We start from the raw sequence: 144,179 nt of genomic DNA on the forward strand, positions 1-144,179 counted from the left end.
TGGTATAGAAACCAAAGGAAGCTGATTCAAACGGTAGTGTTTAGGTCAATGCATGAATCATAAGCATGTGAGATCCTCCTTGGACCATCATCCAGTGTATTGGGAGCTTTAAACTTAACAAATAACTTCAGTATGTGTCCATTAGTTGGAATACCTGTTTGGAATTAACCTCTAGGCAGAGTAAATGATACCTTCAGTTTATCTAAGCCTGACAGCTGGCAGAGAGGTACCAAGAATCTCATAAGTATTATGGATGCCTTCCTTAGCTAACTTGATTACTGATTAGAAGGATAGAGGTTGAGCCTATGCTCATCATTTTATTTGTCAGCCTGGCTAGGCTATCGTACTCAGTTATTTAATCAACCAATGATCTAATGCTACTGTGAAGATATGTGCAGGTATGTTAGCAATCTAAAATCAACTGACTTAAGCATATTAACCTCTGTAATAAAGACGGCCTCATCTAGTCAGTGAAGGTCTTAAGGCAAAAATTAATGAAAGAGAGTGTCAAAACTTTATACAGTTACTCTTCCTCCTAACCCTCCTCAGAGGGTCCTGTGGTGACCAGGGTGACTATGTACTGGGTAAAGGAAATAATCAGACCTTTCACGGATTTCTGGACACTGACTCTGAGCTGACACTAATTCCAGGAGACCTCGAACTTTACTGAAGTCCACAAGTCAAGGTACAAGTTTATGAAGGGTAGGTGATCCAAGGAGTTCTAGCTTGGGTTCATTTTACACTGGGTAGAATAGGCCCCCAAACCCATCCTGTGGTCATTTACCCCAGTTTCAGAATGCCATAATTGGAATAGACTCACTCAGAAAATGGCAGAATATCCACATTTGTTCCCGACAAGTGGGATGAAAGCTATTATGGCAAAAAAAAAAAAAAAAAAAAAGGCCAAGTGGGAAGACTTCTGTGAAATAATACACAAATACCATTTTCCTGGAGTGACTGCAGAGATTAGTGCCATCGTCAGTGACTTGAAGGACTCAGAGGTAGTGATTTCCCACATCTTCCTTCAATGCACCGATTTGGCTTATACAGAAACAGTGGATCTTGGAGAATGATCATGGATTATCACAAACCTAACCAGGTGGTGACCTCAATTGTATCTGCTGTATTAGATGTGATTTTTATCACTTGAGCAAATTAACACACCCTCTGATAAGTAGCTATTGATCTTGCAAGTGCTTTTCCTTGATTCTTGCTATTAGAGACCACCAGAAGCAGTAATGCTTTCAACGAGCAAGGCCACCAATATAACTTCTCTGAAGACTACATTGTTTATAGACTCAAGCCTTTTTGATTGGAAAAGAGGTGAAGAAGCTCCAGATTGCTAGATATATTTTCCAATCTATTTTATTATACCTTTATGATTAAAAAAATATATATTCATGCCTATGGGAAGAAGTGAGTTATAATCTTTTGAATGTACCCTGAAGAATCAGACCTCTATACACATAACGTACACTTTTATACCAAGAACTTTTGCTGTGTTTGGAATGTCAAGTCTTTCCTAGTTGTGTCTCTATAAATAGATCCCAAGTTTATGTTCAGTCTGATATTCCTTTGAAACTTGCTTAAGTGTTAATAATCTCATTCGAGATTTGGGTTTGCATTTTCCAAACAGGCAGAAGTCTGACATGGATATAAATGCTTGCCTGCTTTTGGGGAAAAAAAATAAACTTATATTCTCCTAATCTTAACCTTGTGATGTTAATGTTAAAGGGTCACCATGTTCCACCTCTCCAGTCCAGATGTCATAGTCCATAGAAGAGTTTTGCAAATCACAGTCCCTGATCCTATCTGGCCCATAGTTCTGTTTTTGCATAAGATACAACCAAGAAGATTTTTCACATTTTAAGGGATGTAGGGAACAAATATATGACACAGACTATATGTAGACAACAAAGCCTAAAACAATTTACTTTCTGAACCCTTTATAGAATAAACATGCTGACTTCAGTCTACAGTATTGATAGCTATAGAGTTGCCAGTGTACCTCCTGTGAACTCTACTAGGTTTCCAAGATGTTTACATTTTATATTTTGCCAAAAATTGTTACTTTCTATAGTTTTTTCTTTCCAGTTCCTGTTTATATTCATACTCTTGCCACCATATTTCTCTTTTAAAATATATGGATTATTTTTAATAAGAAAACCTAACCTACAACATTCCTATTCATTCATTTTCTTAACATGATCTCTTTTTTCTCTCTCTCTCATGTGGCAAAAAGTTCTATTCAAGGATTAAAAACTGTACCTAAAAATTGTTCAGACTATATGGGTTGTACATAAATGAAAGCACATTAATGAAGCACACTTTAAAAGGTGATGTGTGTGTGTGCATGTGTGAGCGCACATTATTTTTTCCATTTGGGGATACTAGATGTGAGACCAGAGTTGCGAAGTGTATATATATATGACTCCTGACAACATAAGAAAGATACATCAGATTAGGATGACTAAAATAATTTTAAAGAATAATATTTTCTAAAAGAGAATTATTATTATTATTATTATTATTATTATTATTTGGTCTTTTTGCATTTCCTGGGCCGCCCCCGCGCATATGGAGGTTCCAGCTAGGGATCCAATCGGAGCTGTAGCACTGGCCTACACCAGAGCCACAGCAATGGGGATCCGAGCCGGCATCTGCAACCTACACCACAGCTCAGGAAAATGCCAGATCGTCAACCCACTGAGCAAGGACAGGGACCGAACCCACAACCCCATGGTTCCTAGTCGGATTCATTAACTACTGTGCCATGACGGGAACTCCTAAAAGAGAATTATTGAAGCACTTCAGGCCTGAACTGCCAAGTATCTAGATGGAGCCTAAATATAATATAGAATACATAAATAACTGAGAGCTATGAGACAGAAGAAATTGGTTTGAACCACAGCCAAAGATAATATTCAAATACTCACGAGCCAGGACAGTGCATACATTTTTATATTCCACTCATTTATAGATTTGCCTTGTTTTATTCTGCGAATTGCAAAGAGTAAGTTTTATGTTTGGGATTGGCAACCATTAAAATAAAAATTAGATTAAATTCCAATTAGGACATATTAAATTATTTGATGAATTTTTAATATGAAATGAAGTAGACTAGTTAATATAACAGATACAGGGAACTCTGGACTGGTTTCTTTATATTTATAAAATGATTAAATCTTACTTGGTGTGATCACAGAGTAATGACGTTCAATTTCTTCACAAGAGAGCTCTTATTCTTGTAATCTTATTTCAAAGATCACCCTTGCTTTATATATTCTTTGAAGTCAGAGTATTTAGAAAATAAGGAAAATGAAATACTACATCTGAGATGAAGTCAAACTGATGCTGGAACCGGGATCGGGTTCTTGTTCACACAGCTGAAGAATGAACTTTGTGAACACACAGGCAGCAAGCAAGCAAAGTCGTTATTACAGGAAAGCAAATAGCTCCCAGGACAGCTGGGAGGGGGGAGAAGTGTCCCCTTCTCTATCATCCTATAGGAGTTTTTATCTCTTAAAGATGGGGGGGTACCAACGTGGGGTCCAGAAAGATGTGGTTTTCTCCCATTGGCCTTGCCCAATTACCTATATCAGTTCCTGTCCAGTAGGGGTCTAGAGGTGGAAATGTCCCATATGTCTCAGGTTTCTTTGCTCTTTTCTTCCTGTAAACTGAGTTACAGGGGGTTAGAGATTAATGACCACCTGGGCATAGGTACACTGCCTATAGTAAACAAGGCCTGTGGGGATGTTACTCCCTAGAGCCCTTAAGCTACAAATGTTAATCAATAGCCATAGCAAAGAATGCATGGGAACCCATGCTCCTACCCTGACTCCCTGAGTTAATATTCTGCCTCAAAAGAACTCAGCCATACCTTTAATCAAAGGTCAATTATACATTAATGTAACCGAGCCAGTACCCTGTTTGGCATACAAGACTTTCTGTGTCCTCCATCTATTGTATTTAGGGAATAAGCCTCAGCCACTATGACCTTCTGTGAGTTCCAAAGGGCAGCTGCTAATCAGGGAAGGGAGGGCATGTAGAGACCAGGGAGGAACAGTCAAGGTGGTGCAGCCTTAGGGCAGGTCCTGGTTCCTCCTCAAAGACTATGGATAATAATCTCCTTGAGGCTTTCTGAAGAAGTGAAACTCCAGCAAATGGAAGAAGGACTTGATGAAGCATTCTTCATTCCTGGAAGAAGAAGGACCACTAGAATCTGTCCTGGGGCCACAAAACACCAGCTTTGAAAGACAATGCAAGCTTGCCTCTACCCTGATCTTTATCTGTGGCCCTATTTTCCACTTCTCAAACCATAAAACCACCTCCTAATCACTTCCAAAGGAGGCACAGTCTTTAAGGCATTAGCCTGGTGTGGCACCCTTTTTCTGACAAAGCAATAAACTATCTTTTTCTCCTTCACCCAAAGGTGCTGTTTCTATTTGGCAACAGTAGGCAGAGGTTGAGTTTCAGTAACATTAACTACCCTCATGAGTTTTAGTGGCACATAACACTTTTGGGTGAGGCACCACAATATCTTTATACCCATGGGTCAAGAACACTAGATTAATTGTGGTTGAAACGGAGTTCAAATATTTCTTTTGATAAGAAGTGGCTGGTTTGATAAGAGGGTCCTTGCACAATACAATCCCTTCCATTTCACCCTGACTTGAGGGCTCAGCAGGAGCTCTCAGATAAGGGAAGGAGGAATGGGATGACAGGTAGAACTGTGCTTCTTAACTCTGGTTGCACAGTATAATCCCTTGAGAATGTATTTTAAGTTACTGATTGATAGCCCTACCTTCTCTTTCTTCCTCCCATCCCCAAGAAATTTCTATTTAATTAGTCTGAAGTGGGAACCGGGCAATGGTTCTTTTTAAAAGCTCTTAGCTGGTTCTAATGGTACCTGGGGTTGAGATCAGTTGATCTAGAAATAGGGTTAATATTTTAAACAATTCAAGTAGCCAAAGGGCCTTGACACACATTGACTGCCCAGTCAGAATATGCAGTTCTCAGCAATAACAATAAAGACTGACATAAGGCTGGTTGGCTGGCCAAAAATGAGATTTTTATATCCCTGCAAAGCATGGTTTAAAATTAATTATATACTTTTTGGTGGCTATGAAATGGAAGAATTGTGTGGTTCTTTTCCTAACCTCATTCCCTGTCTTTTCATTCCATCCAAGATGGGTAAGAGATGCTACGAAATGGCTCAATTCAAGACACCCTCAGTAGAGGGCTAACAGGCTCATGAAAACATGCTCAGCATCACTAATTATTAGAGAAATGCAAATCAAAACACAGTGGGATATCACCTCATACCTGATAGAATGGCGATTATTGCAAGTCAAATATTGGTGAGGCTATGGAGAAAAGGGAACCCTTACACACTATTGGCAGGAATGTAAATTGGTGCAGTCTCTGTGTGAAACGGCATGGACGTTCCTCAGCAACTTAAAGATAGGATTTTCCCCCTGTGGCACAATGGGACTTGTGGCATCTTGGGAGCCCCAGGACACAGGTTTGATCCCTGAGCAGGCAGAGTGGGTTAATGATCTGGCATTGCCACAGCTGTAGCTTAGGTTGCGACTGTGCCTCAGATCTGATCCCTGGCCAGGGAAATCCATATGCTGTGGGCAGCCAAAACACAAAAAACAACTACAATATGATCCAGCAATTCACTCTGGGTATATATCTGAAGAGAACAAAAACACTGATTTGAAAAAAAAATGTACCCCAATATTCATAGCACATTATTTACAATAGCCAAGATATGGAGGCAACTTAATGTCTATCAACAAATGAATAAAAGAGAAGATTTGGAATACATATGGCATATAAATGTGTGTATGTGTATCAATGTGAGTGTGTGGGTATAAAGTGAAGTATTACTCAGCCATAAAATAATGAAATTCTGTCATTTGCAACAACATGGATAGACCTAGAGAGTATTATGGTTAGTGACAAAATTCAGAGAGAGAAAGAAAATACATTAACACTTACATGCGGAAGTCTAAAAGTAAAACAAATGTATATAACAGAACAGAAACAGACTCACAGATATAGAAAACAAACCAGTGGTTACCAACAGGAGAGGGAAGGTGGAAGTCATGTACTCAAACTTGGCCTCTGTCCACCAGGGCTGAATAGAAACTCAGAGACAGAGTTTGGGGCCTAGGAGAAAATATTGCTTTGCCAGGCAAAGGAGCGCACAGCAGGCGAATGCCCTAAAGACTATGCCCTCCCTTGGGAGAAATTAGGAAGTGGTTTTACAATTGGAGAGTAGAAAATAGGGCTGGAGATAAGGATCAGGGTAGATGCAAGTTTTCATCCTTCTTCAAAGCTGGTGTTTAGTGGCCCTGGGGCTGGTTCCTGGGGTCCTCCTTTCTGGAATGAAGAATGCTTCACCAAGTAGTTAGCATCATTCATGCGTTGGGGGTTTTAGTTCTACAGAAGAGCGCAAAGATATTGTTCCGTGTATTCCTTGATAGAGGAAACAGAACCCCGGCCCCAAAGCGGCACTTGACTCTTCCTCCCTGATCTCTGCATCCCCTCCCTTCCCTAATTAACAGCTGCTTGAACCTGCCCTTTGGAACTCAGGGGAGGTCATGGAGGCTGAATAAGGCCTATTGCCTACAGACAGGAAATGGGGACAGGAAAGGCTGTTGTGTCCAGAAGTTCCACAGGGCCCTGCTCAGTTTCATATTGAATCACTATACCAAACACCCGAAACTAACGTATTATTGTAAATTAACTATACTTCAATAAAAAAATCATGGAAATAATAGGGACTGCCTTAGTATTACTTCTCATTTTCTACAAAGTTGAGAAGACAAGGAGAATACACAACCTTCTTCCATAAAGCTGCAAAGGTAAGAATTTTCAAAAAGGGTTATTCTCCAGTAGCCATTTCCTAAGGAGAATTGGGACAGGCACACAGATAAGTTATGTGTTAGTCTTTGGGTGAACACTCTTGGCAATTAACACCAATGAAGACAATCTTTTGGGTCAAGTTTTTCCTCTATATCAACAGATTATGAAGACCTTCAGAGAAAAGAGGACTAATTCCCTTTTTTTTCAAGTATTGTCAAAAAACTTAAAACACTTCCCATCCTTTTGATTATTCATTCACATGTAATATGTGTGAATGGAGCACAGGCTAGTCCTGCCCCAAATTACCCTAAGTGTTTATAAAAAGTGACTTCATCCAGGTCCTGTCTTGGATGAGATAAAAATTTCTTGGGAGGGGACATCCTGTTGTGGCTCAGCAGAAACAAATCTGACTGGTATCCAAGAGGACACAGCTTAGATCTCTAGTCCCACGCAGTAGGTTAAGTATCTGGCGTTGTCGTGAGCTGGATAAGATCCCAGACATGTCTCAGATCTGGCCTTGCTGTGGCTGTGGCATAGGCCAGTGGCTACAGCTCCAATTGGACCCCTAGCCTGGGAACCTCCGTATGCCTCGGGTGTGGCCCTAAAAAGATTTTTTTTTCCCCTTGGGAATGGGGAGGGGGAGAGGAGGGAAAGAAGGCAGGGCTATGAATCAGTAATTTAATGACAGTCTCAAGTGACTATGCAGTGCACCCAGGATTAAGAAGCACAGTACTAGGCTGCCATCTCCATGCCTCCTGGCCTTTGTCTGTTAGCTCCTACTGAGCCTCAAGACTGGGTGAGGACAAAGGGAGTGCATTGTTCAAGGACCTTTTATCCAACCAGCCAACTATTTCTATCTAACAGAATTATGTAAAGAAAATAACCTAACACAACTGTGTAAGTCAACTATACTCCAATGAAATTTATTTTTTAAAAAAGAGAAGAACAGCATTTAAAAAAAAACAATCTCTTTCCTCTGAAAATTCATTATGACCTTGACATGTTTTATTTTGTAAATATAAAGTAGCATTCATGTTTTTCAGGAAGAAAGCAAGAAAAGGCAAGAGAAATAGAGTGAGAGAGGGAGAAAAGAGAGGTTGTAACTTCTTTTTGCTTTTTATGGCCACACTAGAGGCATATGGAAGTTCCCAAGCTAGGGGTCGAATCGGAGCTGCAGCTGTCAGCCTACACCACAGCTCACAGCAATGCTGGATCCTTAACCCACTGAGCGAGGCCAGGGATAGAACCTGTATCCTCATGGATACTAGTCAGATTAATTACCATTGAGCCACAATGGGAACTCCCTATTTTTATCTTTTTGATGCACCCAAGACATATGGAAGTTCCTGGGCCAGAGGTCAAACCCATGCCACAGCAGTAACCAGAGCCAGAGCAGAGATGATGCTCTGTCCTTAACCTACTGAGCCACCAGGGAACTCCAGAAAAAGTTCATTAACCATGATCACAACTACTCATTTTTAACTGCCTTGAAAACAGATAGAAGTAGGCATGGGTTACAATAAGGCAGAGAAAAGAAAGAAGCAGAATAACAACAGCAAATGATCATTTTTAATTCATATTTCTTTAATTAGAAAATCTTTACTGAAAAAGAGTATTTTCAAACGACTTTATTAAAGCAGGACCGTAAAATTCGCTGAAGTTAAAGTACACACATACCTGGTTCTATTGTGCTTTGCTTTATTGTGCTTCATAGACACAGTTTGTTTGTTTGTTTGCTGGTTTGTTCTTTGCAAATTAAAGGTTTGTGGCAATCCTGCACAGAGTCAGTCTATCAGTGCCATTTTCCAAGAGCATTTCTCATTTCATGTCTCTGTGTCACATTTTGGTAATTCTTGCAATATTTCAAAGGTTTTCATTGTGATCATATTCATAACAAATCATATTAAGGTGATTTGTCATCAGCGATCGTTAATGTTACCGCTACTGCAAAAAGACTAAGATGTGCTGAAGGCTCAGATAAGTATATTTTAGCAATGAAGTATTTTTAACTTAAGATATATATATATATATATATATATATATATTTAGATATAATCCTATTTAATACTTAACAGACTACAACACAGTGTAAATATAACTTTTAATGCACTGGGAAACCAAAAAACTAGCATGACTAGCTTTATTGGAATATTCGCTTTATTGAAGTGGTCTGGAATTGAACTCACAGTATCTCCAAGATATGCCTACAGTGTCAAGAACACCACTGGAAATACTAATAAACTATTATATCAGGTATTATAAACATATAATTCTATTAAAAATACAAATACCTTGTGAGATATTACTATGTGACATCACTATGTGTTCAGTGCCCTTTATGCTAATCTATCCCTCAAACAAGACGGTCATTGATCTAAAAGGAAAGAAAGGACTTGAATTCTGGAGCTTCAAGGTGACAGAGTCAGCCAACTATGAAAAACAAACAGAATAAGAATGTAAAATACTGGTTCATCAAATCTAATTTATTGGAGGTTCTCACAAAAGCAGTAAACCAGGAAAGACTAGTAACATTTTAAATTAATTAATTTTAAAATGGTATTGATTCATGTCCTCCACAAACACAGTGAGTATAGAACAGGAAAGAAAGTAGACACAAATCCCTACCCTCAAGGAGTTTTCATTCTTGTTGAGAGAGACAATACACATTTACAGACGTTACATATGGAGTGTCTTAAATGGTAATAAATACTCAGAAGAAGATAGAGTAGCAAAGGCGTATAAGGATTGAAGAAGCCTGGCAACATGAGACAGTTTGCCCAAGGAAAGTCTCCCTAGAAAGGTGAACAAAGACCTGAGAGGGTGGAGGGAGAGTCGTGGGCATATCTGGAGGAAGAGCATTCCATTTAGAGGAAAGAGTAAGAAGAAACAAAACCTGATTGGAATATTCATGGAACAGCAAGGGAATTGGTCTGGTTAGAGCAGGTCATCAAAAGGGTGTGAGATGGGGTCAAAGATACAGCCCTGGGACTCCACCAAAGAGCCTATGTAAGGATAAGAGATACAAGGAGAACCTACAGCAGAGTCTAGGTCCATCATAGCAGAAATGGTTCAGAAGTTCACAGAGTCTGAGGATAGTGTCCAGTGCTCAACTTGGGCTGCTGAAGAAAACTCTTGAGACAAGGAGACTGAAATCAGTGGATAAGATTTTCAGAAAAAAGAAGAGGAACCTACTTTGCAACAATCCTTAGTTTTTACTGGTCTTTATCAATTATCAAGTGAACACAAAATTTTTTTCTCTTTTAGCACTAGACACTCTGAGGTTGATTTGCACTGAAGAGAAAAAAGAGAAATCTCCCATGTATCAATTGATTTTCTGTGTATGTGCAATTATTTGTGCATGTGTTCAGATGAGCAAAGGAACTAAATGCAACTAAAATATGGTTTTATGAGCTATAAAGTCCAGAGTCCAGAGTTCCTGTTCCTGCTTCTGATTAATTCTATACTCCAATCTACCTAGAGAGCTCAAGAGCAAGAAACCTGATTCACATGAGTAAAACTTCTCTCTGATCCAGCAATATTGCCTTGGGTGGTATCTTGCCCCTGTGTTAACAGAGTGAATACAAAGACTTTCAAAATCTTTGTGTTTCAAAAACACAAAGGATTTAAAAATCCTGCCAACGCAACTTGAAACCAAGTTAAGGATTTTCTTTGGGCCACGAGTGAAAGACGTGAAACAATTTCTTTCCTGAGATGATGACCTACCCAAGAGATTGCTGTAGAAAATTACCTATAATGAATGAAAATCATAAAGGTGAGTTTTATTTTTTGATACTGCAGTTATTGTTCGTGTGTGTGTGTGTGTGTAGAGCGAGAGCATGTGTTCAAGAGCACACATGTGTCTAGTGCTTCTGAAAAAAACATCTGAGTCACAAAGATAGAGCAAACCTCAGTGTACAAGGTATAAGACTTGGATATTCTACTCTCCCAAGTCTGGCCAACCTGACTTCCATGCGTTCTTTTCTCTATGTCATTAGAGTATCACTTATTTCAAAAATATAACCAGAAATTAGCAATTAATAAGAGTGATATTTTAAGTGTGCATTCTAAAGTTATGAAAAAGTACCTTATAGGATTAAAAACTAACAGTCTTATAGTAGTGACTTTATGTAATAATGAATTAAAAGCTTCTTTTTTTTTTTTCTTTGTCTTTTTGCCATTTCTTGGGCTGCTCCTGCAGCATATGGAGGTTCCCAAGCTAGGGGTCGAATCAGAGCTGTAGCCACCCGCCCACACCAGAGCCACAACAACGTGGGATCCAAGCTGTGTCTACAACCTACACCACAGCTCATGGCAACTCCAGATCCTTAAACCACTGAGCCAGGCCAGGGATCAAACCCGCAACCTCATGGTTCCTAGTCAGATTCGTTAACCACTGAGCCATGACAGGAACTCCAAAAGCTTCTTTTAAGGCACATGATGCTGTGGAATTCCAAGATGCTTTTAATGTTCTTGGTGAATATATTTTAATGTGCAGTAATTGGGCATTTTAAGAGTGGAGAACTAAGCTATAGTGGCTAATATTCTGGTTCATAGTAAGTCCTAAAAAAATTGATGTATAATGAGGCCATAGGTAAGCTTCTCTGCTTGGAAAAATAACCTGTGAAACAACTCATAGATGTGTAGAGATTAGAAAAAGTTATTTCTGGTCATTGTTGGGTATCATTCAAATTATCCTAACATAAGAGTTTTATACTTTGTTCTAAATTTTTTTTTTTTGGTCTTTTTGCCATTTCTAGGGCCGCATGTGTGGCATATGGAGGTTCCAGGCTAGGGGTTGAATTGGAGCTGTACCACCGGCCTACACCAGAGCCACAGCAAGCGCGGGATCCGAGCCACGTCTGCGACCTACACCACAGCTCATAGCAATGCTGGGTCCTTAACCCACTGAGCAAGGGCAGGGATCGAACCTGCAACCTCATGGTTCCTAGTCGGATTCGTTAACCACTGCGCCATGACAGGAACTCCCTAAAAATGTTTTATGTAAGGTATGGCTTTGGACTATTTTGATATTAACTTTAAACATTTTATTACTTGGCAATATTTAATGAAATATTTAATGTTTGAGGAAGAAGACTAGATACAAGAACAGAGGAACCCATAGATGATATGACCATTTACCTAGAAGGAGAGCTTCACCAAAGCTTCCTGTTCAAACAGTACTAACAGTACTGGTGTAAATACATCCAATTCCCTCAGACATTTGGCTAAGAAATAAGCAGAGAACTGTTGGTCTCTAGTAAGAAGAAAGATGATAATATAAAGAAAAAGAAGTAAGAATATAACTAAATCATATTACAGCCAGTTCAATTAAGTAAAGGTGGCTACATCTCATTTACTTAAATTCTTGGAATTTATCTCAATTATTTAATTATTTTTAAAAACCAACAAGTAAATAATCTGAATGACATATAAGACCGTGTTATTACCTTCAAATGCATTTTCTGAACAAAAAAATTTAAAGGTGTAGAATTTACATTTAGAAAGAGTAAGTTTTTCATCCAATCCTGGCCAGGGATCAAACCCAAGCCACAGAAGTGACTTGAGCCACTACAGTGACTATGCCAGATCCTTAACCTGCTGCTGCACCAGGGAAATTCATACAGATATTTAAAGGTTACACCCCATTTATGGTTATTACAAAATATTCGCTGTATTTCCCGTGTCTTAAGTACATCCTTGTAGCCCACCTTAAACTCAATAGTTTGTACCTCCCACTCCCCACCCCTATTTCGCCCCCTTTAAAAATTGTATATAAAAAAAAGAATGAGATTTTTCACTTTACATTTCAAAGCAAAGATCAGATTCAAAGATGAAAAGGGGATTTTCTATCCCGGGTCAGCAGTAACAAGCCTGACTAATATCATGAGGATATGGGAATGATCCCTAGTCTTGCTCAGTGGGTTAAGGAGCTGGCGTTGCCCATAAGCTGTGGTGTAGGTCACGGGTGCAGCTCAGATCCCGAGTTACTGTGACTGTGGGGTAGGCTTGCAGCTGCAGCTCTAATTTGACCCCTAGCCTGGGAACTTCCATATGCCTCAGGCACTGCCCTAAAATGGAAAAAAAGAAAAAAGATGAAAAAGGATTTTTCCTGTTTATTGCTCATAAAAGCAATATTTGCATTTGGCAATAAATAAAACTTTACATTTATCTGCTCCACATCTACTAAATTAAGTCTTCTTAAAAATATGTATATATATGATCTAGGAAACAAACTCATTCACTTCTATTCATAAAATTTGTCTATATTTCCAGTAAAACCTCACAGTTCTAGAGGGGTGTGAATCATGTATATATGATTGGATATTCATAATCAGTGTGTACAGTAAAAAGATATCCTACTAGAAGCCTGATCAGTTAGCTGCATCTTCAGATTCTAACCTGAGTAGCACTTCAGAAGAGTTACGCTGTTTTCACTCAGGTAGAGTCCCTCCAGTTTCTTTCCCCAAACCAGGGATCAGGAAACATTATATGTAAAGGAAAAGGTGATAAATACTCCAGGCTTTGAAGACTAAGAGGCAAAAAATAGTATGTACTTACATAATAAGAGAGAAAACATTTCCATAGACATTTTATTGGTGAGATTTATTAAGTTTTTTTTTTTTTTTTTTTTTTTTTTTTTTGTCTTTTTGACTCTTCTAGGGCCACTCCCGCGGCATGTGGAGGTTCCAGGCTAGGGATCTAATTGGAGCTGTAGCGGCCGGCTTACACCAGAGCCACAGCAATGCAGGATCCAAGCCACATCTGCAACCTACACCACAGCTCACAGCAACACCGGATCCTTAACCCACTGAGCAAGGCCAGGGATAGAACCCACAACCTCATGGTTCCTAGTCTGATTCGCCAACCACTGAGCCACGACGGGAACTCCGAGATTTATTAAGTATTAATAGCTATTGAGTACAATTTGTGTGATGCAGATCTAATAATGAGAAGAATAGAAGTTTTGGAGGAAATAGGTCTTGCTTAATTGTGGATTTAAGTTAGCATTCCTGATCTTTAGAAACAGTGCTTATCTGTTAATAATGGTCTGTTATAAGAGTTACTTATTTCATCTTTGAAAATGTCTTTTCACCCAGCGAACTACCACCAAATGCTGATACTAGTCCAGGGGCATATGAGTTTAACTGAGCTTGAATCACTTCAAAGACAATATTTGAGTTCTATTTTGTTCTTCTCTTACTAGTCGCCTTTAGAATGTCATTACACTGTAGATCTGCCACTTCCATTTGAAGATTATTTGGAAGCTGCTCAACTGCACAGAGACATACATTTTAACATATGGAAATTTCCTTTGCAGTGTTATTGAGGTAAAATGGATGCTGCTGGAAATCTAATTTAAACTTTGAAAACATATCTGGTGCAAATTCGTGTGAGGAGGAAGATCTTTCCTTTTGTTTGTTTACTTTCTGACACCACAAGAGGCATATGCAAGGAGCTTGACACTTTATGTGATACAATTGTAGTTAAAATGGCCTCATCACAGTGTAAATTTCATATGCAAGTTCTATTTTACCTTGTAATTTTAGGTTGAATGTGTGGAGAAGCATTATGATGTCTGAAGTAAGAGCTATTTTCAGAGTTACGTGGTGTTCAGTATGAATGACTGAGATTGATCTTATTTTTCAGAAAATTTCAATCTCACCCTGAATTAAAGAAATAAAATTACATAAAATAAAATTTTATCACTGCTAAGCCATCAGCATCCTCTGTGGTAAGGTAAATTAGGATATTCTGATTCTATTTCTGACAGAAATTAACAGAATTAACAGTAATTAAGGACACCATAGTCAATGAATGATATTCATTTTCAGATGTTGGATTATTATGTATCTTGGCATGAATTTAGTCAGGTTTATCCTATTTGTGGTTGCTCAGCTTATTGAATATGTAGATTGATGCCCTGTGCCAAATTTGGAAAATTTTCAGCCATCAATTATTCAAACAGTTTTTCAGCCCCACGGCCTCTCCCCCTCCTCAGTGACATGTACATTAGATCTTCTGTGATAGCCCCACAGGACATTTATTTTAGTCTATTTCCTCTTTGTTGTTGAGATTGGATAGTTTTGTTCTGTATTCAAGTTCACTGACTCTTCTGTCATCTCTTTTCTCTGCTAAGCTATTCAGTGAGCATTTTATTTTCCAGTTCTTAAATTTCTGTTTTGTCCTCTTTTGTATCTTCTATCTATTTACTAAAACTTTCTATCTTTTTTCATTTGTTAAAAGTATGTTCAGAATTGCTTATTTTTGATAACCACCCTACCATTCTTGACAGATCATTCAAAAATCTTTGTCCTTTTGGTGCTGATGTACATTGATGGTCTTTTTTTTTTTTTTTTTTTTTCATTTGAGTGGATATTTTCTTGGTTCTCCCACGTGTGAAGTGTGATTTTCTATTGTATACTGGACATTTGGGGGATCTCATATAGCACCTCATTTTGCTAAGTGCAGGTAAAAGTACAGGTTCTCCACTCAGCATTGATTAACGCTATGGAAGGAGAGAGGCGTTTTGAGTTGCTGGGTAGGGCCATTCTGCAACCTGCCCTGGATCATGTTTAGCTTCACAGGACATACGACATAAGACCCCATACATGTGGTACCATCTGAGGCTTGACAAAACAGATGATGTAGGGAGTTCCCATTGTGGCTCAGTGGTTAACAAATCCGACTAGGAACCATGAGGATGCGGGTTCGATCCCTGGCCTCACTCAGTGGGTTGAGGATCCGGCATTGCCTGTGAGCTGTGGTGTAGGTCGAAGATGCGGCATATCCAGAATTTGGCAGAGATTCTGTCATTTACTTTTCAGTGGCCACCCTCAGCAATCCTTCATAACCCATAGGAGAAACATCTCCCTAATCCCTGGTCTACTCTGAGATATTCAGTCCCACATTGTCTTCTGAGGGGCTGCTGCAAGCCCCTTGAGATACTTAGAAGCAGAGCAATCCCTCTACTATGAAGACTGAAACTTGGTCATAGACCTACAGGTTACTTGAGTATAGAATAAAATTTCTATTGTAGAAACAGCAATAGGATTGGTCTGGATGTTAACAAGAAATTTCTCTGTCATGCCTTTTTCAGAATCTCAACCCAAAGTAGACCACGTGGACGACAACTTCGCAACTTGCCTTCTCAAGCTCTTAGTGATGGTTCTTATTTTTTATGTATTCCGGGAGGAATGTTTTGGAAATAGTAAGTTACTAAATATTTAAATAACTAAAGTCATGCTATCTTAAGGAAACTGTCCACTACTCTGACAGGCTTTGACATTGTTCCTGAACGGTGATGATAACAGAGATGAGTGGCCTCTAACCTTCCCACAAAAGCAGAACTGGAGGCAAGAGATGTGGCAGTCTCGCTTCACTGTTTACTTTTCATTTTTGGAGGGAACACATTCTATTATTATTATTATTATTATTATTATTATTTTGTCCATTCTAGGGCTGCACCCATGGCATATGGAGGTTCCCAGGCTAGGGGTCTAATTGGAGCTGTAGCCACCAGGCTATGCCACAGCCACAGCAACTCAGGATCCGAGCCGTCTCTGTGACCTACATCACAGCTCACGGCCACACTGGATCCTTAAACCCACTGAGCAAGGCCAGGGATCAAACCTGCAACCTCATGGTTCCTAGTCGGATTCATTAACCACTGAGCCACGATGGGAACTCTGGGAAACTCATTCTTTTAGTTCTGGAAACACGGTTTAAGAGAGATTTTGACAAGAAATTCATCAAGTGTACCATTTCCCCAAATTGCAAAGTTTCTGAAAAACTTCTTTTAAATTAACAGAATCAATCAAAAATAGTTGAAATTTCTCAACTATTTTGATAAATCTTCATTGAGAGTAGATTCTCTCAGTCTCTCAGTTTCTCTCTCTCCAGCGTTATTTCAACTGTTAGCATTAGAAAGAAATAACGATTGAAGTTGTAAAGCATCATATTTGAGCTCTATATAAGGAAATATTTTAATGGTAAGACCTTTTCCATTATTGAATATTCCTGTAAAAAAAGGTCATGAGTTGCCTACCACTGAGATCATTTAACTGAAATCTTAATGGTCATATATAGGAATTGTTTTTCCTCACATTAGAAAATAAATTTCTAAACATATTGAAGGGTCTAATTATATTTTATCATAAAAATGTATAAGTGTAAAGAATAAATCCTAATTTTCTAGCAAGATTTGTGGGTGATGTTAAAAAAATTTTTTACCACCGTTTTCACAATTTTTTAAAGTTGCTTTTAGAAAAAAAATTATCTCCTTAGAAAAATTAAATATGCAATATTTTGCAAATTTAGAAATCCTGAATATGCAGAAATATTCAAAGAAATACACTGGGATTTTTTTTCAGTAGATTCTTAATAGCATTAGGAATCAATGAGTATTAACAAATGAAATCCTATACAAACATTTTATTCTAAAAAAAACCCACACTGGATTTAAATAAATACTCAAGTAAAATCAAGGCCAAAAAATTTTTAAACAGGTGTTCCTGTCGTGGCTCAGTGATTAGCGAATCTGACTAGGAACCATGAGGTTGCAGGTTTGATCCCTGGCCTTGCTTAGTGGGTTGATGATCCGGCGTTGCCATGAGCTGTGGTGTAGGTTGCAGACGCAGCTTGGATCCCGCGTTGCTGTGGCTCTGGCGTAGGCCGGCCACTACAGCTCCGATTAGACCCCTAGCCTGGGAACCTCCACATGCCGCGGGAGCGGCCCAAGAAATGGCAAAAAGACAAAAAAAATTATTTTTAAACAATTTAAATTAATATATAATCAACCTAACACAAAAATGGATATAGATACAATATAGGAAGCCAAATTTAAACAAATATCTTTAAAAACTCCTAATTATACATTAAAACCATCGATATAAGGATTCAATTCAATGAACTCAAACATCATAACTATGTAAGGACTAATTGCAAATATTTCACTGAAGAACTATTATAGGACAGGCAACAAGAAAAGCTATTATTCTGTTCTCTTAGGCTGCTAAAAGAGATAGATTTGATTTTGTGTTTCTCTTGCATACGTGGATAATTATAATTTTAATGGGAGAATAAACAGAGCTACAGAATCCCATAGATTCTGCACTGCCAAACTCAGATGTAACACTCGACCAGTCATACCCACGTGTTCTTATGCTGGTCCTCACCATGATTACATATCCAATGGATATGGAACCCCTAAAATCCTCCAGTGACATTCTCCATGCAGTGGACATATGCAGGGCTGGCTTCATGGGTATGCGACTTGTGCAATTGCTCAGGGTCCAGTGCTAAGAATGTCCCATGATTGGTATAATGCTCTCGTGTCATTATATTTACATTTTCAATAACTTTATATCTGAATATGTTTCCTAAGTGGAGTCCAGTGAGACAACAGACCATGCATATGAGTGGAGGAAATATACTTATTGGCACTGCATGGAAGCTGTTGTGATCCAGCAGCAGTCCAAACACAGTGGGCTCAGGCCTATGGACAAGGAGCAGTGTACAAACCATAGTTGGCACATGCAAATACTTGTGGTGGGCCAGAACATCATGGGACCTAGGTTTAATAGGATTTTGGCCTGTGTCCAAATTTGTGACAACAACAGTGGCAACAGCAACAGAAGTGATGTCAGAGGCTGTGGCTGTGGGAAAGAAGAGGAAATTCTCATGTGTGTAGTGAGAGCACCTGCAGTGGAGACCAGCTTGCTCACCTGTCCCAGAGCCTATTCCTGTGGCATTTGCACAAATATTAAACTCTCTGTTCTGAGTGTTGGAAGAGAAACAAATATTCATGGTAACTTTATTTATATTAGCAGAAAATGGTCACAAAGCAAATACTTTTCAATAGCTGAATGGTTAAATAATCCGATGTACATCCGTACAGTGGAATACTATTCAGCAGTAAAGTGGAACAGACTATTGATTCCTACAGCAAATTTGATGGACTTCAATGGCACTGCATTTTGTGAAAAAAAAAAAAGTCCATTCAAAAGATTATATACTGTATCATCCTATTTGTATAACACTTGAAAAATTATTTAACCATAGAAATGGAGTATAGATTAGTGGTTGACAGGGGACAAGGGCTGAGCAGAGATGTGGAGTAGGAATATAAAGAGATTGTACAAAATATTTTATCTGTGGTTATGGAATATTTCTGTGTCTTGATTGTGGTGGTAATTGCTTGACATGATATATGGGGGAAAACTGCATAAACACAAACAGAGACACACTCAACAGAAACACACACACACATTCATCAATGCATGGCAAAATGGTGAAACCTGAATGATATATATTGTATAGTCAATAGTATTGTACCGTGTCAATTTATTCGCTTTGATGTTTTGCTACAGTTACAAAGATATTTATCTATCATTAGAGGAATATGTGTAAAAGGCACACGGGGATTTATACGTTTTTTTTAAAAAAAGGAGGAAAAGAAAACTATAATTGCTAAGCTTCATCAGGTAAAGCAAAAGAGACTAGAAATGAAAGAAACAGAAATCCACAGCAGAGAAATAGAAACTAGGGAAAAAAAACAGCCAAATCAAAATTTTAGAAATTTTAAAATTTGAAATTTAAATATTTTACTGTATTGGCACAATAGCAAAATGCGGATGGCAAAGTAAAAAGACCAGAAATGGAGAACAAATCCATGGGATTTATTTTATCTGAAGAATAGAAAGGAAAATATATTTAAACCATGAACAGAGCTGTGAAGAAACTACAAGATAATATCAGACGTTCTAACACAAAATCACGAGATTCCCAGAGGGCACAGCACGACTGAGGCATAAGACATATTTGACGAAAACTGTCAAAATTTCTCAAACTTGATGAAGATTTAAATTTAAGGTTGCAAAATACTGGGCAATATACAAGCAGAATAAACTCCAAGAATAACCACATACCTAGATATATCACAATCATAATACTTAAAACCCCAAGATAAAGAAATAACTCCTGAAAATCTCTAAAGGAAAACAAGAAGATCAATTATTTAAGATCAGGTGGTTTCACATCAGACATCATAAGAGTAAGAATACGGTGAATCAAGAGTGTTAAATACTGAATGAAAAGACTGTCACTCTAGTAAAATCTTCTATATATCCAGTGAAAAGAGACTTCAGTGATAACGGCAAAATCATACAACCATGCATGGAAGAAAGGAAAGTCAAGGAATTTATCGAAATATTTGTTTAATAAGAAACTCTAAAGGAAGTTCTCTAAACTTAAGGGAAATGACACAGAGGGAATAATAGAGAGGAAGAGAAGGATATGATGGATAGAAATAAAATGAAGGGTGTGTCGATTCTGAAAATTTTAATTTCCTTTTTTTTAGAAAACATGAAGGTGAAACATATTTTATCTTCATCAGTACACAAAGGGTTTAATTAATAATCTAATTAATTTGAACCTCTTTACTCATTTGTATGTTGTACCAATTTATTGGACACAAATGAATTTAATCTATTTAATCAGAGAAAGAAAGGAAGTAAAAGAACTATCTCCCCCAATTAGAAAATATATAATTAAATAAAAATCAGACCTGGATTATATAAAAGCCACATTCTTGGTACCTTGTCATTATGTAAAATAGAACTTTATCCATAAAGAATTAATATTTGATCCTCTGTAAGTTTATTTGTGAATTATTTGAATTATTTATTTATTTATTTATTGTCTTTTTGCTATTTCTTGGGCCGCTCCCGCGGCATATGGAGGTTCCCAGGCTAGGGGTCGATTCGGAGTTGTAGCCACCGGCCTACGCCAGAGCCACAGCAACGCGGGATCTGAGCCGCGTCTGCGACCTACACCACAGCTCACGGCAACGCCATATCCTTAACTCACTGAGCAAGTGTAGGGACCAAACCCGCAACCTCATGGTTCCTAGTCGGATTCGTTAACCACCGCACCACGACGGGAACTCCTGAATTATTTTAATTAATATTTATCTTATTTGTTTTGCAGAGAAAAGAAAAGGAAATGGTGAGTTTCAGACTTTGATCCACTTACAGAGACATCATTGCAGCCAACCCAGCTTTAGGCAATAGCAAGGAAAGAGTTCCAGCATCTTCACATTATATAAAATAAAGCATTCCCCCGGTATACAAATCTATTTGAAAATCTTATTTTGTTTGCAATTTTCTTCAATTTAATCTGTAATACATTTGTTTATATCTGTTTTTCAAAACTGTCCAAATTTTTGTCTAATAATTTTTTCAGAGACAATTCAGGAAGAAAATAAGCCAGAGCAAAGGAAGCCTTTTATCGTCACATAAATATAAATTATGTATCCAAAGCAATGTCAGCCCTTGTGTCTATAAGAGCAACACAATGGGTATTTTGGCGTTTTGTAAAAACAAGGGCTTTGCCCATGAGTAAACTTAATCGATTCAACCCTCTGCTATTTCGTTTGTAGATTGCTTCTAGAGATTTATGTTTTGCTTCTATTGGGCTAAAATTCATATAACATTAAGTTAGCCATTTTGAAGTGTGAAATTCAGTGGCATTTGGTACATTCACAATTGAGTAACATCACTTTCATCTAGTTCCAAATAATTTTATTACCTTAAAAGTAAACTCCTACTCATTAATGAGTCACTTCTCATTCCCTCACCTCTTAGTCTCTAGCATCTGCTGGCCTGCTTTCTGTCTCTGTGAATTTACCTATCCAGGTATGATTGCACATGCATGGGATTATACAATATGCCAATTTTTCTGTCTGCTTTTTTCCCCTTGCACAAAGTTTTTAAGGTTTGTTCATGTTGTAGCATGTATCAGTATTTCTTTCTTTCTTTCTTTCTTTCTTTCTTTCTTTCTTTCTTTCTTTCTTTCTTTCTTTCTTTCTTTTTTTTTTTTTTTTTTTTTTTTTTTTTTTTTTTTTTTTTTTTTTTTTCTTTCTTTCTTTCTTTTTTTCCCTCAGGGCTTCACTGGCAACATATGGAAGTTCCCAGACTAGGGGTCTAATCAGAGCTACAGCTATCAGCCTACACTACAACCACAACAATGGCAAGATCTGAGCTGCATCTGCAACCTACAGCACAGCTCACAGAAACGCCAGATCCCCAGCCCACTGAGCAAGGCCAGGGATCAAACCCACATCCTCATGGATTCTAGTCAGAATCAATTCTGCTGTGCCACAAAGGGAACTCCCAGTGTTTCATTTTTTTTTTTTAAGGCTGAGTAGTGCTTCATTGTGTGGACATACCACATTTTATTTATCCATAAATTGTTGATGAGCATTTAGGCTTTTTATACCTTTTCATTACTATGAATGGTGTTCCTTTGGATATTTGTATTCATGTATGTGTTTAAATGTCTGTTTTCAATTTGGGGGGATATTGCTTGGTCATATGGTCTACTTTGTTTAACATTTTGAGGATCTACCAAACTATTTCCCAGAGAGATGGAACCATTTTACATTACAGCCAGCAAAGTATTAGAGTTCCAGTTTCTCTGCAATCTCAACAACACATTATTTTTCCTTTTTTTAAAAAAATAAGCCATACTAGTGCCTTTAAAATGGTATTTCATTGTGATTTTAATTTCTATCCCTTCATGACAAAAGATGATCATCTTTCCATGTGCTAGTTGGCCATTTGTGTATCTTCTTTTGAAAAATGTCTATTCAAGTCCTTTGCTCTTTTTTTTTTTCTCTGTCCATGTCATGCAGAAGTTCCTGGGTCAGGGATTGAATCCAAGCCACAGCAGTGACAATGCCAAGTCCTTAACTGCGAGGACACCAGGGAACTCCACTTTGCTGATTTTTTTTAATTTAATTTTTTAATTTTAGGAGTTCCCATAATGGCGCAGCAGAAATGAATCTGACTAGGAACCATGAGGTTGCTGGTTTGATTCCTGGCCTTGCCATGAGCTGTGGTGTAGGTTGCAGATGTGGCTGGGATCTGATGTTTGCTATGGCTGTGGCATAGGCTGGCAGCTGTAGCTCTGATTGGGCCTAGCCTGGAAACCTCCATATGCCATGGGTGCAGCCCTAAAAAGCAAAAAAAAAAAAAATTTAATTAAAAAATTTTAATTTAATTTAATTTATTTTTTGGTCTTTTGGGGGCCACACCTGTGGCATACGGAAGTTCCAGGCTAAGGGTTGAGTCTGAGCTATAGCGCCAGCCTACACCACAGCCACAGCAATGCAGGATCCGAACTGCATCTGTGACCTACAACACAGCTCACAGCAACACCGGATCTTTAACCCACTGAGCAAGGCCTGGGATCAAACCCTAATCTGCATGAATGCTAGTCAGATTTGTTAACCACTGAGCCACAACAGGAACTCCCAAAATTTTAATTTAAAAATTAAAAAATTTTCTATACCCCTGTGGCATATGAAAATTCCTCAGTCAGCTATCAAATCCCAGCTGGAGCTGAACCTATGCCATAGCTGCAGCAATCCACTGCATTAGGCCAGGGATCAAACTGGCATCTGAACAGAAACAAGCCATATCATTAACATACTCTGCCACAGTGGGAATTCTCCCTTAGCTCATTTTTACACTGGGTTCCTTTTCTTTTTGTTATGGAGCAGTAAGTTTTCTTTCTCTATATATATTCTTGAAACTAGGCCCTTAGAGCATATACTTTGCAATATTTTCTCCTATTCTGCACCTTGCCTCTTCACTTTCTTATCTTTTCATGTATGGAAGTTTTCAATTTTTATTAAGTCCAATTTATCTTTTTTCCCCTTTTGTTACTTGTGCACTGGTGTCATATTTAAGAATCAATTTTCAAATCCAAGGTCATAAAAATGTACTTTTTTGTTTTATTTTAAGAGTTTTATAGATTTAAGCTCTTGGATTTAGGTCAGATTCATTTTGAGTACATAACATTATATACATAATACAGTAAAACATTAAAAAGTGAGTAAGAAAGACCTATATACATTAGTCAATCATTGGAGGCTTTTGCTGACCTTTTTAAAAGCACTTTAAAGTGTCCTAGTAGGAAAAAAAACCCGTGATGTTAAATCACTAATTGGATTTTCAAATAAGGTAGTTGAAATAAGAAAAAAACACATGATATATTATTGTTTAACTTTCTGAGGATCGGCCAAGCTTTTAATATAGTCTTGCTATATATTACACATATTATATACTATTTATTACATAGTATTTGAGAGTGCCGACTTTAGCCTAATGCTTTTTTCTTCTACTGAAAGTATCTTTCCCTAATAAGAAAATACACAGGCAAATGTGTTCCCTGTTTTTTTCTATTTTATCACATATTAAGTTAAAATGAAAGAAATGAATTACAATATTTACAATAACTAGTCTAAAATAACTAACAACTACATGCTTAAAACTTTTCTACCAGAGAGGTCTAATAATGGGAGAAGTATATTATAATGACGGTCAAAACAGACATTAGCAAAGAGAATGAAAGAGGAGTATATGCAGACAAAACCACTTAAAATTTTATAGAAAACAGAAAGTGGATATTATTATCACATAAGCAGAGCAACTAGGATCATGAAACAAAAGAGGAAATCTACGCTTCCATATAAACCTTTAACGGGCTCTAGACATATCAATGTCAAAAGCAGTGAAGAATTAAAGAGCACTGTAGAGTTGAAATAGGGGGAAAATGGAAGCAAGTTATATGACTTTTCTCAGTATGAAGTTTACTGCCACATACAATAATCTAGGAACTTGCACATCACACAAATGAAAGACAGCTAATACTTCATCTTTATAAAAATAATTGAATTGCTCTAAAGAAAAAATTTTTTAATTATCTGTTACTTAAATGGGCTCCAAAATAATGGCTAGCTCTTCCTCTTATCATCCTAAGATGGAGCTCACCTCTCATCAAGCTATTTCCGAGAACAGAGGATGTCCAGTTTGCTTTTAAAAATGAATTCATTACTTAGCCTTATCCATCATTTGACATGTTGTTCAACACAGATGAAAAGCTATTTTTTTAATGATGCTGAAATGCCCAGAGATAATACAGAAAACAGAACAGATTATTTCACTGGATAACATCATTAATTTTGATGTCAGACAGACTTTGGATAAAGTTCTGACTCTGAAATAAGCAACTGCAGGGAACTCAGCAAGGAACGTATGCTTGCTCTAACCTGTTTACTCCCCTGCACAAGTATAGTAACTTATCTGGAGCACTTCGATGATCAAATATAATGCTACTTCTAAAACATGTATCACGGAGTCTAGTACAGAGAAAATACGCAATGAATGTCGATGGTAATTATCGCAGTGGTGGTGATGGTGATGATAATGACGACGACGTTATTATGTCTTAAAAGGGGCTTTAGGAAAACATTTTGTGGGATTCTTAAGTTTAGTCATGAGAAATTTAAAACTCTTTATCTACTTCACCATTTGGCAAAAGCAGTGATGCCCCCTATATATTTTACAGGAAAACACCTAGACAATAATGTTTTTCCTCTCTGAAATGGCTAACTTATTATATATCACCTAGGTGAAGAAATTTGGGGGACTGTTGTGTTTGTTTCTGTTTCATAAGAATTCTCTTTTTATTTTTCAGATCAACTTAAGGAAAATGGTAAACATTTATGATTCTTTACAAAATATGATATCCCTATTAACCATTTCATAAGTCTTATAGTACTCTTTTTATTTTTCAGATCAACTTGGAGGAAAATGGTAAACTTTTATGACTCTACAAAAATGATCTCCCTATTAACGTTTCATAAGAAGTCTATATTACTCTTTTATTTTTCAGATCAACTTGGAGGAAAATGGTAAACTTTTATGACTCTTTACAAAATATGATCTCCCTATTAACCGTTTCATAAGAAGTCATATATTACTCTTTTTATTTTTCAGATCAACTTAGGAAGGAAAATGGTAAACTTTTATGACTCTTTACAAAATATGATCTCCCTATTAACCGTTTCATAAGAAGTCATATATTACTCTTTTTATTTTTCAGATCAACTTAGGAAGGAAAATGGTAAACTTTTATGACTCTTTACAAAATACGATCTCCCTATTAACTGTTTCATAAGAAGTCTTATAATACTCTTTTTGTTTTTCGGATCAACTTAAGGAAATAAATGGTAAACTTTAATGACCATTTATGTGATTTTTCTATAGCGATTTTTCCTGCTTCCTTGCTTTTCCATTCCTCCCTCTGTATCATTTTCTCTTTTGTGATTTTTATTCATTCTTACTATATTACATCTTCCATTGCTTCTTTCTCTCTTTGTTCTTCTTCATCAGTTAACTCACTTTTCCTACTGACCCTTCTCTTTATCTAATGCATTATTTTTCTTACTGTCTCCCTGATGCTAACAATAATAACTCCTTCTCATGGCTCTGAGATGAATGAAATTCTAATACGAAAAGATATTTGAAAGTGCTCTCATAGTGCTTTTGTGTCCACAAGCTGATTTTAAGAAAAATTCAAAAGCTCTTCTATGCAAGACACTTTTTAAGAAGTACAGTCGATTGTTCCTTGTAGAGCACACCATTGTTCTCTACCTTGAGATTGAAGCCTCACCTGGCTGGACCAGGAGTGGAGATTTATGGCATAGTGATATGGAGACTTTGCTTTGCATTTTAACAGACCTGGGTTCAAATCACTGATCTGTTCATTGACCAGCAGAAACTTCTCCATGTTATTGACCCCTTTTATTCTCAGATCTTTCTTTTGTGAACAGAGAAGCACTAATTTACAATTATTTTGTTAATATTAATCAAGTAATTACATAAAGCCCTTAGCAAATATTTAAGTCATTGGAAACACCAAATAAATTGTAGCTTCTTTTGCACAGATGATATAGAGCATGACAGCATTGCAGAGGATGATAACCATGAATATCAGCATTCCAAATTAGATTAAAAACAATACTTCATGGGGGATTTGATAATTTCCCTCTTGAATTTTAACTGTAAAATTATTTGTCTATGTTAGCACGTAATATGTTTTCTTATTTTCTTTCTTTTTTGGGGAAACATGTGCTGGAGAAAACTGAGGATTTTAAAAACCTTGATGAGTTAATTTATGTCTTTGTATATAATCCTTCCAAGCAAGTTTAATTTTTCTTTTTTCTGTAACATTAAAATGGAGTTTTCACTTTTTTCCCCCAGGAAAATTGCAAAAGGAAATTGGTAATGGTATTCTAATAGTTAAAATATTCTCAAGAGGATGTCCTCCTCTGATGATCCCCTGCTTCCTTTCATTCTTTCCCCTTAGCTCTTCATTTTAGGTATCTTTTGCATTTCCCCGTTGCCTCTGTATATTGCAGCTATCATGTTAGGAATAATTTTCTGCTTACCTTGATTAAGTCCTGAAAATCATGTGACTCAACTTTATTTTATGCATGAAAAGCAATTTCCAAAGGGAGCAATGGCTTGACTAATGATAGTAATGACTACGGTAAATCCCTCAGAAGAATGCCTGTCTTTTTTCTGCATCGTCCTCTCATTGAGAGTCCATGTCTTATGTGTGTATCTCCTTTCAGATGAGAGGAAAACTCAATTTAGGAATGGTAAGTAATTTGGAAGTTCTTTCGTGGGATCAGATTCCACAAATAATAAGCCATCTAGCCCTTCTCTAAACCTCCTTCCCAGAAAGAGTCAGGCATGGTATACCATGGCATGTGCTCACTGTGTAGAAGCATAAATGGAAGAGAATCTGTGAAAGTGAGTTAACTCATTTTCTTTCCTAACTTAGAATATCCTTTTATTGAGACGGGGAAAAATTTAATTGTTTAATAGATATTTCCCAAGCGCTCCTTCCTTTGTCTTCACTTCCCTAACCACCCTCTTCTTTCCCTTTTCACTGTTTGTTTCACTCTTGTCAATTCTTTCTTCCTTCAGCTCTGTTCTTTCCAAATCCTTACCTCTCTCCTTCCTCCTTTCCTCCTTCCCTCCTCACTCCTTCCATTTTATCCGTTATGCTTTCTTTCCATCTTCATTTCTCAAACTATCCACTTTTATTTCCATCATTTCTTTATTTTCTTTGTCCTTATTTTTCTTTTTATTATTACTTCTCTTGCTTATAGCTTGATTTTTCTTTTGACTTTATACTTTTTCACATATATATACAAACCCAACAATTTTAAAGTTAAAGGAATGGTCACAGTATTGTGAGGAAGGAAAGGGATGGAGAGAGAAATAACTGAATACTTAGAGAATACTGGTGATGAGGAGAGAGGAAAAGATACAAGAAGGACCAGGAAAGGGTAATCACATGTTCTCATGTTGTTCAATTGCAGGCTGGCAGAAGTCATCGTTGTATCCTGGTGAGTATGTTGCACTGAAGATGAGTCTAAGATAGACATTAAGCTCGTAAATTCTATAAAACATTGGGCTACTAACTACCACATGACAGAGAAATACATACATATATATATATATATATATATATATATATATATATATATATATAGAGAGAGAGAGAGAGAGAGAGAGAGAGAGAAGCGTATGTATATATATGTGCTTGCAACTTCTGGTCCATAGAAAACATAGCAAGAAAGATAATTTTTTAGTATTTTTCTTTTCGTCTTTTCTCACCTGCCTCTCACAAGACAGAAGTTAATTAAACCAGATATTAAGAAATGAAGAAAGTATAATTTTCTCTTTTGTGATTTTTATTCATTCTCACTATATTACAACTTCAGTTCCTTGCCTAACTCAAAAACATACATTTTTTTCTCTAATTTTTTCCACCGGTATTGGATTTTATCAAATGATTTTTCTGTGACTATTGAGATGATTATGCTATGCTGTCCTTTATTTTATTAGTATGGTTTATTATATGAATTGATTTTTACATGTTAAGCTGATCTTGCATTCTGGGAACTAATCCCACTTGGTGGTGTGTATAATCATTTTTGCATGGCTGTTATATTAAATTTACCAGTATTTTATTGAGAGTTTTGCATCTGTATTCATGAAGGATATTTGTGATGTCTTTGGTTTTAGTACCAGGGTGATACTAGCCTCAGGATGATAAGGGAAATATTCTACCCACTTCTATTTTCTAGAAGATTTTGTTGAAGCTGGTATTTTCTGTCCTTTAAAGGTTTGATAAAACTCACCAGTAAAATCATCTGGGCCTGGGAATGAATTCGCATAAATTTTCAATTCAATTATTTTACTTGTTATAAGTCTTTCCAGATTTTCTATTTCTTAAGCCATTTTTAGTAATTTGCGTATCTTGGAGAATTTGTGTAGTTCGTCTAAGTTTAATTTGTCAGCTATGGATTTTAATAGAAGTTTCATTTGAGCTTTCTAAATTCTGTAGATTCAATAGTGATCTCATCAATATGTGGTTTCTCATTCTTATTGAGCAATCTAGTAAAATTTGCTGATTTCCTAAAAAAGCAAAATCTGTTTCAGTGATTTTTTTCCTAATAAATTTTGTTTTCTTTCATTGATTTCTAACCTAATCTTTATTATTTCATTATTTGATTGCTCTAAGCTTAGTTCACTCTTCTCTTTTCAGTCTTTTCATGGAGAAACTTAGGCTATTGGTTTAAGATAATACTTTTTCTCTACTTTGGACAATTCAAGCTCCAAATTTCCCTGTAGGTATTACTTTTAGCTGCATCCAATAAAGTTTGGTAGATAGTGTTTTCATTTTTATTCAATTCAAAATATTTTTAAAATTTTCTTTTGATTTTTTTATCCACAGATTGTTTATAAATATATCAATATCCAAATGTTGCTAAATCAGAAATTTTCTTCTTTTTTGATTCCTAATTTAATTTTATTGTAACCAGAGATCATCTTTTTTACAGCTGTCTTTTTATTAATCGCTTTAAATATTTTTTCATGAATGAGTGTTTCTCAGTTTGATGTGTGCCTTTGTCAATTTCCACCATTGCAAAGTGATCATTTTTTTTATAATTTTTCCAGTTTTAATTGTTGCTTTTGGGGATAGGATTTAGGCTTCTCATTCATTCCCTTCCAGTTAGTTTCATGCATCAATAACTATTTCCTAAATAGAACTCTAGATATATTTGTCTAGCGTTTTTCCCTATATGTCTTCTGTATGGTTGCTCACTTGAAGCTACCCAGTATAACTGTAAAAATTCCATCATCTTGATCTTTGCTTATTCTTGACTTTCTTAAGTCATTTTGTTCAATAAAGAAATTGCACTAGTGCCTTATGCTAAAATTGCACATTTAATTTCATTTCTTATTTTAGGTGACCTACGAAAGCCATTGTCATACTTGTTCTAAAAAGGCCAAGATTGTAAATATTTTAAAGTTTATGGGCCATATGGTCTCTGTCACAATTACTCAACTGTGCCTTTTTAGCACAAAAGCAACCATAGACAATGCATAAAGAGATAGCATGGTTGTGTTACAATAAAACTATTTACACTGACAGATGGGCTGGATTTGTCTCCTGGACTAACACAGGAACTGACTCTGGATCTAGAAAAAGTCACTTTTAGAACCCTGAAAAATCCACCCATTTCTGGAGTTTTTCATTTATTTTGATTATGTTTTATATTAAATATGTATTTAAAAGACAAATAGTTCTTAAAATAAATGGTAATAACAGATCCAGTGGATACTCTCTTTTCAAATTCATTCCTATAGATCCTGTTTAGGGCACAAGATATATTGTCTAAATGATTATAGAAAAAAAGTTTTAGAACTGTTTTGTCTCTTCTTATCATGGCTGTCTCTATATGCAGTCAGGTTTATCTGTTTCGTCACTCTTACCACCTAAGCATTGAACTAAGACTGCACTTTTTAATTGTTGGTTGCAGTTTTGCACTTTCATTTATTATGGCACTATCTGCATTGAGCAGTGTAATGAACTTTAATTTTTATAAAAATCAACTCATATCTCTGTGGTTTAACCTCTTGCATACAAATTAATATGAGTATATCTAGGTCTGTGGTTCTCCTGGGCAACTCTATTCAAAATAGTAGCTCTGAGAACTAGTTTTTTTCCAGTCTGCTGTCTTCTCCATTTCTAGGGCCTTATAATTCTGGCATTGGGTGGGAAAGTGTTAGAATGGGAATGAAAAAAAAATCAAGTGAACTACTTTATTGTCCAACCTAGAAATGATGTGGTTGCCTGCTGAGCACATTGTAATGACCATAACTCAGTTGTATCATCTCACCTAAAGACGATGAAGGTGGTGAGGGTTGGTATGTAATTCTACTCTTTTTTAAGAAGAGTATAACTGCTTGTAGTCTGCACTACATAATATATAAGTTAGAGGGATTAGTTCTTATGAGAGCATTTAATAAGAAAAGCAGTGGAGGAGTTCCCGTTGTGGTGCAGTGGTTAACGAATCCGACTAGGAACCATGAGGTTGCAGGTTCGGTCCCTGCCCTTGCTCAGTGGGTTAACGATCCAGCGTTGCTGTGAGCTGTGGTGTAGGTTGCAGACGCGGCTCGGATCCTGCGTTGCTGTGGCTCTGGCGTAGGCCGGTGGCTGCAGCTCCAATTCGACCCCTAGCCTGGGAACCTCCATGTGCCATAGGAGTGGCCCAAGAAATAGCAAAAAAAAAAAAAAAAAAAAAAAAAAAAAAAGTCAAAATAGAGTAAGATAAAAAAATAAAATAAAATAGCATACGTAAAAAATAGCATACATAAAAAAAAAAGAAAAGCAGTGGAAACTTCAGTTCAAGCAAAAGTTCTAGAATATATTTGGATCATTATCAAAAGAAGTGTTAGAAAGAAGAAATTACCTCTTTGTACCAGACAATTCAGATACTAGGTCTGATCATGCATATTTATTTTCTTTTCAGACTGGAGGAAAGAATTTTTCCAGGCTGGTGAGTCATACCCTGATGGCCGAAGAGGGACTCTACTCCTTATTCTCAGGATCAGCCTCAGGAATTATTGGAAGAGGGCAGTTGAAAAAGTCCACGTGGGACTACATGCATGTCCCACAAGCTCAAAGATACCTCAGGCTAATCCAAATAGTGTCTCTGTTTCTAGGATCCCTCTTTTTCAGAGATTAAAAAGCTTACTGTCTTTGCAGTGACTATTACTCTGGATCCAGACACAGCCCATCCTAGCCTCGTCTTGTCAGAAGGGAACAGACGTGTAACCTGGGGAGAGAAGTCTCAAGATCTACCTGAGAACCCACAGAGATTTTATTCCTTTCCTTGTGTGCTGGGTCTTCAGGTCATCACCTCAGGGAGGTGCTACTGGGAAGTGGAAGTTGGAGACAGTCAAGCCCTGGACCTGGGAATCTGTAGGCCTCATGTAATGAGGAAGGGAGGGATTTCCATCAAACCTGAAGATGGTTTCTGGGCCATCAGGTCTTATAATGATGAGTACTGGGCACTTACCTCTCCAGAAACACAACTTATTCCAAAGGAGCATCCTGCCAGAGTATGTATTTTCCTAGAATATGAGGAGGGACGTATCTCATTTTATAATATGACAGATAAATCCCACATTCACACCTTTTCTCAAGGCTCCTTTGAGGGGCCCTTAAAGCCTTTTTTCAGGCTTTGGCCCAGTGATTCAGCATGTTTGACCATCTGTCCAGTGCTTGAAGCAGCACAGAATCCCCTGTGCTAGGAGTATCATAAAGCTGCAGGTCAGTGTGGATGGAAGCATCTGATCATGACATACATTCTCCTATACCAGAAGCAAATTATTTTTTCTTATCCCATATTGTGGTTCTCCCTATCATTTTGTCTTCTTCATAAATACTTCCCCCAAAGCATGGTGCAGGGTAAAAAACTGTGTTGCTCGTGGCATGTTTCAAGAAAAAAAAAAATATATATATATATATATATATAAACACATAAATAGACTCATATAATATGATCATACTATCATTGTAAGGATATACAAGGAACTAGTGCATGTGATTGCCCATACAGTATTGTAATTTCTTAAGATTCCAACTTTAAAATGGCAAAGGTAGGAATGAGGGGAGAAAACCTTTTTATTTTATACAATTTTGTAACTTTGGGTTTTGTACTACATTTATAAAGGGATATGCAGAAAAATAAAATTAAAACTTTCAAATAAATAATTGAATTGTTCTCAGTTGTACAACTTAGTGACATTCAGAGGGAAACATATTTCCAAGTTTATCCTTCAGCTTCCTCTGTATGAACCTCATCTATATTATATTTTTACCCTTTTGACCTTTATTTCCTTATGAGATACTGGTTCATTCCTGCCTTTTCTTACTACTATTCATTGCTTGGGAATGAATTCATAGCTCCACATTTTCTTAACGTACAAGCATTAAAAATGATTTTTTTTTGGTACAGTCCTATGGATTTTAATACTTGTATGGCCACTACTACATTCAGAATACACGACTGTTCCATTATTTCAATAGACTGTTTTATGCTAGGTTTTTGTAGTCAAAAACCTTTCATTAATGCCTAACCTGTCAACAATTGATCACATTGGTGTTTCCGTATTTTTGTATTTTACCAGAAGCTTTTATAAATAGAATTATATTATAGGTTGTGTTTTGAGATTGGCTTCTTTCCCTCAGAATAAGGCTTTTGATAGTCAACCAAGGTAATGGAGGCATTAATACTTTATATTTCTACTGTTTGCTGAGTAGTATCCCACTGAATGTACAGCAGTTTGATCGTTCAGTCACTAAAGAGTGTTTATGTTGTTTCCTGTTGAGGTGATTATGAATTCAGGTGCTATAACCACTCATGTAAACATTTTGTGGGTAAACATCAGTTCTCACTTTTCTACGGTAAATATCTAAAAGTGAAATTACTGGGTCATAGGGTTAGAGCAGTTACAACTTTATAAGAAACTGCCAAACTCTTCCCAGAGTGGCTGTACCATTCTGCATTCCCACTAGAAATGATGGGGAGTTCCAGCTGTTCCACATCCTTACCAGTACCTGGCATTGTCAGTTTTTCTTTTATGTTTCACTTTTCTTTTATTATTTAATTTTATCCACTATAATAAGGATGTGGTGGTTTCCATTTGGATCTATCTAATGCTTATAACTTTGAACATCTTTTCCTGTGCTTATTTACCATTTGAGTGTCTTCTGGAGGAAGTGTCGGTTCAAATCTTTAGTCCATTTTATAAACACTATAAAAGACTTTAAGAGCACTTTAGGTTTAGAGAAAAAAATATGCAAAAAATAGAGAAAGTTGACCTATGGCCCCTATTCCCTGCACACAGTTCCACGGAGTAACAGCTTGTATTAAGTAGTACATTCATTGCAACTGATGAACCAAGGTCCTGTGCTCCACTTGTCCATTTCAACTCCTCTCCTCTGAACCCCTGGCAACCACTGATCTTTTTACAGGGTCTATAGTTCTGTCTTTTCCTCTATGTCATATACTTGAAATTATATAGCATGGGAGCTTTTTTCAGACAGGCATATTACACTTGGAGAAATGCATTTAAGTGTCCTCCTTGGTGTTTTGTGGCTTGATAGTCCATTTCTTTTAATTGCTGAATAACATTCCATCATACCAATGTTCCACAGTTTGTTTATCCATTCTCCTGGTAAAGGATATCTTTGTTCCTTTTGATGTTGGGCAATTATGAATAAAGCTGCTTTAAACACTCATGGGCAGGTCACTGTGTGAACATGAATTTTCGGAGTTCCCGTTGTGGCTCAGTGGTTAATGAACCCGACTCGTAACCATGAGGACACAGACTTAATCCCTGACTTCGCTCCGTGGGTTAAGGACCTGGCATTACTGTGAGCTGTGGTGTGGGTTGCAGATGGGGTTCTAATCTGACGTTGCTGTGGCTGTGGCGTAGGCCAGTGGCTACAGCTCTGATTCGACTCCTAGCCTGGGAACCTCCATATGCCATGGGTGCAGCCATAAAAAGACAAAAAAATTTTTTCCAACACATTTGGATAAATAACTGGATCATTTTACAAGACTACTGACAATGAAAGGGAGTTTCTGTCATTCTACATCCTTGCCAACATGTGATAGTGGGAACACAGACAGTGAGTCCACACACTATTTTTTCTCCCAGATTTATAAGCAGTGTTGGTGTACAAGATATATGAATGGATCTGCCTCTAATTTATGTGGAGGATATTTCTCTTCCAGTGTCTATGTAAAGCTTAATGTGTCAAATGGGGGCTGTGAAATTGTTACGAAGACCTTCTTTTGTTTCTTAGGCTGTAATAATGATATTAGAAATTCCTTTCCATAGCTCAAGTCAAATTATTTGGCAGTGGCTTTACCTCCTGAATGTGGAGCCAGCACCTAGGAACTGCCAGTTACCTGGAGCAAGTCTGAACAGTACCTCACTTTCTAAAGAGGGAAGCCATCGGCTTGATTTCCTAGTTACATGTGTATGGGCTCCATGTCCCAGATGTAGTGGGTGTAGTGTGCCCATGAGGGCAGGTCTGGGGAGGTGGTGGGGATGCTCTTCTCCACTGAGGATTCATCTTTTACCTTATCCCTGCTGGTAGCAGGGGGTTTACAGAAAGCTTTTGGGATGTACACTTCCCAGGGCCTCATGATACAGGTCATGATCAGACACTTTATGGCTTTCAATCTTTTGTGGTTCCTTTACAGTGGCATCCAGTTATCTACCCTATCTATATATTTGTCTCTATACCTATATAAAAATACACAGGTATTTTGGTATTAGATTTCCTTTCAGACTCTTCTTCCAATATTCTTTGATATATTACCTTTTATACTGCTGATACTTATTAATTTTACATGCAAAACTGATCCCCTATTTAAAAATTTACAGGTCTCTTTGAAATTTATATGAATCAATGCAGAGGAAAGTGCAAAGGGCATTCGGGTTTGAAAATGGTCTGCACAGGGATTACTTGAAGGAAAGGCAGGCAAAGGAAAACAAAGCTACCTACAAGGGAGTAGAAAGGAGAATTAATACCAGGAAACCAAAAAAGCAATCCTCAAAGGAGACTTGGAGGACTGAACTTCTCTATGACCTACATGTTTTTTTCCAACAGAACATTTTATTAAGTGTTGGGTCAGTACAAGAGGTTGGCAGGGGCAGAAGGGGTAAAGAGGAGGGCAGTGTAAAATTTTCTGCTACTCTGAGGTGTTCTTCCTGGTAGCAAAAGACTTCAGCAAATGTCAGGAACTGGATCATGTCTCCCAAGATAGCAGGACTTGAACCCTGCTAGTTTAAAGAACATAACCACTTGCACTCTTATGATTGTTTCAATATCAGGTTGGGTAGACAGCATGGAGACACCCAACAGAGATACCCACATTGCTAGCAATAATCCTCTGAAATTAGGGCAAAATTATTGAAATTCTATTGAAACACTGAAAAGTAAAAATAGAAAATATTATATCTTAAAAATGTATTTTCTCTAAAGAACAATGATCAGAAAATAATGAACATGCTAAATATTCCTTGGATGATTTGGCATTCTCTGAGAATGAGAGTACAAGCTACAAGACACAATTTGAGGAGCAAATAGTGAATTCATGTCTGCATATGCTGAGTTTGAAGTACAGCTAAGTGTTCACTGGTGGCCTGGCAGTCAAGGATTCGACTTTGTCACTGCTATGGCACACATTTGATCCCTGGCTCAGGAAGTTTTGGATACCCCAGGCTCAACCAAAAAGAAAATTTTTTTTTAAAGAAGTACAAGAAAAATGACCAAAAGGAAATGTTCTGGAGGTTGTTAAAAGAACTGTCAGGTGCTCAAGATGAATGCCTAACATAATTGGGATATAGGAAAGAGGATAAGGGCTGGGATGAAGAGAAAGACCCTGTAATTGGCCCACAAAGACCCACGGAAATGAAAAAGAGTGCTATTTCATGGCGCTCAAACAAGACTTGAATGTCATAGGCTTAGTGACCACACGTGTCCAATGCCATGGAGGGTCAAATTAGGTGAAGGCTGAAAAATGTCCAAGCAGAGCACGATGGATATGGTTAATGTTCTTCAGCAGACTGCTGGCTTTGAAAAGTGAATGGATATATTAGCTAAGTGAAAGGGCTGAGTGTAGACCACTCTTTCAAAGGAAACTGTCTGTCAAGGGAAGACAAAAGACAGCAGAATCTGTGACAGAATGCAGGTTAGAAGGAAGGAATTTAGTTTGTGCTTGTTTTGATTGCTTTGCTTACTTTTGTTTTGTTTTAAAAGGAGAAGCACCAAAAAGTATGTTTATGCAGAAAGGAGATTGGAGAGTGAGAGATGGAAGTGATTAGAGAGAAGCTACCACGTGAAATGATTATGCCTGGAAAGAATGGAGATGGTGATATTCAAGCCCACAAATGAAGACTGCATAAGAGAACACAAGGTGTAAAAGGTCTTTAAGGGAAAAGAACAGCATTGCCAAATCATGGTTTAAAATATTCACTCAGGCTGCATTTAGGCGTTGACTAAAATAACCAGCATAAGTGATGGATCCAGTGGAGAGTTAATGCCACTGGAGGCCAAGACCCTACAAAACTGGGGGAGATATTATGAAAGCAAAGGGAACAGCAGGCTCTGGAGAAGAGGAACACCTCTGAGTGCCTGAGATGATGAGAAATTACAGGAACCACGGAATTGTTTGTGCAGTTAAATCGTAAAAATTCTTCCAGTGATTTTTGCTTATCAGTTAATTATGGTCTGGATTTGTCACCTTTGGTCTTTTCGAGAGGGGAGCTCGCACATTACTATGTCCCACAGGTTTGTATCTAATTATCGCAACCCCAGACTTAGCCCTGATTCATGCTCCATTACTAACCACCAGTTACTAACAATCTCCACAGCCAATGTTATACAGAAACAATCACCCAGCATTATGTGGGGTCCTTGCATAGAGTTTCTCTTTAATCTTTCTGAAAGTCCCTCTGACCTGTGTATTTGTTCATTAGGTCCTTTTCAAATCCTTCCTCTAATGCTCTTGGTACCATTTTTGTCATGACTTTGCCTCTGAAATGAACCAATATTTTATTTTATTTTTATGAACCCTAGAAGATTCTCTAAATTTTCATCAATGAAACACAAAAGGTTTATGCACCAAAATACTCTCCCAGCAGTAAAAACAATACCTACCCCTCCTCAGCCTCATGGACTAAATGACAAAGGTGAACTGATTTATCAGTAAGTCATTAGTTGTGGCTGATTTATTTCTGCAATCATTCTTATCTGGGCAATAAAAGCTTCTGAATAACTTTCTTTTTTTTTTTTCTAAGGTGATGTGTTCAAAGATCAGCAACAAACCACGAAGGGATGAAAGAGAAAGAGAAACACAGAAACACAAGTTCCTTATTACCCTAGGTAGAACATTCATGGAAAGAGAATGGAGATGGGAAAATCAGTGAACTTTGGGAAAAGAAGATGTATGGATTATTTTATCTGAGTCACTTTGAAAACATAAGTGACAAGAGAGTTTAAAAGTGCATTTCGTTTAGTAGGTTTTTACTCTCTTTCACACTACGCAAGCACGTATAAACGAACAAAACTAAAAGAAGCTGGATATCAAGGAAACCGGTTTCTGAGCATTAGAAGGGAAAAAACAAATGGTTGTCCTTTCATTTGGTATGTGATTTTAATATGTTTTTGGAAATATATTTTGAGAGCAACATGTGCACTTGGAAGAGTGTACATCATGGTTTTTCCATCTGCCTCTGTGACAGGTGCACCTGGCTGAAACCAGAAGCTTGGGCCATGGCATTCACTATAAGGGCAATACAGCTCAAAAGCAAAACATTGGGGAAAAAAAGGGGGAGAGAGAGAAAAAAAGAAAAGCAAAACTTGGAAGAACTGCCAAAAACTGAACTTGAACGAATGATACACAAAGTATTGACATACCTGAAGGTGACATGGGCTGGTCTAAAGTAGGGAAGCTGAACCAGTTCTTTTTACCAATAAAGGCAGAATCTAAAGCAAAGATCTGAGTGATTTTCCAGAAATGCCTTTATCATCATTAACTTTTTTTCTGGCTTCCATAATGAGTTAACAGAGAAACCATCCCCCACTCCTCTGGTCAGCGATAGGCCAAGGTATCTCACTTCAGTAGCTAGAATTACATTAGGTTTACTTGGTAGAAACTCCCGATGCTTTCAATGGAATTTTCATGGTAGGGCATGGATGTTATTTTTGGCTTAGTTTTTTCCCTATTTTACTTTCAATGGAATTTTTATGGTAGGGCATGGATGATATTTTTGGCTTTATTTTTTTTTCCTATTTTACTTTTTTTAAATATTCATAAGCAACAACAGTTTCACCAGTAGTGAGAGAGTACATAGCAAACATTAGGCTCCTAGAGGGAAAGGAATGTGAACATCACCACCTTGGACATCCTGGCATTCACACAAGGTCACAGTTTGCTTTAAGTTCCTACATTTCTTCAAAGTGAGGGAGAGTTTTCGGAGGAGCTGGCTCATCTGATGTTCCTTGAGCACACAAGACCATTAAAATCTGTTTTAAATCTTTTCCATTATCAAAATACATCCTCCAAATAGCACAGTTCTGAATTTCTCATCTGCAAAGTGTTCTGTGTACATATTTTCACTAGTCTGCCTGACTGGAGGAGGGGGTGGGTTTGAGAACTTGTTGCACTGAGTCATCCAAATCGCCCATCTACGGTGGGAGGGATGGGTGGACTGGGGATTTGGGATGGAAATGTTCTAAAATTAGGTTGCAGAGTTCTGGCCTGGCTCAGCAGAAACAAATCTGACCAGCATCCATGAGGAGGCAGATTCAATCCCTGGCCTCGCTCAGCGGGTTAAGGATTCTGCATTGCCGTGAGCTGTGGTGTAGGTTGCAAACACAGCTTGGATTTGGCATTGCTGGCTGCAGTGTAGGCCAGTGGCTACAACTCCGATTCCACCCCTAGCTGGGAACTTCCATATGCTGTGGGTACAGCCCTAAAAAGACAAAAAAAAAAAAAAATTAAGTTGTGATGATGGTTACACAACTATAAATATAATAAAAATTCACTGAATTATAAAGAAATAAACAAAAAATTAAAATATAAAAAAACCTCAAAAAACAAAAAAACAAATTGTCCATCTGAGAAGAGAGATCACAGACAGAGCATTCGCAGACATGGAGTGAATGGCTCCAAGGCCAAAGAAATGTATGATGCTGGCATCATTGTGGGGACTGACAGTCATGAGGGCCAAATAAGGTTTTCAGTCCAGAGATCAAATCTGAGGAATTAAGACATGTCTAGGATATTTAGACAATCATCCCTAGAATTTTGTATATATTTTATGAGTTTAAACTGAATGCAAGTGATCCAACAATAAATGAATGGTGGGTTATTTCTGAGTTCTTCTGTACAGCAAGCATTAGAATTTCTAATTTAGTTTTATGGGCTGACGTCGTTTAAGGTATGGGAGTATCCTGGAGAAAGCAAACTCTTGACAAATGTAAGTATCTATTGGAGATTTTTGCACAGACCAGCTATAAACATTTATGGGCCTGGAGACGTAAAATTAAGAATCAGCTACCCTCAATGGCCCAGGTAGATTTTCCATAAACTGTAATATCAGTAAGGCTAGATTGCAAAAACTATAGTGGCAATATATATATATATATTGTGTGTATATATATATATACATATACACACAATCCTCAACTCTGAAAAAATGTAAGAACATAAAACTAGAAATTTGGTATACTGGAATTCCCATCATGGCTCAGTGGTAAGGACCCATTATTGTCTCTGTGAAGATGTGGGTTCAATCCCTGGCCTCCCACAATGGGTTGAGAACCAGGCATTTCTCTAAGCTTTGGCATATGTTGCAGATGCAGCTTGGATCCAGTGTTGTCCTGGCTGTGGCAAAAGCCTCAGTTGCAGCTCCAATGTGATCCCTGGCCCAGGAATTTCCATATGCCACAGGTGTGGCCATAAAAAGAAAAGAAAAAAAAAGGAAATAACAAGTTGGTATACTGATATTTCACTTAAACGTCTATGCTATTCTCTTGAAAATAATAATAATAATAAAAGCAGGAAGAAGGACAGCCATTCATCAGAGGATATTAACATGTGTGTGTGTCTTCATGTGAGCATATATATCAGCTTTACATTTATGTGAAGTCAAATTTATTGCCATCATGTGAGCAAAGGAGAGTAAAGTACAGTCCAGAGTCCCCTTCTCTGGGGCTTCCTGTCCTTGTGCCCCTCTCATACCCCTGCTGGTTACAGAACAGGGAGGAAGACAACTGGGTGTTGTGACTGACACTTGCAGGTGGCAGGCTTCAGTATTTCAGAGGGGGCTCAAGAGAAGCGAAGAAACAGACCTATTTTGTTGATGATTAAGCCAGGTGAGTTAAAAGTAAAGGGTGTTCCCTTGGGGAATTAGAAAGAGAAGAGCCTGAGAAAGGTCAATGGAGACATGACAAATTTAGATTAAAAGGCCCAAATTTAGTGTCTTTGATTCTCATAATTTGTCCATCTTTCTTTTTCTTTTTTTTTTTTTTTTTTCATTCCCTGGTTAGAAAACTTGAAGAGCTCCTCTAGAACAGCTGTATGCTCTCCAGTGCTGGGTACTGGGCTTTCACCCTGCTCTCTCTGGTCTTCAGAACTTGTCTGGCTCTGTCCCAAATGGGCCTGTACCCATCCCATGGCCTCTGTCTCTTCCTTCATATTTCAGTTCCCCTTTCATCACTGTCTGTCCAACAGGCTTTTTTTTTTTTTTTTTTTTTTTTTTTGTCAGGTGAGAACATTCTCTGAGTCCTGCTCCTTCCCTGTACCTCCTTCCCTAAACTCAGTCTCTCCTAAACAGATGAGGGAAATGGGACTTCATCCTTGTAATCTTAATTAATTACTTACTATAATAGTATCTAAAGCAGAATATGAAAAACAGGTACTATTAAAATGCATGTAAAAAGAGTTCACTAAGATATAGAAGCATAATCCTCTTCTCTTCCTCTCCTACAAATGCCTTAGTAAAAGTTATCTTTTGTAAAAAGAATTGCAACAATTAGACTTTTGCTGCCTATTTCCCAGCACTATGTTCCGTCATTCTGTAAAGGGAATACATTTCCTGCAGAACTGTCTATATTATACCATATGCATTTGCCAGCTATGTGTTATATTTCCTCCTTTTGTTTCCTTGATCATGTCTTCAGAAGGAAAAAGAGTTAAAGTTTTGTTAAGGTCCAATTTATAGATTATTTATGACTCATAGTTTACATGTCCTAAGAAATTCTTGCCTAATCCAAAGTCTCAAAAAAATTCCTCCTACGTGTTTTCTTAGATGATTTATAACTTTTGTTTTATATGAAGCTCTATGAGCCTTTTTGAAAAGTTTTCAATATTGTGAGATAAGAGTTCATGATTACTTTTTTCCATATTGTTCCAATGCTATTCATTGAAAAATTATCCTTTCTCCTACTGAATGCCTTTGGCACTTTTGTTGCAAATCGTTGAAGCAAATATGTACAGATGGATTTCTCTATTACTCCTTCAGGTACACTAGTCTATATATCTCTGCTAATGCTAACAACATACTTCAGAGTTAGTGTATCTTACTGAAATTTAAAAAAATATATAAGCCCTCTGGGTCTTTTCTTCATTTTAATATTTCTTTCACTGGTCTAGGGCTTTTGGCATCATTTTGTGAATTTCCAAAGAAGTAAAAGGCAGCTAAATTTTGATGGGGGCTGTGTTGGTGCAATAGGTGATTTGGGGGAGAACTGTGATTTTTAACAATAGTGAGTCTTATAACACATAAACTATGGAAGTTCTCTCCCTTCACACTTTCTTTAATTTTTCCTAAAGATAATCTGTAGTTTTCATAGACGAGATCCTATATGTCCTTTGTTATGTATATTTTAAAGTATTTTACACTTCTGCTAATACAAATGGAGTCTTCTGTATTTATCATGGTTATTGCTAGTGCATACACTTAAATCAATAATTGCATATTAACTTTTATTCTATAACCTTGCCATGTAGACTTATTAGTTGTTGTTAGTTTGCTTTGTGGATTCCTTAGATTTTTTTTTTTTTTTTGCATTGATTATTTTTTTGCACATTATCTGCAAATAGAGATAGTTTTACTTTTTTTCTTTCTGATTTTATGCTTTTTTTCTTTTTACTGCTAATACTTCAAGTAAATTATTGATGAGAAGTCATGAGGATGGGCTCCATTTTTCTGTATTTTAATCTTTAAGGAAAATATTCCATATTTCACCATTAAGTACGATTGATATAAACTTTAGGGTTTTTCACAGATTTCACTGATCAGATTAAGGAAATTCCCCTTTATTACTATTTTAGTGACACTTTAATTTTTAAAACCGTGAGCAGATGGAGTATTTTGTCCATTTTTTTTTGTCCTTTGGAATGATTATCTGTTTTTTCCTTTATTTTCTTAATATGATGCATTGCATTAATTGCTTGAGAATATTGACTGGTCTCGTATTGTTGGGATACATTCTGTTGACTCCAATCTTCTCATATATTTTGGATTCAAAATTGCAATTTCTTTGTAGAGGCTTTCTTTGTCTTTGTTTATGCGTGCTGTTGGGTGTGGAACTTACTTTTTGTGTAACATCTTTGCCAGGTTTTGTTTTTAGTTTTGTACTGATCTCATGAAACAAGTTGATAAATGTTCCCTCCTTCACGGTTTCTTCAAGAGTTTCTGAATGATTGGTGTTATTTTTTCTCCTAATGGTCAAAAGAATTCACAAGTGAAATTACTGTTCTGAACTTTTGTGTGTGTGGAAAGGTTTTTCTGACAAATTCCATTTCTTTAAGAGACTTAGGGAAAATGACATTTTATGTTTCTCTTGTACCACCCATAGTAAATTGTATTTTCAAAGAATTTTTAAGAAATTTAATCACGCTTGCCCAATTCGTTCCTATAAATTGATAAAGATATTCTTCCATTATCCTTTTAATATATGTAGATTTTATAGTTACAGATCTTCTTTTATTCCTAATATTGGTGATTTGTGTTAACTCTTTTCAGTTCTTGATCTGATAAATGAATAGTTTATCAATTTTGCTGTCTTTGCAAAGAACCAATTTTTGGCTTTTAAAATTTTTTCTCAATCATTCACCTCTTTCCTTTTGTAGATTTCTGTTAGTTTGTGAAATTGACAAGCTGATACCAAAGAACTCAAAATAATGTAAGTACCTTCTTTCTTACACTTTGCAATAACTTTGCTTCTGGAATATAGTCTGCAGTAGATTGGTGTAATTATTGATATGATTGCATTTATGTTTACATATATATAAATACACACACACACACGCACACACACACACATAATATTACTTGTCTCCTCTGATTTTTGTGCTCTATACTCCCTTCTCAGTATTCCTTGGATTACTTGAATATTTTTAGGTTAGGATAAGATTTTCACTTGTCTTTTGACTTTTTAGCTTCAACTCTTTGCATCATTCTTATATATTTTTTAAACAGGTATGTATGTCTCTAAAAGAAAAGAAGGGAAAAGTGGATTATTTCATACATCTAAATATTTAACACTGTTGATACCCTTCATTCTTTTCTGAAGCTCTGATTTTTCTTCTGGCAATGTACCTTCAGAGTGAAGAATTTCCTTTAGCATTTCTTAAAGAGGGAGTTTGCTGATGACTCATAGCTTTTAATTACCACAAAATATCTTTATTTGTCATTAACTTTGAAGGATATTTTTGGCTTACATTAGAATCTGGGGTTGGAAATTATTTTTTTTTTAATTTCTTTCACGCTACGAAGATACTGTTTCACTGCCTTTGGCCTTTCAGAGTTTCTGATAAGACTCTGTACCATCAAATCTTTGTTTCCCTTATGGAATATGTCACTTTTCTGGGTACTTTAACAGTCTTCTTATCTTTGGATTTTTCAGCTTTAATTTCATATGCCTATGCATGGTGTTCTTAATATTTATTCTTTTGGGGGCTCCACTGAACCGATTGGAACTTTAAATTTGTTGTTTTTGACTAAATTTTGGAGGAGAAGTTGAAGAAGAACCATTACTTCTTCAAATATTTTTCTGACACATTCTCTTTCTACTTTCTCTGATTGCACATATCTATACATAGTGCCCTCTGCTGTGGTCCTACTGGTCCCTCAGTCTCTGTTGTTCTTTTCCTCATTCTGTGTCTCTCTTATCAGATTGGGTCATTGTTACGTTCATATATTTTTTTTAGATATTGTACTTTTTAAGTTTAAAAATTCCCATGTGATTCTTTTTTATATTTACTTGTTTTCTGTGAATTTCCTGTTTTTATTCATAATGAACAAGTTTTTCTTTATCTCACCAGTCATAGTTACAGCAGGTTTAGAGTCATTGTTAGATATTTCCAACACCTAGTTCATTAGCAGGATGCAATTTATTGCTCATTGTTCATCTTTTACCTGGAGAATGTGTCACATTTAACTGGCACTTCATATATCACTTAATTTGGACTGTAGCCTGGACTATTTCAATGTTATGTCACAGAAACTCTGAAATCTTTTACATATTCTTAATTGGTATAGAATTATTTGCTTTAGCGGACACCTGTTGAAATTCAAACTGTAAGCACTATGATGCCTGTGGTGGGTGACACTTAGATCTCAGTTCAGATTTTATAAGAAGTCATCCCCAAAAGGACATGGATGACAACTCAAAGGGATTTAGGACAAGTCTGTATGTGACTCTGGGTTTCTCTTTTTTGGTTCTCCTCTCCTGTATTCCTCTTTCATTCTTCTGTGTTCTTAGTTCTTTCTCTGGTTGCTATATACAAAAAATATGAGACTTTCTATTAGAATATAAGCAACATTGCTAACTGGGTGCCCTCAGGGTAAAGGCACAGCAGTTGGGAAACCTGATTTATGCTGGTCACTTGCTTCAAGTTTTTACTCGCCAACAAATCCTGTCTGTTTTTGTTCACTCTCCAGGGCTCTTGAGTAGTTGCTTCTTAGTTTTCATCCAAAGTTTAAGGTTCCTTTCTGTGAGGAGGGTCAGTTTGTTACTAGGCTAATTCTCTAAAGAGAGGCAAACATTTTTTTACCTTAAAAATATATCAGGCCAATATATGTATAGCTGGGTTACATTGCTGTACAGCAGAAATTGACAAAACATTGTAAATCAACTATAATAAAAATTAAAAAAATATACCAGCCCATTTTATATCTGTCAAATTTATTCCAAAATGATTCACACTGTTGGCAGGATATGAAAACTCCAGTTATTCCACATGTTCACCAAACTTGGCATTATCAGCATTTCATTTTAGGTATTTTAGAGAATGCATAGCATTATCACCTATTGTGTTTAATTTGCATTTCCTTGATGGTCGATGGAGCTGAGAATATTTGCAAATATAGATTTATTGACAAAATACAACTTTCTATAATCCAAAATCTCAGCAAACTCGATGAAGAGGAAGGTACCACAACAGGCTAACATAAATATAATATTGTTCATACAAACAAGCACAGCTAACATCTTACTGAATGGTGAAAAGCTGAAAGCTTTTCCTCTAAGATCAGAAAGGATGTGTGTCCACTCTTGCAACTTCTATTCAGCATAGTTCAGTCATTCATTCCTCTTTTTATTGCATTTCATTCTACTGTGCTTTGCAGATATTGCATTTTTTACAAACTGAATATTGTGGCAATCCTGCTTTGTCAGATGATGGTTAGCATTTTTAGCAGTAAAGTATTTTTTATTGAGACATGCACTTTTTTGGACATAATTTGATTGCACATGTAATACACAGTAGTATAAAGGAAACATAACTTTTATATGCACTAGGGAACCAAAAACTTATGTGACTTATGTTATTGAATATTGGAACTGAAGCTGCAATATCTCCAAGGTATGTCTGTACTCAAAATCCTAGCCAGATCATTAAGGCAATAAAAGAAGTAAAAGGAATCCCATCAGAAAGAAGTAAAATTGTCTGTTTTCAGATGACAGAAAAATATATGTAGGAAACCATGAGGCTTTCATAAGAACATCATTAGAACTGAAAAATAAATTCAGTGGTTATAGGAATCAGAGGTATTTCTATGTAATAACAAACTAACTAAAAGAGAAATTCAGAAAGCAGCTCCATTTAAAATAGCTTCAAATAGAATAAAAATGAGGAATAAAATGAACCAAGAACGTGAAAAATCTGTACACCAAAGACTGTAATGACACTGTTGAAGGAAATTGAAAAAGACCCAAATACATAAAAAATATATCCCATATTCCTGAGTTGGAAGAATTAATTTTGTTAAAATGTCCATACAACCCAAAGTAATCTACAGATTCAAGGTAGTATGTATCTTAATTCCAATGGCATTTTTTACATAAAGAGAAAAAGTAGTCTTAACATTTGTATGGAACCACAAGGGACCTTGAATAGTCAAAGCAATCTCAAGAAAGAAGAATAAAGCAGGAAGCTTCATATTTCCTGATTTCAAACTCCATTCTAAAACTATAGTAATCAAAACTGTATGATACTGTCATATAAACAAAAGCATAGATCAACGACACATAATCGAGAATCCAGAAATAAACCCATAAAGAAGTTAAATTATTTTTGATTAAGTTATGAATAATACTCAAGGGGTATAGTGTGGTCTCTTCAATAAATGACATCAGGAAAATGGGAAAGCCACATGCAGAAAAATGGCATTGGAAATCTATCTTACAAATTAACCCCAAATGGATTAAAGACTAAAAAATAAGATTTGGTATCATAAAACCACTAGAAGAAGACATGGAGGAAAAGCTCTTTAACATCAGTCTAGGTAGTAATTTTTTGAATTTGACACAGAAAGGACAGGTACCAGAAGCAAAAATAAGTAATGGGATTACATTAAACTAAAAACTTTCTGTACATCAAAGGAAATAATCAGCACAATGAAAAGGCATCTGAGAAAGTGGGATACAAAACTGCAAATCATATCAGATAAGGGATTAGTATAGTGAATACATATAGGGAGCTCAAACAACTCCATAGCAAACAAACATCCAAAAGGGAAAAAAAACAAAAACAAAAACTTTACTTAAATATGGACAAAGGACCTGAATAAAAATTTCTCCAAAGATATGCAAATATGCAAAGAATATATGAAAAGGTACTTAACATCCTTAATCATCCAGATAATGAACCCCAATAAGATATCATCTCACACCTGTTGAAATGGCTATCATCACAAAGGCAAACAATAACAAATGCTGGTGAGGATGTGAAGAAAAGTGGACCCTCACGCGCACTGCTGGTGGGAATGAAAATTGGTATAGTTCCTATGGAAAACAGTATGAAAGTACCTCAAAAGTTAAAAGTCAAGCATCAGGACTTCCCATCATGGCTCAGCGGTAAGGAACCCAACTAGTATGCATGAGGACATGGGTTCAATCCCTAGCCTCGCTCAGAGGGTTAAGGCTTTGCCATGAGTTGTGTTGTAGGTCACAGATACAGCTTGGATCTGGAATTGCTGTGGTTGTGACATAGGCCAGAAGCTGCATTTTCAACTGATCTCCTATCCTAGGAACTTCCATATGCCATGGGTGCAGGACTAAAAAGCAAAAAACAAACAAAAACAACAACAACAACAACAACAAAACCCTATCATATGATCCACCAATCCCATTTCTGTATACACATTTAAAGGAATTAAAATCAGAATCTCAAAGTAATATTTGCACTCTTATGTCCATTGCTGCATTATACACAATACCTAAGATATTGCAAAACCTAAGTGTACAAAAGATGAGTGTACAAAGAAAATGTGGATAGGTGTACAATGATATATTATTCAGCTTTAAGAAGGAATAAAATCCTAGCTTTTGCTACGAGATAGATGAACATAGAAGACATTCTGCTCACGGAAATAAGCGAGACATATAGAGACAAATGTTGCACGATCTAATTTATATATGGACTCTTAAAAAAATGAGAAAAAAGCCAAACTCATAGAAACAGAGTAGAATGGTGGCTACCAGAAACTGGAGCATGGGGAAAATGGAGACATGTCTTTTAAAAGGAAAGAAAAAGAAAAAAGAAAGGAGAGTGACTGTTTGCAGGAGGTGGGGAGAGGGAACCATGGGAAGTTTATTATTTAATGGGTACAGAGTTTCAGGGTTGCAAGGTAAAAAGAGTTTGGAAATGGTTGTTGATGATGTTTGTGCAATAGGAATGTGCTGAATACAACCAAGCTCTACACATGAGAAATGGCTAAGATAGTAAATTTCGTTGTGTATATTTCATCACAATAAAAACTGGGGAAATTGAATAAATTCAACAAAAGTCATGAAGTAAATAATTCTTTTCTTTTCCTTTTTTACTTTTACTGCAGAAAGAGAAGAGATCATGAGAAAGTCACAGGGGATTCCTGTTTCAGGCAAGAAATAACCTCCTCAATAACTTTTACTCACATTCCATTGGCAAGAGCTAATTATATCACCAAATAATGTGGCAGTGGAGATAGATAATATACTCTGGCCGGGATGGTGATCTAATGCATCTCTCCTTTTATCAGTTGTGGGTCAAAAGAAGCAGGAGCCAAGAACGTTGGGTGTCCTGTGACTAAATGTTCCTGCAAGTACCAGCAAGATGCATGAAGCAATTACTCTAGAATGCTGCCTTTTTTTTTTTCTTACAAGAATACAATCCTTAGAACTATAGTATCCTCCTTGAAGAAAATGTCAAGAAGGCATTTTTTTCAACAATTTTGTTTAATTTCAAGGGGAGTCAACTAAGGAATAAATCAAATCAATGTATATAGGGGGCTTTACCTGACGAATACTGCTCAAATAGTTTTGGACACATGAGTGCCTTTACTCTGTTCTTCGTCATCACTTTTTAAGCACCTCTCCTGTGTATGAGCAGAGGTTTTCCTTTTATTCTGAAAAAGGTAGAAGACTCAATGCAAGATCAATAGTTGATATATTTATTATCTCAAGTTATTGATTCTTTGATTTGTTATGTTGCTACAATTTATGCAGATACTACTGTTTTTTTTTTTTTTTTCTTCTTAGAGCCACACCTGCAGCATGTGGAATTTCCCAGGCTAGGGATCGAATCAGAGCTGCAGGGGCCAGCCTACACCACAGCCACAGCAATGCCAGATCTGAGCCACATCTGTGACCTACACTACAGCTCATGGCAATGCTGGATCCTTAACTCACTGAAGGAGGCCAGGGATCGAACCCATGTCCTCATGGATACTAGTCAGATTCTTTTCCGTTGTACAAAATGGGAACTCCCAGATACATTTTTGAATCAAGTTAATTATATAACTCATACACCTCCGAAATACCAGCCTTTTCAGAGTGGCTGATGTGAATGTTTTGTCCAAAATATATTCATGACATCTGACTTAGATCTGATCTACTGCCATTGAAGACACTGTTTCCCTTCCCTACATGGAATTTTATTATGAAGAACTGAATTTAGGCATTAGTTAAAAAATAAATTTATAAAACACACTTTTATATATCCATCAGTTGACGAAAACTTTCTAAGTAGGGTAGCACAAGAAAATTACCCTGTGATACTACTAAAAGCAGTGGTTCAATATGTTCTAATTTAGTTTTGTAGAAATTCTATACCACATAGCCTTTGCAATACAGAATTGTATATTCATATTGGTTAAAAAAAAAACCTTATTAAATATCACAACCAAATAAAAAAAAAGCCTAACTAATGACAAAAGGGTTTAGGACCATTTTTAAAAGGTGAACACGAAGGAGTTCCCATTGTGGTTCAGTGGTAATGAACCTGACTAGTATCCATGAGGATGTGTGTTCAATCCCTGGCCCTGCTCAGTGGGTGAAGGATCTGGCATTGCTGTGTCTGTGGTATAGGCTGGCAGCTGCAGATCCAATTCAACCCCTAGCCTGGGAACCTCCACATGCCATGGGTGTGGCTCCCCCCCCAAAAAAAAAGAGACAGACAAACAAAAAAGTTGAACATGAGAAGTAATATTCCTGAAACTTTTTCTCAACAGTAAATACACTCATTTTGTGCTAATTTTCATTTTGGAAGAATACACACTATGGACAAAAGTGAGACTTCAAACACTATACTTAATGCGTGCATACTTATGTATGTGCCAAAATGCAAAGTATTTGTGTGTGTGTGTGTGAGTGTATGTTCATCTGCATTCTGAAAAGTTTAATTTTATTTTAAACATCAATTTTGTATTCATTTCACATTTTATTTGTATTTACGCATTATATTTTCTTTGATCTCCTCATTTTATGTTTCAGGAAATCCTCAGGGGAAAAAGCTAAATCTTTTGGAAATATGTTAACTCACAAATCTCTTTTACACAATTGATTTCGTGAGGCCTTGAGATTCCCTGTTGCTAATTCATACACCTTTCTTTGTTTTGTACTCCTGAATCGCTAACTTTCTCTAATTTTCAACATATAGAGTTTCATATCATGTACTTAGTTTCCCTTGGTTTCTCTCTCTTGAATCCTTTTCAATTCTTACTTTTTCTGCTCTGTATCATTTTCTTCCTCTAAACACTAACATTTTGTCTTTCTGTGACGTGTTCTGGTTTCACTAGGAAGTTGTTGAGAGGAACAGCACTCAGTTGGAAGGCACACTGTTTCCACTCTGTATATTTTTCCAGGACACCGCAAGATGGGAACTCTATCACATATTTCAAGTTCAAGGGCTCATTCTGATGCCAATGAAACTTTCCCAAACGAATAGAGATTTCCCAAACTAATTTCAAAGCCTATGAAATTTATGCTCTCATTGACCAGTCAATGCAAAATCAAGGCTTATTCTCCAACTGTGGCAGAATTTTGATTGCCCAAAGAATCCCAGGTATGAAAATATGTCCCATGAATATTCTCAGAATATTTTCTCACTGCAGAAATTATTCTGTGTTTTTGTCATTTTCAATATGACATTTACTGTTTACATAAACTGCAATGCCTATTAAATGTGTGTGGGAGGACTTTAAATCACAGGGAATGTTCAATTATTGTATATCTCTCAATTCTCAATTTTCCATGTGAAGTACATGAGCACCAATAACTGTGGGTTTTGCCAAATACATTCCTTACACACACATATAGTTCATAGCAAGTCAATAACCTCTTAGTCATCTTTTTGCAATGACAATTTTTAATTCAAAGAGAATTCATTTTACAATTATACTGATTTAACATACATAGAATATATGACTACTGCTACAGAAGAGTTGTGGACAGATAGGTAACTTTATTTTGTCCTTTTCATCTCTTTTCAAATATCTCTCTTGTGATTACGTTTGTGTTTTCATTTTATGATGAAAATGTCAGAGTTATATTGCAAAAGCAGAATCAGTGATTGATACATTTAGTATCCCAGAGGGATAGTTAGCACTCCATTCTACTTCCTTGCATCGGTGTATTGCCAGTGTGTGGGAGGACTTTAAATCACAGGGAATGTTCAATTATTGTCTTTCATCAAAGGGTGTATGGAAGTTTAAAAAAAAAAACTCACATATTTCTGATTGGTGAGGTTGTCTTCAATCCTGTGGTTCCAATTCCCTGGAACATGTGTCAATTAGGATTCCAGTGAAAACCATAGCAGCGTCTGAAATGTTTGTCTTCCTTTTTTCCTGACATTGCGCCCTCACTTCAAGTTAACTACTTCTTTCCTCCTTTTATTTTCTCAACAAATATGAAGAAAAAAATGCTAATTCTCATTAATGTATTTGTTTGTGTACATGCATAGTCAAAGTTTCATCTGTTTTTGCACTTTCCCTAAAGTACGTAGACATCTCTCTCTCACTGGACTTCCTTATATGTTTACCTGATTTTCTCTCCTATCTTGTCTTTGCTCTGAATGCTGTCATCTTCCTTTGCTATTCAGTTATCTCACATTGTTGCTTCTTGGATTTGTCTTTTGATTGCGATCTATACAGATATTCCTTTTGAGCCACATAAGCTTTATTAAACATACACATCTGAAATATTGGCATTTTCAATAATGATATGAACGTTTTGTCCAAGGTATGTCAGGTGATTTGATATAGACAATTTCACTGCCATGTGACACTTCCAGTCCTACTTTTCATGGAATTTGATTAAAAAGAACATTAGTTAGGCATTGATCAAAATAGAAATTAAAAAAAACCACAAAGTTGTGCCTTTCTCTGTTGGTGAAAATGTTGTGACTAGAGGGAGCCCAAGTAAATTTCCCTATAGTATCCCTAGAAGCAGTGCTTCAAGATCCTCCCATCTAGTATTTATTGTAGAATATATATTCAATAATACATATAAATTAAAAGGCATTGTATTTATAAAATCATACAAACTGAATAATAAAACCATAACGAATGTCTAAAAGGATAAGAAATGGACCACTAATTTCACTAATGTAACACCATTTTCACATCAGGGAGAATCCTCTCTGGACAGAACTGGCTCAGTACCACTGCATTTATGTGTGTGTATTTAGAGTGTGTATGTGTGGGTGTGTGTGGGTGTGTATTTGTGCCCTCATAGGTTTATTCTCATGTATAAATCTTGCGTTCAATTTGAATGTTCTTCTCATTTCCCATGATATTTACATTGATCTCTCCATTTTAATTTCAGAACAACATCAGAGAGAATACGGTAAATTTTCTGAAAATCTGTAAATCGCCCCCAATCAAAGTGACTGCTCTCCTGTTGCCTTAACATCCCCTGACTTTTAATCTGATACCATTCATTGGCTCACACGTCTCCTGAACATCTGCTTCTACTTCCTCAACTGATAGCTTATGGGTGTTTCCCAGATGAAGTTCTCTTTCTTTGTATTTCCCACCTTCCATGATTTCCAATTCCTTCTTTCCCCACTCCATAGCAGTCTTTCCCTACTGACATTGGCTTTTTCTATTTTCCAAGCATGTGCTATAATGTCACTTAGAAGGTGGTGGGATAAGGGGCACTAGGTTGATAGGAACACCCTTTCCAATTTGTATATTTTCCTGGACCATATCCAGTGTTAGGACTCCTGGACACATTTCATATTCATTGGCCAATTTTGATACCAGTGATATTTTCATGATCTAAGAGATGAGAGAGGACTCTCACTTGCTGAGCTCAGTTTGTCCATCCATTGTCCTTTCAAGGCAGGTGCAAGTTCTGATATTGGCCATTGGTCAAGTATGAGTTTGAGGCTCATTTTTCCACTGCTTTGGAACATATTACCCAAGCATTCCAAAGTATAAAAAAATTTTTTTATGGTTCTCGTTGAACTTTTAATATAGACAATTATACTAACATTTCTTTCTCTTTAACTTTTTCGGTGAAATTATTTAATTTTATTAAACTTCAATTCCTGTTATATATTTGCAGAAGGAATTTAGTCCACAGGGAATTTTTCTTTTTTTTTCTTATCTTTACCATTTTTTTTTCCAGAGCTGCACCTGTGACATATGGAAGTTCCTGGGTTGGGGGTTGACTCAGAGCTATAGCTGCCAGCCTATGCCACAGCCATGGCAAAACTGGATCTTTAACCCACTCATTGAGGCCAGGGATTGAACCTGAATCCTCAAGAGACTATGATGATCCTTAACCCTCTGAGTCACAATGGGAACTCCTCACAGGGAATTTTCAATTGCTACGTACCTCTCAATTTTCAATTTTTCATGTGCAAGACATGCAAACTCTTACTTTGGAATTTTGCCCAAGATGGTATCTTACAATACAAACGCAATTAGAAATTTAACATGCTGCATGGAATGGTATTTTTAATGATAATTTCTATTTCAAAGGGAAAGCAATTCAAGTACAAATAGACTTAATGTTTGTATGAAGCCGTACGTCTACACACAAAGAATTGTGCAATGGTGACTTGAGTCTATGTTTCCTCTCTCTTTACAAGCACCTGTTTTGTGTTATGAGTGCGTGTTTTCCTTTTACTCTGAAAAAGATACAAGGCCGAGTACAAACCAACGATTGAAATAATTCTATATCTTTTAAACCAGAGGGAGGGCTATTTACTGCCTTCCATTCTGTGATTTCCAGCTCAGTCCCTTTGTCATCAGAAGGTGCATGGAAATGAAATGATGCTTCCTTTGATTGATGAGATAGTCTTTGAATTTTGCAGTTCCAATTCTCAGAAGACAACGATCAGAAATAACTTTGGAGGTGTTTGAAAGTTTTGTTTTCCTACTTCCTGGTATTGTGCCCTCATCTTGAATGAATTCTTTCTTTCTTTTTTTCATTTATTGACCAATATGAAGAGGAAACTGGTAAGTCCCATGAATGCATTTCCCTGTGTGCTTAAGCATGACTTTATCGGTTAACTGTGCCTTTCTCTTCAACTTCCAAAGATCATCTTTCTCAAATCCAACACATGCATATTTTACATGATTTTTCCTGGGATCTTACCTTTGCACCTGAAGCTTTCCCCATATATTTGCTATTCAATCATCCCTCAATACTGCTATTTGATTTGTCCTGTTATTGCAGTGTATTCACAGACATTCCTTTTAAGTCGAGCATTTTTTACTAATCGTATGCCTCTGAAGTAATGGTTTGTCACAGTGGCCAAAGTGAAAATTTTGTCCAAGACATGCTCAAGTCACATGATTTAGACCTACTTCACATCCATTAACACGTCTTTTCACGGAACATAATAAAATTGTATTTAAGTATGGTTAAAAGAGAAACATACATAATATTATGTATTCATTGGATAATGAAAGTATTCTTAGTAATGGAGCCCAGGTGATATACCCTATAGCACCTCTAGAAGCAATGATGTAAGATCCTCCAATTCAGTGTATGTGGCTGTATGTGTCATGTAGATAGCATAATAAACGGATTGAATACACACTTTAATTAAAAGGCAAAGTACTTATGACATCCTATGAACTGAATGATAAAAGCCTAACTGTATCCAAAGGGATGAGGAACATTTTAAAGGTTAGCATGAGAAGTTCCAGCTCTAAAACGTTCACTCAAATCAGGATACTCACTCATTTTATGCCCATTTTCATTTATGAAGAACGCTCTTCAGATAACACTGAGTCCTCAGCCACTGGATATGTGTATACGTGTGTGAGTGTGCGAGTGCTTTCATGTACATGTGTTTATTTGTGGGTGCATCCACGTGGGTGTAATATGAAATATGAATAGTGCCTTAAATTTGTATTACCTCCCCTTTTCTACATTATATTTACATTGATATCTCCATTTTCTTTTTCAGAGGGACGTGAGAAAAGTGTAGGTAAGTTTTCAAAAATCCCACTGCTTCCAAACCCATTAAAATGACAGTTTTCTCATGGCATTAACATTTCCTGCCTTTGAATCTACATCCGTCCTCTGCCTTGCTCTTCTCCTGGATGTCGGCCCTTCCCTCCCCAGTTATACGTTTATGCATTTCATTCTTAATTACCTCAATGTAACGTCATCTCCCAGCCATCCATAATTTCCCATTCCTCCTCTTTTCATTCCTTACCTTCCTTTCCCGATGGACACTGGCTTTTTCTGTTTTCTAGAGCCATGCAGTTGTTTCCCTGACAAGTTGCTGGGATGAAGGGCATTAAGTTGACAGGCACACTGTTTGTCTTCCTGAAACACAATCCAAAGATAGGAACCCTGTCACCTATGCCAAGTCCAAGAGACCATTTCCCTGCCAATGACACTTCCTCAAACATGTAGAGATGAGAGAAGATGTCTATCATGTGAGTGACGTTTGTCCATCCACTGTCCTCTCCTTTATAAATATCAATTATTAGTTAATGGGAACTTGAGGTTCATTTATCCACTGCTCATTAACATGTTATCCAAGGATTTCCAGGTTAAAAAAATTTTTTACTTGATTCTCATAGAAAAATTTTAACGAAAAATCATTTGCACTTTCAGTAACGCAATATTAATTTTGCCAATTTGAAATTCCTGATAAATAATTATAGGACTTATACCTCAGGAATTGGTCCATTATAACATACCTCTAAAATACCACTTTTCATTAAAATTTCATGACATGCCATTACCTAATATGATATCAAATATTTTTCACACTACAGGAATTAACTTTTTGTTTATTGAACTATTCTCAATGTACAATATTGTGTTAGATTCAAGTGTAGAGCAAAGTGATTCAGATATACATGCAAATAATCTTTTTTCAGATTACTTTCCATTATAGGTTATTTCAAGACATTGAATATACTTCCCCGTGTTATACAGGAAATCCTCATTGCTTATCTATTTTATACGTAGCACAGTGTATCTGCTAATTCCATATTTCTAATGATCCCTCTCCCATCTTTTTTCCCCTTTCGTGGCCTTAAGTTTGTTTTCCATGTCTGTGTGTCTGTATCTGTTTTGAAAATTAATTCATTTGTATTACTTTTTTAGATTCCATATATATGTTATTTAATACTTGTCTTTCCCTGTATGGCTTGCTTCACTAGTATGGTAACCACTAGGTCCATCCATGTTGCTGCAAATGGCATTCTTGTGTTCTTTTTTATGGCTCAGTAGTATTCCGGTGTGTATATATACACCACTTCTTCTTAATCCAATCATCCATCAATATACGTTTAGGTTGTTTTCATGTCTTGGCTGTTGTGAAGAGTGGTGCAGTGAACATGCAGGTGCATGTGTCTTTTTCAAGGAAAGTTCTGTCCGGATACATGCCCAAGAGTGGGATTGCTGGGTCATATGGTAGTTCTATGCATAGTTCTCTAAGGTACCTCCATACTGTTCTCCATAGTGGTTGTACCAATTTACATTCCCACCAACAGTGTAAGAGGGTTCCCCTTCCTCCACACCCTATCCAGCATTTCTAGTTTGTAGATTTTCGTTTCCCCACTGAACGCCAAATACCCCACTTAATCATACAAACTGAAGAGTGAAAGCCTAACTACTGACAAAAAGTGATTACTAACTTTATAAAAAAAATTACCCCCAGAACTAACATTTCTAAAATCCTCTCTCAATATAGTAAACTGACTCAGGTTATGCCCCTCTCCATTTCTGGAAATGGTTCTTAGCAAAAGTGACTATTTGGGCACTCTGAATGGCTTAGCATGTGTGTGTGTCTCCACGGGTCTGAGTGCTCCCGTATACAAATGGTTCCATATGTGTGTTACTGTTTTGTGTTTGTGTGTACCAGACTATGAATGAGATGCACTTTAAATGCAAATTTTTAGTAAGAGTGAATTATCTTTGTTTTTTGAGGTTTACATTGACCTTCTCATTTTATTTTTCAGCGGAACGTCGGAAACTATTTGGTAAAGTTTTCTGACATTCTTTGCCTCATAACCTTGAAATGATTCTAATGTTCCCTGCATTTCTATCTGCATGACATCCACTGCTTCTCTTTCCCTTCTTTGCCCTCCAATTTTCTGATATGGACCTACTCCCATTTTAATATCTTCTGTTTGGTTTTCCCCATTCTATGCCTTCCCACACCTTGATTTTCATGGAGTATCTTTGCTTTCCTATAAACATTAGATTTATTTCCCTCATTTATACATCTCCAGAGACTTGTTGATTTGATTGTGATTTTAAGTGTAATGTAAAAAACAAGAGATATTAGGCTCATCAGCACACCTCTTCCATTCTGTGTACGTTTTCTGATAAATGACCACTGAGGTAGAATCATTGTCACTTTTCAAGTTCAAGGGACAATAACCATGCAACTGATACTGGCCCAAACTTGAAGTGGAAAGCAAACTCCACATTTGCTGAATGAAGTTTCTCTACCTTCTGCTCAGTCAAAGGCTCATTTTCTCCTGTCATCCACTGGTCAAGAATGGAGTCAACTCTAAGCTAACTCTCCAACAAACCTTGATCTTATTAATCAGTTGTTCCCAGGTATATAAATAGTTTACCTAAAATAGTGTGGCATCTTAGCTTTCAAAATTACTCGTTCCGCAACCTGCAAATGTTCTTACTGTGTTTAGAAGGATATCATCTGTCCAGGGAAGGTCATGTGATAACAGATCTCTCATTAATGAAATGTTATGTTAGTGAAATGAAGAGTGGTATTGCTTGGCAAACTGTAATGAGTTTTTACAGAAAACGCTAAGTCAAACACTAAGATTTTCCAACCTCTGTACCCTTGATATGCTTTCATTTACATTTTTGTTTTGGAGAAATTGCATTTAGCCATCTATCTCTTTACACTTTGTAGGAAGCTAAGAGTGCCTAAGTCTCCATTAACGCATGTGTAGAGGAGGATTTACTCTTTACTGTATGTTTCCTCATCACTCTTTTTCTGGCCACACCCACAGCATGCAGAAGTTTCAGGGCCTGGGATCAAACCCAAGCCACGCTAGGACCTGGGCCACAGCTGTTACAACACCAGGTCCTTAACCTGCAGAGCCACCAGGGAACTCCATCATCCCTTATTAAATACATCTCTAGTATATCTGCTCATGGAACATTTTTTATTCTGAAAAAGGTAGGCGGCCCAACACAAGCCCAATGCCTGAAAATGCTTAATCGAGAGGAACGCCTATTCTACTTCCTCTGATGAGGCCATTTCCAATCTTACATTCATGTGGGAACCAGAAAGTATGGACTTAAACCTGCACTACTTCCCATTACTTACTTGGACATTGAACCTCATGATTTAGATTCTCCTAAGTGGAGGGCCACTGGAACTTGAAATTTTTGACCTCTCCTCTTGCTGCCATTGACCTCTTGTTTTTAGTGGATAGGTGTTTCCTTCATTTTATTTGACTGATTAGTTAAGAGGAAAAAGGTATATCTCACAACTTATATCACTTTGTACCTAAGCAGGTTTCATACGATTCCCATAACTTTGTCTTCAACACGCAGTTCCCATCTACCCCAACACCTGCAGACATAAAACTTACATGATTTTTCTTGTTATTTAGCCATTGCAGATCAAAGTTGCCTTCTGCATTGGTTATTCTGTTTACTTCCATTCCTGCTTCTGTGATTTCTCTTCTTGATACAATCTAGGCAGACATTTCTTTGTGTCAGCTAAATGTCACTAACATTAGTAATTACACATTTCAAAGTTCTGCCACTTTCAAGCTTCTGCAGTACGAGGTTTTTTCCAAATATGCTCAGCTGTTTGAGTTACAACCACTTTCACTCTCATTTAGGACTGAAATCCCTTCTTTCACACGTGAACGTGATTTCATTAAGAAGGGCTTCCCTTAGGCACTATCTAACATAGAAACTTGCATTACAAAAGTTTATGTGTTCACCAGTAGACAAAAGTGTGAATAGAACTATCCAGGGAACAAACCCTGCATTTCCTCTGCAACACTGGCCAAAGATGTCAACGCAATAGTTAGAGCATCTTGAGACATCTTAGCTATTACAGTAGTGATGTTGACTCCATCTATTATCAGAGCTCATAATCCTAGTAATAAAGCAGTAGTTATGGCAAAATAGGTAAAGAACATTTTTAAAATGTAACATTTGGAACTATTACTTGAATAGTTTGTCCTTAGTTAAGATGACGTTTATTTTTTACTCTTATTCTCCTTCAGGAGAATGCTCTCTTGACAAAATAAGATGTCATCCACTCTGTGTGTGTGTGTGTGTGTATCATTATTCAGCTAGTTATAAGTTTATATATGAATTGTCTAATAACTTGTGTTTCCTGTTGTTCCATTTCCATGATATTGACCTTAAACTTTTCACTTTATTTTTCAGAAAAACCTCAGGGAAAAAATGGTAAGTGTTTTAAAAATTTGTTACTCATTAATCTTTTTTACACGACTGATTTCTTGAGGTCTCGACATTCCAAATCTCTTAATCATCATGCTTTTCTTTGTCTTGTCCTTTTCTGGAATGTGTATCTTTCCACTTGCAATTTTTCGTTATAGAATTCCCCATAGAAAGTTCTTTCCATGAAGCTTTCCAGCCTCAAATCCACATCCAACTCTGCTCTTTCTATTATTTCTTCACTATCAATAATAGCACTTTTATGTTTTTTTAGAGAATGGTTTCAGGCTCATTAAAAAGTCCATGAGTTGAAGGACATTAAGTTGAAAGGCAGTAGGTTCCATCCTGTTTACCATCCAGGACACACCCCTAGTTAGGACCCTGTGACATTCCAATTTCAAGGGTCCACATTTATGCCAGTGGGACTTGCTGAAATCTGCAGAGGTGAGAGAAAATGCCCAGCAGCCTACCTGAAGTATGACTCTTCATTGTCCCTTCAAAGCCTTTATAAATCCTGCTTTTTCTTTCATCCAGAAACTTGAGGAGCATTTCTCCAACTGTGCCTGAAAACGAAATTCAAGCACTCCAAGCTAGAAGAATATTTCCAATATTAATTTTGGAATTTTATTTCTAACTATGGAAATTTGCTGTTGTTGTTGTCTTTGGTTTTATATTGTGAATGACAGAATGATCACCTTGGTGGCCTGAATTCTGTTTAACAATTGTAGAAGAATTCTAAATCTCAAGAACTGTTCAATTGTTCTTTCAATTCTCAGCTTTTGATGTGAAACCTAAAGAAACCATTGCCCTAAGAAGTTATCGAGAATTTTTTTCCTAAGACAGCATAAAATTTTCATAATGTTAATGTCTTTTAATCATAATTTTCAGTGATCTTTTTTTTTTTGTCTTTGGTCTTTTTTTTTTTTTAGGGCCTCACCTGCGAAATATGGAGGTTCCAGGCTAGGGGCTGAATTGGAGCTGAAGCCGCCAGCCTATGCCACAGCCACAGCAGCACATGATCCAAGCCGTGTCTGGGATCTATACAGCTCACTGCAACACCAGATCCTTAACCCACTGAGTGAGGCCAGGGATCAAACCCGTGTCCTCATGGATGCTAGCAGGCTTGATAACCTCTGAGCCATGCCAGGAATTCTATCAGTGAAAATTTCTGTTTCAAGGATAATTCAATTCAGAAAGGTATCAAATTAATATATTTGGCAGGATTTAAATGACTTCTGTAGGAGGTATATTTGTGAAGAGATGAGTCTTTGTTCTTCTCAGTTTTTTTAATGTACCTCTCTCCTGAATGAGTTTTTGTTCATTGTCTATTTATTCTCTAAAAGGACACGGCCTAAGGCAAGACCAATGATTGACGTAACTTTTATGGCTGAAGGGAGGCTGTATTACCTCTTTGTATGGTATCATTTTGACATTATTCTTCTTGGAACACAGGCATGTATGGAAGTAACACGTTTCCCTCCACTTGGTGAAAAGGACTTTAGGTCTCATGGTTCCAATACTCAGAAACGTGCCTCAGTTAGGACCCCACAGAAAACTATGGCAGAGTTTGAAAACTTTACCTTCCTCCATTCCTGACATCTTACTTCTTTGGGGGTGAATTTTTCATTTCTTCCTCTGACTTTATCAGCAAATGTTAGGCAAAAGGGCAAATTATGTGGTCATTTTTTCTGTGTAATTTCACAGTTTCATCTGCTTTGTATCTTAGTCTTCTGTGCTCGATCACCATCTTCCTCAAGGTCAACGTACATACATTCTTGTTTAACATCCGTTTTTTGTAATTATATTTTCAATCACATTTTGATTTACAGATTGAATGGAATTTAGGAACACATTTTGTCAACGCATGAAATAGACTTCATAGGACTATGGCAGCAGATACAGTTTGTGACAGAGGGGTACTTTTCTGTACTTTTCCATTACATTTTAGATGCTTGTCCCATATATGTGAGCAACTTGGTCTTTTATGGTGAAAGAGCAGGAAGGCCCGATGGAAGATCAATGATTGTCATGGCTTATATCAGAGGAAGGTCTGCTCTATGTTCTGTCATTATTTCCTTTCCTATCTTAACTCCTTGTGCACAAAAGTATGGGAGTATAAAACAACATTGCCTTTCATGGGCTACCTGGCATTTGCAACCTTTGATTCCAAGTCTTAGGAATGTGGTTCAAGTTTAAGGAAAAAGTGAACAATGGAAGGGTTTCAAATTATTGGCCTCTTCTCTTCCGGATATTGTGCCTTCATTTGTATTTTAAATGGCTATTTCTTCTTTTTATTTTTCAGCTAAGGGTGAACAGAATAATGGCAAGTCCCTTTAATACTTTACACCTTGTATTTTGTCACGTTTCTTCTGTTTCTATACCATTTGTCTTTGATGCTCCGTGATCATCTTTCTCAACTCCAACCTACACATATAACGTCACATCATAATTTTTTCATTTCTTCATTGTTATTTTAGCTAAAATTTATCATCTTCATATGTTATTCAATGCCCTATTTTCCTTTGATTTATTCTAGCCTTGCTACTCATATAGAAATTTCCTTTTTCTCAAATATATTCTAATGATAACTAACTTGTAAAATTTTGCTATTTTTAAGTTCTTTGTCCAAGATGGTTGCACTCATTTGACTGAGAAGCCCATAAACTGCCAATTAATAGTTCACTTCTTTTCTTTTCATCTGACTTTGTGAAAGTAAGCGTCATTGAGGTAAAGTTAAAAATTAAACTTCCATAAAATACGAATACACATTAATTAACCAAGAAAATGATGTGAATAGAGGCACCCATCAACCTGACCTGAACTGACTTGAATGTCCTATAAAAGCAGTAGTTCAGGATTCTGTAATTCAGTGTCTGGTGAGTTAATATACCAACGCTACCACTCTAGGAACAAAGAATGTATTTAGGAGAAGTCAGATGAGATATAACCATAAAAAACTGAGGAGTAAAAGACTACATACTTTCAAAAGAAATCATGAACAAATTTATCAGGTCCATAACCAGAAATAGTGTTTCTCGTTTTCTCATTAAGAACATGTATTTGTTTTCCCCTCTTCATTTATCGCACACTATTCAGTTCTCAAAAGGGAGCTTTCAGACATGGAATGTGTGCACGTATTTGTTTATGTGTGTAAGTGTGTGTGTGTTTGTATCTGTCTGCATCTTGATAATTTAATTTTATGGGCAGATCTTACAATAAATCTGAATTTCATTTATGTTTCTTTCCAATGAAATTTTCCTTGGCTTTTCATTTTATTTTACAGATGAACATCAGAAAAAGGATGGTAAAGGCTCTTTTATATCCCTTTACTCCCCAAACACTGTAAAATGTCAGCTTTCCTGATGTCGAAAATACATCCCAGCTTTTAGTGAGCAGGTCATCATTGGCTCGCCCTCTTCCAGATCTCTACTATTCTAGCGAGATATTTTGCTTACAGACTTCTCCCATGTTCTTCCCTTTTCTGCTCTTTCAAAGCTTACATATTCCAATATAATAAAAGATAATTCATTTTGGACATATATCACATTAATGTATTTGGCAGGATTGAAATGACTACTGTTAGAAGCAGATCTGTGGAGAGATGAGCGTCTTTACTCTGTCCTTCTTTACGTCCTTTCATGTACCTCCCTTGTGAATGAGTCTCTGCTCGTTGTCTGTGTATTCTCAAAAAGGACAATGGCCTAAGGCAAGACCAGTGATTGATGTGACTTTCATGGCTAAAGACAGGCTATAATACCTCTTTGCATGACATCATTTTCAAAGTCATTCTTTTAGAACACAGACACGCAGAAATACAACACTTTTCCCTCTAATTGGTGAAATGGCCTTTGAATCACACGGTTCCTTTACTCAGAAATGTGTGTTGATTGGGACCCCATAGAAAACTATGGCAGTGTTTGAAAGTTTTACCTTACTTCTTTCCTGACATGTTACTTATTTGGGGGGTAACTCCAAGGTATAAAAATAGTTCCTGTGTTTTTCTTGGAATTGTTTCTTCCAACAATAGTAATCACCTTTCTTTCTTTCTTTCTTTCTTTCTTTTTTTTTTTTTTTTTTGGATTTTGCACGACACATTAATCATCTTGGAAGCCTAAATTTTCTTTAATGCTTGTAGATGAATTTTATCTCCTGGGAAATTTTCAATTGTCAAGTACCTCTCTTGTGAGTTAGTTTGTGTTTGTTTTCCGCTTTGCCTGGTTCATTTTCACTCTTTGGCAACCAGGCATCCATGAAAGTACAACAATATTATCCTCTGATTGCTGAGATGTCCCTTGAATCTCATGGTTCTGATGCTCAGAAATATTCGTCAGTTAGGACTCCTCAAAATAACCTATGGAAGGGTTTGAAAACTGTGTCCTCCTAACACCCTGATATGTTATTTACATGGACCTCTTTTTTTATTTTTCAGATGTTCCTGAAAAAATATTTGGTAAGTGTTTCTTACACCCTTTGCCCCATAACCTTTTAAACAACTGCTAACATTCCCTGCCTTTCTTTCTCTATGCCATCCATTAGCTCATCCTTCCTTTCTTCCATATGTAAGACTTTGAATATGAAGAAAAAAATAAAAGTTCCCATCTGAGCCGAAACGAATCCGACTCAGAACCATGAGTTTGCAGGTTCGATCCCTGGCCTTTCTCAGTGGGTTAAGGATCCAGGGTTGCCATGAGCTGTGCGGTAGGTCACAGACATGGCTGGGATCTGGCAGTTGCTTTGGCTCTGGCATAGGCCAGCAGCAACAGCTCCTATTCGTCCCCCTAGCCTGGGGACCTTCATATGCCACAGGCACAGCCCTAAAAAGGACAAAAGACAAGAAAGAAAGAAGGAAAGAAAGAAAGAAAGAAAGAAAGAAAGAAAGAAAGAAAGAAAGAAAGAAAGAAAGGAGGGAGGGAGGGAGGGAGGGAGGGAGGGAGGGAGGAAAGAAAGAAAGAAAGAAAGAAAGAAAGAAAGAAAGAAAGAAAGAAAGAAAGAAAGAAAGAAAGAAAGAAAGAAAGAAAGAAAGAAAGAAAGAAAAAGAAAGAAGGAAAGAAAGAAGGGGGGAGGGAAGGAAGGAAGAAAGATTTTGAATACGGACTACTCCCATATTAATTTCTTCCCTCTCTTTTGCCTAATTCCATCCCTTCCTAATACTTGTTTTCCTTTACATGCCTTTTCTTCTCTTTAAACATAGGTGGAAAAACGAAAAACAAAAAACACCTTTTATTTCTCCAGAGAATTGCCCTGCTTTAATTATGACTTTTGGAGGGATAGCAGTGTTAGGCTGATCACTACCTCCCTTCAATTCTCTATATATTTTCTTGCAAATCACCAGAGATGTAGAATGTCTGTGACATTTCAAATTCAAGGGACAGTAATTAAGCAACTGACACTGACCCACAACCTCTTTGGGTGGAAAGCTCCAAATCTGCTAAATAAATGTCTTCCACCTTCTGCTCTTTCAAAGACTAAAATTTCAGATGTCATTCCCCGGTCAAGTGTGAGCCCTAAGTCAAACCTCTCACATTCACATTGATCATACGACCCAATAGTGCTAGTTATCAATGTATTTTGTTTTGTTTTGTTTTTTTCTTTTTACCTACTATGGTGTGGCCTTTTCTTTTTTTGATTTCAAAATCATTAGTTCTGCAAACTGCAGACTTTCTCCGCAGTATGTTCACCTGCTAACAGAGGGTTGTCTGATAACATATCTCTCAGTAAGAAAATGTTATGTTAGTGAAATGAGAAGTGATTTTCCTTGGAAACTTAAAAGATTTGTTCAGAAAGCACTAATTCAAAACCAAAAGTTTTACCTCATCTATGCTCTTGATATTTTCATTGACACTTTTGTCTCAGGGGAAAGGGAGTTTAGCAATATATTGCTTTGAAGTTTGCAAGAGGCTAAAGTGGCTACTGCTATAGTAACCCATATGCAGAGCAGGGCCCCTTTACTGTAGGTTTCCCCATTATTTTATATTATCATTTAAGTAATTTTTAAATACTATACTATTTTAAAATATATCTCTTGTATATCATATATGTTCATGTAAGTTTTCTCTTCTGAAAAATTCATAGACCCAAAGGAAGACCAATGATTGTTAAGTCCTTTCTTCCATAGGTAGTGTTATACTAAATTTTGCATGGTGTCATTCTCAGTTTCTTACTCCCTTTTGCACCCAGGCATACATGGAAGTACAATAATATCACCCTCTAACTGGCGAGATGGACTTTGAATCTCATGATTCCAGTTCTCAGAAATGTGTGTCAGTTTGAACCCAGAAGAGAAAACTATGTCAGGGTTTGAAAATTTCGTCCTCCTCCCTTCCTGACATGTTACCCACATGTTTGAGTGAATTGTTTCTTAGTTCTTTTGCCTTATTGGTAAATGTGAGGCAAAAAAAGGCACATCCTGGGCCAGCACAAGCCCAGTGATTGATATTCACTAACCCAGAGGAACTCCCATTCTACCTCCTCTTGGGGGGCTGTTTCCAGTCTCAGACTCTTAAAACTACACTCATTCTCCTCAGTGAGATGGACTTTGGTGCTTATGTTTTAAATTCTCATAACAGTCAGTCAGTTTGAACTCAAGAGAAAGCAAAGGAAGTGTTTTGACCTCCTCCCGTCCTAACATGGTCCTCTTATTACCTGGAATGAACTGGAGTTTTCTTCTTTCCATTGAGCGATTGGTGTGAAAAGGAAAATGATATGTCTCATAAGGTATTTCACTGTGAACCCAGCATGGTTATTCAACTTCCACCATTTGTACTTCTTTTTCTTTTTTTTCTTTTTTTCTCCACCCCATGGTGTATGGAGTTCCTGGTGCAGAGATCAGCTCCAAGCTGCTGTTGCAACCTACACCACAGTGGTGGCAAGGCCAGATCCTTAACCCCCTGTGCCTGGCCCAGGAATGAACCTCATATCTCAGCACTCTAGAGATGCCACTGATCCCACTGTGCCGCAGTGGAAACTCCTCACTATTAGCACTTCTGGGATTTCTCTTTTTGGTCCATCTAGGCAGACTTAGTTTTTGTGTCCATTAAATGTGAGTAATAATACATTTCCAACCTTCTGAGGTGTGAGTTTTCTTCAATGTGGGCTGAGTTGTTTGATTTACAAACACTCTTCCAGGCTTTTAGGACTGTAATACCTTCTTGTCATATGATTTCAACAAGACCTGCTCCACTTAGGCTTGGCTTAAGATAGAAATTTGCATTGTAGGATTTTAGGCATTCATCATTTAACAAAATGTGAACAGATTCATCCAGGAAACAAACCCTGCATTTTCTCTACAGCACTGTTTCAAGTTGTTAATTGTTGTAATGGCTTAAGAAATTTTGGGTTTTAAAAAAATAATGAAGTCGACCTCGACCATTAAGTAACAGCCAAGGAACTTATTAGAACTAAGAAATGGAATAATTATGGCACTACCATTGCCAAAATAGGAAAGAATATTTTTTAAAGTAAACTTGGAGCTATTATTTTAAGACTTTTCCCCAATAAGGGAATATTTTTATATTTTACCCCTATAATCTTTTGGGAGTACAATCTTTTTTTTTTTTTTTTTTAGTTCTTACCTTTTATTTTTTTTTCTACTGTACAGCATGGTGACCCATTTCACATACCTGTATACATTCTTTTTTCTCACATCATCATGCTCCATCATAAGTGACTAGACTGAGTTCCCAGTGCTACCCAGCAGGATCTCATTGCTAATCCATTCCGAAGGCAATGTCTCTATCTATTAACCTCAAGCTCCCAGTCCATCCCACTCCCTCCCCCTCCCACTTGACAACCACAAGTCTATCCTGCAAGTCCATGATTTTCTTTTCTGTGGAAATGTTCATTCGTGCCGTATATTAGATTCCAGATATAAGTGATATAATACGGTTTTTGTCTTTCTCTTTCTGACATACCTCACTCAGTATGAGAGTCTTTAGTTCCATCCACGTTGCTGCAAATGGCATTATTTCGTTCTTTTTTATGGCTGAGTGGTATTCCATTGTGTATATATACACACCACATCTTCCTAACCCAATCATCTGTCAATGGACATTTGGGTTGTTTCCATGTCTTGGCTATTGTGAATAGAGCTGCAATGAACATGCAGGTGCATGTGTCTTTTTGAAGGAAAGTTTTGCCCGGATATATGCCCAAGAGTGGGGTTGCTGGGTCATATGGTAGTCCTATGTATAGTTTTCTAAGGTACCTCCATACTGTTCTCCGTAGTGGTTGTATCAGCTCACATTCCCACCAAGAGTACAGGAGGGTTCCCTATTCTCCACATCCCCTCCAGCACTTGTAATTTGTGGACTTTTTTTTTTTTTTTGCCTTTTTTTTTTTTTTTTTTGCCATTTCTTGGGCCACTCCTGCAGCATATGAAGGTTCCCAGGCTAGGGGTCGAATTGGAGCTGTAGCCGCCGGCCTACGCCAGAGCCACAGCAACACAGGATCCGAGCTTCATCTGCAACCTACACCTCAGCTCAGGGCAACGCCGGATCATTAACCCACTGAGCAAGAGCAGGGACCGAACCCGCAACCTCATGGTTCCTAGGATTCGTTAACCACTGTGCCACGACGGGAACTCTCTGTGAACTTTTTAATGATGGCCATTCTGACTGGTGTGAGGTGGTATCTCATGGTAGTTTTGATTTGCATTTCTCTAATAATCAGGGATGTTGAGCATTTTTCCATATGCTTGTTGGCCATCTGTTCATCTTCCTTGGAGAACTGTCTAGTCAGGTCTTTGGCCCATTTTTCCACTGGGTTGTTGACTTTTTTGGCTGTTGAGTTGTATAAGTTGCTCGTATATTTTAGAGATGAAGCCCTTATCAGTTGCATCATTTGAAACTATTTTCTCCCATTCTGTAAGTTGTCTTTTTGTTTCCTTTGCTGTGCAAAAGCCTGTCGGTTTCATTAGGTCCCATTGGTTATTTCTGCTTTTATTTCTGTTGCTTTGGGACACTGACCTGAGAAAACATTTGTAAGACTGATGTCAGAGAATGTTTTGCCTATGTTCTCTTCGAGGAATTTGATGGTATCTTGTCTTATATTTTTTTTTAACAAAATGAGCTCTTATCCACTGTGTGTGTGTGTGTGTGTGTGTGTGTGTGTGTGTGTGTGTGTGTCTATGTCTGTGTGTCTCTGTGTATCTGTATGTGTTCTGGCATTCAGATAGTTATAAATTTAGACATGAATTTTGCAATAAATTTTGTTCTGGTGTTCCATTTCCGTATTGACCTTAAACTTCCCATTTTATTTTTATTTCTTTTTAGAAATTCAAGAAAGAAATGGTACGCACTCTAAAAATCATTATTCACCAACCTCTTTAACATAACAGACTCCTTGATGTCTTAACATTCCCAGATTCTTAATTTCTGTGCTTTTGCTGGTATTTCCCTTCCCTTGAATGGGTACCTTTATGTCTACAAATTTAATTATAAACTTCCTGATGGAAAGTTCTTGCCATCTCATCTCCCCATCTAAAGTCCGTTTCAATTCTTCCTTTTCCCATTCTAGATCATTCTTTCCCATAAAAATTACCATTTTTTTTTCTGCTTTCCAGATACAAGTTATAGGCACACATAGAGATAAAGACATTATGTTAAAAGGCAGAGGGTTCCATTCTGTTTCTCTTCCAGGACACATGCCCAGTTAGGACTTCCATCATATGCCCATTTCTAGGGCCCACATTTATGCCAATGAGATGTCCCCAAACCCACAGAAATCAGATAGCATGTCCAGTGGGCTGAGTGAAGTTGGCCAATTCATTGACCCTTCAAAGCTGTGTGTATTCTGTTATTTTTCCTTGCTTGGCCATGAACTTATTTGCTCCTTTGACTTTTATGAGTAAATGTGAAAAGAAAACAAGCAAATCCCGTTAATGTGTATTCCTGTGTCCCTCGCCATGGTTCCATCTGATACAGTATTTTGGTCATTAGTCAAAATCTCCATCTTTTTCTTTTTTCTGTTTTTTATTTATTTATTATAAATTTATTTATTTACATATTATTAATGTTAATATTACCACAGCTCACCCTAATGCCGGATTCTTATCCCAGAGAGCAAGGCCAGGGATCAAACCTATACCCTGATGAACACTAGATGAGTTCCTTTCCACTGTGCCTCAGTAGGAACACTCACCACCATCTTTTTCAAAAACCATATCCTAACATTCTTACATGACTCCTTTCTCAGCTCTTTGTCTTCTCAAGGTATACTGCACGTTCCTTTGTTATTCACTTTCCCGCATTGGTATTTCTGTGATTTGTGCTGCTGCTGCAATATCTGCAGGCATTTTCTTCCTGTACAGTAATGCTAGTCATCACATCCCTCTGAAGCGCTGTCATTTTCAGTGTGGATGGTGTGTAATGTGTCTGTCCAAGAAAAGTTCCTGTCCTGCTATTTAAACACGCGTTGGTGGCGTCGAATGTTTTATTTCCCTCCTTTTCATGAGATTTAATTCGGACATCTTCATTTAGGCTTGGGTTGAAATACAAAAACAAGATCAAGTATTCCTCAGTTGATATAAATGTGAACAGAGACATCCAGTACATAACCAAGAGTAACCTCTAGACATGGTCTCTAATCTTCTGATTCAGTGTTTGTGTCCAGTTTACTGACCACGGCTTCCCCAAACCCCGATCATGTGTACCAGCAGCCAAAGAGCTTTTTGGATCGTACAAACTGAAAATGACAACCAAACTAATGACAAGTCAGTTGAGAAATTTTTAAAAGTAAACTCTAGGACTAAGAGTCTAAATATCTCTACAAATACAATAAATTTCTCAGTTAATGCTCCTCTCCATTTCTGGATAAGAGCCTTGAACAGGAGTAAGGTTTGAACAATGTGGATGTGTGAGCATGTGTGTGTGTGTGTGTGTTTGTATATCTGCATGGTTTATAATTGTGTTCCTATTTAGGGTTTGTATCTGACCATTAGCAAATTTATTATAAATGCAAAACATTCAATAAAATTGAACTACCTTTTTCTTTGTTTCTTTTGATATTAACAAGTGTTAACATGGATGTTTTCATTTTATTTCTCATATTTTGGGGGGAGAATTGGTAAATTTTTCTGACAGCCTTTGGCCCACAACCTTTTAAAGGAATGCTAACATTTCCTGTCTTTCTATGTGAATGCCACCCATTGGCTCACCCTTCCCCTCTCCCCTCCCCAGTGTTCTGGCTATGGTCTACACCATATTAATTTCCCCCATCCCTTCTTCCAAATTCCATCCCTTTCCGGCTCTTCTTTGTCAGTGCATACATTTTCTTCTCTGTAAACACTAGGGTTTGTTTCATTTTTTTAATGTCTCCAGTGATGTGCCCTGATTTTGTTAGGATTTTTGTACAGAGGAGGGGTACTAAAGTGAGTATTAGAAGTTTGCCTTCTGCATTTGTCATTCAATGTCCTGCATTAGTTCTTCCATGATTTCTCTTCTCGATACAATACAGGCAGGCATTACTTTTGTGTCTAAAGCTTACTAATGATATATTTCAAAGTTTTGCCATTTTCAAGCTTCTGAAGTGTGACATTTATGTGTGCTCAGTTGTTTGTTTTAAAACCAATTCCACTATCATGTAGTAATTAAATCCTTTTTCCATGTGGTTTTGTTAAGACATGAGTCACTTAGGTTTTTTGCTAACCATAAGAAGTCACATTACAGGGGTCTATATATTCATCAGCTGACAAAAGTGTGAATTGAATTATCCAGGAAATGAACCCTGCGTTTTCTGTAACACAGTGCTTCATGATGTTATTTCATTGTTCATGTCTTCTTAGTACGTTTAACGTTTTACAATAATGAAGTTGACTCCACCTAGTTAGTAACTGCCGAAGAACTTATTGGAGCTAATAAAAATAATATTCACCCTAAATGTCTAAAAAGGTAAGGAACATATTTTAAAGTTAAACTTCAGAACTGTTATTGTAGTCATTTTTCTCAATTAAGACAATACATTTATCTTTTTATCCTATTTCCCTTTGGGAGAATAGTCCCCTAACAAAATGAGCTCTCAACCACATTGAGTCGTGTGTGCATATGTGTGTGTGTGTGTGTGTGTGTGTGTGTGTGTTGAGTTAGTTATTAATTTAAAAGATGAATTTTGTGAAAACGTTTTTCTTGATGTTTCATTTCTATGACATTGACCTTAAACTTTCCATTTTATTTCTCTAAAGTACCTCAGGAAAGAAATGGTAAGTATTCTAAAATCTCGTTACTCAAACCTCATTCATGTGACTGATTTCTCGCGGGCTTAACGTTCTAAATCGCTTAATCTGTATGCTTTTCTTTGTCTTGTCTTTCTCCTGGGTGTCTGTGTTTATTCCAAGTAATGTTATTTTTAAACGATAATTTTTATTTCAAGAGAATACATTTTAAGTATATTTGGATTTAATGTTTGTTTGAAGCTGTATATAAGTCCATCTGCACACAGAGTATTGTACAATGGTGGCTTTAGTCAATCTATGCTTTCTCTCTCTCTTTTGAAGTACCTCTTTTTGTGTACGAGTGTGTCTTTTCCTTTTATTCTGGAAAAGGTTTGAGACCCAGTACACACCAGTGATTGGCACATTCCATATCCTTTAAACCAGAGGGAGTGCCAATTCTACTGCCTTGCATTCTGCGATGTGCAGCTTAGCCTCCTTGCCATTAGGAAGGATACGAAAGTGAAATCTCATTTCCTTTGAAGTGAGGTGGTCTTTGAACTTGGCAGTTTTAATTCTCAGAAGACAGTTCTCAGAAACAACTTTGGAAGTGTTTGAAAGATTTGACCTTCTCCTTTCTGACACTGTGCCCTCCCTTTCAATGAACTGTTTCTTTCTTTCTTTTAGTTATGAATAAACGTCAAGAAGAAAAGGGTAAGTCCCATGATTGCATTTCCTTGTATACCGAAACATGGTTTCATCTGTTACTTGTGCCTTTCCCTTCACTTCCAAAGATTATAGTTCTCAACTCCAACATCTGCATATTTTACATGCTCTTCTGTCAAATCTGAATCTTATCTTTACAACGGTAGGTTTCCACTTTTATTCGCTATTGAATTATCCCAAAATATTGCTCTTTGACTAGTCTTATATTTGCAATATATGCAGACATTCCTTCTCAGTCAAGGTGCTTTACTGGTGCTTCATTTATCACATAATATTGGACTGTAACCTGGACTATTTGAATGTTATATGTCACAGAAACTCTGAAATCGTTTACATACTCTCTTTTTTTGTTTTTTTTTTTTTTTTTTTTTTTTGATCTTTTCGTCTTTTCTAGCACAGCACCCACGGCATATTGGAGATTCCCAGGCTAGGGGTCCAATTGGAGCTACAGCTGCTGGCCTATGGGCCAGAGCCACAGCAATGCAGGATCTGAGCCTCGTCTGCAACCTACACCACAGTTTATGGCAACGAAGGATCCTTAACCCACTGAGTGAGGCCAGGGATTGAATCTGCAACCTCATGGTTCCTAGTCAGATTCGTTAACTGAGCCACTACGGGAACTCCATGAAATCTTTTGTATATTCTTAAACAGTATGGAATTATTTGCTTTAGCGGACACTTAACTTGTTTAAACTCAAACTGCAAGCACTACAATGCCTGTGGTGGTTGACAATTGGGTCTCAGTTTGGGTTTTATCATAAGTCATCCCCATAAGCTCATGGCTGAAATTCAAAGGGATTTAGGACAAGTTCGTATGTCGCTCTGGGGTTCTCTTTTTTGGTTCTCCTCTCCTGCATTCCTCTTTCATTCTCCTGTGTTCTTAGTTCTTTCTCTGGTCCCTAGATACAAAAATAAGAGACTTTCTATTAGACTATATGCAGCATTGCTAACTGGGTGCCCTCAGGGTAAGCACACAACAATTAGGAAGCCTGATTTATGCTGGTCACTTGCTTCACGGTTTGACTCGCCAACAAATTTGGTCTGCGTTTGTTCACTCTCCAGGGCTTCCAGTAGTTGCTTCGTATATTTCATCCAAAGTTTATGGTTACCTTCTACGAGGAGGGTCAATTTGTTAGCACGCTAATTTCTCTCTATAGAGGCAAACAGTTAGGGCTTAAAAACATACCAGCCCATTTTAATATCTGTCAAATTTATTTCCTAAATGTTCACAGTGATGTACACTCTTGGCAGGATATGAAAATTCCAGTTACTCCACATGTTCACCAAAACTTGGCCTTATCAGCATCTGATTTTAGATATTCTAGAGAATGCATAGCATTATCACATGTTTAATTTGCATTCTTCCGATGGATGATGGAGTTGAGAATATTTGCAAATATGGATTTAGTGTAAAAATACATATTGTATAGTAAAAAAAACTCAGCAAATTCAATGAAGAAGGAATGTACCTCAATAGGCTAATATAAATATAATATTGGTCATACAAACAAGCGCAGCTAGCATCTCAATAGAGAAAAGCTGAAAGGCTTTCCTCCAAGATCAGAAAGGATGTGTGTCCACTCCTGCAACTTCCACTCAACATAGTTCAGGTATACCTCTTTTTACTGCATTTCATCCTACTGTGTTTTGCAGATATCACATTTTGTACAAACCGAACATCTGTGGCAACCCTGCCTTGTCAGATGATGGTTAGCACTTTTCAGCAGTAAAGTATTTTTTAATTGAGATATGCACATTTTTAGACATAATTCTATTGTGCACTTACTAGACAGTAGAATAGTGGAAACATAACTTTTATGTGCACTAGGGAACCAAACATTCATGTGACATATGTTATTGAATATTTCCTATATTATGGTGGTCTGGAACTGCAGCTGCAATATCGCCAAGGTATGTTTGTACTCAAAATCCTAGCCAGGGCATTAAGGTAATAAAAAAAATGAAAGGTATCCCATCAAAAAGGAAGGCTTAAAATTGTGTCTGTTTTCAGATGACATAAAAGTATATGTAGAAATCCATGGGGCTTTCATAAGAACATTGTTAGAGCTAAAAAATAAATACATTCAGTAGTTATAGGAAACAAAATCAGCATATAAAATAAGTGGCATTTCTGTATCCTAATGACAAACTATCTAAAAGAGAAATTAAGAAAGCACTGCCACTTAAAATAGCCTCAAATAGAATAAAATACTTAGGAATAAAATGAACCAAGAATGTGAAATATCTGTACACTAAAGGCTATAATGACACTGATGAAAGTATTTGAAAAAGACACACATAAAATATATATCCCATATTCATGGGTTGGAAGAATTAATTTGTTAAGATGTCCATATAACCTAAAGTAATCTACAGATTCAAGGGAGTATCTATCTTAATTCCAATGGGATTTTTTACATAAAGAGAAATCATAGTCTTAACATTTGTATGGAACCACAAAGGACCTTGAATAGTCAAAGCAATCTCAAGAAAGAAGAATAAAGCAGGAAACATCATGCTTCCTGATTTAACACTACATTCTAAAACTATAGTAATCAAAACTGTATGATACTGGCATATAAACAAAAGCGTAGACCAACAGCGCATAACCTAGAACCCAGAAATAAACCCATAAAGAAGTTAAATTTTTTTTTGATAAAGATGTGAAAAATACACAAGGGGCTCTTCAATAAACAGCATCGGGGAAATGGGATAACCACATGCAGAAAAACAACATTGGAAATCTATCTTACAAATCAACCCCAAATGGATTAAAGACTAAAAAATAAGATTTGGCATCACAAAACCACTAGAAAAAGACAGAGGAAAAGCTCTTTGACATTGGTCTTGGTGGTAATTTTTTGAATTTGACACCAAAAGCAAAAATATGTAATGGGATTACATCAAACTAAAAAGTTTCTGTACATCAAAGGAAACAATCAGCACAATGAAAAGGCATCTGAGAAACTGGGATACAAAATTGCAACTCATATCCGATAAGGGATTAGTATGGTGAATACATATAAAGAGCTCAAACAACTCCATAGCAAACCAAACATCCAAAAGGGAAAACAATAAACAAAAACCAACCAAACAAAAAACACTTGATACTTAAATTGGACAAAGTCCCTGAATAAACATTTCTCCAAGAAAGATATGAAATGTGCAAGGAATATATGAAATGGTACTCAACATCCTTGATCATCCAGAAAATGAAGCACAATAAGAGATCACCTCACACCTGCTGTAATGGCTATCATCACAAAGACAAACAATAACAAATGTGGGTAAGGGTAACAAATGTGGGTGAGGAAACCGTTGTGTGCTAGAGGGAAGGTAAAGTGGTACAGTTCTTGTGGAAAACAGTATGGAAGTACCTCAAAAATTAAGTCAGGTATCAGGACTTCTCATCATGGCTCAGTGGTAAGGAGCCCAACTAGCATCCATGAGGATGTGGGTTTGACCCCTGGCCTCGCTCAATGGGTTCAGGCTTTGCACGAGCTCTGTTGTAGCTCACAGACGCAGCTTGGATCTGGCATTGTTGTGGTTGTGACATAAGCCAGAAGCTGCGGTTTTAATTGGATCCCTATCCTGGGAACTTCCATATGCCATGGGTACAGGCCTAAAAAGCAAAAAACAAACAAAACAACAACCCCCTATCATATGATCCACCAATCCCTTTTCTGTATATGCACTTAAAGGAATTAAAATCAGAATCTCAAAGTAATATTTGCACTCTTATGTTCACTGCTGCATTATGCACAATAACCAAGATACTGCAAAACCTAAGTGTACAACAGATGAATGTACAAAGAAAATGTGGATAGGTATACAATGATATATTATTCAGCCTTAAGAAGGAATAAAATCCGGAGTTCCCGTCATGGCGCAGTGGTTAACGAATCCGACTAGGAACCATGAGGTAGCGGGTTCGATCCCTGGCCTTGCTCAGTGGGTTGAGGATCCGGCATAGCCATGAGCTGTGGTGTAGGTTGCAGACGCGGCTCGGGTCCCGCGTTGCTGTGGCTCTGGTGTAGGCCGGTGGCTACAGCTCCGATTCGACCCCTAGCCTGGGAACCTCCATATGCCGTGGGAGCGGCCCAAGAAATGGCAAAATGACCAAAAGAAAAGGAAAAAGAAGGAATAAAATCCTAGCTTTTGTGACAAGGTAGATGAACATGGAAGACATTTTGCTCACGGAAATAAGCCAGACATATAAAGACAAATATTGCAGGATCTGATTTATATGTGGACTCTTACACAAAAAATGAGAAAGAAAGAAAAAGTCAAACCCATAGAAACAGAGTAGAATGGTAGCTACCAGAAACTGGAGCATGGGGAAAATGGAGACATGTCTTTTAAAAGGAAAGAAAAAGAAAAAAGAAAGGAGAGTGACTGTTTGCAGGAGGTGGGGAGAGGGAACTGTGGGAAGTTTATTATTTAATGGGTACAGAGCTTCAGGGTTGCAAGGTAAAAAGAGTTCTGGAAATGGTTGTTGATGATGTTTGCGCAATAGGAATGTGCTGAATACAACCAAGCTCTACACATGAAAAATGGTGAAGATAATAAATCTTGTTGTGTATATTTCATCACAATAAAAACTGGGGAAATTGAATAAATTCAACAAAAGTCATGAAGTAAATAACTCTTCTCTTTTTTTTTCACTTTTACTGCAGAAAGAGAAGAGATCATGAGAAAGTCACAGGGGATTCCTGTTTCAGGCAAGAAATAACCTCCTCAATAACTTTTACTCACATTCCATTGGCAAGAGCTAATTATATCGCCAAATAATGTGGCAGTGGAGATAGATAATATACTCTGGCCAGGACGGTGATCTAATGCATCTCTCCTTTTATCAGTTGTGGGTCAAAAGAAGCAGGAGCCAAGTACGTTGGGTGTCCTGTGACTAAATGTTCCTGCAAGTACCAGCAAGATGCATGAAGCAATTACTCTAGAATGCTGCCATTTTTTTTTTCTTACAAGAATACAATCCTTAGACCTATAGTATCCTCCTTGAAGAAAATGTCAAGGAGGCATTTTTTTCCACAATTTTGTTTAAATTTCAAGGGGAGTCAACAAAGGAATAAATCAAATCAATGTATATTAGGGGGCTTTACCTGACGAATACTGCTCAAATAGTTTTGGACACATGAGTGCCTTTACTCTGTTCTTCGTCATCACTTTTTAAGCACCTTTCCTGTGTATGAGCAGAGGTTTTCCTTTTATTCTGAAAAAGGTAGAAGACTCAATGCAAGATCAATAGTTGATATATTTATTATCTCAAGTTATTGATTTTTGATTTGCTATGTTGCTACAATTTATGCAGATACTACTGTTTTTTTCTTTTTAGGGCCACACTTGCAGCATGTGGAATTTCCCAGGCTAGGGATCGAATCAGAGCTGCAGGGGCCAGCCTACACCACAGCCACAGCAATGCCAGATCTGAGCCACATCTGTGACCTACACTACAGCTCATGGCAATGCTGGATCCTTAACTCACTGAAGGAGGCCAGGGATCGAACCCATGTCCTCATGGATACTAGTCAGATTCTTTTCCGTTGTACAAAATGGGAACTCCCAGATACTAATTTTGAGTCAAGTAAATTATATTACTCATACACCTCCGAAGTACCAGCCTCTTCAGAGTGGCTGACATGAATGTTTTGTCCAAAATATATTCACGACATTTGACTTAGATCTGATCTACTGCCATTGAAGACACTGTTTCCCTTCCCTACATGGAATTTTATTATGAAGAACTGAATTTAGGCATTAGTTAAAAAATAAATTTATAAGACACACTTTTATAATATATCCATCAGTTGATGAAAATTTTCTCAGTAGGGTAGCACAAGAAAATTACCCTGTGATACTACTAAAAGCAGTGGTTCAATATGTTCTAATTTAGTTTTGTAGAAATTCCATACCACATAGCCTTTGCAATACAGAATTGTATATTCATATTGGTTAAAAAAAAACCTTATTAAATATCACAACCAAATAAAAAAAAAAGCCTAACTAATGACAAAAGGGTTTAGGACCATTTTTAAAAGGTGAACACGAAGGAGTTCCCATTGTGGTTCAGTGGTAATGAACCTGACTAGTATCCATGAGGATGTGTGTTCAATCCCTGGCCCTGCTCAGTGGGTGAAGGATCTGGCGTATAGGCTGTGGTATAGGCTGGCAGCTGCAGATCCAATTCAACCCCTAGCCTGGGAACCTCCACATGCCATGGGTGTGGCTCCCCCACCCCCCAAAAGAGACAGACAAACAAAAAAGTTGAACATGAGAAGTAATATTCCTGAAACTTTTTCTCAACAGTAAATTCACTCATTTTGTGCTAATTTTCATTTTGGGAAGAATACACACTATGGACAAAAGTGAGACTTCAAACACTATACTTAATGCGTGCATACTTACGTATGTGCCAAAATGCAAAGTATTTGTGTGTGTGTGTGTGTGAGTGTATGTTCATCTGCATTCTGGAAAGTTTAATTTTATTTTAAACATCAATTTTGTATTCATTTCATATTTTATTTGTATTTACGCATTATATTTTCTTTGATCTCCTCATTTTATGTTTCAGGAAATCCTCAGGGGAAAAAAGCTAAATCTTTTGGAAATATGTTAACTCACAAATCCCTTTTACACTACCGATTTCTCAAGGCCTTGAGATTCCCTGTTGCTAATTCATACACCTTTCCTTGTTTTGTACTCCTGAATCTCTAACTTTCTCTAATTTTCAACATATAGAGTTTCATATCGTGTACTTAGTTTCCCTTGGTTTCTCTCTCTTGAATCCTTTTCAATTCTTACTTTTTCTGCTCTGTATCATTTTCTTCCTCTAAACACTAACATTTTGTCTTTCTGTGACCTGTTCTGGTTTCACTAGGAAGTTGTTGAGAGGAACAGCACTCAGTTGGAAGGCACACTGTTTCCACTCTGTATATTTTTCCAGGACACCGCAAGATGGGAACTCTATCACATATTTCAAGTTCAAGGGCTCATTCTGATGCCAATGAAACTTTCCCAAATGAATAGAGATTTCCCAAACTAATTTCAAAGCCTATGAAATTTATGCTCTCATTGACCAGTCAATGCAAAATCAAGGCTTATTCTCCAACTGTGGCAGAATTTTGATTGCCCAAAGAATCCCAGGTATGAAAATATGTCCCATGAATATTCTCAGAATATTTTCTCACTGCAGAAATTATTCTGTGTTTTTGTCATTTTCAATATGACATTTACTGTCTACATAAACTGCAACTCCTATTAAATGTGTGTGGGAGGACTTTAAATCACAGGGAATGTTCAATTATTGTATATCTCTCAATTCTCAATTTTCCATGCGAAGTACATGAGCACCAATAACTGTGGGTTTTGCCAAATACATTCCTTACACACACATATACTTCATAGCAAGTCAATAACCTCTTAGTCATCATTTTGCAATGACAATTTTTAATTCAAGGAGAATTCATTTTACAATTATACTGATTTAACATACATAGAATATATGACTACTGCTACAGAAGAGTTGTGGACAGATAGGTAACTTTATTTTGTCCTTTTCATCTTTTCAAATATCTCTCTTGTGATTACGTTTGTGTTTTCATTTTATGATGAAAATGTCAGAGTTATATTGCAAAAGCAGAATCAGTGATTGATACATTTAGTATCCCAGAGGGATAGTTAGCACTCCATTCTACTTCCTTGCATCGGTGTATTGCCAGTGTGTGGGAGGACTTTAAATCACAGGGAATGTTCAATTATTGTCTTTCATCAAAGGGTGTATGGAAGTTTAAAAAAAAAAAACTCACATATTTCTGATTGGTGAGGTTGTCTTCAATCCTGTGGTTCCAATTCCCTGGAACATGTGTCAATTAGGATTCCAGTGAAAACCATAGCAGCGTCTGAAATGTTTGTCTTCCTTTTTTCCTGACATTGCGCCCTCACTTCAAGTTAACTACTTCTTTCCTCCTTTTATTTTCTCAACAAATATGAAGAAAAAAATGCTAATTCTCATTAATGTATTTGTCTGTGTACATACATAGTCAAAGTTTCATCTGTTTTTGCACTTTCCCTAAAGTACGCAGACATCTCTCTCACTGGACTTCCTTATATGTTTACCTGATTTTCTCTCCTATCTTGTCTTTGCTCTGAATGCTGTCATCTTCCTTTGCTATTCAGTTATCTCACATTGTTGCTTCTTGGATTTGTCTTTTGATTGCGATCTATACAGATATTCCTTTTGAGCCACATAAGCTTTATTAAACATACACATCTGAAATATTGGCATTTTCAATAATGATATGAACGTTTTGTCCAAGGTATGTCAGGTGATTTGATATAGACAATTTCACTGCCATGTGACACTTCCAGTCCTACTTTTCATGGAATTTGATTAAAAAGAACATTAGTTAGGCATTGATCAAAATAGAAATTAAAAAAAACCACAAAGTTGTGCATTTCTCTGTTGGTGAAAATGTTGTGACTAAAGGGAGCCCAAGTAAATTTCCCTATAGTATCCCTAGAAGCAGAGCTTCAAGATCCTCCCATCTAGTATTTATTGGAGAATATAGATTCAATGATATATGTAAATGAAAAGGCAATGTATTTATAAAATCATACAAACTGAATAATAAATGTTATTAATGTTTAAAAGGATAAGAAATGGACCACTAAATTCACTAATGTAATACCATTTTCACTTCAGGGAGAATCCTCTCTGGACAAAACCGGCCCAATACCACCGTATTTATGTGTTCATATTTTGAGTGTGTGGGTGTGTGTGGGTGTGTATTTGTGCCCTCATAGGTTTATTCTCATGTATAAATCTTGCATTCAATTTGAATGTTCTTCTCATTTCCCATGATATTTACATTGATCTCTCCATTTTAATTTCAGAACAACATCAGAGAGAATACGGTAAATTTTCTGAAAATCTGTAAATCGCCCCCAATCAAAGTGACTGCTCTCCTGTTGCCTTAACATTCCCTGCCTTGTAATCTGATACCATTCATTGGCTCACACGTCTCCTGAACATCTGCTTCTACTTCCTCAACTGATAGCTTATGGATGTTTCCCAGATGAAGTTCTCTTTCTTTGTATTTCCCACCTTCCATGATTTCCAATTCCTTCTTTCCCCACTCCATAGCAGTCTTTCCCAGTTGACAATGGCTTTTTCTATTGTCCAGGCATGTGCTATAATGTCACTTAGAAGGTGGTGGGATAAGGGGCACTAGGTTGATAGGAACACCCTTTCCATTTTGTATATTTTCCTGGACCATATCCAGTGTTAGGACGCCTGGACACATTTCATATTCATTGGCCAATTTTGATACCAGTGATATTTTCATGATCTAAGAGATGAGAGAGGACTCTCACTTGCTGAGCTCAGTTTGTCCATCCATTGTCCTTTCAAGGCAGGTGCAAGTTCTGATATTGGCCATTGGTCAAGTATGAGTTTGAGGCTCATTTTTCCACTGCTCTGGAACATATTACCCAAGCATTCCAAAGTATGCAAAATTTTTTTATGATTCTCATTGAAATTTTAATACAGACAATTATACGAACATTTCTTTCTCTTTAACTTTTTCAGTGAAACTATTTAATTTTATTAAACTTCAATTCCTGTTATATATTTGCAGAAGGAATTTAGTCCACAGGGAATTTTTCTTTTTTTTTTTAATCTTTACCATTTTTTTATACCAGAGCTGCACCTGTGACATATGGAAGTTCCTGGGTTGGGGTTGACTCAGAGATATAGCTGCCAGCCTATGCCACAGCCATGGCAAAACTGGATCTTTAACCCACTCATTGAGGCCAGGGATCGAACCTGAATCCTCAAGAGACTATGATGATCCTTAACCCTCTGAGTCACAATGGGAACTCCTCACAGGAAATTTTCAATTGCTACGTACCTCTCAATTTTCAATGTTTCATGTGCAAGACATGGAAACTCTTACTTTGGAATTTTGCCCAAGATGGTATCTTACAATACAAATGCAATTAGAAATTTAACATGCTCCATGGAATGGTATTTTTAATGATAATTTCTACTTCAAAGGGAAACCAATTCAAGTACATATAGACTTAATGTTTGTACGAAGCCGTATATAGGTACGTCTACACACAAAGTATTGTGCATTGGTGACTTGAGTCTATTTTTCCTCTCTCTTTACAAGCACCTGTTTTGTGTTATGAGTGCGTGTTTTCCTTTTACTCTGAAAAAGATACAAGGCTGAGTACAAACCAACGATTGAAATAATTCTATATCTTTTATTTTATTTTTCTATATAACTTTTTTATTTTCCCACTGTACAGCAAGGGGGTCAGGTTAATTCTATATCTTTTAAACCAGAGGGAGGGCCATTTACTGCCTTCCATTCTGTGATTTCCAGCTCAGTCCCTTTGTCATCAGAAGGTGCATGGAAATGAAATGATGCTTCCTTTGACTGCTGAGATAGTCTTTGAATTTTGCAGTTCCAATTCTCAGAAGACAACGATCAGAAATAACTTTGGAGGTGTTTGAAAGTTTTGTTTTCCTACTTCCTGGTATTGTGCCCTCATCTTGAATGAATTCTTTCTTTCTTTTTTTCATTTATTGACCAATATGAAGAGGAAACTGGTAAGTCCCATGAATGCATTTCCCTGTGTGCTTAAGCATGACTTTATCGGTTAACTGTGCCTTTCCCTTCAACTTCCAAAGATCATCTTTCTCAAATCCAACACGTGCATATTTTACATGATTTTTCCTGGGATCTTACCTTTGCACCTGAAGCTTTCCCCATATATTTGCTATTCAATCATCCCTCAATACTGCTATTTGATTTGTCCTGTTATTGCAGTGTATTCACAGACATTCCTTTTAAGTCGAGCATTTTTTACTAATCGTATGCCTCTGAAGTAATGGTTTGTCACAGTGGCCAAAGTGAAAATTTTGTCCAAGACATGCTCAAGTCACATGATTTAGACCTACTTCACATCCATTAACATGTCTTTTTGCTGAACATAATAAAATTGTATTTAAGTATAGTTAAAAGAGAAACATACACAATATTATATATTCATTGGATAATGAAGGTATTCTTAGTAATGGAGCCCAGGTGATATACCTTATAGTACCTCTAGAAGCAATGATGTAAGATCCTCCAATTCAGTGTATGTGGCTGTATGTGTCATGTAGATAGCATAATAAACGGATTGAATACACACTTTAATTAAAAGGCAAAGTACTTATGACATCCTATAAACTGAATGATAAAAGCCTAACTGTATCCAAAGGGATGAGGAACATTTTAAAGGTTAGCATGAGAAGTTCCAGTTCTAAAACGTTCACTCAAATCAGAATACTCACTCATTTTATGCCCATTTTCATTTATGAAGAACGCTCTTCAGATAACACTGAGATCTCAGCCACTGGATATGTGTATACGTGTGTGAGTGTGCGAGTGCTTTCGTGTACATATGTTTATTTGTGGGTGCATCCACGTGGGTTTAATATGAAATATGAATAGTGCCTTAAATTTGTATTACCTCCCTTTTCTACATTATATTTACATTGATATCTCCATTTTCTTTTTCAGAGGGACCTGAGAAAAGTGTAGGTAAGTTTTCAAAAATCCCTTTGCTTCCAAACCCATTAAAATGACAGTTTTCTCCTGGCATTATCATTTCCTGCCTTTGAATCTACATCCGTCCTCTGCCTTGCTCTTCTCCTGGATGCCGGCCCTTCCCTCCCCAATTATACGTGTATGCATTTCATTCTTAATTACCTCAATGTAACGTCATCTCCCAACCATCCATAATTTCCCATTCCTCCTCTTTTCATTCCTTACCTTTCTTTCTCGATGGACACCGACTTTTTCTGTTTTCTAGAGCCATGAAGTTGTTTCCCTGACAAGTTGCTGGGATGAAGGGCATTAAGTTGACAGGCACACTGTTTGTCTTCCTGAAACACAATCCAAAGATAGGAACCCTGTCACCTATGCCAAGTCCAAGAGACCATTTCCCTGCCAATGACACTTCCTCAAACATGTAGAGATGAGAGAAGATGTCTATCATGTGAGTGACGTTTGTCCATCCACTGTCCTCTCCTTTATAAATATCAATTATTAGTTAATGGGAACTTGAGGCTCATTTATCCACTGCTCATTAACATGTTATCCAAGGATTTCCAGGTTAAAAAAAATTTTTACTTGATTCTCATAGAAAAATTTTAACGAAAAATCATTTGCACTTTCAGTAACGCAATATTAATTTTGCCAATTTGAAATTCCTGATAAATAATTATAGGACTTATACCTCAGGAATTGGTCCATTATAACATACCTCTAAAATACCACTTTTCATTAAAATTTCATGACATGCCATTACCTAATATGATATCAAATATTTTTCACACTACAGGAATTAACTTTTTGTTTATTGAACTATTCTCAATGTACAATATTGTGTTAGATTCAAGTGTAGAGCAAAGTGATTCAGATATACCTGCAAATAATCTTTTTTCAGATTACTTTCCATTATAGGTTATTTCAAGACGTTGAATATACTTCCCCGTGTTATACAGGAAATCCTCATTGCTTATCTATTTTATACGTAGCACAGTGTATCTGCTAATTCCATATTTCTAATGATCCCTCTCCCATCTTTTTTCCCCTTTCGTGGCCTTAAGTTTGTTTTCCATGTCTGTGTGTCTGTATCTGTTTTGAAAATTAATTCATTTGTATTACTTTTTTAGATTCCATATATATGTTATTTAATACTTGTCTTTCCCTGTATGGCTTGCTTCACTAGTATGGTAACCACTAGGTCATCCATGTTGCTGCAAATGGCATTCTTGTGTTCTTTTTTATGGCTCAGTAGTATTCCGGTGTGTATATATACACCACTTCTTCTTAATCCAATCATCCATCAATATACGTTTAGGTTGTTTTCATGTCTTGGCTGTTGTGAAGAGTGGTGCAGTGAACATGCAGGTGCATGTGTCTTTTTCAAGGAAAGTTCTGTCCGGATACATGCCCAAGAGTGGGATTGCTGGGTCATATGGTAGTTCTATGCATAGTTCTCTAAGGTACCTCCATACTGTTCTCCATAGTGGTTGTACCAATTTACATTCCCACCAACAGTGTAAGAGGGTTCCCCTTCCTCCACACCCTATCCAGCATTTCTAGTTTGTAGATTTTCGTTTCCCCACTGAACGCCAAATACCCCACTTAATCATACAAACTGAAGAGTGAAAGCCTAACTACTGACAAAAAGTGATTACTAACTTTATAAAAAAAAATTACCCCCAGAACTAACATTTCTAAAATCCTCTCTCAATATAGTAAACTGACTCAGGTTATGCCCCTCTCCATTTCTGGAAATGGTTCTTAGCAAAAGTGACTATTTGGGCACTCTGAATGGCTTAGCATGTGTGTGTGTCTCCGCGGGTCTGAGTGCTCCCGTATACAAATGGTTCCATATGTGTGTTACTGTTTTGTGTTTGTGTGTACCAGACTATGAATGAGATGCACTTTAAATGCAAATTTTTAGTAAGAGTGAATTATCTTTGTTTTTTGAGGTTTACATTGACCTTCTCATTTTATTTTTCAGCGGAACGTCGGAAACTATTTGGTAAAGTTTTCTGACATTCTTTGCCTCATAACCTTGAAATGATTCTAATGTTCCCTGCATTTCTATCTGCATGACTTCCACTGCTTCTCTTTCCCTTCTTTGCCCTCCAATTTTCTGATATGGACCTACTCCCATTTTAATATCTTCTGTTTGGTTTTCCCCATTCTATGCCTTCCCACACCTTGATTTTCATGGAGTATCTTTGCTTTCCCATAAACATTAGATTTATTTCCCTCATTTATACATCTCCAGAGACTTGTTGATTTGACTGTGATTTTAAGTGTAATGTAAAAAACAAGAGATATTAGGCTCATCAGCACACCTCTTCCATCCTGTGTACGTTTTCTGATAAATGACCACTGAGGTAGAATCATTGTCACTTTTCAAGTTCAAGGGACAATAACCATGCAACTGATACTGGCCCAAACTTGAAGTGGAAAGCAAACTCCACATTTGCTGAATGAAGTTTCTCTACCTTCTGCTCAGTCAAAGGCTCATTTTCTCCTGTCATCCACTGGTCAAGAATGGAGTCAGCTCTAAGCTAACTCTCCAACAAACCTTGATCTTATTAATCAGTTGTTCCCAGGTATTTAAATAGTTTACCTAAAATAGTGTGGCATCTTAGCTTTCAAAATTACTCGTTCCGCAACCTGCAAATGTTCTTACTGTGTTTAGAAGGATATCATCTGTCCAGGGAAGGTCATGTGATAACAGATCTCTCATTAATGAAATGTTATGTTAGTGAAATGAAGAGTGGTATTGCTTGGCAAACTGTAATGAGTTTTTACAGAAAACGCTAAGTCAAACACTAAGATTTTCCAACCTCTGTACCCTTGATATGCTTTCATTTACATTTTTGTTTTGGAGAAATTGCATTTAGCCATCTATCTCTTTACACTTTGTAGGAAGCTAAGAGTGCCTAAGTCTCCATTAACGCATGTGTAGAGGAGGATTTACTCTTTACTGTATGTTTCCTCATCACTCTTTTTCTGGCCACACCCACAGCATGCAGAAGTTTCAGGGCCAGGGATCAAACCCAAGCCACGCTAGGACCTGGGCCACAGCTGTGACAACACCAGGTCCTTAACCTGCAGAGCCACCAGGGAACTCCATCATCCCTTATTAAATACATCTCTAGTATATCTGCTCATGGAACATTTTTTATTCTGAAAAAGGTAGGCGGCCCAACACAAGCCCAATGCCTGAAAATGCTTAATCAGGAGGAACGCCTATTCTACTTCCTCTGATGAGGCCATTTCCAATCTCACATTCATGTGGGAACCAGAAAGTATGGACTTAAACCTGCACTACTTCCCATTACTTACTTGGACATTGAACCTCATGATTTAGATTCTCCTAAGTGGAGGGCCACTTGAACTTGAAATTTTTGACCTCTCCTCTTGCTGCCATTGACCTCTTGTTTTTAGTGGATAGGTGTTTCCTTCATTTTATTTGACTGATTAGTTAAGAGGAAAAAGGTATATCTCACAACTTATATCACTTTGTACCTAAGCAGGTTTCATACGATTCCCATAACTTTGTCTTCAACACGCAGTTCCCATCTACCCCAACACCTGCAGACATAAAACTTACATGATTTTTCTTGTTATTTAGTCATTGCAGATCAAAGTTGCCTTCTGCATTGGTTATTCTGTTTACTTCCATTCCTGCTTCTGTGATTTCTCTTCTTGATACAATCTAGGCAGACATTTCTTTGTGTCAGCTAAATGTCACTAACATTAGTAATTACACATTTCAAAGTTCTGCCACTTTCAAGCTTCTGCAGTACGAGGTTTTTTCCAAATATGCTCAGCTGTTTGATTTACAACCACTTTCACTCTCATTTAGGACTGAAATCCCTTCTTTCACACGTGAACGTGATTTCATTAAGAAGGGCTTCCCTTAGGCACTATCTAACATAGAAACTTGCATTACAAAAGTTTATGTGTTCACCAGTAGACAAAAGTGTGAATAGAACTATCCAGGGAACAAACCCTGCATTTCCTCTGCAACACTGGCCAAAGATGTCAACGCAATAGTTAGAGCATCTTGAGACATCTTAGCTATTACAGTAGTGATGTTGACTCCATCTATTATTAGAGCTCATAATCCTAGTAATAAAGCAGTAGTTATGGCAAAATAGGTAAAGAACATTTTTAAAATGTAACATTTGGAACTATTACTTGAATAGTTTGTCCTTAGTTAAGATGACGTTTATTTTTTACTCTTATTCTCCTTCAGGAGAATGCTCTCTTGACAAAATAAGATGTCATCCACTCTGTGTGTGTGTGTGTATCATTATTCAGCTAGTTATAAGTTTATATATGAATTGTCTAATAACTTGTGTTTCCTGTTGTTCCATTTCCATGATATTGACCTTAAACTTTTCACTTTATTTTTCAGAAAAACCTCAGGGAAAAAATGGTAAGTGTTCTAAAAAGTTGTTACTCATTAATCCTTTTTACACGACTGATTTCTTGAGGTCTCGACATTCCAAATCTCTTAATCATCATGCTTTTCTTTGTCTTGTCCTTTTCTGGAATGTGTATCTTTCCACTTGCAATTTTTCGTTATAGAATTCCCCATAGAAAGTTCTTTCCATGAAGCTTTCCAGCCTCAAATCCACATCCAACTCTGCTCTTTCTATTATTTCTTCACTATCAATAATAGCACTTTTATGTTTTTTTAGAGAATGGTTTCAGGCTCATTAAAAAGTCCATGAGTTGGACGTTTGTTTTATATTGTGAATGACAGAATGATCACCTTGGTGGCCTGAATTCTGTTTAACAATTGTAGAAGATGGAGTTCCCGTAGTGGCGCAGTGGTTAAGGAATCCGACTAGGAACCATGAGGTTGCGGGTTCGGTCCCTGCCCTTGCTCAGTGGGTTAACGATCCGGCGTTGCCGTGAGCTGTGGTGTAGGTTGCAGACACGGCTCGGATCCTGCGTTGCTGTGGCTCTGGCGTAGGCTGGCGGCCACAGCTCCGATTGGACCCCTAGCCTGGGAAACTCCATATGCCGCAGGAGCGGCCCAAGAAATAACAAAAAGACAAAAAAAAAAAAAAAAAAAAAAAAAAACAAAAAAAAACAATTGTAGAAGAATTCTAAATCTCAAGAACTGTTCAATTGTTCTTTCAATTCTCAGCTTTTGATGTGAAACCTAAAGAAACCATTGCCCTGAGAAGTTATCGAGAATTTTTTTCCTAAGACAGCATAAAATTTTCATAATGTTAATGTCTTTTAATCATTATTTTCAGTGATCGTTTTTTTTTTTTTTTTTGTCTTTGGTCTTTTTTTTTTTTTAGGGCCTCACCTGCGAAATATGGAGGTTCCAGGCTAGGGGCTGAATTGGGGCTGAATTGGAACTGAAGCCATCAGCCTATGCCACAGCCACAGCAGCACATGATCCAAGCCGTGTCTGGGACCTATACAGCTCACTGCAACACCAGATCCTTAACCCACTGAGTGAGGCCAGGGATCAAACCCGCGTCCTCATGGATGCTAGCAGGCTTGATAACCACTGAGCCATGACAGGAATTCTATCAGTGAAAATTTCTGTTTCAAGGATAATTCAATTCAGAAAGGTATCAAATTAATATATTTGGCATGATTTAAATGACTTCTGTGGGAGGTATATTTGTGAAGAGATGAGTCTTTGTTCTTCTCAGTTTTTTTAATGTACCTCTCTCATGAATGAGTTTTTGTTCATTGTCTATTTATTCTCTAAAAGGACACGGCCCAAGGCAAGACCAATGATTGACGTAACTTTTATGGCTGAAGGGAGGCTGTATTACCTCTTTGTATGGTATCATTTTGACATTATTCTTCTTGGAACACAGGCATGTATGGAAGTAACACGTTTCCCTCCACTTGGTGAAAAGGACTTTAGGTCTCATGGTTCCAATACTCAGAAACGTGCCTCAGTTAGGACCCCACAGAAAACTATGGCAGTGTTTGAAAACTTTACCTTCCTCCATTCCTGACATCTTACTTCTTTGGGGGTGAATTTTTCATTTCTTCCTCTGACTATCAGCAAATGTTAGGCAAAAGGGCAAATTATGTGGTCATTTTTTCTGTGTAATTTCACAGTTTCATCTGCTTTGTATCTTAGTCTTCGGTGCTCGATCACCATCTTCTTCAAGGTCAACGTACATACATTCTTGTTTAACATCCGTTTTTTGTAATTGTATTTTCAATCACATTTTGGTTTACAGATTGAATGGAATTTAGGAACACATTTTGTCAACGCATGAAATAGACTTCATAGGACTATGGCAGCAGATACAGTTTGTGACAGAGGGGTACTTTTCTGTACTTTTCCATTACATTTTAGATGCTTGTCCCATATATGTGAGCAACTTGGTCTTTTATGGTGAAAGAGCAGGAAGGCCCGATGGAAGATCAATGATTGTCGTGGCTTATATCAGAGGAAGGTCTGCTCTATGTTCTGTCATTATTTCCTTTCCTATCTTAACTCCTTGTGCACAAAAGTATGGGAGTATAAAACAACATTGCCTTTCATGGGCTACCTGGCATTTGCAACCTTCCTAAGATTCCAAGTCTTAGGAATGTGGTTCAAGTTTAAGGAAAAAGTGAACAATGGAAGGGTTTCAAATTATTGGCCTCTTCTCTTCCGGATATTGTGCCTTCATTTGTATTTTAAATGGCTATTTCTTCTTTTTATTTTTCAGCTAAGGGTGAACAGAATAATGGCAAGTCCCTTTAATACTTTACACCTTGTATTTTGTCACGTTTCTCCTGTTTCTATATCATTTGTCTTTGATGCTCCATGATCATCTTTCTCAACTCCAACCGACACATATAACGTCACATCATAATTTTTTCATTTCTTCATTGTTATTTTAGCTAAAATTTATCATCTTCATATGTTATTCAATGCCCTATTTTCCTTTGATTTATTCTAGCCTTGCTACTCATATAGAAATTTCCTTTTTCTCAAATATATTCTAATGATAACTAACTTGTAAAATTTTGCTATTTTTAAGTTCTTTGTCCAAGATGGTTGCACTCATTTGACTGAGAAGCCCATAAACTGCCAATTAATAGTTCACTTCTTTTCTTTTCATCTGACTTTGTGAAAGTAAGCGTCATTGAGGTAAAGTTAAAAATTAAACTTCCATAAAATACGAATACACATTAATTAACCAAGAAAATGATGTGAATAGAGGCACCCATCAACCTGACCTGAACTGACTTGAATGTCCTATAAAAGCAGTAGTTCAGGATTCTGTAATTCAGTGTCTGGTGAGTTAATATACCAACGCTACCACTCTAGGAACAAAGAATGTATTTAGGAGAAGTCAGATGAGATATAACCATAAAAAACTGAGGAGTAAAAGACTACATACTTTCAAAAGAAATCATGAACAAATTTATCAGGTCCATAACCAGAAATAGTATTTCTCGTTTTCTCATTAAGAACATGTATTTGTTTTCCCCTCTTCATTTATCGCACACTATTCAGTTCTCAAAAGGGAGCTTTCAGACACGGAATGTGTGCACATATTTGTTTATGTGTGTAAGTGTGTGTGTGTTTGTATCTGTCTGCATCTTGATAATTTAATTTTATGGGCAGATCTTACAATAAATCTGAATTTCATTTATGTTTCTTTCCAATGAAATTTTCCTTGGCTTTTCATTTTATTTTACAGATGAACATCAGAAAAAGGATGGTAAAGGCTCTTTTATATCCCTTTACTCCCCAAACACTGTAAAATGTCAGCTTTCCTGATGTCGAAAATATATCCCAGCTTTTAGTGAGCAGGTCATCATTGGCTCGCCCTCTTCCAGATCTCTACTATTCTAGCGAGATATTTTGCTTACGGACTTCTTCCATGTTCTTCCCTTTTCTGCTCTTTCAAAGCTTACATATTCCAATATAATAAAAGATAATTCATTTCGGACATATATCAAATTAATGTATTTGGCAGGATTGAAATGACTACTGTTAGAAGCAGATCTGTGGAGAGATGAGCGTCTTTACTTTCCTTCTTTACATCCTTTCATGTACCTCCCTTGTGAATGAGTCTCTGCTCGTTGTCTGTGTATTCTCAAAAAGGACAATGGCCTAAGGCAAGACCAGTGATTGATGTGACTTTCATGGCTAAAGACAGGCTATAATACTTCTTTGCATGACATCATTTTCAAAGTCATTCTTTTAGAACACAGACACGCAGAAATACAACACTTTTCCCTCTAATTGGTGAAATGGCCTTTGAATCACACGGTTCCTTTACTCAGAAATGTGTGTTGATTGGGACCCCATAGAAAACTATGGCAGTGTTTGAAAGTTTTACCTTACTTCTTTCCTGACATGTTACTTCTTTGGGGGGTAATTCCCAGGTATAAAAATAGTTCCTGTATTTTTCTTGGAATTGTTTCTTCCAACAATAGTAATCACCTTTCTTTCTTTCTTTCTTTCTTTCTTTTTTTTTTTTTTTTTTTTTGGATTTTGCACGACACATTAATCATCTTGGAAGCCTAAATTTCTTTAATGCTTGTAGATGAATTTTATCTCCCGGGAAATTTTCAATTGTCAAGTACCTCTCTTGTGAGTTAGTTTGTGTTTGTTTTCCGCTTTGCCTGGTTCATTTTCACTCTTTGGCAACCAGGCATCCATGAAAGTACAACAATATTATCCTCTGATTGCTGAGATGTCCCTTGAATCTCATGGTTCTGATGCTCAGAAATATTCTTCAGTTAGGACTCCTCAAAATAACCTATGGAAGGGTTTGAAAACTGTGTCCTCCTAACACCCTGATATGTTATTTACATGGACCTCTTTTTTTTATTTTTCAGATGTTCCTGAAAAAATATTTGGTAAGTGTTTCTTACACCCTTTGCCCCATAACCTTTTAAACAACTGCTAACATTCCCTGCCTTTCTTTCTCTATGCCATCCATTAGCTCATCCTTCCTTTCTTCCATATTTAAGATTTTTGAATATGAAGAAAAAAATAAAAGTTCCCATCTGAGCCGAAACGAATCCGACTCAGAACCATGAGGTTGCAGGTTCGATCCCTGGCCTTTCTCGGTGGGTTAAGAATCCGGGGTTGCCATGAGCTGTGCTGTAAGTCACAGATGTGGCTGGGATCTGGCGGTTGCTTTGGCTCTGGCATAGGCCAGCAGCAACAGCTACTATTCGACCCCCTAGCCTGGGGACCTTCATATGCCACAGGCGCAGCCCTAAAAAGGACAAAAGACAAGAAAGAAAGAAGGAAAGAAAGAAAGGAAGAGAGAAAGAAAGAAAGAGAAGAAAGAAAGAAAGAAAGAAAGAAAGAAAGAAAGAAAGAAGAAAGAAAGGAAGGAAGGAAGGAAGGAAGGAAGGAAGGAAGGAAGGAAGGAAGGAAGGAAGGAAAGAAAGAAAGAAAGAAAGAAAGGAGGGAGGGAGGGAGGGAAGGAAGGAAGAAAGATTTTGAATACGGACTACTCCCATATTAATTTCTTCCCTCTCTTTTGCCTAATTCCATTCCTTCCTAATACTTGTTTTCCTTTACATGCCTTTTCTTCTCTTTAAACATAGGTGGAAAAACGAACAACAAAAAACACCTTTTATGTCTCCAGAGAATTGCCCTGCTTTAATTATGACTTTTGGAGGGATAGCAGTGTTAGGCTGATCACTACCTCCCTTCAATTCTCTATATATTTTCTTGCAAATCACCAGAGATGTAGAATGTCTGTGACATTTCAAATTCAAGGGACAGTAATTAAGCAACTGACACTGACCCACAACCTCTTTGGGTGGAAAGCTCCAAATCTGCTAAATAAATGTCTTCCACCTTCTGCTCTTTCAAAGACTAAAATTTCAGATGTCATTCCCCGGTCAAGTGTGAGCTCTAAGTCAAACCTCTCACATTCACATTGATCATACGACCCAATAGTGCTAGTTATCAAGGTATTTTGTTTTGTTTTGTTTTGTTTTTTCTTTTTACCTACTATGGTGTGGCCTTTTTTTTTTTTTTTTGATTTCAAAATCATTAGTTCTGCAAACTGCAGACTTTCTCTGCAGTATGTTCACCTGCTAACAGAGGGTTGTCTGATAACATATCTCTCAGTAAGAAAATGTTATGTTAGTGAAATGAGAAGTGATTTTCCGTGGAAACTTAAAAGATTTGTTCAGAAAGCACTAATTCAAAACCAAAAGTTTTACCTCATCTATGCTCTTGATATTTTCATTGACACTTTTGTCTCAGGGGAAAGGGAGTTTAGCAATATATTGCTTTGAAGTTTGCAAGAGGCTAAAGTGGCTACTGCTATAGTAACCCATATGCAGAGGAGGGCCCCTTTACTGTAGGTTTTAAGAGTATTTTATATTATCATTTAAGTAATTATTAAATACTATACTATTTTAAAATATATCTCTTGTATATCATATATGTTCATGTAAGTTAAATACTATACTATTTTAAAATATATCTCTTGTATATCATATATGTTCATGTAAGTTTTCTCTTTTGAAAAAGTCATAGACCCGGAGTTCCCGTCGTGGCGCAGTGGTTAACGAATCCGACTAGGAACCATGAGGTTGCGGGTTCGGTCCCTGCCCTTGCTCAGTGGGTTAACGATCCGGCGTTGCCGTGAGCTGTGGTGTAGGTTGCAGACGCGGCTCGGATCCTGCGTTGCTGTGGCTCTGGCGTAGGCCGGTGGCTACAGCTCCGATTGGACCCCTAGCCTGGGAACCTCCATATGCCGCGGGAGCGGCCCAAGAAATAGCAAAAAGACAAAAAAAAAAAAAAAAAAATGAAAAAGTCATAGACCCAAAGGAAGACCAATGATTGTTAAGTCCTTTCTTCCATAGGTAGTGTTATACTAAATTTTGCATGGTGTCATTCTCAGTTTCTTACTCCCTTTTGCACCCAGGCATACATGGAAGTACAATAATATCACCCTCTAACTGGCGAGATGGACTTTGAATCTCATGATTCCAGTTCTCAGAAATGTGTGTCAGTTTGAACCCAGAAGAGAAAACTATGTCAGGGTTTGAAAATTTCGTCCTCCTCCCTTCCTGACATGTTACCCACATGTTTGAGTGAATTGTTTCTTAGTTCTTTTGCCTTATTGGTAAATGTGAGGCAAAAAAAGGCACATCCTGGGCCAGCACAAGCCCAGTGATTGATATTCACTAACCCAGAGGAACTCCCATTCTACCTCCTCTTGGGGGGCTGTTTCCAGTCTCAGACTCTTAAAACTACACTCATTCTCCTCAGTGAGATGGACTTTGGTGCTTATGTTTTAAATTCTCATAACAGTCAGTCAGTTTGAACTCAAGAGAAAGCAAAGGAAGTGTTTTGACCTCCTCCCGTCCTAACATGGTCCTCTTATTACCTGGAATGAACTGGAGTTTTCTTCCTTCCATTGAGCGATTGGTGTGAAAAGGAAAATGATATGTCTCATAAGGTATTTCACTGTGAACCCAGCATGGTTATTCAACTTCCACCATTTGTACTTCTTTTTCTTTTTTTTCTTTTTTTCTCCACCCCATGGTGTATGGAGTTCCTGGTGCAGAGATCAGCTCCAAGCTGCCGTTGCAACCTACACCACAGTGGTGGCAAGGCTAGATCCTTAACCCCCTGTGCCTGGCCCAGGAATGAACCTCATATCTCAGCACTCTAGAGATGCCACTGATCCCACTGTGCCGCAGTGGAAACTCCTCACTATTAGCACTTCTGGGATTTCTCTTTTTGGTCCATCTAGGCAGACTTAGTTTTTGTGTCCATTAAATGTGAGTAATAATACATTTCCAACCTTCTGAGGTGTGAGTTTTCTTCAATGTGGGCTGAGTTGTTTGATTTACAAACACTCTCCCAGGCTTTTAGGACTGTAATACCTTCTTGTCATATGATTTCAACAAGACCTGCTCCACTTAGGCTTGGCTTAAGATAGAAATTTGCATTGTAGGATTTTAGGCATTCATCATTTAACAAAATGTGAACAGATTCATCCAGGAAACAAACCCTGCATTTTCTCTACAGCACTGTTTCAAGTTGTTAATTGTTGTAATGGCTTCTTAAGAAATTTTGGGTTTTAAAAAAATAATGAAGTCGACCTCGACCATTAAGTAACAGCCAAGGAACTTATTAGAACTAAGAAATGGAATAATTATGGCACTACCATTGCCAAAATAGGAAAGAATATTTTTTAAAGTAAACTTGGAGCTATTATTTTAAGACTTTTCCCCAATAAGGGAATATTTTTATATTTTACCCCTATAATCTTTTGGGAGTACAATCTTTTTTTTTTTTTTTTTTAGTTCTTACCTTTTATTTTTTTTTCTACTGTACAGCATGGTGACCCGTTTCACATACCTGTATACATTCTTTTTTCTCACATCATCATGCTCCATCATAAGTGACTAGACTGAGTTCCCAGTGCTACCCAGCAGGATCTCATTGCTAATCCATTCCGAAGGCAATGTCTGTATCTATTAACCTCAAGCTCCCAGTCCATCCCACTCCCTCCCCCTCCCACTTGACAACCACAAGTCTATCCTGCAAGTCCATGATTTTCTTTTCTGTGGAAATGTTCATTCGTGCCGTATATTAGATTCCAGATATAAGTGATATAATACGGTTTTTGTCTTTCTCTTTCTGACATACCTCACTCAGTATGAGAGTCTTTAGTTCCATCCACGTTGCTGCAAATGGCATTATTTCGTTCTTTTTTATGGCTGAGTGGTATTCCATTGTGTATATATACACACCACATCTTCCTAACCAATCATCTGTCAATGGACATTTGGGTTGTTTCCATGTCTTGGCTATTGTGAATAGAGCTGCAATGAACATGCAGGTGCATGTGTCTTTTTGAAGGAAAGTTTTGCCCGGATATATGCCCAAGAGTGGTGTTGCTGGGTCATATGGTAGTCCTATGTATAGTTTTCTAAGGTACCTCCATACTGTTCTCCGTAGTGGTTGTATCAGCTCACATTCCCACCAAGAGTACAGGAGGGTTCCCTATTCTCCACATCCCCTCCAGCACTTGTAATTTGTGGACTTTTTTTTTTTTTTGCCTTTTTTTTTTTTTTTTTTTGCCATTTCTTGGGCCACTCCTGCAGCATATGGAGGTTCCCAGGCTAGGGGTCGAATTGGAGCTGTAGCTGCCGGCCTACGCCAGAGCCACAGCAACACAGGATCCGAGCTGCGTCTGCAACCTACACCTCAGCTCAGGGCAACACCGGATCATTAACCCACTGAGCAAGAGCAGGGACTGAACCCGCAACCTCATGGTTCCTAGGATTCGTTAACCACTGTGCCACGACGGGAACTCTCTGTGAACTTTTTAATGATGGCCATTCTGACTGGTGTGAGGTGGTATCTCATGGTAGTTTTGATTTGCATTTCTCTAATAATCAGGGATGTTGAGCATTTTTCCATATGCTTGTTGGCCATCCGTACATCTTCCTTGGAGAACTGTCTAGTCAGGTCTTTGGCCCATTTTTCCACTGGGTTGTTGACTTTTTTGGCTGTTGAGTTGTATAAGTTGCTCGTATATTTTAGAGATGAAGCCCTTATCAGTTGCATCATTTGAAACTATTTTCTCCCATTCTGTAAGTTGTCTTTTTGTTTCCTTTGCTGTGCAAAAGCCTGTCGGTTTCATTAGGTCCCATTGGTTATTTTTGCTTTTATTTCTGTTGCTTTGGGACACTGACCTGAGAAAACATTTGTAAGACTGATGTCAGAGAATGTTTTGCCTATGTTCTCTTCGAGGAATTTGATGGTATCTTGTCTTATATTTTTTTTAACAAACTGAGCTCTTATCCACTGTGTGTGTGTGTGTGTGTGTGTGTGTGTGTGTGTGTGTGTGTGTCTATGTCTGTGTGTCTCTGTGTATCTGTATGTGTTCTGGCATTCAGATAGTTATAAATTTAGACATGAATTTTGCAATAAATTTTGTTCTGGTGTTCCATTTCCGTATTGACCTTAAACTTCCCATCTTATTTTTATTTCTTTTTAGAACTTCAAGAAAGAAATGGTACGCACTCTAAAAATCATTATTCACCAACCTCTTTAACATAACAGACTCCTTGATGTCTTAACATTCCCAGATTCTTAATTTCTGTGCTTTAGCTGGTATTTCCCTTCCCTTGAATGTGTACCTTTATGTCTACAAATTTAATTATAAACTTCCTGATGGAAAGTTCTTGCCATCTCATCTCCCCATCTAAAGTCCGTTTCAATTCTTCCTTTTCCCATTCTAGATCATTCTTTCCCATAAAAATTACCATTTTTTTTTCTGCTTTCCAGATACAAGTTATAGGCACACATAGAGATAAAGACATTATGTTAAAAGGCAGAGGGTTCCATTCTGTTTCTCTTCCAGGACACATGCCCAGTTAGGACTTCCATCATATGCCCATTTCTAGGGCCCACATTTATGCCAATGAGATGTCCCCAAACCCACAGAAATCAGATAGCATGTCCAGTGGGCTGAGTGAAGTTGGCCAATTCATTGACCCTTCAAAGCTGTGTGTATTCTGTTATTTTTCCTTGCTTGGCCATGAACTTATTTGCTCCTTTGACTTTTATGAGTAAATGTGAAAAGAAAACAAGCAAATCCCGTTAATGTGTATTCCTGTGTCCCTCGCCATGGTTCCATCTGATACAGTATTTTGGTCATTAGTCAAAATCTCCATCTTTTTCTTTTTTCTGTTTTTATTTATTTATTATAAATTTATTTATTTACATATTATTAATGTTAATATTACCACAGCTCACCCTAATGCCGGATTCTTATCCCAGAGAGCAAGGCCAGGGATCAAACCTATACCCTGATGAACACTAGATGAGTTCCTTTCCACTGTGCCTCAGTAGGAACACTCACCACCATCTTTTTCAAAAACCATATCCTAACATTCTTACATGACTCCTTTCTCAGCTCTTTGTCTTCTCAAGGTATACTGCACGTTCCTTTGTTATTCACTTTCCCGCATTGGTATTTCTGTGATTTGTGCTGCTGCTGCAATATCTGCAGGCATTTTCTTCCTGTACAGTAATGCTAGTCATCACATCCCTCTGAAGCGCTGTCATTTTCAGTGTGGATGGTGTGTAATGTGTCTGTCCAAGAAAAGTTCCTGTCCTGCTATTTAAACACGCGTTGGTGGCGTCGAATGTTTTATTTCCCTCCTTTTCATGAGATTTAATTCGGACATCTTCATTTAGGCTTGGGTTGAAATACAAAAACAAGATCAAGTATTCCTCAGTTGATATAAATGTGAACAGAGACATCCAGTACATAACCAAGAGTAACCTCTAGACATGGTCTCTAATCTTCTGATTCAGTGTTTGTGTCCAGTTTACTGACCACGGCTTCCCCAAACCCCGATCATGTGTACCAGCAGCCAAAGAGCTTTTTGGATCGTACAAACTGAAAATGACAACCAAACTAATGACAAGTCAGTTGAGAAATTTTTAAAAGTAAACTCTAGGACTAAGAGTCTAAATATCTCTACAAATACAATAAATTTCTCAGTTAATGCTCCTCTCCATTTCTGGATAAGAGCCTTGAACAGGAGTAAGGTTTGAACAATGTGGATGTGTGAGCATGTGTGTGTGTGTGTGTGTTTGTATATCTGCATGGTTTATAATTGTGTTCCTATTTAGGGTTTGTATCTGACCATTAGCAAATTTATTATAAATGCAAAACATTCAATAAAATTGAACTACCTTTTTCTTTGTTTCTTTTGATATTAACAAGTGTTAACATGGATGTTTTCATTTTATTTCTCATATTTTGGGGGAGAATTGGTAAATTTTTCTGACAGCCTTTGGCCCACAACCTTTTAAAGGAATGCTAACATTTCCTGTCTTTCTATGTGAATGCCACCCATTGGCTCACCCTTCCCCTCTCCCCTCCCCAGTGTTCTGGCTATGGTCTACACCATATTAATTTCCCCATCCCTTCTTCCAAATTCCATCCCTTTCCGGCTCTTCTTTGTCAGTGCATACATTTTCTTCTCTGTAAACACTAGGGTTTGTTTCATTTTTTTAATGTCTCCAGTGATGTGCCCTGATTTTGTTAGGATTTTTGTACAGAGGAGGGGTACTAAAGTGAGTATTAGAAGTTTGCCTTCTGCATTTGTCATTCAATGTCCTGCATTAGTTCTTCCATGATTTCTCTTCTCGATACAATACAGGCAGGCATTACTTTTGTGTCTAAAGCTTACTAATGATATATTTCAAAGTTTTGCCATTTTCAAGCTTCTGAAGTGTGACATTTATGTGTGCTCAGTTGTTTGTTTTAAAACCAATTCCACTATCATGTAGTAATTAAATCCTTTTTCCATGTGGTTTTGTTAAGACATGAGTCACTTAGGTTTTTTGCTAACCATAAGAAGTCACATTACAGGGGTCTATATATTCATCAGCTGACAAAAGTGTGAATTGAATTATCCAGGAAATGAACCCTGCGTTTTCTGTAACACAGTGCTTCATGATGTTATTTCATTGTTCATGTCTTCTTAGTACGTTTAACGTTTTACAATAATGAAGTTGACTCCACCTAGTTAGTAACTGCCGAAGAACTTATTGGAGCTAATAAAAATAATATTCACCCTAAATGTCTAAAAAGGTAAGGAACATATTTTAAAGTTAAACTTCAGAACTGTTATTGTAGTCATTTTTCTCAATTAAGACAATACATTTATCTTTTTATCCTATTTCCCTTTGGGAGAATAGTCCCCTAACAAAATGAGCTCTCAACCACATTGAGTCGTGTGTGCATATGTGTGTGTGTGTGTGTGTGTGTGTGTGTGTGTTGAGTTAGTTATTAATTTAAAAGATGAATTTTGTGAAAACGTTTTTCTTGATGTTTCATTTCTATGACATTGACCTTAAACTTTCCATTTTATTTCTCTAAAGTACCTCAGGAAAGAAATGGTAAGTATTCTAAAATCTCGTTACTCAAACCTCATTCATGTGACTGATTTCTCGCGGGCTTAACGTTCTAAATCGCTTAATCTGTATGCTTTTCTTTGTCTTGTCTTTCTCCTGGGTGTCTGTGTTTATTCCAAGTAATGTTATTTTTAAACGATAATTTTTATTTCAAGAGAATACATTTTAAGTATATTTGGATTTAATGTTTGTTTGAAGCTGTATATAAGTCCATCTGCACACAGAGTATTGTACAATGGTGGCTTTAGTCAATCTATGCTTTCTCTCTCTCTTTTGAAGTACCTCTTTTTGTGTACGAGTGTGTCTTTTCCTTTTATTCTGGAAAAGGTTTGAGACCCAGTACACACCAGTGATTGGCACATTCCATATCCTTTAAACCAGAGGGAGTGCCAATTCTACTGCCTTGCATTCTGCGATGTGCAGCTTAGCCTCCTTGCCATTAGGAAGGATACGAAAGTGAAATCTCATTTCCTTTGAAGTGAGGTGGTCTTTGAACTTGGCAGTTTTAATTCTCAGAAGACAGTTCTCAGAAACAACTTTGGAAGTGTTTGAAAGATTTGACCTTCTCCTTTCTGACACTGTGCCCTCCCTTTCAATGAACTGTTTCTTTCTTTCTTTTAGTTATGAATAAACGTCAAGAAGAAAAGGGTAAGTCCCATGATTGCATTTCCTTGTATACCGAAACATGGTTTCATCTGTTACTTGTGCCTTTCCCTTCACTTCCAAAGATTATAGTTCTCAACTCCAACATCTGCATATTTTACATGCTCTTCTGTCAAATCTGAATCTTATCTTTACAACGGTAGGTTTCCACTTTTATTCGCTATTGAATTATCCCAAAATATTGCTCTTTGACTAGTCTTATATTTGCAATATATGCAGACATTCCTTCTCAGTCAAGGTGCTTTACTGGTGCTTCATTTATCACATAATATTGGACTGTAACCTGGACTATTTGAATGTTATATGTCACAGAAACTCTGAAATCGTTTACATACTCTCTTTTTTTGTTTTTTTTTTTTTTTGATCTTTTCGTCTTTTCTAGCACAGCACCCACGGCATATTGGAGATTCCCAGGCTAGGGGTCCAATTGGAGCTACAGCTGCTGGCCTACGGGCCAGAGCCACAGCAATGCAGGATCTGAGCCTCGTCTGCAACCTACACCACAGTTTATGGCAACGAAGGATCCTTAACCCACTGAGTGAGGCCAGGGATTGAATCTGCAACCTCATGGTTCCTAGTCAGATTCGTTAACTGAGCCACTACGGGAACTCCATGAAATCTTTTGTATATTCTTAAACAGTATGGAATTATTTGCTTTAGCGGACACTTAACTTGTTTAAACTCAAACTGCAAGCACTACAATGCCTGTGGTGGTTGACAATTGGGTCTCAGTTTGGGTTTTATCATAAGTCATCCCCATAAGCTCATGGCTGAAATTCAAAGGGATTTAGGACAAGTTTGTATGTCGCTCTGGGGTTCTCTTTTTGGTTCTCCTCTCCTGCATTCCTCTTTCATTCTCCTGTGTTCTTAGTTCTTTCTCTGGTCCCTAGATACAAAAATAAGAGACTTTCTATTAGACTATATGCAGCATTGCTAACTGGGTGCCCTCAGGGTAAGCACACAACAATTAGGAAGCCTGATTTATGCTGGTCACTTGCTTCACGGTTTGACTCGCCAACAAATTTGGTCTGCGTTTGTTCACTCTCCAGGGCTTCAAGTAGTTGCTTCGTATATTTCATCCAAAGTTTATGGTTACCTTCTACGAGGAGGGTCAATTTGTTAGCACGCTAATTTCTCTCTATAGAGGCAAACAGTTAGGGCTTAAAAACATACCAGCCCATTTTAATATCTGTCAAATTTATTTCCTAAATGTTCACAGTGATGTACACTCTTGGCAGGATATGAAAATTCCAGTTACTCCACATGTTCACCAAAACTTGGCCTTATCAGCATCTGATTTTAGATATTCTAGAGAATGCATAGCATTATCACATGTTTAATTTGCATTCTTCCGATGGATGATGGAGTTGAGAATATTTGCAAATATGGATTTAGTGTAAAAATACATATTGTATAGTAGAAAAAACTCAGCAAATTCAATGAAGAAGGAATGTACCTCAATAGGCTAATATAAATATAATATTGGTCATACAAACAAGCGCAGCTAGCATCTCAATAGAGAAAAGCTGAAAGGCTTTCCTCAAGATCAGAAAGGATGTGTGTCCACTCCTGCAACTTCCACTCAACATAGTTCAGGTATACCTCTTTTTACTGCATTTCATCCTACTGTGTTTTGCAGATATCACATTTTGTACAAACCGAACATCTGTGGCAACCCTGCCTTGTCAGATGATGGTTAGCACTTTTCAGCAGTAAAGTATTTTTTAATTGAGATATGCACATTTTTAGACATAATTCTATTGTGCACTTACTAGACAGTAGAATAGTGGAAACATAACTTTTATGTGCACTAGGGAACCAAACATTCATGTGACATATGTTATTGAATATTTCCTATATTATGGTGGTCTGGAACTGCAGCTGCAATATCGCCAAGGTATGTTTGTACTCAAAATCCTAGCCAGGGCATTAAGGTAATAAAAAAAATGAAAGGTATCCCATCAAAAAGGAAGGCTTAAAATTGTGTCTGTTTTCAGATGACATAAAAGTATATGTAGAAATCCATGGGGCTTTCATAAGAACATTGTTAGAGCTAAAAAATAAATACATTCAGTAGTTATAGGAAACAAAATCAGCATATAAAATAAGTGGCATTTCTGTATCCTAATGACAAACTATCTAAAAGAGAAATTAAGAAAGCACTGCCACTTAAAATAGCCTCAAATAGAATAAATACTTAGGAATAAAATGAACCAAGAATGTGAAATATCTGTACACTAAAGGCTATAATGACACTGATGAAAGTATTTGAAAAAGACACACATAAAATATATATCCCATATTCATGGGTTGGAAGAATTAATTTGTTAAGATGTCCATATAACCTAAAGTAATCTACAGATTCAAGGGAGTATCTATCTTAATTCCAATGGGATTTTTACATAAAGAGAAATCATAGTCTTAACATTTGTATGGAACCACAAAGGACCTTGAATAGTCAAAGCAATCTCAAGAAAGAAGAATAAAGCAGGAAACATCATGCTTCCTGATTTAACACTACATTCTAAAACTATAGTAATCAAAACTGTATGATACTGGCATATAAACAAAAGCGTAGACCAACAGCGCATAACCTAGAACCCAGAAATAAACCCATAAAGAAGTTAAATTTTTTTTTGATAAAGATGTGAAAAATACACAAGGGGCTCTTCAATAAACAGCATCGGGGAAATGGGATAACCACATGCAGAAAAACAACATTGGAAATCTATCTTACAAATCAACCCCAAATGGATTAAAGACTAAAAAATAAGATTTGGCATCACAAAACCACTAGAAAAAGACAGAGGAAAAGCTCTTTGACATTGGTCTTGGTGGTAATTTTTTGAATTTGACACCAAAAGCAAAAATATGTAATGGGATTACATCAAACTAAAAAGTTTCTGTACATCAAAGGAAACAATCAGCACAATGAAAAGGCATCTGAGAAACTGGGATACAAAATTGCAACTCATATCCGATAAGGGATTAGTATGGTGAATACATATAAAGAGCTCAAACAACTCCATAGCAAACCAAACATCCAAAAGGGAAAACAATAAACAAAAACCAACCAAACAAAAAACACTTGATACTAAATTGGACAAAGTCCCTGAATAAACATTTCTCCAAGAAAGATATGAAATGTGCAAGGAATATATGAAATGGTACTCAACATCCTTGATCATCCAGAAAATGAAGCACAATAAGAGATCACCTCACACCTGCTGTAATGGCTATCATCACAAAGACAAACAATAACAAATGTGGGTAAGGGTAACAAATGTGGGTGAGGAAACCGTTGTGTGCTAGAGGGAAGGTAAAGTGGTACAGTTCTTGTGGAAAACAGTATGGAAGTACCTCAAAAATTAAGTCAGGTATCAGGACTTCTCATCATGGCTCAGTGGTAAGGAGCCCAACTAGCATCCATGAGGATGTGGGTTTGACCCCTGGCCTCGCTCAATGGGTTCAGGCTTTGCACGAGCTCTGTTGTAGCTCACAGACGCAGCTTGGATCTGGCATTGTTGTGGTTGTGACATAAGCCAGAAGCTGCGGTTTTAATTGGATCCCTATCCTGGAACTTCCATATGCCATGGGTACAGGCCTAAAAAGCAAAAAAACAAACAAAACAACAACCCCCTATCATATGATCCACCAATCCCTTTTCTGTATATGTACTTAAAGGAATTAAAATCAGAATCTCAAAGTAATATTTGCACTCTTATGTTCACTGCTGCATTATGCACAATAACCAAGATACTGCAAAACCTAAGTGTACAACAGATGAATGTACAAAGAAAATGTGGATAGGTATACAATGATATATTATTCAGCCTTAAGAAGGAATAAAATCCGGAGTTCCCGTCATGGCGCAGTGGTTAAGGAATCCGACTAGGAACCATGAGGTAGCGGGTTCGATCCCTGGCCTTGCTCAGTGGGTTGAGGATCCGGCATAGCCATGAGCTGTGGTGTAGGTTGCAGACGCGGCTCGGGTCCCGCGTTGCTGTGGGCTCTGGTGTAGGCCGGTGGCTACAGCTCCGATTCGACCCCTAGCCTGGGAACCTCCATATGCCGTGGGAGCGGCCCAAGAAATGCAAAATGACCAAAAGAAAAGGAAAAAGAAGGAATAAAATCCTAGCTTTTGTGACAAGGTAGATGAACATGGAAGACATTTTGCTCACGGAAATAAGCCAGACATATAAAGACAAATATTGCAGGATCTGATTTATATGTGGACTCTTACACAAAAAATGAGAAAGAAAGAAAAAGTCAAACCCATAGAAACAGAGTAGAATGGTGGCTACCAGAAACTGGAGCATGGGGAAAATGGAGACATGTCTTTTAAAAGGAAAGAAAAAGAAAAAAGAAAGGAGAGTGACTGTTTGTAGGAGGTGGGGAGAGGGAACTGTGGGAAGTTTATTATTTAATGGGTACAGAGCTTCAGGGTTGCAAGGTAAAAAGAGTTCTGGAAATGGTTGTTGATGATGTTTGCGCAATAGGAATGTGCTGAATACAACCAAGCTCTACACATGAAAAATGGTGAAGATAATAAATCTTGTTGTGTATATTTCATCACAATAAAAACTGGGGAAATTGAATAAATTCAACAAAAGTCATGAAGTAAATAACTCTTCTCTTTTTTTTTCACTTTTACTGCAGAAAGAGAAGAGATCATGAGAAAGTCACAGGGGATTCCTGTTTCAGGCAAGAAATAACCTCCTCAATAACTTTTACTCACATTCCATTGGCAAGAGCTAATTATATCGCCAAATAATGTGGCAGTGGAGATAGATAATATACTCTGGCCAGGACGGTGATCTAATGCATCTCTTCCTTTTATCAGTTGTGGGTCAAAAGAAGCAGGAGCCAAGTACGTTGGGTGTCCTGTGACTAAATGTTCCTGCAAGTACCAGCAAGATGCATGAAGCAATTACTCTAGAATGCTGCCATTTTTTTTTCTTACAAGAATACAATCCTTAGACCTATAGTATCCTCCTTGAAGAAAATGTCAAGGAGGCATTTTTTCCACAATTTTGTTTAAATTTCAAGGGGAGTCAACAAAGGAATAAATCAAATCAATGTATATTTAGGGGCTTTACCTGACGAATACTGCTCAAAATAGTTTTGGACACATGAGTGCCTTTACTCTGTTCTTCGTCATCACTTTTTAAGCACCTTTCCTGTGTATGAGCAGAGGTTTTCCTTTTATTCTGAAAAAGGTAGAAGACTCAATGCAAGATCAATAGTTGATATATTTATTATCTCAAGTTATTGATTTTTGATTTGCTATGTTGCTACAATTTATGCAGATACTACTGTTTTTTCTTTTTAGGGCCACACTTGCAGCATGTGGAATTTCCCAGGCTAGGGATCGAATCAGAGCTGCAGGGGCCAGCCTACACCACAGCCACAGCAATGCCAGATCTGAGCCACATCTGTGACCTACACTACAGCTCATGGCAATGCTGGATCCTTCAACTCACTGAAGGAGGCCAGGGATCGAACCCATGTCCTCATGGATACTAGTCAGATTCTTTTCCAGTTGACAAATGGGAACTCCCAGATTACTAATTTTGAGTCAAGTAAATTATATTACTCATACACCTCCGAAGTACCAGCCTCTTCAGAGTGGGCTGACGATGAATGTTTTGTCCAAAATATATTCACGACATTTGACTTAGATCTGATCTAACTGCCATTGAAGACTACTGTTTCCCTTCCCTTTCATGGAATTTTATTATGAAGAACTGAATTTAGGCATTAGTTAAAAAATAAATTTATAAGACACACTTTTAATATATCCATCAGTTGATGAAAATTTTCTCAGTAGGGTAGCCACAAGAAAATTACCCTGTGATACTACTAAAAAGCAGTGGTTCAATATGTTCTAATTTAGTTTTGTAGAAATTCCATACCACATAGCCTTTGCAATACAGAATTGTATATTCATATTGGTTAAAAAAAAACCTTATTAAATATCACAACCAAATAAAAAAAAAAGCCTAACTAATGACAAAAGGGTTAGGACCATTTTTAAAAGGTGAACACGAGGGAGTTCCCATTGTGGTTCAGTGTAATGAACCTGACTAGTATCCATGGAGGATGTGTGTTCAAATCCCTGGCCCTGCTCAGTGGGTGAAGGATCTGGCGTTGCTGTGTGCTGTGTGGTATAGGCTGGCAGCTGCAATCCAATTCAACCCTAGCCTGGAACCTCCACATGCCATGGGTGTGGCTCCCCCACCCCCAAAAGAGACAGACAAACAAAAAAAAGTTGAACATGAGAAGTAATATTCCTGAAACTTTTTCTCAACAGTAAATTCACTCATTTGTGCTAATTTTCATTTTGGGAAGAATACACACTATGGACAAAGTGAGACTTCAACACTATACTTAATGCGTGCATACTTACGTATGTGCCAAATGCAAAGTATTTGTGTGTGTGTGTGTGTGAGTGTATGTTCATCTGCATTCTGGAAAGTTTAATTTTTATTTTAAAACATCAATTTTGTATTCATTTCATATTTATTTGTATTTACGCATTATATTTTTCTTTGATCTCCTCATTTTATGTTTCAGGAAATCCTCAGGGGAAAAAGCTAATCTTTTGGAAATATGTTAACTCACAAATCCCTTTTACACTACCGATTCTCAAGGCCTTTGAGATTCCCTGTTGCTAATTCATACACCCTTTCCCTTGTTTTGTACTCCTGAATCTCTAACTTTCTCTAATTTTCAACATATAGAGTTTCATATCGTGTACTTAGTTTCCCTTGGTTTCTCTCTCTGAATCCTTTTCAATTCTTACTTTTTCCTGCTCTGTATCATTTTTCTTCCTCTAAACACTAACATTTTGTCTTTCTGTGACCTGTTCTGGTTTCACTAGGAAGTTGTTGAGAGGAACAGCACTCAGTTGGAAGGCACACTGTTTCCACTCTGTATATTTTTCCAGGACACCGCAAGATGGGAACTCTATCACATATTTCAAGTTCAAGGGCTCATTCTGATGCCAATGAAACTTTCCCAAATGAATAGAGATTCCCAAACTAATTTCAAAGCCTATGAAATTTATGCTCTCATTGACCAGTCAATGCAAAATCAAGGCTTATTCTCCAACTGTGGCAGAATTTTGATTGCCCAAAGAATCCCAGGTATGAAAATATGTCCCATGAATATTCTCAGAATATTTTCTCACTGCAGAAATTATTCTGTGTTTTTGTCATTTTCAATATGACATTTACTGTCTACATAAACTGCAACTCCTATTAAATGTGTGTGGGAGGACTTTAAATCACAGGGAATGTTCAATTATTGTATATCTCTCAATTCTCAATTTTCCATGCGAAGTACATGAGCACCAATAACTGTGGGTTTTGCCAAATACATTCCTTACACACACATATACTTCATAGCAAGTCAATAACTCTTAGTCATCATTTTGCAATGACAATTTTTAATTCAAGGAGAATTCATTTTACAATTATACTGATTTAACATACATAGAATATATGACTACTGCTACAGAAGAGTTGTGGACAGATAGGTAACTTTATTTTGTCCTTTTCATCTTTTCAAATATCTCTCTTGTGATTACGTTTGTGTTTTCATTTTATGATGAAAATGTCAGAGTTATATTGCAAAAGCAGAATCAGTGATTGATACATTTAGTATCCAGAGGGATAGTTAGCACTCCATTCTACTTCCTTGCATCGGTGTATTGCCAGTGTGTGGGAGGACTTTAATCACAGGGAATGTTCAATTATTGTCTTTCCATCAAGGGTGTATGGAAGTTTAAAAAAAAAAACTCACATATTCTGATTGGTGAGGTTGTCTTCAATCCTGTGTTCCATTCCTGGAACATGTGTCAATTAGGATCCAGTGAAAACATGCAGCGTCTGAAATGTTGTCTTCCTTTTTTCCTGACATTGCGCCCTCACTTCAAGTTAACTACTTCTTTCTCCTTTTATTTTCTCACAAATATGAAGAAAAATGCTAATTCTCATTAATGTATTTGTTGTGTACATACATAGTCAAAGTTTCATCTGTTTTTGCACTTTCCCTAAAGTACGAGAATTCTCTCCTGGACTTCCTTATATGTTTTACCTGATTTTCTCTCCTATCTTGTCTTTGCTCTGAATGCTGTCATCTTCCTTTGCTATTCAGTTATCTTCAATTGTTGCTTCTTGGATTTGTCTTTTGATTGCGATCTATACAGATATTCCTTTTGAGCCACATAAGCTTTATTAAACATACACATCTGAAATATTGGCATTTTCAATAATGATATTGAACGTTTTGTCCAAGGTATGTCAGGTGATTTTGATATTAGACAATTTTCACTGCCATGTGACACTTCCCAGTCCTACTTTTCATGGAATTTGATTAAAAAGAACATTAGTTAGGCATTGATCAAAATAGAAATTAAAAAAAACCACAAAGTTGTGCATTTCTCTGTTGGTGAAATGTTGTGACTAAAGGGAGCCCAAGTAATTTCCCTATAGTATCCTAGAAGCAGAGCTTCAAGATCCTCCCATCTAGTATTTATTGAGAATATAGATTCAATGATATATGTAAATGAAAAGGCAATGTATTTATAAAATCATACAAACTGAATAATAAATGATTAAATGTTAAAAGGAAAAGAAATGGACCATAATTCACTAATGTAATACCATTTTCACTTCAGGGAGAATCCTCTCTGGACAAACCGGCTCATACCACCGTATTTATGTGTTCATATTTTGAGTGTGTGGTGGTGTGTGTGGGTGTGTATTTGTGCCCTCATAGGTTTATTCTCATGTATAAATCTTGCATTCAATTTGAATGTTCTTCTCATTTCCCATGATATTTACATTGATTCTCCATTTTAATTTCAGAACAACATCAGAGAGAATACCGGTAAATTTTCTGAAAATCTGTAAATCGCCCCCAATCAAAGTGACTGCTCTCCTGTTGCCTTAACATTCCCTGCCTTGTAATCTGATACCATTCATTGGTCCACACGTCTCCTGAACATCTGCTTCTACTTCCTCAACTGATAGCTTATGGATGTTTCCCAGATGAAGTTCTCTTCTTTGTATTTCCCACCTTCCATGATTTCCAATTCCTTCTTTCCCCACTCCATAGCAGTCTTTCCCAGTTGACAATGGCTTTTTCTATTGTCCAGGCATGTGCTATAATGTCACTTAGGAAGGTGGTGGATAAGGGGCACTAGGTTGATAGGAACACCCTTTCCATTTTGTATATTTTCCTGGACCATATCCAGTGTTAGGACGCCTGGACACATTTTCATATTCATTGGCCAATTTTGATACCAGTGATATTTTCATGATCTAAGAGATGAGAGAGGACTCCTCACTTGCTGAGCTCAGTTTGTCCATCCATTGTCCTTTCAAGGCAGTGCAAGTTCTGATATTGGCCATTGGTCAAGTATGAGTTTGAGGCTCATTTTTTCCACTGCTCTGGAACATATTACCCAAGCATTCCAAAGTACACAAAATTTTTTTATGATTCTCATTGAAATTTTAATACAGACAATTATACGAACATTTCTTTCTCTTTAACTTTTTCAGTGAAACTATTTAATTTTATTAAACTTCAATTCCTGTTATATATATTTGCAGAAGGAATTTAGTCCACAGGGAATTTTTCTTTTTTTTTTAATCTTTACCATTTTTTTTATCCAGAGCTGCACCTGTGACATATGGAAGTTCCTGGGTTGGGGTTGACTCAGAGATATAGCTGCCAGCCTATGCCACAGCCATGGCAAAACTGGATCTTTAACCCACTCATTGAGGCCAGGGATCGAACCTGAATCCTCAAGAGACTATGTGTCCTTTAACCCTCTGAGTCACAATGGGAACTCCTCACAGGAAATTTTCAATTGCTACGTACCTCTCAATTTTCAATGTTTCATGTGCAAGCATGGAAACTCTTACTTTGGAATTTTGCCCAAGATGTATTTACAATACAAATGCAATTAGAAAATTTAACATGCTCCATGGAATGGTATTTTTATGATAATTTCTATTTCAAAGGGAAACCAATTCAAGTACATATAGACTTAATGTTTGTACGAAGCCGTATATAGGTACGTCTACACACAAAGTATTGTGCATGGTGACTTGAGTCTATTTTCCTCTCTCTTTACAAGCACCTGTTTGTGTTATGAGTGGTGTTTTCCTTTTACTCTGAAAAAGATACAGGCTGAGTACAAACCAACGATTGAAATAATATCTATATTTTTCTTTAACACCACGCAGGGGTAGGGTTAATTTTACTTAGAACCTTACCTTTTCTGTGATTTCCAGCTCAGTCCCTTTGTCATCAGAAGGTGCATGGAAATGAAATGATGCTTCCTTTGATTGCTGAATAGTCTTTTGAATTTTGCAGTTCCAATTCTCAGAAGCAACGATCAGAATAACTTTGGAGGTGTTTAAAGTTTTGTTTTCCTACTTCCTGGTATTGTTCCCTCATCTTGATGAATTCTTTCTTTCTTTTTTTTCATTTATTGACAATATGAAGAGAACTGGTAAGTCCCATTGAATGCATTTCCCTGTGTGCTTAAGCTGACTTTATCGGTTAACTGTGCCTTTCCTTCAACTTCAAAGATTCATCTTTCTCAAATCCAACATGTGATATTTTACATGATTTTTCTGGGATTTACCTTTGCACTGAAGCTTTCCCCAATATTTGCTATCAATCATCCCTCAATACTGCTATTGATTTGTCCTGTTATTGCATGTATTCACAGACATTCCTTTTAAGTCGAGCATTTTTACTAATCGTATGCCTCTGAAGTAATGGTTTGTCACAGTGGCCAAAGTGAAAATTTTGTCCAAGACATGCTCAAGTCACATGATTAGACCTACTTCACATCCATTAACATGTCTTTTTGCTGAACATAATTAAAATTGTATTTAAGTATAGTTAAAAGAGAAACATAACAACAAATATTATATATTCATTGGATATATGAAGGTATTCTTAGTAATGGGAGCCCAGGTGAGTATACCCTATAGTACTTCTAGGAAAGCAATGATTGTAAGATCCTCCAATTCAGTGTATGTCGGGCTGTATGTGTCATTGTAGATAGCATAATAAACGGATTGAATACACACTTTAATTAAAGGCAAAGTACTTATGACATCCTATAAACTGAATGATAAAAGGCCTAACTGTATCCAAAGGGATGAGGAACATTTTAAAGTTAGCATGAGAAGTTCCAGTTCTAAAACTTACTCAAATAAATTATCTCATCATTTTATGCCATTTCATATGAAACGCTCTTCAATAAATATCTATACTATATGGTATACGTGTTGAGTGTGCAGTGCTTCGTGTACATATGTTTATTTGTGGGTGCATCCACGTGGGTTTAATATGAAATATGAATAGTGCCTTAAATTTGTATTACCTTCCCTTTTCTACATTATATTTACATTGATATCTCCATTTTCTTTTCAGAGGGACCTGAGAAAAGTGTAGGTAAGTTTTCAAAAATCCCATTGCTTCCAAACCCATTAAAATGACAGTTTTCTCCTGGCATTATCATTTCCTGCCTTTGAATCTACATCCGTCCTCTGCCTTGCTCTTCTCCTGGATGTCGGCCCTTCCCTCCCCAATTATACGTGTATGCATTTCATTCTTAATTACCTCAATGTAACGTCATCTCCCAACCATCCATAATTTCCCATTCCTCCTCTTTTCATTCCTTACCTTTCTTTCTCGATGGACACGCTTTTTCTGTTTTCTAGAGCCATGCAGTTGTTTCCCTGACAAGTTGCTGGGATGAAGGGCATTAAGTTGACAGGCACACTGTTTGTCTTCCTGAAACACAATCCAAAGATAGGAACCCTGTCACCTATGCCAAGTCAAGAGACCATTTCCCTGCCAATGACACTTCCTCAAACATGTAGAGATGAGAGAAGATGTCTATCATGTGAGTGATTTGTCATCACTGTCCTCTCTTTATAAATATCAATTATTAGTTAATGGGAACTTGAGGTTCATTTATCCACTGCTCTTTAACATGTTATCCAAGGATTTCCAGGTTAAAAAAATTTTACTTGATTCTCATAGAAAAATTTTAACGAAAAAAATTCATTTGCACTTTCAGTAACACAATATTAATTTGCCAAATTGAAATTCCTGATAAATAATTATAGGACTTATACCTCAGGAATTGGTCCATTATAACATACCTCTAAAATACCACTTTTCATTAAAATTTCATGACATGCCATTACCTAATATGATATCAAATATTTTTCACACTACAGGAATTAACTTTTTGTTTATTGAACTATTCTCAATGTACAATATTGTGTTAGATTCAAGTGTAGAGCAAGTGATTCAGATATACATGCAATAATCTTTTTTCAGATTACTTTCCATTATAGGTTATTTCAAGACATTGAATATACTTCCCCGTGTTATACAGGAAATCCTCATTGCTTATCTATTTTATACGTAGCACAGTGTATCTGCTAATTCCATATTTCTAATGATCCCTCTCCCATCTTTTTTCCCCTTTCGTGGCCTTAAGTTTGTTTTCCATGTCTGTGTGTCTGTATCTGTTTTGAAAATTAATTCATTTGTATTACTTTTTTAGATTCCATATATATGTTATTTAATACTTGTCTTTCCCTGTATGGCTTGCTTCACTAGTATGTAACACTAGGTCCATCCATGTTGCTGCAAATGGCATTTTTGTTCTTTTTTATGGCTCAGTAGTATTCCGGTGTGTATATATACACCACTTCTTCTTAATCCAATCATCATCAATATACATTTAGGTTGTTTTCCATGTCTTGGCTGTTGTGAATAGTGGTGCAGTGAACATGCAGGTGCATGTGTCTTTTTCAAGGAAAGTTCTGTCCGGATACATGCCCAAGAGTGGGATTGCTGGGTCATATGGTAGTTCTATGCATAGTTTCTAAGTACCTCCATACTGTTCTCCATAGTGGTTGTACAATTTACATTCCCACCAACAGTGTAAGAGGGTCCCCTTCCTCCACACCCTATCCAGCATTTCTAGTTTGTACATTTTAGTTTCCCCACTGAAAGCCAAATACCCACTTAATCATACAAACTGAAGAGTGAAAGCCTAACTACTGACAAAAAGTGATTACTAACTTTATAAAAAAAATTACCCCCAGAACTAACATTTCTAAAATCCTTCAATATGTAGTAAACTGACTCAGGTTATGCCCCTCTCCATTTCTGGAAATGGTTCTTAGCAAAAGTGACTATTTGGCACTCTGAATGGCTTAGCATGTGTGTGTGTCTCCGCGGGTCTGAGTGCTCCCGTATACAAATGGTTCCATATGTGTGTTGGCCACTGTTATTTAATGCAAATTTTTAGTAGATAATTATCTTTGTTTTTTGAGGTTTACATTGACCTTCTCATTTTATTTTTCAGCGGAAGTCGGAAACTATTTGGTAAAGTTTTCTGACATTCTTTCTCATAACCTTGAAATGATTCTAATGTTCCCTCATTTCTATCTGCATGACTTCCATGCTTCTCTTTCCCTTCTTTGCCTCATTTCTGATATGACTACTCCCTTTAATATCTTCTGTTTTTTTCCCATTCTATGCTTCCCAACCTTGATTTTCATGGGTATCTTTCTTTCATAACATTAGATTTATTTCCTCATTTACATCTCCAGAACTTGTTGATTTGACTGTATTTAATGTAATGTAAAAAAAAGAGATATTAGGCTCATCAGCACACCTTTCCATCCTGTGTACGTTTTCTGATAAATGACCACTGAGGTAGAATCATTGTCACCTTTTCAAGTTCAAGGGACAATAACCATGCAACTGATACTGGCCCAAACTTGAAGTGGAAAGCAAACTCCACATTTGCTGAATGAAGTTTCTCTACCTTCTGCTCAGTCAAAGGCTCATTTTCTCCTGTCATCCACTGTCAAGAATGGAGTCAGCTCTAAGCTAACTCTCCAACAAACCTTGATCTTATTAATCAGTTGTTCCCAGGTATTTAAATAGTTTACCTAAAATAGTGTGGCATCTTAGCTTTCAAAATTACTCGTTCCGCAACCTGCAAATGTTCTTACTGTGTTTAGAAGGATATCATCTGTCCAGGGAAGGTCATGTGATAACAGATCTCTCATTAATGAAATGTTATGTTAGTGAAATGAAGAGTGGTATTGCTTGGCAAACTGTAATGAGTTTTTACAGAAAACGCTAAGTCAAACACTAAGATTTTCCAACCTCTGTACCCTTGATATGCTTTCATTTACATTTTTGTTTTGGAGAAATTGCATTTAGCCATCTATCTCTTTACACTTTGTAGGAAGCTAAGAGTGCCTAAGTCTCCATTAACGCATGTGTAGAGGAGGATTTACTCTTTACTGTATGTTTCCTCATCACTCTTTTTCTGGCCACACTCACAGCATGCAGAAGTTTCAGGCCAGGGATCAACCCAAGCCACGCTAGGACCTGGGCCACAGCTGTGACAACACCAGGTCCTTAACCTGCAGAGCCACCAGGGAACTCCATCATCCCTTATTAAATACATCTCTAGTATATCTGCTCATGGAACATTTTTTATTCTGAAAAAGTAGGCGGCCCAACACAAGCCCAATGCCTGAAAATGCTTAATCAGGAGGAACGCCTATTCTACTTCTCTGATGAGGCCATTTCCAATCTCACATTCATGTGGGAACCAGAAAGTATGGACTTAAACCTGCACTACTTCCCATTACTTACTTGGACATTGAACCTCATGATTTAATTCTCCTAAGTGGAGGGCCACTTGAACTTGAAATTTTTGACCTCTCCTCTTGCTGCCATTGACCTCTTGTTTTTAGTGGATAGGTGTTTCCTTCATTTTATTTGACTGATTAGTTAAGAGGAAAAAGGTATATCTCACAACTTATATCACTTTGTACCTAAGCAGGTTTCATACGATTCCCATAACTTTGTCTTCAACACGCAGTTCCCATCTACCCAACACCTGCAGACATAAAACTTACATGATTTTTCTTGTTATTTAGTCATTGCAGATCAAAGTTGCCTTCTGCATTGGTTATTCTGTTTACTTCCATTCTGCTTCTGTGATTTCTCTTCTTGATACAATCTAGGCAGACATTTCTTTGTGTCAGCTAAATGTCACTAACATTAGTAATTACACATTTCAAAGTTCTGCCACTTTTCAAGCTTCTGCAGTACGAGGTTTTTTCCAAATATGCTCAGCTGTTTTGATTTACAACCACTTTCACTCTCATTTAGGACTGAAATCCCTTCTTTCACACGTGAACGTGATTCATTAAGAAGGGCTTCCCTTAGGCACTATCTAACATAGAAACTTGCATTACAAAAGTTTATGTGTTCACCAGTAGACAAAAGTGTGAATAGAACTATCCAGGGAACAAACCCTGCATTTCCTCTGCAACACTGGCCAAGATGTCAACGCAATAGTTAGAGCATCTTGAGACATCTTAGCTATTACAGTAGTGATGTTGACTCCATCTATTATTAGAGCTCATAATCCTAGTAATAAAGCAGTAGTTATGGCAAAATAGGTAAAGAACATTTTTAAAATGTAACATTTGGAACTATTACTTGAATAGTTTGTCCTTAGTTAAGATGACGTTTATTTTTTACTCTTATTCTCCTTCAGGAGAATGCTCTCTTGACAAAATAAGATGTCATCCACTCTGTTGTGTGTGTGTGTATCATTATTCAGCTAGTTATAAGTTTATATATGAATTGTCTAATAACTTGTGTTTCCTGTTGTTCCATTTCCATGATATTGACCTTAAACTTTTCACTTTATTTTTTCAGAAAAACCTCAGGGAAAAAATGGTAAGTGTTCTAAAAAGTTGTTACTCATTAATCCTTTTTACACGACTGATTTCTTGAGGTCTCGACATTCCAAATCTCTTAATCATCATGCTTTTCTTTGTCTTGTCCTTTTTCTGGAATGTGTATCTTTCCACTTGCAATTTTTCGTTATAGAATTCCCCATAGAAAGTTCTTTCCATGAAGCTTTCCAGCCTCAAATCCACATCCAACTCTGCTCTTTCTATTATTTCTTCACTATCAATAATAGCACTTTTATGTTTTTTAGAGAATGGTTTCAGGCTCATTAAAAAGTCCATGAAGTTGGACGTTTGTTTTATATTGTGAATGACAGAATGATCACCTTGGTGGCCTGAATTCTGTTTAACAATTGTAGAAGATGGAGTTCCCATCGTGGCGCAGTGGTTAAGGAATCCGACTAGGAACCATGAGGTTGCGGGTTCGGTCCCTGCCCTTGCTCAGTGGGTTAACGATCCGGCGTTGCCGTGAGCTGTGGTGTAGGTTGCAGACACGGCTCGATCCTGCGTTGCTGTGGCCTGGCGTAGGCTGGCGGCCACAGCTCCGATTGGACCCTAGCCTGGGAAATCCATATGCCGCAGGAGCGGCCCAAGAAATAACAAAAGACAAAAAAAAAAAAAAAAAAAAACAACAAAAAAAAACAATTGTAGAAGAATTCTAAATCTCAAGAACTGTTCAATTGTTCTTTCAATTCTCAGCTTTTGATGTGAAACCTAAAGAAACCATTGCCCTGAGAAGTTATCGAGAATTTTTTTCCTAAGACAGCATAAAATTTTCATAATGTTAATGTCTTTTAATCATTATTTTCAGTGATCGTTTTTTTTTTTTTTTTTTGTCTTTGGTCTTTTTTTTTTTTTTAGGGCCTCACCTGCGAAATATGGAGGTTCCAGACTAGGGGCTGAATTGGGGCTGAATTGGAACTGAAGCCATCAGCCTATGCCACAGCCACAGCAGCACATGATCCAAGCCGTGTCTGGGACCTATACAGCTCACTGCAACACCAGATCCTTAACCCACTGAGTGAGGCCAGGGATCAAACCCGCGTCCTCATGGATGCTAGCAGGCTTGATAACCACTGAGCCATGACAGGAATTCTATCAGTGAAAATTTCTGTTTCAAGGATAATTCATTCAGAAAGGTATCAAATTAATATATTTGGCATGATTTAAATGACTTCTGTGGGAGGTATATTTGTGAAGAGATGAGTCTTTGTTCTTCTCAGTTTTTTTAATGTACCTCTCTCATGAATGAGTTTTTGTTCATTGTCTATTTATTCTCTAAAAGGACACGGCCCAAGGCAAGACCAATGATTGACGTAACTTTTATGGCTGAAGGGAGGCTGTATTACCTCTTTGTATGGTATCATTTTGACATTATTCTTCTTGGAACACAGGCATGTATGGAAGTAACACGTTTCCCTCCACTTGGTGAAAAGGACTTTAGGTCTCATGGTTCCAATACTCAGAAACGTGCCTCAGTTAGGACCCCACAGAAAACTATGGCAGTGTTTGAAAACTTTACCTTCCTCCATTCCTGACATCTTACTTCTTTGGGGGTGAATTTTTCATTTCTTCCTCTGACTTTATCAGCAAATGTTAGGCAAAAGGGCAAATTATGTGGTCATTTTTTCTGTGTAATTTCACAGTTTCATCTGCTTTGTATCTTAGTCTTCGGTGCTCGATCACCATCTTCTTCAAGGTCAACGTACATACATTCTTGTTTAACATCCGTTTTTGTAATTGTATTTTCAATCACATTTTGGTTTACAGATTGATGGAATTTAGGAACACATTTGTCAACGCATGAAATAGACTTCATAGGACTATGGCAGCAGATACAGTTTGTGACAGAGGGGTACTTTTCTGTACTTTTTCCATTACATTTTAGATGCTTGTCCCATATATGTGAGCAACTTGGTCTTTTATGGTGAAAGAGCAGGAAGGCCCGATGGAAGATCAATGATTGTCGTGGCTTATATCAGAGGAAGGTCTGCTCTATGTTCTGTCATTATTTCCTTTCCTATCTTAACTCCTTGTGCACAAAAGTATGGAGTATAAAACAACATTGCCTTTCATGGGCTACCTGGCATTTGCAACCTTCCTAAGATTCCAAGTCTTAGGAATGTGGTTCAAGTTTAAGGAAAAAGTGAACAATGGAAGGGTTTCAAATTATTGGCCTCTTCTCTTCCGGATATTGTGCCTTCATTTGTATTTTAAATGGCTATTTCTTCTTTTTATTTTTCAGCTAAGGGTGAACAGAATAATGGCAAGTCCCTTTAATACTTTACACCTTGTATTTTGTCACGTTTTCTCCTGTTTCTATATCATTTGTCTTTGATGCTCCATGATCATCTTTCTCACTCCAACCGACACATATAACGTCACATCATAATTTTTTCATTTCTTCATTGTTATTTTAGCTAAAATTTATCATCTTCATATGTTATTCAATGCCCTATTTTCCTTTGATTTATTCTAGCCTTGCTACTCATATAGAAATTTCCTTTTTCTCAAATATATTCTAATGATAACTAACTTGTAAAATTTTGCTATTTTTAAGTTCTTTGTCCAAGATGGTTGCACTCATTTGACTGAGAAGCCCATAAACTGCCAATTAATAGTTCACTTCTTTTCTTTTCATCTGACTTTGTGAAAGTAAGCGTCATTGAGGTAAAGTTAAAAATTAAACTTCCATAAAATACGAATACACATTAATTAACCAAGAAAATGATGTGAATAGAGGCACCCATCAACCTGACCTGAACTGACTTGAATGTCCTATAAAAGCAGTAGTTCAGGATTCTGTAATTCAGTGTCTGGTGAGTTAATATACCAACGCTACCACTCTAGGAACAAAGAATGTATTTAGGAGAAGTCAGATGAGATATAACCATAAAAAACTGAGGAGTAAAAGACTACATACTTTCAAAAGAAATCATGAACAAATTTATCAGGTCCATAACCAGAAATAGTATTTCTCGTTTTCTCATTAAGAACATGTATTTGTTTTCCCCTCTTCATTTATCGCACACTATTCAGTTCTCAAAAGGGAGCTTTCAGACACGGAATGTGTGCACATATTTGTTTATGTGTGTAAGTGTGTGTGTGTTTGTATCTGTCTGCATCTTGATAATTTAATTTTATGGGCAGATCTTACAATAAATCTGAATTTCATTTATGTTTCTTTCCAATGAAATTTTCCTTGGCTTTTCATTTTATTTTACAGATGAACATCAGAAAAAGGATGGTAAAGGCTCTTTATATCCCTTTACTCCCCAAACACTGTAAAATGTCAGCTTTCCTGATGTCGAAAATATATCCCAGCTTTTAGTGAGCAGGTCATCATTGGGCTCGCCCTCTTCCAGATCTCTACTATTCTAGCGAGATATTTTGCTTACGGACTTCTTCCATGTTCTTCCCTTTTCTGCTCTTTCAAAGCTTACATATTCCAATATAATAAAAGATAATTCATTTCGGACATATATCAAATTAATGTATTTGGCAGGATTGAAATGACTACTGTTAGAAGCAGATCTGTGGAGAGATGAGCGTCTTTACTTTCCTTCTTTACATCCTTTCATGTACCTCCCTTGTGAATGAGTCTCTGCTCGTTGTCTGTGTATTCTCAAAAAGGACAATGGCCTAAGGCAAGACCAGTGATTGATGTGACTTTCATGGCTAAAGACAGGCTATAATACTTCTTTGCATGACATCATTTTCAAAGTCATTCTTTTAGAACACAGACACGCAGAAATACAACACTTTTCCCTCTAATTGGTGAAATGGCCTTTGAATCACACGGTTCCTTTACTCAGAAATGTGTGTTGATTGGGACCCATAGAAAACTATGGCAGTGTTTGAAAGTTTTACCTTACTTCTTTCCTGACATGTTACTTCTTTGGGGGTAATTCCCAGGTATAAAAAATAGTTCCTGTATTTTTCTTGGAATTGTTTCTTCCAACAATAGTAATCACCTTTCTTTCTTTCTTTCTTTCTTTCTTTTTTTTTTTTTTTTTTTTTTTTTTTGGATTTTGCACGACACATTAATCATCTTGGAAGCCTAAATTTCTTTAATGCTTGTAGATGAATTTTATCTCCCGGGAAATTTTCAATTGTCAAGTACCTCTCTTGTGAGTTAGTTTGTGTTTGTTTTTCCCGCTTTGCCTGGTTCATTTTCACTCTTTGGCAACCAGGCATCCATGAAAGTACAACAATATTATCCTCTGATTGCTGAGATGTCCCTTGAATCTCATGGTTCTGATGCTCAGAAATATTCTTCAGTTAGGACTCCTCAAAATAACCTATGGAAGGGTTTGAAAACTGTGTCCTCCTAACACCCTGATATGTTATTTACATGGACCTCTTTTTTTATTTTTCAGATGTTCCTGAAAAAATATTTGGTAAGTGTTTCTTACACCCTTTGCCCCATAACCTTTTAAACAACTGCTAACATTCCCTGCCTTTCTTTCTCTATGCCATCCATTAGCTCATCCTTCCTTTCTTCCATATTTAAGATTTTTGAATATGAAGAAAAAAATAAAAGTTCCCATCTGAGCCGAAACGAATCCGACTCAGAACCATGAGGTTGCAGGTTCGATCCCTGGCCTTTCTCGGTGGGTTAAGAATCCGGGGTTGCCATGAGCTGTGCTGTAAGTCACAGATGTGGCTGGGATCTGGCGGTTGCTTTGGCTCTGGCATAGGCCAGCAGCAACAGCTACTATTCGACCCCCTAGCCTGGGGACCTTCATATGCCACAGGCGCAGCCCTAAAAAGGACAAAAGACAAGAAAGAAAGAAGGAAAGAAAGAAAGGAAGAGAGAAAGAAAGAAAGAAAGAAAGAAGAAAGAAAGAAAGAAAGAAAGAAGAAGGAAGGAAGGAAGGAAGGAAGGAAGGAAGGAAGGAAGGAAGGAAGGAAGGAAAGGAAAGAAGAAAGAAAGAAAGAGGGAGGGAGGGAGGAAGGAAGGAAGAAAGATTTTGAATACGGACTACTCCCATATTAATTTCTTCCCTCTCTTTTGCCTAATTCCATCCTTCCTAATACTTGTTTTCCTTTACATGCCTTTTCTTCTCTTTAAACATAGGTGGAAAAACGAACAACAAAAAACACCTTTTATGTCTCCAGAGAATTGCCCTGCTTTAATTATGACTTTTGGAGGGATAGCAGTGTTAGGCTGATCACTACCTCCCTTCAATTCTCTATATATTTTCTTGCAAATCACCAGAGATGTAGAATGTCTGTGACATTTCAAATTCAAGGGACAGTAATTAAGCAACTGACACTGACCCACAACCTCTTTGGGTGGAAAGCTCCAAATCTGCTAAATAAATGTCTTCCACCTTCTGCTCTTTCAAAGACTAAAATTTCAGATGTCATTCCCCGGTCAAGTGTGAGCCCTAAGTCAAACCTCTCACATTCACATTGATCATACGACCCAATAGTGCTAGTTATCAAGGTATTTTGTTTTGTTTTGTTTTGTTTTTTCTTTTTACCTACTATGGTGTGGCCTTTTTTTTTTTTTTTTTTGATTTCAAAATCATTAGTTCTGCAAACTGCAGACTTTCTCTGCAGTATGTTCACCTGCTAACAGAGGGTTGTCTGATAACATATCTCTCAGTAAGAAAATGTTATGTTAGTGAAATGAAAAGTGATTTTCCGTGGAAACTTAAAAGATTTGTTCAGAAAGCACTAATTCAAAACCAAAAGTTTTACCTCATCTATGCTCTTGATATTTTCATTGACACTTTTGTCTCAGGGGAAAGGGAGTTTAGCAATATATTGCTTTGAAGTTTGCAAGAGGCTAAAGTGGCTACTGCTATAGTAACCCATATGCAGAGGAGGGCCCCTTTACTGTAGGTTTTAAGAGTATTTTATATTATCATTTAAGTAATTATTAAATACTATACTATTTTAAAATATATCTCTTGTATATCATATATGTTCATGTAAGTTAAATACTATACTATTTTAAAATATATCTCTTGTATATCATATATGTTCATGTAAGTTTTCTCTTTTGAAAAAGTCATAGACCCGGAGTTCCCATCGTGGCGCAGTGGTTAACGAATCCGACTAGGAACCATGAGGTTGCGGGTTCGGTCCCTGCCCTTGCTCAGTGGGTTAACGATCCGGCGTTGCCGTGAGCTGTGGTGTAGGTTGCAGACGCGGCTCGGATCCTGCGTTGCTGTGGCTCTGGCGTAGGCCGGTGGCTACAGCTCCGATTGGACCCCTAGCCTGGGAACCTCCATATGCCGCGGGAGCGGCCCAAGAAATAGCAAAAAGACAAAAAAAAAAAAAAAAAAAAAAAAAAAAAAAATGAAAAAGTCATAGACCCAAAGGAAGACCAATGATTGTTAAGTCCTTTCTTCCATAGGTAGTGTTATACTAAATTTTGCATGGTGTCATTCTCAGTTTCTTACTCCCTTTTGCACCCAGGCATACATGGAAGTACAATAATATCACCCTCTAACTGGCGAGATGGACTTTGAATCTCATGATTCCAGTTCTCAGAAATGTGTGTCAGTTTGAACCCAGAAGAGAAAACTATGTCAGGGTTTGAAAATTTCGTCCTCCTCCCTTCCTGACATGTTACCCACATGTTTGAGTGAATTGTTTCTTAGTTCTTTTGCCTTATTGGTAAATGTGAGGCAAAAAAAGGCACATCCTGGGCCAGCACAAGCCCAGTGATTGATATTCACTAACCCAGAGGAACTCCCATTCTACCTCCTCTTGGGGGGCTGTTTCCAGTCTCAGACTCTTAAAACTACACTCATTCTCCTCAGTGAGATGGACTTTGGTGCTTATGTTTTAAATTCTCATAACAGTCAGTCAGTTTGAACTCAAGAGAAAGCAAAGGAAGTGTTTTGACCTCCTCCCGTCCTAACATGGTCCTCTTATTACCTGGAATGAACTGGAGTTTTCTTCCTTCCATTGAGCGATTGGTGTGAAAAGGAAAATGATATGTCTCATAAGGTATTTCACTGTGAACCCAGCATGGTTATTCAACTTCCACCATTTGTACTTCTTTTTCTTTTTTTTCTTTTTTTCTCCACCCCATGGTGTATGGAGTTCCTGGTGCAGAGATCAGCTCCAAGCTGCCGTTGCAACCTACACCACAGTGGTGGCAAGGCCAGATCCTTAACCCCCTGTGCCTGGCCCAGGAATGAACCTCATATCTCAGCACTCTAGAGATGCCACTGATCCCACTGTGCCACAGTGGAAACTCCTCACTATTAGCACTTCTGGGATTTCTCTTTTTGGTCCATCTAGGCAGACTTAGTTTTTGTGTCCATTAAATGTGAGTAATAATACATTTCCAACCTTCTGAGGTGTGAGTTTTCTTCAATGTGGGCTGAGTTGTTTGATTTACAAACACTCTCCCAGGCTTTTAGGACTGTAATACCTTCTTGTCATATGATTTCAACAAGACCTGCTCCACTTAGGCTTGGCTTAAGATAGAAATTTGCATTGTAGGATTTTAGGCATTCATCATTTAACAAAATGTGAACAGATTCATCCAGGAAACAAACCCTGCATTTTCTCTACAGCACTGTTTCAAGTTGTTAATTGTTGTAATGGCTTCTTAAGAAATTTTGGGTTTTAAAAAAATAATGAAGTCGACCTCGACCATTAAGTAACAGCCAAGGAACTTATTAGAACTAAGAAATGGAATAATTATGGCACTACCATTGCCAAAATAGGAAAGAATATTTTTTAAAGTAAACTTGGAGCTATTATTTTAAGACTTTTCCCCAATAAGGGAATATTTTTATATTTTACCCCTATAATCTTTTGGGAGTACAATCTTTTTTTTTTTTTTTTTTAGTTCTTACCTTTTATTTTTTTTTCTACTGTACAGCATGGTGACCCGTTTCACATACCTGTATACATTCTTTTTTCTCACATCATCATGCTCCATCATAAGTGACTAGACTGAGTTCCCAGTGCTACCCAGCAGGATCTCATTGCTAATCCATTCCGAAGGCAATGTCTCTATCTATTAACCTCAAGCTCCCAGTCCATCCCACTCCCTCCCCCTCCCACTTGACAACCACAAGTCTATCCTGCAAGTCCATGATTTTCTTTTCTGTGGAAATGTTCATTCGTGCCGTATATTAGATTCCAGATATAAGTGATATAATACGGTTTTTGTCTTTCTCTTTCTGACATACCTCACTCAGTATGAGAGTCTTTAGTTCCATCCACGTTGCTGCAAATGGCATTATTTCGTTCTTTTTTATGGCTGAGTGGTATTCCATTGTGTATATATACACACCACATCTTCCTAACCCAATCATCTGTCAATGGACATTTGGGTTGTTTCCATGTCTTGGCTATTGGGAATAGAGCTGCAATGAACATGCAGGTGCATGTGTCTTTTTGAAGGAAAGTTTTCCCGGATATATGCCCAAGAGTGGGGTTGCTGGGTCATATGGTAGTCCTATGTATAGTTTTCTAAGGTACCTCCATACTGTTCTCCGTAGTGGTTGAATCAGCTCACATTCCCACCAAGAGTACAGGAGGGTTCCCTATTCTCCACATCCCCTCCAGCACTTGTAATTTGTGGACTTTTTTTTTTTTTTTGCCTTTTTTTTTTTTTTTTTTTTTTGCCATTTCTTGGGCCACTCCTGCAGCATATGGAGGTTCCCAGGCTAGGGGTCGAATTGGAGCTGTAGCTGCCGGCCTACGCCAGAGCCACAGCAACACAGGATCCGAGCTGCGTCTGCAACCTACACCTCAGCTCAGGGCAACGCCGGATCATTAACCCACTGAGCAAGAGCAGGGACCGAACCCGCAACCTCATGGTTCCTAGGATTCGTTAACCACTGTGCCACGACGGGAACTCTCTGTGAACTTTTTAATGATGGCCATTCTGAATGGTGTGAGGTGGTATCTCATGGTAGTTTTGATTTGCATTTCTCTAATAATCAGGGATGTTGAGCATTTTTCCATATGCTTGTTGGCCATCTGTACATCTTCCTTGGAGAACTGTCTAGTCAGGTCTTTGGCCCATTTTTCCACTGGGTTGTTGACTTTTTTGGCTGTTGAGTTGTATAAGTTGCTCGTATATTTTAGAGATGAAGCCCTTATCAGTTGCATCATTTGAAACTATTTTCTCCCATTCTGTAAGTTGTCTTTTTGTTTCCTTTGCTGTGCAAAAGCCTGTCGGTTTCATTAGGTCCCATTGGTTATTTTGCTTTTATTTCTGTTGCTTTGGGACACTGACCTGAGAAAACATTTGTAAGACTGATGTCAGAGAATGTTTTGCCTATGTTCTCTTCGAGGAATTTGATGGTATCTTGTCTTATATTTTTTTTTAACAAACTGAGCTCTTATCCACTGTGTGTGTGTGTGTGTGTGTGTGTGTGTGTGTGTGTGTGTGTCTATGTCTGTGCGTCTCTGTGTGTCTGTATGTGTTCTGGCATTCAGATAGTTATAAATTTAGACATGAATTTTGCAATAAATTTTGTTCTGGTGTTCCATTTCCATATTGACCTTAAACTTCCCATTTTATTTTTATTTCTTTTTAGAAATTCAAGAAAGAAATGGTACGTACTCTAAAAATCATTATTCACCAACCTCTTTAACATAACAGACTCCTTGATGTCTTAACATTCCCAGATTCTTAATTTCTGTGCTTTAGCTGGTATTTCCCTTCCCTTGAATGTGTACCTTTATGTCTACAAATTTAATTATAAACTTCCTGATGGAAAGTTCTTGCCATCTCATCTCCCCATCTAAAGTCCGTTTCAATTCTTCCTTTTCCCATTCTAGATCATTCTTTCCCATAAAAATTACCATTTTTTTTTTCTGCTTTCCAGATACAAGTTATAGGCACACATAGAGATAAAGACATTATGTTAAAAGGCAGAGGGTTCCATTCTGTTTCTCTTCCAGGACACATGCCCAGTTAGGACTTCCATCATATGCCCATTTCTAGGGCCCACATTTATGCCAATGAGATGTCCCCAAACCCACAGAAATCAGATAGCATGTCCAGTGGGCTGAGTGAAGTTGGCCAATTCATTGACCCTTCAAAGCTGTGTGTATTCTGTTATTTTTCCTTGCTTGGCCATGAACTTATTTGCTCCTTTGACTTTTATGAGTAAATGTGAAAAGAAAACAAGCAAATCCCGTTAATGTGTATTCCTGTGTCCCTAGCCATGGTTCCATCTGATACAGTATTTTGGTCATTAGTCAAAATCTCCATCTTTTTCTTTTTTCTGTTTTTTATTTATTTATTATAAATTTATTTATTTACATATTATTAATGTTAATATTACCACAGCTCACCCTAATGCCGGATTCTTATCCCAGAGAGCAAGGCCAGGGATCAAACCTATATCCTGATGAACACTAGATGGGTTCCTTTCCACTGTGCCTCAATAGGAACACTCATCACCATCTTTTTCAAAAACCATATCCTAACATTCTTACATGACTCCTTTCTCAGCTCTTTGTCTTCTCAAGGTATACTGCACGTTCCTTTGTTATTCACTTTCCCGCATTGGTATTTCTGTGATTTGTGCTGCTGCTGCAATATCTGCAGGCATTTTCTTCCTGTACAGTAATGCTAGTCATCACACCCCTCTGAAGCGCTGTCATTTTCAGTGTGGATGGTGTGTAATGTGTCTGTCCAAGAAAAGTTCCTGTCCTGCTATTTAAACACGCGTTGGTGGCATCAAATGTTTTATTTCCCTCCTTTTCATGAGATTTAATTCGGACATCTTCATTTAGGCTTGGGTTGAAATACAAAAACAAGATCAAGTATTCCTCAGTTGATATAAATGTGAACAGAGACATCCAGTACATAACCAAGAGTAACCTCTAGACATGGTCTCTAATCTTCTGATTCAGTGTTTGTGTCCAGTTTACTGACCACGGCTTCCCCAAACCCCAATCATGTGTACCAGCAGCCAAAGAGCTTTTTGGATCGTACAAACTGAAAATGACAACCAAACTAATGACAAGTCAGTTGAGAAATTTTTAAAAGTAAACTCTAGGACTAAGAGTCTAAATATCTCTACAAATACAATAAATTTCTCAGTTAATGCTCCTCTCCATTTCTGGATAAGAGCCTTGAACAGGAGTAAGGTTTGAACAATGTGGATGTGTGAGCATGTGTGTGTGTGTGTGTGTTTGTATATCTGCATGGTTTATAATTGTGTTCCTATTTAGGGTTTGTATCTGACCATTAGCAAATTTATTATAAATGCAAAACATTCAATAAAATTGAACTACCTTTTTCTTTGTTTCTTTTGATATTAACAAGTGTTAACATGGATGTTTTCATTTTATTTCTCATATTTTGGGGGGAGAATTGGTAAATTTTTCTGACAGCCTTTGGCCCACAACCTTTTAAAGGAATGCTAACATTTCCTGTCTTTCTATGTGAATGCCACCCATTGGCTCACCCTTCCCCTCTCCCCTCCCCAGTGTTCTGGCTATGGTCTACACCATATTAATTTCCCCCATCCCTTCTTCCAAATTCCATCCCTTTCCGGCTCTTCTTTGTCAGTGCATACATTTTCTTCTCTGTAAACACTAGGGTTTGTTTCATTTTTTTAATGTCTCCAGTGATGTGCCCTGATTTTGTTAGGATTTTTGTACAGAGGAGGGGTACTAAAGTGAGTATTAGAAGTTTGCCTTCTGCATTTGTCATTCAATGTCCTGCATTAGTTCTTCCATGATTTCTCTTCTCGATACAATACAGGCAGGCATTACTTTTGTGTCTAAAGCTTACTAATGATATATTTCAAAGTTTTGCCATTTTCAAGCTTCTGAAGTGTGACATTTATGTGTGCTCAGTTGTTTGTTTTAAAACCAATTCCACTATCATGTAGTAATTAAATCCTTTTTCCATGTGGTTTTGTTAAGACATGAGTCACTTAGGTTTTTTGCTAACCATAAGAAGTCACATTACAGGGGTCTATATATTCATCAGCTGACAAAAGTGTGAATTGAATTATCCAGGAAATGAACCCTGCGTTTTCTGTAACACAGTGCTTCATGATGTTATTTCATTGTTCATGTCTTCTTAGTACGTTTAACGTTTTACAATAATGAAGTTGACTCCACCTAGTTAGTAACTGCCGAAGAACTTATTGGAGCTAATAAAAATAATATTCACCCTAAATGTCTAAAAAGGTAAGGAACATATTTTAAAGTTAAACTTCAGAACTGTTATTGTAGTCATTTTTCTCAATTAAGACAATACATTTATCTTTTTATCCTATTTCCCTTTGGGAGAATAGTCCCCTAACAAATGAGCTCTCAACCACATTGAGTCGTGTGTGCATATGTGTGTGTGTGTGTGTGTGTGTGTGTGTGTGTGTTTGAGTTAGTTATTAATTTAAAAGATGAATTTTGTGAAAACGTTTTTCTTGATGTTTCATTTCTATGACATTGACCTTAAACTTTCCATTTTATTTCTCTAAAGTACCTCAGGAAAGAAATGGTAAGTATTCTAAAATCTCGTTACTCAAACCTCATTCATGTGACTGATTTCTCGCGGGCTTAACGTTCTAAATCGCTTAATCTGTATGCTTTTCTTTGTCTTGTCTTTCTCCTGGGTGTCTGTGTTTATTCCAAGTAATGTTATTTTTAAACGATAATTTTTATTTCAAGAGAATACATTTTAAGTATATTTGGATTTAATGTTTGTTTGAAGCTGTATATAAGTCCATCTGCACACAGAGTATTGTACAATGGTGGCTTTAGTCAATCTATGCTTTCTCTCTCTCTTTTGAAGTACCTCTTTTTGTGTACGAGTGTGTCTTTTCCTTTTATTCTGGAAAAGGTTTGAGACCCAGTACACACCAGTGATTGGCACATTCCATATCCTTTAAACCAGAGGGAGTGCCAATTCTACTGCCTTGCATTCTGCGATGTGCAGCTTAGCCTCCTTGCCATTAGGAAGGATACGAAAGTGAAATCTCATTTCCTTTGAAGTGAGGTGGTCTTTGAACTTGGCAGTTTTAATTCTCAGAAGACAGTTCTCAGAAACAACTTTGGAAGTGTTTGAAAGATTTGACCTTCTCCTTTCTGACACTGTGCCCTCCCTTTCAATGAACTGTTTCTTTCTTTCTTTTAGTTATGAATAAACGTCAAGAAGAAAAGGGTAAGTCCCATGATTGCATTTCCTTGTATACCGAAACATGGTTTCATCTGTTACTTGTGCCTTTCCCTTCACTTCCAAAGATTATAGTTCTCAACTCCAACATCTGCATATTTTACATGCTCTTCTGTCAAATCTGAATCTTATCTTTACAACGGTAGGTTTCCACTTTTATTCGCTATTGAATTATCCCAAAATATTGCTCTTTGACTAGTCTTATATTTGCAATATATGCAGACATTCCTTCTCAGTCAAGGTGCTTTACTGGTGCTTCATTTATCACATAATATTGGACTGTAACCTGGACTATTTGAATGTTATATGTCACAGAAACTCTGAAATCGTTTACATACTCTCTTTTTTTGTTTTTTTTTTTTTTTTTTTTTTGATCTTTTCGTCTTTTCTAGCACAGCACCCACGGCATATTGGAGATTCCCAGGCTAGGGGTCCAATTGGAGCTACAGCTGCTGGCCTACGGGCCAGAGCCACAGCAATGCAGGATCTGAGCCTCGTCTGCAACCTACACCACAGTTTATGGCAACGAAGGATCCTTAACCCACTGAGTGAGGCCAGGGATTGAATCTGCAACCTCATGGTTCCTAGTCAGATTCGTTAACTGAGCCACTACGGGAACTCCATGAAATCTTTTGTATATTCTTAAACAGTATGGAATTATTTGCTTTAGCGGACACTTAACTTGTTTAAACTCAAACTGCAAGCACTACAATGCCTGTGGTGGTTGACAATTGGGTCTCAGTTTGGGTTTTATCATAAGTCATCCCCATAAGCTCATGGCTGAAATTCAAAGGGATTTAGGACAAGTTTGTATGTCGCTCTGGGGTTCTCTTTTTTGGTTCTCCTCTCCTGCATTCCTCTTTCATTCTCCTGTGTTCTTAGTTCTTTCTCTGGTCCCTAGATACAAAAATAAGAGACTTTCTATTAGACTATATGCAGCATTGCTAACTGGGTGCCCTCAGGGTAAGCACACAACAATTAGGAAGCCTGATTTATGCTGGTCACTTGCTTCACGGTTTGACTCGCCAACAAATTTGGTCTGCGTTTGTTCACTCTCCAGGGCTTCAAGTAGTTGCTTCGTATATTTCATCCAAAGTTTATGGTTACCTTCTACGAGGAGGGTCAATTTGTTAGCACGCTAATTTCTCTCTATAGAGGCAAACAGTTAGGGCTTAAAAACATACCAGCCCATTTTAATATCTGTCAAATTTATTTCCTAAATGTTCACAGTGATGTACACTCTTGGCAGGATATGAAAATTCCAGTTACTCCACATGTTCACCAAAACTTGGCCTTATCAGCATCTGATTTTAGATATTCTAGAGAATGCATAGCATTATCACATGTTTAATTTGCATTCTTCCGATGGATGATGGAGTTGAGAATATTTGCAAATATGGATTTAGTGTAAAAATACATATTGTATAGTAGAAAAAACTCAGCAAATTCAATGAAGAAGGAATGTACCTCAATAGGCTAATATAAATATAATATTGGTCATACAAACAAGCGCAGCTAGCATCTCAATAGAGAAAAGCTGAAAGGCTTTCCTCCAAGATCAGAAAGGATGTGTGTCCACTCCTGCAACTTCCACTCAACATAGTTCAGGTATACCTCTTTTTACTGCATTTCATCCTACTGTGTTTTGCAGATATCACATTTTGTACAAACCGAACATCTGTGGCAACCCTGCCTTGTCAGATGATGGTTAGCACTTTTCAGCAGTAAAGTATTTTTTAATTGAGATATGCACATTTTTAGACATAATTCTATTGTGCACTTACTAGACAGTAGAATAGTGGAAACATAACTTTTATGTGCACTAGGGAACCAAACATTCATGTGACATATGTTATTGAATATTTCCTATATTATGGTGGTCTGGAACTGCAGCTGCAATATCGCCAAGGTATGTTTGTACTCAAAATCCTAGCCAGGGCATTAAGGTAATAAAAAAAATGAAAGGTATCCCATCAAAAAGGAAGGCTTAAAATTGTGTCTGTTTTCAGATGACATAAAAGTATATGTAGAAATCCATGGGGCTTTCATAAGAACATTGTTAGAGCTAAAAAATAAATACATTCAGTAGTTATAGGAAACAAAATCAGCATATAAAATAAGTGGCATTTCTGTATCCTAATGACAAACTATCTAAAAGAGAAATTAAGAAAGCACTGCCACTTAAAATAGCCTCAAATAGAATAAAATACTTAGGAATAAAATGAACCAAGAATGTGAAATATCTGTACACTAAAGGCTATAATGACACTGATGAAAGTATTTGAAAAAGACACACATAAAATATATATCCCATATTCATGGGTTGGAAGAATTAATTTGTTAAGATGTCCATATAACCTAAAGTAATCTACAGATTCAAGGGAGTATCTATCTTAATTCCAATGGGATTTTTTACATAAAGAGAAATCATAGTCTTAACATTTGTATGGAACCACAAAGGACCTTGAATAGTCAAAGCAATCTCAAGAAAGAAGAATAAAGCAGGAAACATCATGCTTCCTGATTTAACACTACATTCTAAAACTATAGTAATCAAAACTGTATGATACTGGCATATAAACAAAAGCGTAGACCAACAGCGCATAACCTAGAACCCAGAAATAAACCCATAAAGAAGTTAAATTTTTTTTTGATAAAGATGTGAAAAATACACAAGGGGCTCTTCAATAAACAGCATCGGGGAAATGGGATAACCACATGCAGAAAAACAACATTGGAAATCTATCTTACAAATCAACCCCAAATGGATTAAAGACTAAAAAATAAGATTTGGCATCACAAAACCACTAGAAAAAGACAGAGGAAAAGCTCTTTGACATTGGTCTTGGTGGTAATTTTTTGAATTTGACACCAAAAGCAAAAATATGTAATGGGATTACATCAAACTAAAAAGTTTCTGTACATCAAAGGAAACAATCAGCACAATGAAAAGGCATCTGAGAAACTGGGATACAAAATTGCAACTCATATCCGATAAGGGATTAGTATGGTGAATACATATAAAGAGCTCAAACAACTCCATAGCAAACCAAACATCCAAAAGGGAAAACAATAAACAAAAACCAACCAAACAAAAAACACTTGATACTTAAATTGGACAAAGTCCCTGAATAAACATTTCTCCAAGAAAGATATGAAATGTGCAAGGAATATATGAAATGGTACTCAACATCCTTGATCATCCAGAAAATGAAGCACAATAAGAGATCACCTCACACCTGCTGTAATGGCTATCATCACAAAGACAAACAATAACAAATGTGGGTAAGGGTAACAAATGTGGGTGAGGAAACCGTTGTGTGCTAGAGGGAAGGTAAAGTGGTACAGTTCTTGTGGAAAACAGTATGGAAGTACCTCAAAAATTAAGTCAGGTATCAGGACTTCTCATCATGGCTCAGTGGTAAGGAGCCCAACTAGCATCCATGAGGATGTGGGTTTGACCCCTGGCCTCGCTCAATGGGTTCAGGCTTTGCACGAGCTCTGTTGTAGCTCACAGACGCAGCTTGGATCTGGCATTGTTGTGGTTGTGACATAAGCCAGAAGCTGCGGTTTTAATTGGATCCCTATCCTGGGAACTTCCATATGCCATGGGTACAGGCCTAAAAAGCAAAAAACAAACAAAACAACAACCCCCTATCATATGATCCACCAATCCCTTTTCTGTATATGCACTTAAAGGAATTAAAATCAGAATCTCAAAGTAATATTTGCACTCTTATGTTCACTGCTGCATTATGCACAATAACCAAGATACTGCAAAACCTAAGTGTACAACAGATGAATGTACAAAGAAAATGTGGATAGGTATACAATGATATATTATTCAGCCTTAAGAAGGAATAAAATCCGGAGTTCCCGTCATGGCGCAGTGGTTAAGGAATCCGACTAGGAACCATGAGGTAGCGGGTTCGATCCCTGGCCTTGCTCAGTGGGTTGAGGATCCGGCATAGCCATGAGCTGTGGTGTAGGTTGCAGACGCGGCTCGGGTCCCGCGTTGCTGTGGCTCTGGTGTAGGCCGGTGGCTACAGCTCCGATTCGACCCCTAGCCTGGGAACCTCCATATGCCGTGGGAGCAGCCCAAGAAATGGCAAAATGACCAAAAGAAAAGGAAAAAGAAGGAATAAAATCCTAGCTTTTGTGACAAGGTAGATGAACATGGAAGACATTTTGCTCACGGAAATAAGCCAGACATATAAAGACAAATATTGCAGGATCTGATTTATATGTGGACTCTTACACAAAAAATGAGAAAGAAAGAAAAAGTCAAACCCATAGAAACAGAGTAGAATGGTGGCTACCAGAAACTGGAGCATGGGGAAAATGGAGACATGTCTTTTAAAAGGAAAGAAAAAGAAAAAAGAAAGGAGAGTGACTGTTTGTAGGAGGTGGGGAGAGGGAACCGTGGGAAGTTTATTATTTAATGGGTACAGAGTTTCAGGGTTGCAAGGTAAAAAGAGTTCTGGAAATGGTTGTTGATGATGTTTGCGCAATAGGAATGTGCTGAATACAACCAAGCTCTACACATGAAAAATGGTGAAGATAATAAATCTTGTTGTGTATATTTCATCACAATAAAAACTGGGGAAATTGAATAAATTCAACAAAAGTCATGAAGTAAATAACTCTTCTCTTTTTTTTTCACTTTTACTGCAGAAAGAGAAGAGATCATGAGAAAGTCACAGGGGATTCCTGTTTCAGGCAAGAAATAACCTCCTCAATAACTTTTACTCACATTCCATTGGCAAGAGCTAATTATATCGCCAAATAATGTGGCAGTGGAGATAGATAATATACTCTGGCCAGGACGGTGATCTAATGCATCTCTCCTTTTATCAGTTGTGGGTCAAAAGAAGCAGGAGCCAAGTACGTTGGGTGTCCTGTGACTAAATGTTCCTGCAAGTACCAGCAAGATGCATGAAGCAATTACTCTAGAATGCTGCCATTTTTTTTTTCTTACAAGAATACAATCCTTAGACCTATAGTATCCTCCTTGAAGAAAATGTCAAGGAGGCATTTTTTTCCACAATTTTGTTTAAATTTCAAGGGGAGTCAACAAAGGAATAAATCAAATCAATGTATATAGGGGAATTTACCTGACGAATACTGCTCAAATAGTTTTGGACACATGAGTGCCTTTACTCTGTTCTTCGTCATCACTTTTTAAGCACCTTTCCTGTGTATGAGCAGAGGTTTTCCTTTTATTCTGAAAAAGGTAGAAGACTCAATGCAAGATCAATAGTTGATATATTTATTATCTCAAGTTATTGATTTTTGATTTGCTATGTTGCTACAATTTATGCAGATACTACTGTTTTTTTCTTTTTAGGGCCACACTTGCAGCATGTGGAATTTCCCAGGCTAGGGATCGAATCAGAGCTGCAGGGGCCAGCCTGCACCACAGCCACAGCAATGCCAGATCTGAGCCACATCTGTGACCTACACTACAGCTCATGGCAATGCTGGATCCTCAACTCACTGAAGGAGGCCAGGGATCGAACCCATGTCCTCATGGATACTAGTCAGATTCTTTTCCATTGCACCACAATGGGAACTCCCAGATACTAATTTTGAGTCAAGTAAATTATATTACTCATACACCTCCGAAGTACCAGCCTTTTCAGAGTGGCTGACGTGAATGTTTTGTCCAAAATATATTCACAACATTTGACTTAGATCTGATCTACTGCCATTGAAGACTTTGTTTCCTTTCCTTTCATGGAATTTTATTATAAAGAACTGAATTTAGGCATTAGTTAAAAAATAAATTTATAAAACACACTTTTATATATCCATCAGTTGACGAAAATTTTCTAAGTAGGGTAGCACAAGAAAATTACCCTGTGATACTACTAAAAGCAGTGGTTCAATATGTTCTAATTTAGTTTTGTAGAAATTCTATACCACATAGCCTTTGCAATACAGAATTGTATATTCATATTGGTTAAAGAAAACCTTATTAAATATCACAAACTGAATTAAAAAAAGCCTAACTAATGACAAAAGGGATCAGGATCATTTTTAAAAGGTGAACATGAGGGAGTTCCCATTGTGGCTCAGCAGTAATGAACCCAACTAGTGTCCATGAGGATGTGTGTTCAATCCCTGGCCCTGCTCAGTGGGTTAAGGATCTGGCATTGCTGTGAGCTGTGTGTGCAGGTCATAGACAAGGCGCACATGTGACATTGCTATGGCTGTGGTGTAGGCAGGCAGCTGCAGATCCAATTCAACCCCTAGCGTGGGAACCTCCATATGCCATGGGTGTGCCGCCCGCCCTAAAAAGAAACAGACAAACAAAAAAGTTGAACATGAGAAGTAATATTCCTGAAACTTTTTCTCAACAGTAAATTCACTCATTTTGTGGCAATTTTCATTTTGGGAAGAATACACACTATGGACAAAAGTGAGACCTTAAACACTGTACTTATGTGTGCGTGTGTACATGTGCCAAAATGCAAAGTATTTGTGTGTGTGTGTGTGTGAGTGTATGTTCATCTGCATTCTGGAAAGTTTAATTTTATTTTAAACATCAATTCTGTACTCATTTCATATTTTATTTGTATTTACCCATTATATTTTCTTTGATCTCCTTACTTTTTATGTTTCAGGAAATCCTCAGGGAAAAAAGGTAAATTTTTTGGAAATATGTTAACGCACAAATCCCTTTTACACTACCGATTTCTCGAGGCCTTGAGATTCCCTGTTGCTAATTCATACACCTTTCCTTGTTTTGTACTCCTGAATTTCTAACTTTCTCTAATTTTCAACATATAGAGTTTCATATCGTGTACTTAGTTTCCCTTGGTTTCTCTCTCTTGAATCCTTTTCAATTCTTACTTTTTCTGCTCTGTATCATTTTCTTCCTCTAAACACTAACATTTTGTCTTTCTGTGACCTGTTCTGGTTTCACTAGGAAGTTGTTGAGAGGAACAGCACTCAGTTGGAAGGCACACTGTTTCCACTCTGTATATTTTTCCAGGACACCGCAAGATGGGAACTCTATCACATATTTCAGGTTCAAGGGCTCATTCTGATGCCAATGAAACTTTCCCAAATGAATAGAGATTTCCCAAACTAATTTCAAAGCCTATGAAATTTATGCTCTCATTGACCAGTCAATGCAAATTCAAGGCTTATTCTCCAACTGTGACAGAATTTTGATTGCCCAAAGAATCCCAGGTATGAAAATATGTCCCATGAATATTCTCAGAATATTTTCTCACTGCAGAAATTATTGTGTTTTTGTCATTTTCAATATCACATTTACTGTTTACATAAACTGCAATTCCTATTAAATATGTGTGGAAGGACTTTAAATCACAGGGAATGTTCAATTATTGTACATCTCTCAATTCTCAATTTTTCAGGTGAAATACATGGGCAACAATAACCATGGGTTTTGTCAAATACATTTCTTACACACACATATAATTCATAGCAAGTCAGTAACCTCTTAGTCATCATTTTGCAATGACAATTTTTAATTCAAAGAGAATTCATCTTACAAACATACTGATTTAATATATATAGAATATATGATTACTGCTACAGAAGAGTTGGAGACAGATACATAACTTTATTTTGTCCTTTTCATCTCTTTTCAAATATCTCTCTTGTGAATAAGTGCGTGTTTTCATTTTATGATGAAAAATGTCGGAGGAAAAATGCAAAAGCAGAATCAGTGATTGATATATTTTGTATCCCAGAGGGATAGGTAGCACTCCATTCTACTTCCTTGCATCGGTGTATTGCCAGTCTTGTTCTCTTTCATCAAAGGGGTGTAAGGAAGTTAAAAAAACTCACATATTTCTGATTGTTTACCCAATTTCTACCTTGTCGTTGCTCTGAGTGTTGGCATCTTCCTTTGCTCTTCAGTGATCTCACATTGTTGCTTCTTGGATTTGTCGTTTGATTGCAATCTATGCAGATATTCCTTTTGAGCCACATAAGCTTTATTAAACACACGCATCTGAAATATTGGCATTTTCACTAATAATGTGAAAGTTTTGTTCAAGATATGTCAGGTGATTTGATTTAGACAATTTCACTGCCATGTGACACTTCCTGCCCTTCTTTTCATGGAATTTGATTAAGAAGAACATTAGTTAGGCATTGATCAAAATAGAAATTAAAAAAAAAAAAAACAGAAAGTTGTGCGTTTCTCTGTTGGTGAAAATATTGTGACTAGAGGGAGTAAGTTTCCCTAAAGTATCCCTAGAAGCAGTGCTTCAAGATCCTCCCGTCTAGTATTTATTGGAGAATATTGATTCAATGATATATGTAAATGCAAAGGCAATGTGTTTATAAAATCATACAAACTGAATAATAAAACCATAACGAATGTCTAAAAGGAAAAGAAATGGACCACTAAGTTCACTAATGTAACACCATTTTCACGTCAGGGAGAATCCTCTCTGGACAGAACTGGCTCAGTACCACTGCATTTATGTGTGTGTATTTAGAGTGTGTATGTGTGGGTGTGTGTGGGTGTGTATTTGTGCCCTCATAGGTTTATTCTCATGTATAAATCTTGCATTCAATTTGAATGTTCTTCTCATTTCTCATGATATTTACATCGATCTCTCCATTTGAATTTCAGAACAACATCAGAGAGAATATGGTAAATTTTCTGAAAATCTGTAAATCGCCCCCAATCAAAGTGACTGCTCTCCTGTTGCCTTAACATTCCCTGCCTTGTAATCTGATACCATTCATTGGTTCACACATCTCCTGAACATCTGCTTCTACTTCCTCAACTGATAGCTTATGGATGTTTCCCAGAGAAGTTCTCTTTCTTTGTATTTCCCACCTCCCATGATTTCCAATTCCTTCTTTCCCCACTCCATAGCAGTCTTTCCCAGTTGACAATGACTTTTTCCATTGTCCAGGCATGTGCTATAATGTCACTTAGGAGGTGGTGGGATAAGGGGCACTAGGTTGATAGGAACACCCTTTCCATTTTGTATATTTTCCTGGACCATATCCAGTGTTAGGACGCCTGGACACATTTCATATTCATTGGCCAATTTTGATACCAGTGATATTTTCATGATCTAAGAGATGACAGAGGACTCCCACTTGCTGACTTCAGTTTGTCCATCCATTGTCCTTTCAAGGCAGGTGCAAGTTCTGATATTGGCCATTGGTCAAGTATGAGTTTGAGGCTCATTTTTCCACTGCTCTGGAACATATTACCCAAGCATTCCAAAGTACACAAAATTTTTTTTATGATTCTCATTGAAATTTTAATACAGACAATTATACGAACATTTCTTTCCTTTAACTTTTTCAGTGAAACTATTTAATTTTATTAAACTTCAATTCCTGTTATATATTTGCAGAAGGAATTTAGTCCACAGGGAATTTTTCTTTTTTTTCTTATCTTTACCATTTTTTTTTCCAGAGCTGCACCTGTGACACATGAAAGTTCCTGGGTTGGGGGTTGACTCAGAGCTATAGCTGCCAGCCTATGCCACAGCCATGGCAAAACTGGATCTTTAACCCACTCACTGAAGCCAGGGATCGAGCCTGGACCCTCAAGAGACTATGTCGGTCCTTAACCCTCTGAGCCACAATGGGAACTCCTCACAGGAAATTTTCAATTGCTACGTACCTCTCAATTTTCAATTTTTCATGTGCAAGACATGGAAACTCTTACTTTGGAATTTTGCCCAAGATGGTATTTTACAATACAAATGCAATTAGAAATTTAACATGCTGCATGGAATGATATTTTTGATGATAACTTCTGTTTCAAAGGGAAACCAGTTCAAGTACATAAAGACGTAATGTTTGTATGAAGCCGTATATAGGAACGTCTACACACAAAGTATTGTGCAATGGTGACTTGAGTCTATGTTTCCTCTCCCTTTACAAGCACCTGTTTTGTGTTATGAGTGCGTGTTTTCCTTTTACTCTGAAAAAGATACAAGGCCGAGAACAAACCAACGATTGAAATAATTCTATATCTTTTAAACCAGAGGGAGGGCTATTTACTGCCTTCCATTCTGTGATTTCCAGCTCAGTCTCTTTGTCATCAGAAGGTGCATGGAAATGAAATGATGCTTCCTTTGATTGCTGAGATAGTCTTTGAATTTTGCAGTTCCAATTCTCAGAAGACAACGATCAGAAATAACTTTGGAGGTGTTTGAAAGTTTTGTTTTCCTACTTCCTGGTATTGTGCCCTCATCTTGAATGAATTCTTTCTTTCTTTTTTTCATTTATTGACGAATATGAAGAGGAAACTGGTAAGTCCCATGAATGCATTTCCCTGTGTGCTTAAGCATGACTTTATCGGTTAACTGTGCCTTTCCCTTCAGCTTCCAAAGATCATCTTTCTCAAATCCAACATGTGCATATTTTACATGATTTTTCCTGGGATCTTACCTTTGCACCTGAAGCTTTCCCCATATATTTGCTATTCAATCATCCCTCAATACTACTATCTGATTTGTCCTGTTATTGCAGTGTATTCACAGACATTCCTTTTAAGTCGAGCATTTTTTACTAATCGTATGCCTCTGAAGTAATGGTTTGTCACAGTGGCCAAAGTGAAAAGTTTGTCCAAGACATGCTCAAGTCACATGATTTAGACCTACTTCACATCCATTAACATGTCTTTTTGCTGAACATAATAAAATTGTATTTAAGTATAGTTAAAAGAGAAACATACACAATATTATATATTCATTGGATAATGAAGGTATTCTTAGTAATGGAGCCCAGGTGATATACCCTATAGTACTTCTAGAAGCAATGATGTAAGATCCTCCAATTCAGTGTATGTGGCTGTATGTGTCATGTAGATAGCATAATAAACGGATTGAATACACACTTTAATTAAAAGGCAAAGTACTTATGACATCCTATAAACTGAATGATAAAAGCCTAACTGTATCCAAAGGGATGAGGAACATTTTAAAGGTTAGCATGAGAAGTTCCAGTTCTAAAACGTTCACTCAAATCAGAATACTCACTCATTTTATGCCCATTTTCATTTATGAAGAACGCTCTTTCAGATAACACTGAGTCCTCAGCCACTGGATATGCGTATATGTGTATGAGTGTGAAAGTGCTTTCGTGTACATATGTTTATTTGTGGGTGCATCCACGTGGGTTTAATATGAAATATGAATAGTGCCTTAAATTTGTATTACCTTCCCTTTTCTACATTATATTTACATTGATATCTCCATTTTCTTTTTCAGAGGGACCTGAGAAAAGTGTAGGTAAGTTTTCAAAAATCCCTTTGCTTCCAAACCCATTAAAATGACAGTTTTCTCCTGGCATTATCATTTCCTGCCTTTGAATCTACATCCGTCCTCTGCCTTGCTCTTCTCCTGGATGTCGCCCTTCCCTCCCCAATTATACGTGTATGCATTTCATTCTTAATTACCTCAATGTAACGTCATCTCCCAACCATCCATAATTTCCCATTCCTCCTCTTTTCATTCCTTACCTTTCTTTCTCGATGGACACTGGCTTTTTCTGTTTTCTAGAGCCATGCAGTTGTTTCCCTGACAAGTTGCTGGGATGAAGGGCATTAAGTTGACAGGCACACTGTTTGTCTTCCTGAAACGCAATCCAAAGATAGGAACTCTGTCACCTATGCCAAGTCCAAGAGACCATTTCCCTGCCAATGACACTGCCTCAAACATGTAGAGATGAGAGAAGATGTCTATCATGTGAGTGACGTTTGTCGATCTACTGTCCTCTCCTTTATAAATATCAATTATTAGTTAATGGGAATTGGGTTCATTTTTCACTGCTCTTTAACATGTTATCCAAGGATTTCCGGTTAAAATTTATACTTGATTCTATAGAAATTTTAACGAAAAATCATATTGTTCTATTTTTGCACTTCGTACACAATATTAATTTAGCCAAATTGAAATTCCTGATAAATAATTATAGGACTTATACCTCAGGAATTGTCCATTATAACATACCTCTAAAATACCACTTTTCATTAAAATTTCATGACATGCCATTACCTAATATGATATCAAATATTTTTCACACTACAGGAATTAACTTTTTGTTTATTGAACTATTCTCAATGTACAATATTGTGTTAGATTCAAGTGTAGAGCAAAGTGATTCAGATATACATGCAAATAATCTTTTTTCAGATTACTTTCCATTATAGGTTATTTCAAGACATTGAATATACTTCCCCGTGTTATACCAGGAAATCCTCATTGCTTATCTATTTTATACGTAGCACAGTGTATCTGCTAATTCCATATTTCTAATGATCCCTCTCCCATCTTTTTTCCCCTTTCGTGGCCTTAAGTTTGTTTTCTATGTCTGTGTGTCTGTATCTGTTTTGAAAATTAATTCATTTGTATTACTTTTTTAGATTCCATATATATGTTATTTAATACTTGTCTTTCCCTGTATGGCTTGCTTCACTAGTATGGTAACCACTAGGTCCATCCCATGTTGCTGCCAAATGCATTCTTTGTTCTTTTTTTATGGCTCAGTAGTATTCCGGTGTGTATATATACACCCACTTCTTCTTAATCCAATCATCTATCAATATACATTTGTTGTTTCCTGTCGGCTGGTGGATGGGGTGAACGGGCAGGGGTACCCCCAGAACTAACATTTCTAAAATCCTTCTCAATATGTAGTAAACTGACTCAGGTTATGCCCCTCTCCATTTCTGGAAATGGTTCTTAGCAAAAGTGACTATTTGGTCACTCTGAATGGTTAGCATGTGTGTGTGTCTCCGCGGGTCTGAGTGCTCCCGTATACAAATGGTTCCTATGTGTGTTACTGTTTTGTGTTTGTGTGTACCAGA

At 37.2% G+C, this 144,179-nt stretch overlaps 2 protein-coding genes across 17 annotated transcripts; both read left to right on the top strand.

The window, feature by feature from the left end:
- Positions 1-10,284: 10,284 nt before the first annotated feature.
- On the top strand, positions 10,285-27,001 carry LOC100621197. Its single transcript, XM_021082406.1, has 7 exons — positions 10,285-10,648; positions 15,974-16,084; positions 20,863-20,880; positions 21,519-21,569; positions 25,417-25,434; positions 25,719-25,845; positions 26,985-27,001. The coding sequence occupies exons 1-6, from the start codon at positions 10,588-10,590 to the stop codon at positions 25,751-25,753; spliced, it is 294 nt and encodes a 97-aa protein (XP_020938065.1). The 5' UTR covers positions 10,285-10,587; the 3' UTR covers positions 25,754-25,845; positions 26,985-27,001.
- Positions 25,724-114,113, top strand: LOC100519072 (beta-mannosyltransferase 2). Of its 16 annotated transcripts, none has more exons than XM_021082396.1 (23): positions 25,724-25,739; positions 27,359-27,385; positions 28,115-28,141; positions 43,814-43,866; positions 49,023-49,067; positions 53,269-53,289; positions 54,903-54,911; positions 55,871-55,891; positions 57,885-57,905; positions 60,313-60,333; positions 64,754-64,774; positions 69,594-69,611; positions 72,500-72,517; positions 73,154-73,180; positions 77,869-77,913; positions 82,100-82,120; positions 83,814-83,822; positions 84,781-84,801; positions 86,795-86,815; positions 89,219-89,239; positions 93,634-93,654; positions 101,690-101,707; positions 102,344-102,771. In XM_021082396.1, exons 5-23 carry the CDS (start codon positions 49,037-49,039, stop codon positions 102,505-102,507), a joined length of 549 nt encoding a protein of 182 aa, XP_020938055.1. In that variant the 5' UTR covers positions 25,724-25,739; positions 27,359-27,385; positions 28,115-28,141; positions 43,814-43,866; positions 49,023-49,036; the 3' UTR covers positions 102,508-102,771. The 16 variants fall into 16 exon arrangements, 14 of the variants coding, with proteins under 14 accessions (XP_020938055.1, XP_020938054.1, XP_020938053.1 ...); XM_021082395.1 differs by lacking the exon at positions 25,724-25,739 and adding an exon at positions 25,862-27,011; XM_021082394.1 differs by lacking the exon at positions 25,724-25,739 and adding an exon at positions 25,862-27,005.
- Positions 114,114-144,179: the final 30,066 nt, after the last annotated feature.

The sequence above is a fragment of the Sus scrofa genome, unplaced genomic scaffold (assembly GCF_000003025.6).
Source record: "Sus scrofa isolate TJ Tabasco breed Duroc unplaced genomic scaffold, Sscrofa11.1 Contig770, whole genome shotgun sequence".
In the NCBI taxonomy this organism is placed as follows: Eukaryota; Metazoa; Chordata; class Mammalia; order Artiodactyla; family Suidae; genus Sus; species Sus scrofa.

Excerpts from the sequence above, each read along its gene's own strand:
- LOC100621197 (XM_021082406.1), top strand. The coding sequence starts at position 10,588 with ATGATGACCTACCCAAGAGATTGCTGTAGAAAATTACCTATAATGAAT. Across the intron at positions 10,649-15,973 it reads AATGAATGAAAATCATAAAG|AATCTCAACCCAAAGTAGAC; the intron begins GTGAGTTTTATT and ends TGCCTTTTTCAG.
- LOC100519072 (XM_021082391.1), top strand. The coding sequence starts at position 53,139 with ATGTGTGGGTGTGTGTGGGTGTGTATTTGTGCCCTCATAGGTTTATTC. Across the intron at positions 73,181-77,868 it reads TAAACGTCAAGAAGAAAAGG|AAAGAGAAGAGATCATGAGA; the intron begins GTAAGTCCCATG and ends CTTTTACTGCAG. Across the intron at positions 77,914-82,099 it reads ACAGGGGATTCCTGTTTCAG|AACAACATCAGAGAGAATAC; the intron begins GCAAGAAATAAC and ends TTTTAATTTCAG.